General features: G+C 43.2%; 2 protein-coding genes across 4 annotated transcripts; both read left to right on the forward strand.

Moving 5' to 3' along the window:
• The first annotated feature begins 44,331 nt into the window (after window positions 1-44,331).
• Window positions 44,332-120,918, forward strand: Exph5 (exophilin 5). 2 transcript variants are annotated; one of them, XM_036193702.1, is made up of 6 exons: window positions 44,332-44,629; window positions 83,021-83,181; window positions 85,676-85,832; window positions 100,082-100,130; window positions 108,793-108,928; window positions 113,323-120,918. In XM_036193702.1, exons 1-6 carry the CDS (start codon window positions 44,511-44,513, stop codon window positions 118,584-118,586), a joined length of 5,886 nt encoding a protein of 1,961 aa, XP_036049595.1. In that variant the 5' UTR covers window positions 44,332-44,510; the 3' UTR covers window positions 118,587-120,918. The 2 variants fall into 2 exon arrangements, with proteins under 2 accessions (XP_036049595.1, XP_036049594.1); XM_036193701.1 differs by lacking the exons at window positions 44,332-44,629; window positions 83,021-83,181; window positions 85,676-85,832 and adding an exon at window positions 86,775-86,822.
• A 3,389-nt stretch (window positions 120,919-124,307) lies between these two features.
• Window positions 124,308-140,197, forward strand: Poglut3 (protein O-glucosyltransferase 3). Of its 2 annotated transcripts, XM_036193203.1 has the most exons (9): window positions 124,510-124,566; window positions 128,301-128,486; window positions 128,633-128,830; window positions 131,159-131,445; window positions 132,549-132,765; window positions 134,857-135,053; window positions 136,876-137,070; window positions 138,620-138,724; window positions 139,839-140,197. In XM_036193203.1, the coding sequence occupies exons 3-9, from the start codon at window positions 128,746-128,748 to the stop codon at window positions 139,962-139,964; spliced, it is 1,212 nt and encodes a 403-aa protein (XP_036049096.1). In that variant the 5' UTR covers window positions 124,510-124,566; window positions 128,301-128,486; window positions 128,633-128,745; the 3' UTR covers window positions 139,965-140,197. The 2 variants fall into 2 exon arrangements, with proteins under 2 accessions (XP_036049095.1, XP_036049096.1); XM_036193202.1 differs by lacking the exon at window positions 128,301-128,486 and having other exon boundaries at window positions 124,308-124,566.
• The last annotated feature ends 1,692 nt before the right edge of the window (window positions 140,198-141,889 follow it).

The raw sequence follows: 141,889 nt of genomic DNA on the forward strand, positions 1-141,889 counted from the left end.
GGAGGAGGATTCATTAGGTTAGCTTACACAATAGGGACAGGGTAGCCCAACAGATGCTAAGAACCAGCATCTGCTCCATCTAATCACGTCCCAACTGGTGCTGAGAGCCTGGACATTCCCTGGAGAGTCACTAGTACCACTTCATGCTGAAAGGCCTGAGAAGGGAGTGTGACGCTGGTAAAGGGTAGCAGGAGCATCAAAAGACACAATTGCTCAATAGGCAGCAAGGGCAAGCAAGCACAAGCCAATGTTCTTTTAGACCGCTTTATATCTGGTTCACTTTTTTAGAAGATACCACCCATTTTGAAGGTGGGGTCTTCTTCATCAGTTAATCCTTTTTTGAAACACACACACACACACACACACACAAATGCACACATGCTTGCACGCCTCTGCACAAGCTGTTTTTCCTAGGTGATTCTAAATTGCATTAGTGTTTTCATTTTTCTTTCATATATACTTAGTTCACAGTCTTTTGAACACAAATTGGCTAAGTTCATTCCCCCGCTTAAATACCTTCCTGGTCCAAAAGCCTTCCAAAGCTTTCAGGATGTTCTTATTCTCACTTTAGTTATGTCTATTTATCTTACATGTCCCCTCATTTACCATACTCTGGCAATTTCCACCAAGCTTGTTCCTGCTGGCTTCCAAAACTGTTCCTTGTTCTTGCTCTTCCCCAAATGTTCAGATGGATAACTATCTTAGTTAGGATTTTATTGCTGTGAAGAGACATCGTGGGCATGGCAACTCTTACAAATGAAAACATTTAATTGAGGGGGAGTTTTAGAGGTTCAGTCCATTATCATCATGGCGGGGAGCATGGCAGCATACAGACAGACATGGTACTGGAGCTGAGGGTCCTGCATCTTGATTCAGAGGCAACAGGAAGTCGACTAACTCTGGGCAGTATCCTGAGCATAAGAAACCTCAAAGCCCACCCCCACAGGGACAAATTTCTTCCAACAAGGCCATACCCACTCCAACAAAGCCATACCTCCTAATAGTGCCACTCCCTATGAGATTATGGGGGCCAATTACATTCAAACTACCACAATAACTCTCTCTGATCAAATAGACTTCAGTCCAAAGACGGCCATGCTGGCTAGTTTTTATATCAACTTGACATAAGCTAGGGTCATTTGGGAAGTCTATAGGGCAAGTCCATAGGGCACTGTCTTGATCGGTGGTGCCTGGATGGTATAAGAAAATAAGTTGTACATGATAAGAGAAACAAGCCAGTAAGCAGTACTCCTCCATATAGTTGAACCTACTTCTCCCAATGAGGCTTTACCTCCTAAATGTTTTATAGCTTCCCCAAATGGTGCCACTAACTGAGGAGCAAGTATGCAAAACAGGATTCTGTGATGGGCATTTTAGATTCAAGTCACAATAAGGCATATCCCCAAGAGTGGGATAGTTGGACTGTATGGTCATTTTATTTTCAGTACCCTGTCTCCAATAGTGGCTATAATTTAAGTTCCCAATAAGGACAAGTAAGTGTCCTTTTTCTCCAACATCCTCCCCAGTGGTTTTTGTTTTGTTTTTGTTGTTGTTGTTGTTTTAAAGATTTATTTATTATGTACACATTGTACAAAAGAGGGCGCCAGATCTCATTGTAGATGCCTGTGAGCCACCATGTAGTTGTTGGGAATTGAACTCAGGACCTCTGGAAGAACAGCCAGTGCTCTTAACCACTGAGCCATCTCTCCAACCCCTCCCCAGTGTTTTTCAGTCCTGATTTTTTGATGAGAGCTAGTCTGTCGGGAACAAGATAAAATCTCACTGTAACTTATCTGTTTCTCTTATCCACATTTTCTAGAATCCAGGTAAATATTAAGAGATGGAAAGGAGAATCTTCTCCTTGGTCCACTTTTATTACTGATTTACTTAAGGGTCATTTACTCGGAAAATAGCATACCTCATTTTCTGTGATACAGTTCAAGCCTGACAGCAGGCACGCTTGGGAAGCTCATGAAATGTAGTGACCAGGCTGACACAAACTGTACAAACAATAAATAAATGAACGAACCAACAAACCAATCCTGGAGTTACTAAGTCTGGCTGTTAAATTTGGCTCAGTGTCTTGTGGAAGATCTGTAAAAAGAGACAGGACTGCACTCAAACATTAGAAAGTCCTGGTTGCGCTACAAGCAATTACAACCTCACCCATCTCTGTAAGAGTAAAGAACTCTTGACAATTCTCCTAGTCTAGTTCCCTTCATGTACAATTTATATAGTGTGTGTTTTTCAGTCATATTACAGGAGAAAGTTCTGTGTGTTTGCCGCTTTCAGTTTATATCGTCAGACACTTATTTACTGAGAACAACAAAAACTGTATTACACTACGGACAACATAAAACATACAGCTGGCGGGGGTGGCGCACACTTTTAATCCCAGCGCTCAGGAGACAGAGGCAAGCAGATCTCTGTGAGTTCGAGGCCAGCCTGGGCTACAGAACAACTTCCAGGACAGCCAGTCTGTTACACAGAGAAACCCTATCTTGAAACAAACAAACAAATGCACTTTGGTTGAATGCCACACTAGTGAATACTCCTGCTTGTTTTCTCGTTAAAGTTCATGCTTGGCCAGGGTAAGTGGCTGCAACCAATCAGGCTGCAGTATCTGCTTCTATTTGTGGAACAAAAGCGATGTGACTTGTTTACAGTGGCTACCAGGGCTGGTGACTATATTGTGGAAGTAGGTGATGCTTAAAAAAATAATTCATCGGTAATTGGATCACCCAGGGCTGTTATGGTCAAGAATCTCAGTCCAGGTGACGAGATGCAGGGAGGTGAAAAACAGTCTATCCTCCATTCAAGGTGAACCAAGCAAGCTCATCCTTGTATTTGGCAATAATCTGAGCAGTAACTTGATAGGCTGTACATGAGAATTATGTGATGGTTTGCTTTAAGAGAAGTATTCAAGAGCCACACTTGGGGCTGCTTTCTTCAGGGAAGTGTGTATTCGTGGATCTGAAATGTTGCTCATCAGCATTCCATTCACATGACTTGGGGCCTGACAATGTAGCAACAGAATCAGAGCTGTTAACCACTTCAGAGCAGAGTTGGAGAAAACCAGGACTGGAGAAAGGGCTTACAAAGAGGCCGCCATGCGCTATACCCTGACGACTTACGGAGATCAAAGTAGGCCCGAGCTTGCTATGGACACTTGAGCAGTTAAACAAAAAGCACAGGTTAGGGCCGCGGTGGTTACCTGAAGAACTTCTATGCACAGTTCTGGACGGGAAACACCCAACCTAATGGTTATCATAATCGTGTTGTGTGTGGGTAAGCTTAGGGAAAGGGAGGATTTCTGGGGTGTCTGTCAATACATGGAAAACAAGCCTCTGGAATAAAACAACACAAATAAGGGGCTTAAGAGCAGGTGGAGTGGGTAGGAAAAAAAAAAAAAAAAAAAAAAAAACAGGACAGAAGGCAATCGCAGATAAAAACTGAAGTGAGAAGGGACCAGTAACTTATAGTCACAAAGCTGACTTCAGCACTTTGATGGATTGGGATACAAGAAGTATAATAAATCAGCAGGGAAGTCATACAGTATCTATTCTTGTGATCCATATTGTGAAGTGGAAGAATTTGAGGTATCAAGGATCCAAGTAAATAATTAGCAAGCTAGTGATTTTTGGTTTTGTTTTGTTTTGTTTTGTTTTAGAGGTGAGGGTCGAACCCAGGGCCTTGTGCTTGCTAGGCAAGCGCTCTACCACTGAGCTGAATCCCCAACCCTAAGCAAGCTAGTGTTAAAATACGTGAATTTAAGTCAAGGTTACTAAGGTCTGGGATGGCCACATGGCCTGACGTAGCTCAGGCAGTCCCAATGTAGCTTTTCTGCAGGCTGGAACATGAGGTGGCCTCCTCAGAAGAGATAACCATCAGGCCGGGTGGCTTCCATGCTGGCAGGTGTGGCTCTGAAAGGATAGGTTTTCCTAGTTGTTGAGCAAGAAGTCAGCACGTGCAGGTAGCACTGTACACACCTCATGCGGAAATTTCCTCATTTCCAGTTTTAGATGCTCTCTTGGCTTCCTACTCCGGCAAGCAAGTATTTGTATCTTTATGTTTAAATCTTATTAGTACACACTCCTTCACAGGCTTCTTGGGGAGAGAATTGGAGGGATCAAAATGACGAGACCCCGTTTGTCTGAGCTGGCTCCATTCCCCCTCACATTTCCTCAGGTTGTGCAGAAGGGATGGAATTCTGCCTGGGAAGCCATTCTCCCTCAGGCACTTGAACAATGCAGCTTCTCAGGCTTCTCAGTTGCTTTTGAGGGATGTGCCCTCTCTGCCTTCTTCGTTCCTGACACGTTATCTGTATCCCTCTTTATTTTCTAGTTACCATTAGATTGTGTTCTTGTGTCTTCCCATGAATTGTTTTCATCATTTGTGGTGATTCCTTTTAGCTAGGAAATAATTGCCCTTCAGTTTTATTTTTTGAGGTTATTCCTTTGATAACTTCCTGTCCATTTTTATCTCTTTTTCAACTTTTCTGGTTGTCATTTTTTTCTGACTTATGGAGAGTTTGAGCTTTCAAACCTTTGTTGAATTTATCTTACACATTATTTTCCAAAATTTCATTCATTTGTTTCATACATGTTCCTTTTGTTTGTTTTTAAGTTTTATTTATTTATATTTATTTCTTAGGAAGTCTCATGTAGCCCAGGATAGACTTAAATTTTTTATGCAGTCAAGGATGGCCTGGACCTCTTGGTTTTCCTGACTCTACCTCCCAAGGGCTAGAATTATAGTCATCCACCACTCTGCATAGTCCATTTTCAATTTTTGGGACAGGGTCTTACTATATAGACCAGTCTAACCTCAAGCTCAGGGCAGCCCTCTTGCTTCATACTCCCTTGCATTGAGATTTCAGGCATGAGCCACTATATCCAGCTAAATGGTCCTTTTTTGTTTTGTTTGTTTGCTTTTGTTTTTTGAGACAGGGTTTCTCTGTGTAACAGCTCTGGCTGTCCTGAACCGCTCTTTGTATACCATGCTGGCCTCGAACTCATAAATGTTCCTTTTTAAAATTTTGTCTTATTCTGATTTTTTGGATCCACTTTAAAATATTAATATTATTTTGAGACAGAGTCTTATTGTGCTGCCTAAGCTGGCCTTGAACTTGCAGTCTTCCTGGCCCAGATTCTCAAGTGCTAAAATTGTAGGGTGTGCCACCATGACTGGCCGCTTTCCTTTACATTTTAATTAGGGTTTTATATTAGGAATATGCATGTTAAAATACATAAAAACACTCATTCTCACCACATTGGCCCTCTTAACACTACATTTCGTTCTTCTTCTATAATTGTTAAAATCTCTGTCTTTCTGGATAAAGAATGGACTCAAATCCAAAATGTTTGGTTATCCGAGTCATTTTTTTATTTGTAAGAGTAAGGCATAAACAATGAATTAAATTCAATGAGACCCAGGGATACACAGAGAGACATGAAAGTTGGAGAGAGGACTAACTGGAAAGAAGAGGGGTTCATCAGAAGGAGGTGGCAAGAGAAAATAATGGGAATGAATCTAAAAAAAAAAGTACATTGTATACATGTATCAAACTGTCCAAAGCCACACTGTCCCTCATTAAATGTACATAATTACGTGCCAATGAAAATAAACTTGAACGAAAAGTTTTTAAGAACTTTATTGAACAAAAGGGTCAGTTGCCTGTGTTGGTGGGGGAGGGGCAGCTCTCTTCAGCAGAGCCTGGGTGTCAATGGTCAGGGTCTTCCCAGAGCAGGGACCATCCTTCCCTGGGGCTTCTGGCAACTCCAGTTCTTGCTGTAGCAGAGCTCAGCCCCAAGGCTGTGGGCAGGAGGATGCTTTACGGGCCCCACTGGGGCATGTGCCCCATCAATCTCAAACCCCCAACAGCATGCTGCAAAGCCAACAAATCAATGCCCCAGGCAGGAAAAAGACAAACACCTCGACAGCGAAGCTCGCTTATTGTCCTGCTCAGCACTGTTCTCTAGGCTACACTATCAACCACGAGAGCAGCATCCCGGCCAGCCCTCGCAGCACCAGGACTAAAGGACTATGTACATCCCTGGGGTGAAATAGTCACATCACAGTCAAACACCAAGAACATTTACAAAAATTGTCGGACTTGCCCGCCAACACAGGCAACTGACCTTTTTGTTCAACTTATATGTCCAGGATTAAGGAAACTGCCAAACTTCCTTGGAGCGAAGACCTGACTACCCACTAGTGGGGGTGGGGACCAGGTCCAAAGCTCCCCGTGTACCTCAGCATCTGTCCAAAGGACACCACTCCCTCATACCCATACGACTGGGAGCCAGACTGTCCAGGGAACCAGGCCCTCTTTTCTATATATTCAGGCACAAGGCTACCCCTGTTCCCCACTGTGCCCAGCTCCCCTCTTTTGTAAGTATGTGAAGATGCAAACGTCAGAGTCGGCTTGCAGCCCTTCCCGCCAGCCGTGACTTTTAACCATGTAATAATGTACAGAGAACTTGTTGGTGTTCAAAGACTATGTGTACCTGTGCAATTTCTGTACATTTGCAATTAGAAATATTAAAGATTTATTTAGTAATTAAAAAAAGAACTTTATTGAACTGACTTATTTATGGGAAGGGAATACGCATATTTGTGGTAGTCAGGGACAACCCAAAAGAGTTTTCTTCTGCCATGTGGGACCAGAGGATCAAAGTCTGGTCTGTAGGCTTAGTAGCAGGCACCCACTGAGCCTTCTCTCTGCCTCCAAATAAAAAGTATTTTAAAAGTCAAGTTGGGGGCTGAAGAGCTGGCTGGCTCTGTGGTTAAGAGCACTTCTTGCTGTTACAGAGGACTCAGGTTCCAGTCTCGGCACCCACACAATGGCTCACAACCACCTATAATTCCAATTCCAGGGGATCTGATGCCCTCTTCTGGACCTTACAGGCACCAGGCACACATGTGGTATATTCACATACACACAGGCAAAATACTCATACTCATAAAACAAAAATAAATAAATCGTTATTAGAAATTTTAAAAAAATTGACCCTAAGAATTTGATCTGTGCTTGTCAGCTGTTAGGTTTTGCTCTGATGCAGGATTAGCGATGGAGACCCGACCAACACTTTGTTGACTTTGAGTTGGAAAACGTTCCATCCTGAAGGCTGTGCTTTGCATCTGAGAGGCTTGGCAGTATGGCAGCATCTGCTCATTCGATGGTAGTTGCCAGGTCAGTCTGTGACTACAACTGTCTCTAGACACTGCCAGATGTCTAAGGTGTCTCTTTTCAGAACCCTGCTGTTCCAGACTGGTCTGGGCAAGCTTTGCCTGGGACCCAACCAAGTGTCTTGTCATTTTTCCTCTTTCTCACAGAGTGTCAGCTTCTCTTGCATGAAAGCATCCACTTTCCTATCTGGAAATGGAGATTATTGCCTGGATGTCAGAAGTGGGAGTCTTCCTGTGTCTTTGCAGATTTAGTTTGCCACTGCCACTATGCTCAGTTTATTACACTTTTGCTTACTTAGTGTGTGTGTGTGTGTGTGTGTGTGTGTGTGTGTGTTTACATGGGAGTGTGTGTGTGTGCACGCATGCACATGGACATCAGGAGTCCATTTTCTCCTTCTTCCATGTGCCTTCCAGGATCAAACCCAGGCCGTCAGGCTGCACAACATCATCTTTGCCCACTGAGTGCCCCCCGCCCCCCAGCTCATTCTCACTGCAGCTGCTACTGTGACCATCCAGAGCAGAGGGCCTCTGGATTCTATTTTTGGAGAACATTGCAATTCCATTCTTCTGTCAGGGTTTGATGAAAACCATGCAGCTGCAGCTCTGTAGGATCAGAGAGCTAATCTGAAGATACAATCCCTTCTCCACAGGCTGGCAATGAACCTGGTTCGAACCTCACCTGCTCAATGATTTAGGGCTATCTGGCATCTCCAATTCTAGGCTGTCGAAAGTTTTGTGGTGTGAAGTAAACTGCTCTTGGCTCCTCCTAACCATCACCTTTCTTGCTTCTGTTCTGTCGGTTTGTTCTCATCCATCTGCTTTCCCACTGCCGAAGACTTTTTCTCCTCTCTGTTTGTCTTTGTGGATTTTTGCTTACTTGTTTTTGTTTGTTCGAGACAAGACCTTCAGCTTTGTAACCTAGCCTGGTCTTGACCTTTCAACAAACTTCCTGAGCGCTGGAATCATAGGTATGCACCACTGTGCCCAGCTGACCTTGTGGGGTTTTGTCATGTTGAATTCTAAAGAGATATGTCATTTTTCAGAAGCATAGTAAGTTTTATTAAGGCGATCAGGTTATTAGACTAAATAGAGAAAAAGTTCTTCAATGTTTTCCTGTTACTTGGTTGGTGTTAAACTGCTCATCAACATGCCATTGGAGACCTGTGAACAGGCCTACTAGAGACCAGGCAATCAGAAAGGAAACCTGAGGCCTGAGTCTTTCTCGTTACCTGGGACTCAAGGGTACTGATGTTGTCAATGGTGCCACCGCTGAACTTCACTTTGTATACTAGCATTCCCTTCTGTAAGGCAGGAAAAATGATGATCTCATTGAATGTGCTTTATCAGATCAGGATAAGAGCTCTGTGTGGCACTGTAGAAAGTGAGCTTAAAAAATAATAATAAAGCTTCTATAGAAAGACTAGAGTATTGTCAGTGGGGTAGCCTGCTTTCAAAGACTTCTCTGAATCAGCAGTGTGTTTCCAGTTCTGTAAGCTGACCGCCATGTTCCATTATTCACTGTGTGTTAAGCTGAATTGCCAATTCCCCTCCCACAATATCAAAACAAAAGTGAGTGAATAGGAGAAGGGAAGACTTGGATGGGAGATTGTAAAACCGTGGAATGTTACATGTCATTTAGGTTTCAATCCACGTCATTTTCTGCTTTAGGAAGGCAGACACCTGGCAAGCTAAGTCCTTCTCAAACTTTCCATATGAATCTAAAAGAGTTAGTCAGCAACAGTTGCTCAAATCTGAGAGGGTTAATGTTGTCATTAGGACACACAATGCCTTCACTACTGCTATGGCCCTAGCATTCAAAACATGATTGAACAGGGAGGATCTGGAAACAGCTCTCCATGGACCTACATGCCAGTATAAATGTTGCACCCAGAAAGCACGCTAGACAGGTGTGTTAATTCCTAAGGAGATTTACTTTTAACAACAGTGCCAAGAACACATGGGAACATCTCCAACACATAAGCCCTACCTCAAATGAAAGACGTGCTCCATGAGACAATAAGCGTATGTTGGCTATTGGCCTGGGGGAGCCGACAGCCACAATGACAATAGGCTTGCTGCAATGAACATATTGATCCAATCATGAGTGAAGAAGTCAAACGTTATTGAACAGACCCTTCAAGCTTGCGGCCTGGAGTGTTTGGGCATAGGACTTTGGAACTTTCATACTTTTCATTTCAGTGGTAACCCAATGGAATTAATATTAAGGTTGTTCTAGATACATTCTGTTGCTGGGATAAAATAGCTTGACCAAAATTAACTTTGGGGAGGACGGGATTTATGAGGGTTCTAGTTTCAAGTTACAGTCCATCACAGAGGGACATCAGGGTGGGGACTCAAGGCAGGAACTTGAAGCAGAAACCATGGAGAAAAGCTGTTTGCTGCCCTACTCACAGGCTCATGGTTAGTTGGCTTTTGTTTCATTTTGTTTTGTTTTTTAGTTGGGATCTATCTGAATGAGTTTATGTACATCGCGTATGTGTGTGCAGATGCCTGCAGAAGCCAGAGCATGTTGGATCCCCTGGAACTGGAGTTATAGGCAATTGTGACTTAGTGGTGTGGGTGCTGGGAACCAAACCTGGGTCCTCTGCAAAAACAATAAACATGTGTCCGGGTGGTGGCGCATGCCTCTAATCCCACCACTTGAGAGGCAGAGGCAGGCGGATCTCTGTGAGTTCGAGGCCAGCCTGGGCTACAGAGTGAGTTCCAGGACAGGCACAAACTGAGAAAACCAAGAAACCCTGTCTTGAAAAACAAAAATAAAAGCAAAAACAAAACCCCCCCCAAAAACCCAAAAACAATAAACATGCATAACCACTAAGCCATCTCTCCAAGCTCTTAATCGAGGTTTCTTATACATCCCAGGACCACTTGTCTATGCATGAGATGGCCCACAATGGGCTGGGTCCTCCTGAATAATTTTCCCAGCCTTACCACAATTAAATAATAATAATGTTGTTAGAATAGAATTTTATTGGTAGTTTTGAAACTTTTGTTTCATGCGCTCTGAACTTGATGATTTTTGTTGAGAGGACTATTATTTTAACTACTGTGTCCTTTGTCCTTTTAATGTAATTTTTTAAATCTTTGACTATCTCCTTAAAATGTTTTAGATGTTTTATAGTTCTTTTCTCTGAAGAGAAGTGTGTTTTATACCAAAGCATTAATTAATTACTTTTCTATTTCTGTGTTAAAACACCATGACCAAAATCCACTTATGGAAGAAAGGATTTATTTTGGTTTACAATTCCAGAGGAATTAGAGTCCATCATGGCGGTGAGGCATGGTAGCATGTGGCAGGCACACTGGCAGGAGCAGGAAGCTAAGAGATCATACACAGAGAGAGCAAACCAGAAGCAGGGCAAAGCTGTAAGCTCTCATTGCCTGCCCTCATTTACGAGCTTCCTCCTGCAAGGCTCTGCCTGCTAAACCACCCCAAACAGTCCCACTGACTGGCGGCCAAGCAGTCAAATATCCACGCCTATGGAGGAATTTCTCATTTAAACCACCACATTTCTTAAACATTATATTTTAAATTATTACTTCCTCACTCTGCATCCTTTCCTTTGAAAGTTCTTATTAGATAAACAGTGACCATTTTAATTGTGTGTGTGTGTGTGTGTGTGTGTGTGTGTGTCTTATTTCTGTCTCTATCTCAGACAGGATTTCATGTAGCTCATGTTGGTCAAGTTCACTATATAGCTAAGGATGACCTTGGATTCCTGATCCCTCTGCCTCCTCCACCCAAGTGTTAGCGTTCAGACCAGTGCTACCTCACTTAATTCCTCAATATCTTCTTTTTAATCAACATTTTAAAATTTTATTTTACATGCTGACCACAGCTTCCTCTCCCTCCTCTCCTCCTGCTCCTCCCCCCAACTCCCATCTACCCCCGCAACAAATATTTTTGGTTTTTCCAAACAGAGTTTCTCTGTGTAACTGTCCTGGCTGTCCTGGAACTAGTTCTATAGATCAGGCTGGCCTCAAACTCACAGAGATCCCCCTGCCTCTGCTTCCCAAGTGCTGGGATTAAAGGTGCTCACCACTACTGCCCAACCCCTCCATATTTTATAAGTTGTCATATTTTCCCTTCCTTAAAATTCTTTTGAAGTTCACCTTCTGTATATACCTCCTTCGTGGGTATTGCAGGCCATGAATACAGGAACTGCGGAGTTAAGTTTTAACATGTCTGTTGTTGTTTTCAGTTTTATTTTTAGGAACTTTGAAAGTGAGCCTTGGATAGTGTCCTATTTTCCCATGATTTCTTATCTCAAGCCACTTTAAGCATACTGGTTTTATGAGGCCATAAGCTACAGGTCTCAGGAGGGACCAGCTTATGTCAACCTGCTGCTGGCTGAGCCTCTTCTCTGTTACACCTGCTGGATTACTTCCTGCTGTGTTTTGTCAGTTTGAAAATTTCACTCTGAGCGTCAGCGGGGATCTGCACAGTTTTAGATCCAGAAGCCCTCCTAGGTAGCTCCTTTGGTAGCTGAGTTTTTGCTTTTTCTAGACTGTTGGGCTGTTTTATATTGGGTTTTGATCGGGATGGATGTTTCTGGGCCATGCAGAAAGTACCACATACATCTGTACATAAAGTTGGGGGTTTCAGACTTCAGCTCTGTCCATGAGGTAAACTTAGGGTTTTTATTTCTTGGGAGCTTGGGGGTTGTTCTCTTACCAAAGCCCAAGATCTTAGTAAGTTTTATTGGAGTCTTCCCTTGTGACAAATTTCCCAGTCTCTCCTTCACACAAGTATGTTCTTTCTGTGATGCTTGCACAGGTTTTAAGCCTCTGAATCTCATTTTTAATTTCAAAGCCTATATTTCAATTACCTCTGTTCATCAGGGCCACTGCGGCTCAAGATTGTGAGCTTACAGAACTTTTTTCCCCTGTTCACATTTGGCAGTTCTCATGTCTCCATAGAGTCATGCAAAAATATAATGAATCCCTGGTCATTGTTTTATCTGACTTTTCAGGGTTTGCAAGAGAGGATCCTGTGTTATGCTACCCATGCTGTTAGAACTACATGCCCAGCAATGAACTTCTAACTTGTAGCTGCTCTTAACATCTCCTAATAAGGAAACAACAGTTTTTTCTGTGTGTAAAATAGTGCTCACGTTTAGTTCTGTAGTCAAACTCGAACGTCTCTTTGTATTGTGCTAATTCAAAATTAAAGGTCATTTCATGGGGAAAAGAGCACAGTTTCATATAAAAGTCAGTCACTGTGACTTTGGTTTGCTATGTGAAGAACATAGAGCAGCAGAGGCATGAGCTACTGTGCCACAAGAGGCAAATGTAGCTCAGGAATGACAGGTCCGGTCCAAGGGGAGGCTTAAAGTCTATACAAGTGAAAATTTTTACAAGCCATGGGAAGAGAAAGCAGCAGGAGGGGTGGACTGAGTCATCACAGAGTAAATTCTATAGAAGGCAGGTTGTCACCAGCAAACAGATGTGCTCCATAAAGTCCATCTCAAGTCCCAACACTTTATCGGGGAGTGATAAATAAGTGATCAAGAAATTTCTTAAAACTGTTTTTTATTCATTTGCATTGTATTAACGGATACACCATCAATGGGATGCTTTATTAATGTAATGGATTAGTGATATTATTATATTATTATTAATAATTATTATTATTTAGCAGCAGAAAAATTTGACATACCAGGCCAGCCTTGGCTACAAAGTAGAGGCCAATCTGGGTTACAGGAAACCCCATCTCAATTTCAAAAGGAAAAACTCTGAGGGTGGGGGAGGTGGTTTAGACAGAACACTTGTCATGCAAGTCTGTGGACTGGAGTTCAGATCTCTAGCATCCTGTAAACACTAGTGGGCGTGGCAGACCTCCTGTAGTCCCAGGCCTCAGGAGCCTGAGAAAGGGGATCCTTGGGCCACGCTGCCCGGTTAGATTACCTGACTCAGCAAGCTCTGGGTTCAAGTGAAAGGCCTCAATATAGAAAGTAGAGACTGACTGAGGAAGACACCCGACCTCAGTCCGGGCCTCCACTTGCACTCTCCTATATGTATGTGCCGCCTCCCCATGTGAATACTACCCATATACCTGCAAAAAAGCCGGGTTTGTTGTTGTTTTCATAAAACAGTATCCTCTATTTCATTACTTATGTTGATAAATTGTGGAATGTTTTGTTTTTAATTTTCTTTTATTTAATTTTCAAATTAAAAAAAACTTGCTCATAGTTAATACATGAATTGTAAGCTTATGCTTAATCTTACGTACAGATATATTTAAGTTGTGTTTAAATAAAGGTAAGTCGTCATTAGAATCCAAGTAAGAAGGGACGACTATGACTAGAATAGGAAACAGGCCCCAGGCCCTCTACTTCGTATAGGCTGAGACATCTGGAATTCTATTACGACCTTCTGCAGTGATTGCTTTTGCCTAGCTGTAACTAAAAGTACCTGAAAACACAACCGTCTTTTAAACATTCTTTTTATTTATTCTTTGTGTCTTTCATACCATTCATCTCGATCCCATTCATTTCCCATCCCTGCATATCTGCTTTTTGCCCTTGCAGTCCCTCCCCCTATAATTAAGAAAAAAAAAACAAAAGAAAAAAAGGGGGAAAACGTCAACATGAAGCTCTAGTGTGACATAGTGAGTCACACATAAACCCTTTTGTCCATATATCTTTACTACAAGTGTTCATTGCAAAGAGACATTGGTCTGGTTTGAGGCCTCTGGTTTCTACTACACTATGGATTCTGGGCCCTCACTGGGACTCTTCTTTGCCCTGCTGATGTCCTGTGTTGTGGAAATCCTGCAGCTTTGAGTCTGCAGGACCGAGCCCTTCACATGCTCCAGCGGATCACAGATGGGGTGGATATTGGGATGGGCCAACCCATAACCCTGGTTCCGGGCCTGGGTATTTGCAGGATTGGCCAGCCTTTGCAGCATTCATGCTTTGCAGCAAAGAGCAAGGTCATGTGGTGGCAAAAGGTGGGTGGGATATGCACACCCCCACCCCACCCTGCCCATTAACGCCTGAGGCAGATAGGAGAGCTGGCCCTGAGGTCAGAAGGGCGGGAGAGCTGCCCTGCACCTCTCCTGGGCAGCACAATAGAGCTAATCTTGTTGGTGGAGGTGTGGGTAAGCCAGCCCCAAAGTTGTGAGCATGGGAGAGCTGACCCCATTCCAAGAACTTTTTAAAAAGGATAGATTTACATTGCTCACAGTTTCAGAGGGTTGCTTGGCCTCATGCACTCGAGCAGAGTATCACATTAACAGGGCACATAGCTGGGGTAAAGAGCCTTAAGGGCTGTACTCTGGTGGCTGATCCAGGTATGCGCTTTGATTTCAAACACAAACTTCTATTGTCTACCAAATCAAGTAGCTATGTGGGTGCGGTGAGAGCTTCCCCTTCCCTGACCCAAGCTGTACGTGGATTTTGACACAAGTGCCCACTACCTCACAAAGTGTTGGAGGCTCCTTACCTCATGATGGACAGAAGCAGAGGGCTGGAAACCAGACATAATCTCCAAAGTCACACCTCCGGTGACCTATTTCTTCCAGCTGGGCTCAACATTCTAAAGTTTCCACCACCTCCCAAAATAGTCTGTCCATCTGGGGACTAAGCTTCCAAGACAGGCATCTGTGGTCAACACTTCATATTCAGCCACGATGCTTTTTTAAAATGTTGCATTGTGTGGACATGGCTGGGTAGGTGGCCACAGCCACTCATGTTGGAGGGCAGAGGACAACTTGCTGGAGTTGATTCTCTCTTCCACTTTGAAGGGCCCAGGGATCGAACTGAGGTCTTCAGGCTTAGGACCAAGCACCTTTACCTATGGAGTCATCTCACTGACCTTCATTTAAGAAAAGTTACTTATGGATGTTCCAAAAATAGATAATAGGATTAGGTATGAAGCTTGTGTCTTTGAGCCTATCATTTCTTATTTATAAAATAGATAAAAATGGTTCTGATCTATATCATACATAGTTGTACCAGGCTTTTTCTTTTGGGCTACCAACCAGCTCCCAAATCATGACACAGAGACTTATTATTAGTTTTGAATGCTTGGCCTAGCTTAGGCACATTTCTGGCTAGCTCTTTTAACTTAAATTAACCTGTTTCTCTTTATCTACCTTTTTGCCTTGGGGCTTTTCACTTTTCTTTCTGTATATCTTACTTTCTTGTTGTCTCTATGTCCAGCCGGCAGCTGCCTGGCTTCTGGCCCCCCCCAGTGTCTTCCTTGTTCTCTCCTCTTCCTCCTCCTTCTTCTCTCATTCCTCCAATTTTTCTTTTTTCCAGCCTAGATTTCTCCTCCTATTTATTCTCTCTGCCCAACAGCCCCGCCTATCCTTTCTCTGCCTAGCTAATGGCCATTCAGCTCTTTATTAGATCAATCAAGGTGTCTTAGGCAGGCAAAGTGAAACAGATGCAATATACCTTTACATAATTTAACACACACTCTTACATCGTTAAACAAATGCAGCATAAACAAAAGTAATACACCTTTACACAGTTGAAATAATATTCTACAGCATAAACAAATGTAACACATCTTCACCTAGTTAAAATAATATTCTACAACAGATAGTTGCTTATACATTAGAACTAGATTGTTTTTACATATCTAATAGATTGTCATTTTCCCATTAAATATATATTTTCAGAGAAATAAATAGTCTGAGTCTTTAAAAACCAGACAATTATTCCATTTCCATGGGATGACCAGAGTGTCCTAGTAACCCAGCCCCTACACAAGAGACAAAACAACTTGAAAGACAGAATTTTCCTAAAAGTGGAAATTCTGCACAGATCTTGAAGATGGCCCTGTCATGTTTGGGAACGTGACCACTCCTTATTTTTTAGATGGGGGTCTCACTATGTATCCCCAGATGGCCTGGAACTCACTACATAGTCCAGGCTGGCTTGAACTCACAGAGTTCCACCTTTTCTTCTCCCAAGTGCTAGAATTAAAGGCACGTTCTACCATGTCCACTCATTACTATTTTTGGTTTGACAAAGAGCCTAAATTTAAGTAACTACCTAAAATGCCACTCTAGAAAGCCAAGAAGTTATATGTATCACAAAGCACACAAAGAGCAACTCAGTACCAGTACCCACATGGAAAGGCCATCAAGATTATGCCACTTATATAAAAATCCATATACAACTCTCATTGCACTTACATAGTTATTTGTAGGGTCTTGACTTGATAGACAAAAAGAAGGTCATGCTTGAAACCAAAGTGAATAGCTGAATGAGCCACCAGAATACATACCTTAAGATGGATTAAAGAAGTCAGAAGAGATATCTCAGTGGTTAAGGAGGTGCACTGCTCTGTCAAAACTTGAGTTTGGCACCTCACAATTACCTGTAACTTCAGCTTCAGAAGATCTATGCCCTCTTCTGGCCCCTGCATGCAACTGCACACACACACACACACACACACACACACACACACACACACACAGACAGAGAGAGAGAGAGAGAGAGAGAGAGAGAGAGAGAGAGAGAGAGCATGTAAATAAAAATAAAAATAAAATATTTATTTTTTATATTTTAGGGTTTCTTTTTTTAGACAAACTCTATTATGTAGCTCTGGCTGTCCTGTACTGCAACTCACTATATAGATCAGGTTAGCCTTAAATTTACAAAGATCCATCTGTCTGAGTGCTGGGATTAAAGGTGTATACTATCACATCTGACCTAAAGTCTTTTAAAAAGTGGATAAAAGCTGCAAGATACAAAGGCTCTATACATAAATCCACAAGCATATATGTAAAATGTACAAAGCCTTTTAGTCAGCCAATGCAGACACAAAGCAGTTGGAGGCACACAATGGAAGGAATGGGAAGACTGTTCTTTTTTTTTATGGTTCACAAAGAACTAAGAAACACCACCAGATGTAGTGACTCACACCTGTAATCCCAGTACTCAGGAGATCGAGACAGGATGATGTCTTGAGTTCAGGGCCATCTTGGATTAATAGTGAGTTCTAAACAAGCCTGGACTACAGAGTAGCCAAAATAGAGGGGAAAAAAGAATTAAGGATTGCCAAACAAGGTAAGCCAGTCATATTTTGACTGTTCAGTATTCATTTTCATTAGTGTCCGAGCTGACACAAAATTCAATCTAGAGTCCCAGGTATAGAGATAATAAAAAACTTCTCAAGAACCTGCCTCAGGCAGTCATGAGAATTAGGTAGCACGAGACTTGATTTCTCAAGGGGTTGTAGTGGCCATGAGTCATATTATGACTACTGTCCTGTTTTTTATTTACATGAGACTGGGGAGAAAAAGGAAGTCGATTTCACAATATAATTAATTTTGAACCTTTAAATCTTTTCATAAGGTCTTTCTGCTTGAGTCTAGATAAGAGTTGAGTTGTATGTTGAGATTATTAGCTTTCTCGGAAACTCCAATGAGAGCGGGATAGAAAGACTCCTCAGGCAGGAAACTATGTGATATGAGTCTCTTCCATTCAGGATATGTGTGTTTCAGGTATCAAGACTATTCTAGAACATTCTAAGAAAATAAATGTGTTTAGGAGAAATATTTCTTAATGTTATGAGGTCCCTTTCTTCTAAAACTTGGATCATAAATTCTAAAAATGGGGCTGGAGAGATGGCTCAGAAGTTAAGAGCACTGACTGCTCTTCCAGAGGTCCTGAGTTCAATTCCCAGCAACCACATGGTGGCTCACAACCATCTCTAGTGGGATCTGATGCCCTCTTCTGTCATATAGTCTATAGAGCAGTCATATACATTAAATAAATAAATATTTTTTTAAAATTCTAAAAATGACTATGCAGGTGTACACACATACTACCTACCTATAATCCTTAAACAAATGCTTCCCCATTTCATGTATTCAAATACATCTGAAATTTGTGTGTGTGTATGTGAGAGAGAGAGACATTGCCTCTTTACATAGCTTTACTGTCTTGAAACTCACTATATACACCACTCCAACCCTAAACTCAGAGAGATCCCCCTGCTTCTGCCACCCAAATGTTAGGATTAAATGTGTATGCCAACACACTCAGTATTGATAAATTTTAAAAAAAATATGTTGTCTTGTTGGTTTTTATTATTATTATTATTAACTAACAAATACATGCACTCATTTGGGACTGGAGAGACGTCTCAGTGGTTAAGAAGGCTTGCTATACTTCCAGATGATCCAAATTCAGTTTAAGCATCACATGGAGGGCTTATAACCACGTGCGACTACACCTCCAAGGGATCTGATACTCCCTTCTGGTCTCCAAAGTCATTCACATACTTGGCACACACATATATTCAAAGTAAAATGAATTCTCCTAGTGCCACATAAACTTACAAAGGGATGAGGAAGGAGAGGGTGTCAGAGCTTGTGACATTCCGTAACAGGCTAGACCCATGCAATCATGCCCTTTAAGCATCCAGCTTTCTGTGGCCTCCATTTAAGTTCACCCAGATTTCTGCCATAAAATCATTAGCTCTGCGTTCACCAGCTCCAACCCCAAGATTCTTATCAGATCTAGAACTTCCCTAATATTCTTCTGATGTTGAGACAAAACGCACAAAGGAAAAGAATAAAGGCCTTATCCCGTCTACACCCTCACAAGGTGACTCAGTGTTTCATGCCCACATATGGCATCTGAACTCCACGATCTAACAAGACAGCATCATCACCACCTCTCTCTAACCCCAGAAGTAGCCCTAGTCTAATCCCAAGTCACCTTCTTCCAGTTGTTTCCTGTTGGCACACTCTCTCTCCTATACCCAACTGTGAAGATGCGCCAACACACAGTATTCTTAGAGTGTAGAGGAGGGCATTGAACTAAGACCCAAAGTTTTCCTTCTTTCCTATGTAATAGTTTTAGTGGCATCCCTCTGTTAACCTTGCTTAGAATGAAAAAGTGAAGGATTGATTAAAAATTCAAGGGTCTTAACATGGTCTGTAGAAGAAAAAAAATCTCTGAATTAGTTCTTAATAAACTTGTAGTACTTTTTCTAGCCCAATACATTCAATGTGATATTAAAATGCAGAAGCCCTGGGAACTTGCTGAGGAGTTTTGATCCCAAATTAGAAGCACATTTTGGTTTAGGTCAATCAAGCATCATTTTTTTTTTTTTTTTTTTTAAAGAAAGGTCTTGTCTTAGCCAAGTTACCCATATGTTTTTGTTCCTTCCCCAGCTGTGGAGGTTTAAAGGGCAGTCTAGGATACTGAGTATTACATTGCACAGATGCTCATGTAAGGGTAGAGACACTCTTACTATTGCTGGGGTACACCACTCCTGCTCTGGAATGTGGTCACCTGGCTGGAGTGTCATGGTGAAGATGTTGACCACAGCAAAGAGGAAGCAATCTTTCAGGAGAAACCAGAAGGCATCCTTCTACTTAGTCAACACACACAGAAGACTAAGCAATGACTCATGCAGTACCACTGAGGCAATCGGTAGACAATAGGATGTAAAGTCAAACAGAAATTATGAGTCACCACAGTCATGCTTTAGTTTGAATATCCAGGTTGTTTTGGTTCTCACTTAAATAATAGGTAGCATTCCTGTATACAGAAGAAAACAGAAGGCAAAAAATGATTTGATTTTTAAACTTAAATGCTCTTTATTTACACACACAAAGTATCTATAGTTTCATGACTGTGGAGGAAAGGAAGTGACTTGTTTTACATTTTCTTTATTCTCCAAATCTATACACATCCCTAGGACTTATTTCTGTACAGGACTAGCCTCTGAGCTAAATTGCCACCGTCTTCACCAGTCAGCTGCGCCAGCCTGCAGAAGACCACCACAGCTGGGATTGTTGACTGTTGAGGTTCCCTCTTAGAAGGCAAGATAGGCCAAAGAAGGAAGGGTGGGGAGGGCCGGGGATATCAGCAGCTCGTCCCAAACAGTTGTATGCCATTGTGCCCTGACTGTATGTGGCCTCCTGGAGAGGCTCTCACATACAGGAGGGAAGGGCTAGGAGTTGGGGTTCCTTCTCTACAGCCATGGGTTAGCCATCATCCATGCTGGGTACAGACCTTCCAGTGTCGGTACTTGAAGGTCATTCACACTCCTGCCCACAACCCCCCACCCACTATTTGGTAAGTTTAATGTCCTCAAGGTGAAGTTTGATACAATCATAGCTCAGTTTGTAGTTGACTTTGTTTAGTTCTCTCCCAGAGAAAAAGTTTAGCAATGGTTATATAATCTCGCAATTACACATTCCTCAAATAACATTTCCTACATTGTTGTGAATAGCTACTGGAAGTGAAGAAAGAGTTGAAGTTTTACCACAAGAAAACTGCTCTTGGGGTGGTATGAGTTGTTGTCTCTTAAGAAATATAGTTGACTTAGGAGGCAGAGGAAGGCAGATCTCCAGGAGTTCAAGGCCAGGCTGGTCTACAGACCGAGTTCCAGGACAGCCAGGGCTACACAAAAAAACCGTTTCAAAAAACAAACAAACTATATATGTAGCATAGTTACCATAGTGAAAGAACCACAAAAATAGAAGCCACCATGATTGATAAGCAATACTTTCCCCTACCACTTTTAATAAGAAACAGGCCCCTCTTTCTAGCAGTTCAGCCTTTCATCCCTGTGTAGACATTTGCACAGGGAAGCTTTCTCCACCAAGTCCTTACTCATTTTGGCTTTCCATAGTATCTTCCACACAACGGTGGCCAACGTGTATTTCATTCATGAATAGGTGAAGGTGTTAATGAGTTTCTCAGCTTTGACAAGCTAGAGTTAGAGGTCCTCTGATCAGACTTCTTGAACTGCTTTGACACTATCGTTTAACACTCCTGTTAGAAGTGGCTGTTTCTCATGCTACCTCTTGACCTTGAAGGTTGCCAAGTAAACAATACTCATAGACGCACCCCCCAAGCATGACCTAGGCTAGACTATTGCATTGCATTCTGGTCATTTTATTTACAACTCTGTAATACTCTACGTACAATAACAATGAAACATGTAGCAAATTCCTTCCCTCGCCATTGACCAGTCACCATAATACCTAGTGGATATGCTGTATAAAGAGAAACTTAAAGAAAAAAACACAATGTAACAAAATTAGGCTACACACATTTTGTTGTAAGTTAACTTTTCTAGTAATAATTTGCAGTAATAGTTCATTTGGCATGTCTGGCTGATCACTAACACAATAATGATCTGCATTACAATTTCTTAAATTGTACTCTTTACACAACTAAACCCTGTGTATGTCCATCTCAAACTTGTCATTTGTGTAGCCTTCCTTTAAGTATTTTTCAATCCAGATGTGGAAAGATTTTTAATTTACCCTGATAACTTATCCAAGAAGGAACAGCCTGGCCTCTCTGAAATATGAGCTCATCAGAGGTTTCTATAACTTATGAATTTTCTTACTGTCTACACACTCCTTGAGCCATTAACTGAATAGCTCTTCACCATATCACTGGACCACTCATGAAAAATGAGAGGTAGAGTGATTCCTTGTTTGGCCTGTGTGTTTTCCAACAATGTGAGGGAATGACGTTCTTAAAGTACCATTGACTCAATCTAAGAATGTGGTGTTTGTTTGGTTTTTTTTCTTCTTTTTTTGTTTTGTTTTGTTTTGTTTTTGAGACAGGGTTTCTCTGTGTAAGCTTTGCACCTTTCCTGGAACTCACTCTGTAGTCCAGGTTGGCCTTGAACTCATAGAGATCCACCTGGCTCTGCCTCCCAAGTGCTAGGATTAAAAGCACATGCTAGCACTGCCCAGCTAGAATGTGTTTCAAGAGAGAGTTGTCTTGTCCCTCAAAAGCTCCTTGGACATCTGGAATATACCTGTTAGGAGTACAGGGCAAAACTAGTCCAGTGGAGATACGGACATTGATATGGCCTAAGTAACTAGAGCTAGTAACTACAACAGCTTTGTGTCTGGTTGAGATGGCCTGAGAAAAGCCACCTACTATTTAACACGAGGAAATTTTCATTATTGAATTCTTGTTGATAGATAAATGTAACTTTGAGTCAATAGCATCCAATAACAGTGAATAAATATATTTCATTGTTTTTGTATATTGGGAAGAGGAATACCCAGCCAGGAAACTCTTGGGCATCTGCCCAAAGAACTTTGTCTCTACCACAGATAATTACCATCCATGTGCATTACTGCTATATTCACACAGCAAGGAAAAGGAACAACCTAGATGTCTGTCTACTGAAGAAAGAGCAACAGAAATGTGGGACATAGACTCAGTGAAATTTTACTCAGCTGCAAAGAAAAATGAGATTAGGAACTTGATGCAGCTGGAAAGCATCATATTATAGAGTGAGGTAACCCAGAGAGAAAAAGACTGCATGCTTTCTCAAATATGTGACTCCTAGCTTCCCATTTTTATATGCATGTATTTATGTGAGAGAGAGTGTAGAAACCAGGAAACTAGAAAGAGACCCATCTATGAAGGGGGGAGAGGGACAAGCTTTAAGGGAGAGGAGTGGGTAGAGCACATTTGAAATGAAAGTGTGGCGGGGTGGGGGGGTGTCTGGGGGTAGAAGTGTTTAAGTGAGGTCGGGGATCAAGGAAATGGGGGAGGGAAAGTAGCTGGGGAAGGGTCAACCAAAACTAAATATGAAAATGCCACAAGGAAACTTGCCACTTTGGAAACTGGTCAAAAAATAAGAACGTTAGAGAGCTGGCTAAGTGATTGAAATACTTGCCACACAAGTGTGAGGACCAAAGTTCAGATCCCCAGAAGCTATGTTAGTGCTAGGTGCATATAGCAGCCAATCTGTGTTTTCAGCTCCAGGAAGAAAGGCTGGAGTGAGGCAAGCTTGCTTAGCAGGTCTAGATGTGTCATTGAGCTCTGATTGAACTGACAGCCCCTGTTTCTTTTTTTTTTTTCTTTCTCTTCCCCCCTCCCCCAAAGATAGGCTTTCTCTGTGTAGCTTTGGTGCCTGCCCTGGATCTCGCTCTGTAGACCAGGCTGGCCTCAAACTCGCAGAGATTCTCCTGGCTCTGCCTCCCAAATGCTGGGATTAAAGGTGTGCACCACCGCCACCAGGCAGGAGAGTGTTTCCATGAGGTGGACAGTGATTAGGGAAGACAGCAAATGGCAACCTCAGGCCTCCACAGAAAGTGCACACATGAACACATGCATCTGTAGACATACACATGCACTACTTACATGTAAACGTGCATACACACATGCACACAAAGTAATAAAATACTAAGAGCTAGAACTCAGAGTCCTAACTTTGGTTCTTTCTAGAAGTATTATCTTTGACTACCTAGAGTCTGTGAGAGTTTCCTCATCTGTAACACAAGAATCCCTGACACACAAACACAGCGCCTGCTGCCACTGGAGCTGAGAATTGCTCATTGCTTTTTTTTTTTTTTTTTTAACATTAGCTACGTTTTTTTATAAGCTCTAGTAAAATGGAAATTAAGAATCAGATCTTTGCCTCAAGAGTCAAGAGTCTCAGTAAATGTATTCAGTTCATGAATCACATTGTAAAAGAACTAAGGAAGATAAAAATAAAGTTCTAGTTCTAAACTCATAAGATGCTAGTGAAATCGAGCACGCAAACCTTTGATTTTAGAAACAGTTGTAGAGGAGTTCAGTGCTGTGGAAAGTAAGCGTGGATTTTAAAGAGAACCAGAATCAAGGTCACATCAGATTCATCCCAGAACTACTTTGAGCAAGGAGCTGGGTGCTTCTAAAAATTGCTTTCTTCACAAAGAGGAAAGTTATGGAATACAGTTTTATTCAATCCTCTTTTCCATATTACGTAAGGCTCATCCTTCTTTCTATATATAGCCAAGAAAAAGGAACATTGCCTGGGCTGGGGATGTAGCTCTGCTGGTGGAGTGCTTACCTAGAATGCATGAGTCCCTGGGTTGGGTCCCTACAACCCTATGAACACCACCACACTTCACATGCACATGAGGTAGAGTGGCACACACCTGTAATTCCAGCAGCACGCGGGGAGAAGAGACTGAAGGATTAGAAGGTCAAGGTCATCCTTGGCCACATAGTGAGTTTAGGACTAGCTGGGGTTACATGAAACCCTGTTTTAAGAAGAAAAGAAAAGATTGCCAACTGCACATAGAGCTATCCTGTAATGTTGAGTTTTTATTTCATATTTCTTTTTCTTTAAGATGGAGTTCTTATTATATGGCCCAGACTGGTCTTGAATTCATGGTACTCTTGCCTCAGTTTCTAAAATAGACAAGATTATAGGGTTGGGGGCTGGAGAGATAGCTCAGTGGTTAAGAGCACTGGCTGCTCTTCTGGAGGTCCTGAGTTCGATTCCCAGCAACCACATGGTGGCTCACAACCACCTATAGTGGGATATGCTGCCCTCTTCCACTATAAAGGTGCACATGCAGATAGAGCACTCATATACATACAATAAATAAATTAAATAAAATAAAAGATTATAGGGTTGTGTCTCCTTGTCCAGCTCTGGTCTCCTATTTATTGAAAGAGCTATTTGAATATATTTACAAAGTTAAAAAGAAAAATATTAAAAAAATAAAATATTAATATTCCTCAAATATGGCATAGTGACTTTTGATTCTGTCACACTATCCACACCTCTCTCTGTCATCAGCCTCCTTGCCAGTGGTTCTCAGCTGGAGGGTCACAACCCCTACAGAGGGTCACATATCAGAGATTTACATTCTGATTCATAAGAGTAGCAGAATTATAGCTATGAAGTAACAACAAAATAATTTTACGGTTGGGGATCACCATAACATGAGAAACTGTATGGAAGGGCCGCAGCATTAGGAAGGTCGAGAGCCCCTGCTCTATGCTATCAAGAGCATTGATGACATTCATTTCCTTTGTGTATCCACATGTGTCTATGTGCCTTACAGGTGCATGAATATGCACCTGTATGTGTGTGCATGAAGAGCTCAGAGGTCAGCCTCAAGATGTCATTCCTAAAATCCTCTCCACTTTCTGCTTTGAGGCAGAGTTTCTCTCTGGCATCTGGGGCTCACCAACAGGCTAGGCTCACTGGCCAGAGAGCCCCACGGATCCGTTCATCTTCCCCTCTCCAGCACCGAGAGACAAGCATGCAGCACCATACCTTGTGTTTACTCGGGTGGTAAGGATTGAACTCAGGTCTTCATGCCGTGCAGCAATCACCTCACCGAGAGATTGACACAGCACCAGTGAAACTCACTTCTTAAATGTACATAAGTACATTTGCCTCCCAGACTTTCCTCCAAGTCCTGCTTTGATATTGTAACTTTCATGCCAGAAGAAACATCAACCAGGTCATGACAATTTGCATATGGGTGGCCTTGTGCACAGAGACTATGCTCAGTCACCCGCTGTGTGATGCATTCTGGATTCAGAGATGTCAAGTATGGAAAAAGTGCATCTCAGCACTGTGAAATTTGGGTAACTCTTGAATCTTCAAAGACCTATGGTGAGGATTAATAAAATACATTAGAAGACTTAATCCTATGCTAGCATACACATAAGCAAATAGTAGCCATTATATATTAGCCATATATATTAAATGGAGGAATGCAGCACCCCTGCTCTGACTCCTGTCCATGCTGCAGGAACATTCTGAACTAAGTATTTACAAACTCTGAGTCTTTTACTCGTCCTACTTCAGGTTTGGCATTTTTGCACCTGATGAACTTCAAAAGTCTAAAGTAACCATAGCCAAATAAAATATCCATTCCATCCTCTCAGCACCTCTACCCAAAATAACCCAGGACAAAAATCTCATGGTTCCCCCTGTCATGTAAAAGCTTGGCAACACCATTGCATTGTGACTCTCTTTTCCTTCCTGCTTCCCAACTTACCTTCTCCATCCTCATGGATCCTGCTCAATGCTCATATATCACTGCAGCCCTATGACCCCAGATCCATTGTAACTGGCCTTATTTAGAGAGCCAGGTTAGGCAAATTACAGAGAGCTGTATCAATTAAAATGTTAATTTTTCTTTTGAAAGTAAATGTAGAACAGTCATAGGAACTCTGGGGATTTTATTAGTTGACTTAGATCCCCAGTGGGGAGTCTGAGGACCCATCATCTATAAAAGGAATGGTGAGAGATGCCCCGCAGACAACAAGGTAATGGTCCCAGGCCGAGTCTGCTCTGTACCCTCCACTTAGGAGACCGCATCTTCTCTGCAAATTCCCTAACATACTCTAACTTCTCAGACAGGCTTTGTAGTAAACATGGACCAGGTCTTGGAGTGGAAATATTCTGAACATATCTGCTAATAGGAACAGGGTAGGAGGTGGGGAGTGGACGAGGGTCACACACCAGGTATGTCAGGCAAGGTAGTGTCCAACAGGTCAAAGGTTTTCCATCTTGCATTATTGGCATTTTGGATGGGGAGGGCTCCCTGAACATTAAAGGGAATTTAGTATCGTCACTGGCTTCTGTGAAACTAGATGCTAGCAATGACCTACCACGTACATTACCCCTTCACCACACACTCGGTGGTTAATGACAATCAAAAATGTCTCTGGCATTGCCAAAAGGTCCCATGGGGAAAGGGACACAAGACTGTCTCTGGTAAGAACCACTGGCATAGAACAATATCAGGAAAGTTCAGAGTTTATTGTGAGACACCAACAGCCTCAAAAGGAGTCTAAATGAGGAGGATTAATTCAGTCAGGAATAGTTCTCAGGAGTGGTTACTGGGATTGGCTTTAGTTCTGAACGCATTCCCTTCTCTCTCTCTCTCTCTCTCTCTCTCTCTCTCTCTCTCTCTCTCTCTCTCTCTCGCATTTATCCCCCTATCCCTTCCTTCTCTCCCTCCCTCTCCCATCTCTGTTTTTCTCATATTGAAGATGTGACTTTAGCATGCAATGAGTAGCCCTTTGAAACAGAAGTTTTTGCAATTTTAAAATACCCTTATATTTTTAATTGTGTATGTGTTTGCATGTGTGTGTAGAGGCAAATGATCAACCTCAGATGTTGCTTCTTAGGTGCCAGCCACCTCGTTCCTTGAGATAGGTTTCTCATTGGACCAGTGAGCCCCAGGTATCCACCTGTCTCAGCCTCTCCAGCACTGGAATTATAAGCATTCACCACCATGAGTGTACCACCATGCCTGGCTTTTTCACTTGAGTGCTGGAGATCAAATCAGGTCATCATGCTTGCCTGGCAAGCACTTACCTGGCTGAGCTATCTCCCCATTCAGCCCAGTCCTCTGAGCTTCTTGGATAAAGGTGCAAGAAAGATGGAGGCCCCTCCTCCTTGTCTACTCACCCAGTGTGTGTTCAAATGTGGAGAGAACGAACACAGAAGAAAAGCTAAGTTCAGCTGGTGTATTTGAACCTTCCAATCTTTCCAGGTATCAGCTTGTACTGAATTTCCATTTTGAGGATCTAGTAAGCACAAACAAATCTTTTTCATTTTGTGATAGAGTATTGTGAGCTGATGAGAAACTGGTTAAGGAAGAAAATTGGAACATGAAACCCTTGGCAGTGGTTGCAACCCTCTGTATGCATAAGCCTCAGCTTGCTGCAGAATCCAGGTGCTGCTACTGCTCCTAATTCTTATTCAGGAAGCCCGAGTGAACCCAGCAATTTGCATTCTTAGCAAGTAAACCAGTTGATTCTGGTCTTCAGATACTCCTTTGAGATATGCCGGTACAGAGTGGAAATTAAAATATTAGTCTGTACTGACACTAGTTAGAAATGCATGACAGATTACAACTTCCTTCAATGAAGATAAAGTTTTAAAAACTTGGTTCCCAAAGAAGAACTCACACAGTAACAGGGCAGAGTCTAGGGCTGCAGAAATGTCTCTAGATTTGGTTTAAGGCAAGGTAGCTGGCAGGTGTCTCAGCTCTTGTTTGAGGCAACTCTGGGTGGAGGTATAAAAGATTAGTGAAGGGGCGGAATTCCTCACACCAATAAATCACCCTGTGAGGAAAGTGGGTAATTGCCTGGCATTTAGGTCATTATGCATGCAAATGAGCAGAGAATATATATATGTGAGCCAAATGAAACAAAATAATTGTTAGCATATTGAGCCACCATGCCGGCCACACCATCACTGCCAGCTGCCAGGATGTAAGTACCAGTAATGACATGCATGGGTTTCAGTTGTCTGATGCTCTGACAGCCATACATTGAAGCAACAATGTTTTCTTTGTACGGTGCTTTGGACATTAAATGAGGGGAAATTATCTTTTTTCCTTCTTTTGGTTGGGTCTATATTTTTCCCACACTAAAAACCAGAAAACATTTATTATAGAGCCAAGTAAGTTTAAAAACAATTCTTATTTTCTAAAATCTTATTTTTTTAGTTCTGATTTTTATTTCTTTCCTTTAAAATATGCTCATTGAAAAGTTGGTATTTGGTGTTATATTGACTGTTTCCAGCATGGGATTGTGGGGTGGTTTCTTCTTTCCCTTCCTTCAATACTTCAGAGAAAATGAATGACATGTTGATAATGAAGGGAGCAAAGAGAAATCTCTAAGACCTTCTGTTTTCTGTAGCTTTTCATGTTTGCGTTGTATCTATTGGCTGGCACAGCTGATGTTCTTCTGGATGTGAGCAGATTTATATTTCAGGGTGTTCCTGTTTTTATCTTTAGTTCTAGTCTCCTTCTTTTGAGCCTCGGTGTGATGACTTCTGGGTGGCCATAACTTAAGATCACTGTATTCTGGGAGGATGAATGAGGATACTTTCAAAGGTTTCTAAACTTAAAAGAAAAATCTATGAGTGCTCAGAGTATCCGAGTTTAATACGAAATAGTTAAGCTGGGTCTCTGCTTCAGAGTTCCATCTGTAACTAAGGGAGAGTGTGAACCCCAAGTGCCATGAAGAATTCTCGGTTCAACAGTGAAGACCTGGACGGATGAGTTTTGAGGAAGGCTGTTGCCAGGCAGGAGTGAATCATAAAGGGAAGGGAGGGGAAAGGCTTCACACACAATGAGTCTCAGCTGAGTGTGTAGCATGCAAACTGCCTCCAAAGGCTTAACATTAAGGACATTTCATAATCTCTAGAGTAAGGCTGAATTTAAAAATCTCTGGAAAATCTCGGTGAATAATTTGACAGTAGCTTAAGTGACACGGGGAAAAGACGCATACGCTACTGGAAAACTGAGGCAGGTCGCTAGAGCAGATGCAAAAGAATTCATTCAGGCTGTTCCGATGAAGCAAGGCTCAGAAGGGATACAGGAAGATGGGGTGGGGGCGGGGTGACTGAAAAGCACAAACCAAGCAGCGACCTCTGTCCTGATGTACCATGCAGCCTGACTGCTGGTAAGAACAGTCCTCTCCTGCTCTGCTAACTGTTTCCTAGTCACTGGAAACTTCAGTACTGCTCAGCCACTGAGTCTCTCCTGGGAGGACCTCACAGCAGGGTCACTGCCTTTGTGAGCAATTAACCCTGCAAACCATGCCTGAAAGCCATTGGCAGTGAAAGTTTCTCAACCCAGAAGTCCTTGTCAGGGTGTTTCACCATCACACCCCATTTCCGTCTGGAATTTGGGGGATGATTGACCTAGTATCCTCCTCCTGGAAATCACTTGCCATCTTCTGAGACCCCCATCATTCCTTGTTATCTCTTCTGGTTGAATGACTTCCTCTTTAAGTTTGTCCCAGTGATAAAGCTCCATCCAGCTCAGCCAATTATCTAACTTGTTTGTTTTGTGATATCCAAAATCTTTTTTCTTTTCTTTTTTTTTTTTTTTTTTGAGCTGAGGATCGAACCCAGGGTCTTGCGCTTGCTAGGCAAGCGCTCTAACACTGAGCTAAATCCCCAACCCCAAAAATCTGCTTCATTATACACAAATTTCCTGTACATTTAAAGACCTTTACTTGAGATTTTTCTTCCCCATTTAGTCTCAAATTGATTTTGTCCTGATTCCAAGTTTCCTCTCTGACCACACATAGTCATGGCTTCTTGTATTACCAACTGACCCTTGATATGAGGGTCTCAAGACCCTCAGAGATTGGCATTCTCCATCTCCTCCATATCCACATGCACACCACTTTCCTAGCCATCTTGTTTCAGTATTCTGTCCTTAATACTCTGTAGCCTCCCCCACCCCCCATCATCAATAGACCAGGACTTACTTACAGAAGTGGGTTCAGATCTCATTAGGAAAATCTCAGTTCTGGTTTTCAATAATAACATACTCAAGACCAATATAGAAAATGCAAATAGATTAGAAATGAGGGAGATGAATTAAAAAGAAAGAGATTTTCCTTAATGAGCAAAAAGGGTCAGCCTCACCTTTTTTGATGGAAAGTCTCTTTCCAAAAATCTAAAACAGGTTGGCTACAACTAGAATATCCATTTTGATCTAACCACCAGGTACACTTGAAATGTATATACTCTCATGGATGATGGCCTGACAAGCTTCCCAGCATCCTTTGGAAGCCCAGCCATCTTCTCATTTTCTCTGAAATCTGTTATCTGTGACTCCTGAAACAGCCTTTGCTTCCCCCAGGTCAGCCCACAAGGAAGTCTTGCTCCTGTGGCTACCAGAGCTATTAGAGCTGCCCCCCACCCACATGTGGGAGCCTAGCTGTTGCAGCCCTCAGGCTCATGTGCAGCAAGCAGGCTGAACTGAGAACAGAACAGCTGTCTTGCAAATGTTTCCCATGCTTTGGGCTTGATACTGTCCTGAGGAACTCAGCCTGTGCTTCATATTTCAGGAAGATTTGAGTAAATAGCAGCAGAATGTTTAATGTACTGAGGTTATATTGAACTGTTCTATACACCACCAGTTGGGTAATGTTTATAATTTTATCAACAGGGACAAAAATGATGAAATGCAATCAAAACAATTTTATTAGAGTATAGTTCACATTTCCATATAATTATTCATTTTCAAGTAAAATATTCAATGACATTCAGTATACTCACAATGTGGTATAACTATTACTTCTGCCTAGTTCCAAAAGAATGTAAGCACCCCCAAATGAAAACCATATACACATGGAAATTGATTTTAAACTAATTTTGGAATTTATATATGATTTACATAATAATTGTAATTTGTGTTAGATTTCTCATTTTATTTATCCCACTGCTTCAATATAAACCATTTTATGTAAAAGCTATTTTCACTGAAGTGAGAATATAATGAATTACATAGGAGAAAAATCCCCCTAGCCCAAGAAAACGATATTTCTAGAAAACTACTAGATAGCCTAAATCTATATAGAAGACACTCAAAAAAAAAAAAAGGAAAGAAAAGAAGGTGTAGGCAATAAAGGCCAAAGGTTGCTTAAAATGGTCAAGGCTGGAGAGTTTGGAGGAAATTAAAGTAAAACCAGAATTAGACAAAAGAAACCAAGGACAAGCTGGGCAGTGGTGGCGCAAACCTGTAATCCCAGCACTCGGGAGGCAGAGGCAGGTGGATCTCTGTGAGTTTGAGGCCAGCCTAGTCTACAAGGCGAGCTCCAGGACAGCCTCCAAAGCTACAGAGAAACCCTGTCTCAAAAAAAAAAAAAAAAAAGATAGAGGGCAGAGCCTGACAGAAGCCCAGTGTCTGTGGAATGAAAGAGTGAACAAAAAATATCTATTAACCTAGAGAAATGAATGAATAAATGGCTGCCCCAGAAGTGGATGCAGGGTGTGAGTGGTGCTTCCGGGGTCATTGCAGTTTACTACCCATTAAAGGCAAACAGGAAAGATGTATAGAGGACCTACGAGTCTGTGTTCCAGTATTTATACAAATGGGAAAAGGATTGGAGTCTCCATAATTTTTGTAACTATCATATCTAAAATCTAGAGATAGTAGAATATAACTTTTTGTTTTGTTTTGTTTTGTTTTTTCAAGACAGGGTTTCTCTGTAGCTTTGGAGCCTGCCCTTGATCTCACCCTGTAGACTAGGCTGGCCTCGAACTCACAGAGATCCGCCTGCCTCAGCCTCCCGAGTGCTGTGATTACAGGCATGTGCCACCACCGCCCAGCTGGAATATAACTTTTTTAATTTTTTTTTTTTTATCAGCATACCAAGTAGTGGGCATTTTCCTTTTTTTTTTTTTTTTTTTTGCCAGAGCTGAACCCAGGGCCTTGTGCTTGCTATGCAAGTGCTCTACCACTGAGCTAAATCCCCAATCCCAGGAGCATTTTCATAATACCTTTTTCTTGTCAAGCTTCTTCCTGTAGCCCCACAGCCCCTCCCCCCCCCACTTCCACCCTTCCTTCTTCCATAGTTCACCTCTGATTTCATGGGCCTTGTATAACATGGCTCTGGAAGGAAAAAGACCAATTGGATTCCAATACTTACAGCCAGAAGTAGAAGGGCCTCTGACTGTGTACATCCTTGTTTATAAGCTTGGACTGTGCCCTGTGCAGCTGTAAATTTACATGACTGCTTCTGAGTCAATCTTGGGGAGACCTTTCCTAGTTTGTATCTCTTAATGTGTTAGGTGCATTTTTCTCCCCTGTGACTATTAGTCGGGATATGTTATTAATTTTCAAGTTTGTCTGGTCAACCCCTGGACCAGAAGAATGTCTGGAATGATACATATCATCTTGTAACCATTGGAAGTATGACCAAGTTAATTAAAGCACTAACATATTTTTGTCAACATAATAATTAGCTTAATGGGGTTTAGCAAGACCTAGAAATTAGTCTATTCCAGTTCATTTGTGCTTAAAATGAACACTCTGGGGCTGGCAAGATGACTCAGTAGATAAAGGTGCTTGCTGCCAAGCCTGATACCTGAGTTCAGTCTCCAGGCCCATGGTAGAAACAGTTGTCCTCTGGTCTCCACATGAGTGCTGTAGCATGCCCACACATGTATGCCCACACATACAGATACATAACCACACACACGATAAATAAATACAAATTTTAAAAACTGAACAAGGTCATAGAAATGGCTCGGCCTATAAATGGATTTGTCTTGATAGCTTGATAATCTCGAGTTCCATTCCCAGATCTGACAGTGGAATAAATTCCCAGAAGTAGTCCTCCAGCTCCAAGGGATCTGACGTCTTCTTCTGGCATCCACTGCATGTGCATACAGATGATGCACATAAACTCATTCAGGCATATACATATACATTAAAAAAATAAACATTTTTAAATTAACACTTATATAAGACAGTCTAAGTCAGAGAGACAGCAAACACATTTGGCATGTTTTCATGTGCAGTAGGAATAGTCTGCTCCCTGGGGAAGACCCCCATCCCACCTCCATTGGTGGTCACTCCTGTGGCTCCAGAGCTCAGCTCTAGGGCTTACATCGTATGTGTCATCCAAATTGTCAGTTGGCGCTAAACCATCAACAATGTGAAACAACATATTTAACAAGGAAAACAACCGATGCCATAAAACAGGTGAAGACCGAGACATGTGTACAGTTGGGGTGTGTTTAAAGCTTGCCTCATGAATCAGAAGAAATGAGGAACACAAGAAACAAGGGACCAAAAGCACTGGACTTAGAGTTCTTCCAGGTTATGTTATAGAGGCCTTGATCAGCAGAGGTGGACCTGAGCTCGGCCCTGATGATGAACTTAGGGATAAGACACACAATTGTCCAACCCATTCGGCGGAAAAAGGAATTTGCCTACACAAATTCCACAGTACTGAAGAACTCCAATTGTGATTCTGGTCACATCAAATGAACAGTAATTGTATCTAGTTTAAGACCTAAACTCATAAATGAAAAAGAGAATGTTCATGTACATTAATTGAGAAATCACAGAGAAGGCTGGGGATATAGTTCAGTTGGCAGAGTGCTTGCCTAGCATGCAGGAAGCCCTGGGTTTGATTCTTAGCACCACACAAACCTGTCATGGAAGTACATACCTGTAATCCTACTACTTGGGAAACCCTAGTACTGAGGCACAGGGTTCAGGAAGAGCAAGGTGGTCTTCAGACACATAATGCTCAGGGCCAATCTACATAAGACACTGGATTAGAGAAAAAGGTCACAGGGAGATAACAGCCTTCCGGGTTAGTGTTAGTCAACATTTGATGAGATGTAAGTGGCATATTAATTAATTGCTATGATCCAGCTAATTGGAGGTTGCAAAGAAACTGTTGGGACCAGTGAGGAGAATATAGATGTGGAAAGAAAAACACAGCATTCAATTTCACTCCTTTCTTCCTGGGTGGACATTTCTTTGACCTGAAAGGACCTGAGTTTCATCTTCTGAATTAACACTCCCTTTCACTGCCCTCCACTTCTCCCTTTCTCTACATGCAGTATGAAAGAAACAGGGGGCTTGGTCCTCTCTTCCTGCTGGCTGTATACATTCCAAGTTATTTGGTGGTAGACCCATGGGGGCAAAGGCAACCTCAGTAGGTTGGCCTTGTATGTGCAGACAAATAGAAGCTGTGATTGTTGAAGAAGTTAGCTGCCTAGAACTCTATAGTCTTGTCAAGAGCAAGCTTGGCATTCTTCCCTCCACTCCATGGGAGGGGGGCTCTCGCTTGTCCTGCTCTCTTTAAGTGATGACTAGATGCCCCAACATCAAACAAAAGATTTATTTGCAAGGTGTAACCTGATGTGCACACAGGGTATCAGGGGGCCATTCTCTTCTAATAAGATATAGAAACAGGCTCAGTCTCCAAAAGGAAGACTGCCCAAAGAATGGATGCTATAGAATGCTAGTTAGGTACCAGGCGCTATGAAAAGTATCAATAATTTAAATTCAGCCTGGGAGTGATGACACATTCCTGTAATCCCAGCACTGGGGAGTCTGAGGCAGGAGGGTTGCTACAAGTTCAAGTTTTGGGATGTGTTGCAAAACATTGTTTAAAAAAAAAAAATGTAAAGTTCTCTAAAATAGTCAAGCAAGATGCCTCAGCTTAAAAAAGTGCTTGCCACATGTACACCATGACATATGCACACATACATATGTGTATGCATGTGCGCACACACATACATTAAATAAATTAAAATGCAGTACCCTCTATGAAGTTTTAAAACATTTAAATCCAGCTAAACTGGGGAGTCTACAGAGGTTTTCAGTAGAGATATGAAAAGGCTTTCTCAAAGCATGCCCCCTTTGATTACTCTGTATGCATGTATTCATCTGTGATTATAGCTACAGTGATGTACAATTTTGCTACTGTGTTAATCACATCAAACAGATGATATTTTTATCTAGTTTTAAACATTGTTTTTTTTTTCATCAAAATGAAAAAACATCCAACTATATTAGCAAATTCTCTTTAAATTATACAATAAAGAAAATAAAACTTTTGACTTAGTTTGAGCCACCATTAGATTAGAGGTAAGTGGTGTATTAATTGCAATGATCCAGTTAATTAGAGATCACTGTGTATGGGGAAAGGAAAATGGAACATTCCTTCTCCCACACTGCACACACACACAAAGATAACACAGACACACACACGCCCACACCCAGCACTGTAGAGAATGTCAGGGTGATAGTCAAATATGGGAACAGTCTTTACACACGCCCACATAAAGCACTGTAGAGAACTTCAGGGTAATATTCCAACATGGAACAGTCTTTAGGTAGGTATGATTATACCACCTTTTTCTTTCATGATGTTGGTATCATACTACAATTTCTATTTAAAACAGTTTTAACCCCAGGATCACAAATGATTTAGGGTAAGTTCCTGTTAGAGGTGAGAGTTCTTCTTACTTGGAGTCAGAGAAGACATACTAGGGTGCCTTCCTTATCCCAGAATTGGTAAGCTGTAGTGGCAGTGTGAGGGACAATGGAACAGAATCCAGTTGGCCTCCTGACTGGGGAAAATCATTCTCTCTCCTTACCTCCCTCTCTTCTCCTCTTCCATTCCTCTCTTCTCCCCCACCTCCTCTTTTTCTCATTCATTCTCCCCCACCCCCTTTACATCATCAGATTCATTCCATATCCTTCTGAGGTGGGCTCCACCCCCACCCTTACCTTAGCAGATGATGAGGTGAGATTGCCAGCCTAGTCACACATCTAGAGTTAGAACACAGGACTCCCAACTCCAAGCCCATGCCCTTAAGACAAGATCTAATCTCTCTGGCCTTGGTTACTTGTCTTATCAGGCTCACGTGTATGTCTCCAGTCTTCTTTGATGTTTGTTTACCAAGGTCTATAAACATTAGCCTAGAGTATGCCCATCTCTCTCCTGCCAAGGTGTCTAGGTACTTACCTCTTCTTAAAAAGCCCTTTTCCTGGCTGTCTCAAGGTTGGATCCAGACATCCTTCATATGACCACTTACTTGTCAATTCAGAGTTGACTTCCTGGCCACTCCATATAAAGAGTGTCCTCACCTCTTCCAGGACTTCTTCTGTCATTTTGTCTTATTAGTTGTCTTCATGGCACTAATCACATTTGGAGAATATATTATCTACTTCTTCCTCCAGGGATGCACAGCTATTGGGTTTTTTTTTTGTAATTCTGTGTTTCAAGAACCTGACATATAGTAGTTGAGGCCTTTAGACCCTAAGCCACAGTATCTGGGCAGTAAATTATTCCTTGCATAAAGGTGACATAGATCACAGAGACAGCACCTGTCTACACCTTACCCACATTTTACTCACATATCCTGTGGGGATATGCTCTTCGTTTCCTTCTTCTGCTCAAGTCTGGCTTCTTATCCTTTGTTTCCACTCAAATAGCATCTTGTCATCATCTTCCTGCCTCTCTCCACCCCTCCCACCCACTACCCTGTTTATTTGGATCACAGTACTTATCACACTCTAGACTTACACGTTGGTTTCTTTTTTAACCTCTCCACATTAGAAAGTAAACAATGTTCTTGAGAAGACTATCTCTGAAGCAGAATTCCTAAAACATTTCCAAACAGACAAACAGAAATATTTGTTCACTGATCCAGCTCTGGCCAATTATATGTCTCTTCTTTGTTCTAGTCATTTAGTTGTTTGAATAGTTTGTTATTTGTTTGTATGTTTGAGACAAGGTCTCAGGTAGCCCCCAGGCTGGATTCAGACTTGCTATGTAGCTGAATTTAGCTTTGAACTCCTGATTCTCCTGCTTCAGCCTCCCAGTTGCTAGGATTACAGGCATATGTAACCACACCTAGCAGGCCTAATAGTTTTTAAGTGGATTTTTTTTGTTGTTTTATTCTAAGTTCGTAATTTTCATGTCTAATCAATTTTCTCTTCTGAGTGTTATAACTTATTGCTTTTCTTTTTAATATAGTAACAGAACCACAACAGTATGAGGCTATACAGGTAATAGTATATCTCTTTGCTTTGTCCTTAATTAATAACTATTAGTTATGGCATTGCTAATAACCAAAACAAACTATTTCTTATCATGCAAAATAAAAGCTTTAAAATCCCACTTTGTTTTACTAAAGTTGGTTGGTTGATTGGTTGATTGGTTGGCTGGTTGTTGGTTGATTAGTTGGTTGGTTGATTGGTTGATTGGTTGGCTGGTTGTTGGTTGATTAGTTGGTTGGTTGATTGGTTGATTGGTTGGCTGGTTGTTGGTTGATTAGTTGGTTGGTTGATTGCTTGGTTGCTTGATTGGTTGGCTGGTTGTTGATTAATTGGTTGGTTGGTTGATTGCTTGGTTGCTTGATTGCTTGGTTGGTTGGTTGGTTGGTTGGTTGGTTAGTTGGTTGATTGGTTGATTGATTGGTTAGTTGGTTGATTTGTTGGGGTTTTTTTTTGTTTTGTTTTGCCTTGTGCTGTTTTTGGACAAAATATTGCTATGTAGCCCAGATTGACATCAAATTCATGATCCTCACTAGTCTCCCAAGTGCCAAGGCTACAGGCATGTACCACCACACTTAGTACTAAGGGTGTTAAATTTAGTATAAGATAGGTTAGTTTTAGCCAAAAGCCATCTTGAGTTTTACAAAGAGCTTTTGATCACAGACTTTTCTTCCTCTGATTTTCTGATGGGATAAATTCTGGGATTTTGTTAATATTGGAATATGATTGTGGAGGGAGGGGAGAAGACAAAGGCTCATATAGACAAGACTGACCTTGAACTCTGGCTCCTCCAATACCTTCCCAGAATGCTAGAATTATATGCTAGAATTATAGGCATGCACCCCTAAACCAGGCTGAAGTGGTCTTGTATTTCTGGAATAAACTCTACTAGCCATTTAACTATTTCTGCCTTCTTTTGTTTTCTGGCAATTTGTATTTTCTGCACATCTGTTGTCACTCGGGTGATGGTGACATGTTTGTTGGGTTTATATATGTTTATTGAGCTGATTGTTTTTCAAGTTTTACTGTCAAGGTAACAGTGCTTTCACAGAACATATGGAAATGTGATACTTATTTTCTGGGTGTTTGTACAAATCTCAGGGCCCGTTGCCTCCCTCTTTTGTCTTTTGAGGAGTCAGAACACTGGAAACCATGAACAATGACAAGGGCTGAGCCTTGGACCACAGAGAAAAGCATGTGCTGCCCAACCCTGGGTTTGGGCAGGTTTCTAGTGTTTTGTTTTAGGAAGGATGCCAGGTAGGATTTTTTTTTTTTTTTAGATGTAAACACCAGATTATCAAACTCTGGCATGAGTGAGCGAGAAGCTCTTGTCTTTTTTTTCCAGAGCTGAGGACCGAACCCAGGGCTTTGAGCTTGCTAGGCAATCACTCTATCACTGAGCTAAATCCCCAACCCCTGTTCTTGTCTTCTTGCTCCATCAGGTGCTTTGGGTTCCCAAATCATATACTTATGCCAACCAACCAACCAACCAAGCAACCAAGCAGTCACCCAACCAACCAACCAGGCCTCTGTGACCTTTTTTTTTTTTTTTTTTTTTTTTGGTTTTTTGAGACAGGGTTTCCATGTGTAGCTTTGCGCCTTTCCTGGAACTCACTTGGTAGACCAGGTCTACCAGGCTGGCCTCAAACTCACAGAGATCCGCCTGGCTCTGCCTCCCGAGTGCTGGGATTACAGGCGTGCGCCACCACCGCCCAGCAAAGAATCATTATTATTTTATTTTTGGAGTTGATATTTTTTTAAGATTTTATTTATTTATTATGTATACAGTGTTCTGACTGCATACAGGCCAGAAGAGGGCACCAGATCTCATTACAGATGGTTGTGAGCCACCATGTGGTTGCTGGGAATTGAACTCAGGACCTCTGGAAGAACAGCAGGTGCTCTTAACCGCTGAGCCATCTCTCCAGCCCCACCTCTGTGACTTCTTAAAATGCACCACACATCCTTATGAATCCCTCATGAAGTTCATATTACTCAAGGGTCCAAGATATTGCATTGTCCTGGGGAAGTCTATGCAGCCACACAAGGGACATTATATATTATAGGACACTTTCATGTAGTGTCATTTTTAAAAAATGTAAACATACAATAGTCATGTGAAAAATTCATATACATTAAATAACCAAAAATTTTTTGTTCTTTTATGCATTCTTACATTTATATATGATGAACATTATTATGGGGAATAAACACTTCTTCATTCTTCTGACTAGAAGCTCATTGAGCCTCTCTGCCTGACCATACTTATTCCTTTCCAGGGTAGGTAGAGGAGTAGGCTATCTGACTGGGGTAGAAAGAATATGAATTCTTTCATGCATGCTTTTCATGGAGCGATGCTCCTCCACTAGAAGACTGGGAGCACATGGCAATCATTATCTCTGCCACACAACATCATCAATGATTTCTGCTCCCAACATAAGCCTTGCTCCGGTGTTCCTCGAGGCAGATTTGGGGGAGTTGGCAGGAAAGGCCCCCTAACTGCAGAACTTAGCCACATTCTTACATTAAGCTCCACCAATAACAGTAAACCTGAGAGTTTTGTCTTCATCTGTGACAGTTAATCTTCATTGTCATCTTGTCAGGATTTAGCACCAGAAGAGAGACAAATAAGTGGGTTAGTCTGTGAGGGCATTTCCAGAGGGTTTAACTGAGAGAAGGCTCGCTCTAAATATGGTCTTCTATGCCTTGGCCTCCAGTGTCAGACTGACTGAAAATAAGAAAGCAAGCGGCATGCACCAGCATGCCTTTCTCAGGGCTTCCTGACTGTGGATGCCATGTGACCAGCTACCTCAGGCTCTGATAGCCACAGCTAGTGACACCCGTGGCTGTGCTTCTTCCCTGCTGTGACAAGCCTCACACTCTGAGCCCAAATGAACCCTTCCTTCCTAAGTGGCTTTTCTCAGGCATGATGTTATAGCTGCAAGAAAAGTAACTAATCCATCTTCTATAGGATTCCTGTGTATGGTTTCCAATTTTTCTCAGCCCAACAAATAAGTGCTGCTTTCACAGTCAAGAAAATCATGCTCTTTACATTGTAGGTGTCTCTGTGTCCAAAGAACATTATTCATAGATGCCATTTATTAAATATAAGCTCTGAGCTATCTCTGCTAGTTGCTCTATTTGTATCACCATTGAATTTTGACAGTAAGCTGGCATGACTGGTTCTGTTATGATCTTCATTTGTAAGTTAAAAAAAAAAAAAAAAAGAGCAAAGGTTTACAGAGTCTTGAGGTCTGTTTTTCCGTGGAATCTTGACTCCATAGCTGAGGATGCAGGACTGAGCCTGGGTGGGACTGAAACAGAAGATTCTATCTGGATTTGGGAAGCCAGTTACCAAACAGAACAGTGCAAACTGACGTGAAAAACTGCAGAAGCTCTGTCCTCAGAGCCACACACCTCTTCATCACTAATAAAGGCCTGACGCCAATGTCTTATTTTTCAAGCTGACATGTATTTGCTTGTTAAAGTAAGCGCTGCCACCAAGTGCACCCCATAATCTGCTGTTGAAAGAGATTACCCAGGGAGACGAGCCAAAGTAGGTAAGAAAGACACTACTGTGAGAAAACTCTCCCTGGCCCCCAGCGTTGCTTCTCAGTGGCCCACCAGGGTCAAAGTGACTTTCAGTGGCAAAAGGTGAGACATTCAATTAAGTGATATGATCTGCCTTTCTCTTGGCTAAGTGGTTATCAAGAATCCTTCTGTTGGGATTTAGCCGACACCCTGGAGAAGATAGACCATGGCAGGTTCCCAAAGATTGTTTTGTCTTCTATCCAGCTGTTAGTATTAAAATCCAAACTGATGAGTATCTCTTTAGCTGAAAGCCTGGGCAGGAGGTTGCCAGGGGTTACCAGATGCTAAGATTGCATACAGCTGGCTGAATAAGAGATAGTTTTACTATGAAACGCTGTGGTCATAATCCCAATGAAACCATTCTAAGCAACCTGTGTGGTTTGCAGGATAGCACCCCAAAGTTCTCATTAAAAATGCCAGGATAAAACTTTCCCAATAGTATGCCCTATGGTGCCATAATGAAGGATGATGCCTGACTCGGAGCCAGCGATGGGGCTGGTCACTGAAGCTCTAGGCTCAGTCTTACTCGCTGTATACCCTTCGCTTTGTCCATCCCATTTGCTGTCCAGGTTCTGGCAACCCTATTTAAATAAATGACTTCTCTCTCCCTTCTTCAAGGCATCCAGTCCTTGCTGGGTATTGTGTATGGATGAATTACAGGTTCTTCGAACTCCATATGTGCCTTTCTTCTTCTATCTATTCTTCCTTGTGTCTGGCCATCCAAGTCATCTTCCAAAAGTTCAGTTCCAACCTTGTCATCATCTCCCTCGAAACCCGAGCTGATTCTGCACTGTTCATGTAGTAAAAAGTATATTCCTTTAGGACGACATTCTCAGCAGATCTCAGCCTTATTTATTCTTCTTGTACTGTGCAGTTCAGCACTCTTAAACCTTTTTGTTACTGTTCCTCTCGAAATCTTTTTAAAACTTATCATCCCTCATGCAATATTAATATTATAGATATTTTCATCTACCTATGTGTTGTGAATATATCTTTGCTTTATACATAAAAAGAATAAGTTTTGGGGTTGGGGATTTAGCTCAGTGTTAGAGGGCTTGCCTAGCAAGTGCAAGGCCTTGGGTTCGATCCTCAGCTCCACAAAAAAAAAAAAAAAAAAAAAAAAAAAAAAAGAGTAAGTTTTTCCTCCTATTGAAAAATGTGTTCTCTAGGCTGAGTGTGGTGGTACATGCCTATAATCCCAGCACTCAGTAACTGGAGGGAGTAACATCAGATATTCAGGGTCATCTGAAGGCTACACACCTCAGCCACAGGGATTTTGAGACCAGCCTGGCTACATGAAACCTTGTTTCAAAAAGAAAAGAAAATATATGTTGCAGTAAAGCAGATTAAGTACTTACTGGTCCTCATATACACCCCATATTTTTTAGCTCCAAAGTTTGTGCTCAACATGTGGTCATTGATTAAGGGAACTGAGAGAATATGGGAATATCCCTAGAGTGCATTTCTGTGATCTGGCCACTGCTGTCCTTCTTACCTAGAATAGACCCACATGTCTTCTCCCACATCCGTCTGTTTTTCTTCTTGTTCCTCATGTCTTAATCCTCATGTTCCAGCCCCAATACCACCTCCTCTGCACTGGCCCACTTAGCTAAAACTAATTTCTTTTGTTGTGCTCCATGACATTTGAATACTTTCATTATTTTTAATAAATGTATAGATATGTGCACATGAATGCAGGTGCTCAAGGAAATCAGAGACATCAGATCCCCCTGGCACTGGAATTACAGGTGGCTATGAATTGCCCAATGTAGATGCTTAGAACTTGACCTAGATGCTCTGCTTTTAACCTCTAAACCAGCTTTCGAGCCCGAGGGATTATTTTTATTAAGTAATTATACTATTCATGTTAAGTCCTTCACTGGAATGTGAGAAAAGGACTATGGTGGTTAGTGTGTACACAATGGCTTCATGTAACAAGATCCAGAATAATTTAACTGCAATCAGTTCATTGATAAAAACAGGGCAAAACTCCATCACTACCTACATTAGAAAATCAGTATGCCTAATAAATGAATAAAGGAACATGCAAGAATAATTGAACAGTGTGTGCATGACAGATTTCCAAACCACCATCATTAACATGGAGATGACTTATGAAGGAATTCTGTGTTGTACAATATGGATGCATAGAATGGGTCTCCACTTCATGCAGATAATAGACACCCACAAAAAGCTATCTCAAAGGGTAGCTGTCCCAAATGCCATCAGTGATAATCAAGTTAAGTCAAGGGACCAGAGGCAAAACCAGCCATTTTCACTTCATGGCTTGTTTTTCTTTTAAAGGGGTGAAACCCAGTATGGTTTATTTACCACGAAAAGACGGTATGTGTGGACATACCTTGTAAATATTGGTAGCCATTACCATCACATCAGAAAGGGCCAAATTAAGGGTGTTGGGGGCATGCGTGTCCATCGGTCAAAATTGTTTTTATGTAGAGAAGCATGTTTTCTTTTTCTTTTTCTTTTTTTTTTTTTATGTTATCCCAGGATCATATTTATTATTCACTCATAAAAAGAAAATGCACTATAAAGTCACTGATGACTGTTGAACACACTGTATTGTTAGATCATTTAAAACTAGTTACAATCTGTGTAATCCTGCTTAATTGACATTCTGGAAAAAAAAACTACAAATATATTAGGCCGTAGTACTTATCAAGAGTAATATTGATAGGTGGATAATTAAATAAGTGAAGCCAAATGATTATCTTAAAGCCAGAAACATGTTTTCTTGAAAGGCATTTATAATTTTAAAAAAGCACATGGATGCACATCTTAGGAAATATCTGACTTTATTTCATCATGGAATAATTGTCTTTCTAGGAAAAGCAGTTTCTACAGTTGCACAGGATTGCAGCTTGCTCTGGTCACAGGTGCCTTCTAATGCCCTTCGCCTCCCGGCTGCCTGCTAAAATAATGTATGTGGGGCTTTTCATTTGTCGGCTTTCCAAAGTCTGAGAATGGTTTTCTATGAGATAATGGGAGTGTGTTTGTGAGAGCAAAGAATTCCTTTCTAAGGGTAACCTGGTGCCAGTGCTTCCTTGCGTCCTTCTGAGACAATGGTCCTGGAGTAGTCTAGCCTTCCCTGGTCTTTCAAACCCTCCTGCTAACTTTCAGTCTCCTTCCAGCTTTCCTCCTTTTAATCAGGGAAAGACGGGATTAGTTATGAACCGTTTTCCTTCCCAGTCTTTCTACTAGCCAGGCTCAAGTTCTTCCAGCAAACAGTAACTGTCAAGCAAATACTTTGAGGCTAACACTTAAGGGTAAGCCTCACTGAGAGACAGAATTATGTAGGCTTGTTTGCCTAACAAGTCACACAGAGGGTGGGCGGGGGGGGGGGGGGGGGGGAGGAGACGCGGCAAGGCCCGCCCCCCCAAATGCGATTGGCTCTTTCTCCCGATCCAGTCACTCATTTTGCATCTCGGTTGGACAGGTTAAAAGAAACATGTCATTAAGGTGTTGTCAAAAGGAGGCCTATGTGTGTAGGTCGGTCCCTAGGTTTGTGGTTTTAGCTTTTCAAAGGAGCGGAGCTATTATGGGCTATGGGATCAAGTTCGGAAAAACTAGTCTTCTTTATCTTGAAAAATGGCTTTGTAACAGGAGGCGCCAAGGAGCTTAAGTACACATAACTTGCGCACGGGAGGGAAAAATGACGAAAGTTCCTCAGGGGTTTGATTTCAGTTTCCTAAATGAGGAAGAAGCCAGGAAGATCCTCCAGGTACTGGAAAGAAATGAGGAACTCCGAAGGGCAGAGAAGGACAGGATCAGGTAGGAAGCGAACTCCTCTGGGGCTGGGCCTGCATCTCGCTGGTCGCTGGGAACCCAGGGAACCGCTCTGCCTTCCAGGCACCTGCTGGGACCCTGTGCAGTTGCTGCTACCGGGTGGGAAGCCGGGACTTGTGTGGGTCTCCAGATGCCTTCTGGTGCTCTCTCCAGGCTCTCCATCCCCAGCGGAGTTGGCTGTGAGCCCCGGACCCTGCAGGGCGGAGGGAGAACGTAGAGAGTTCTTTGCCTTTCTCGGCGTGTGAGTCCCCACCTGTTCAGGACACCTGGGGTTCAACCTCAGCTGGGAGGGGTTCAGGCGTCTCAGAGGCTCAGGTGCCTCACAGGCCACTAGGGAAAGGGTTTGACCGTGAATTACAGTGAGGCACTCCCGAGAGCTAGATCCTGGCAGCTGCTCCCTCCCAGCCGGAGGCCCAGGGCGGGAGATCCAGGAACTTACCAGTTCCTGAGTGGGTGAATGGGATTTAGACACGTGGGGTAGGCTGCGGTGTGATGATGTAAGGAGGAATTTCTACGGGATTTAACGAAAGACCTTATTAATCAATACAGTGTTAGAGGTGAAGGAAGGATGAGTTACTAGCGAATTAAATTCCGAAGTGATTACCTGGGGTTATAAATCAACCATTTTCTTTTCCCTGCTCGGGTACAGACCCACAGTCTTCTGCCGTGAACTGTGGGAGGAAATCCAAGATATCGCTCAGGCGGCAATGTATGGCATAAACTGGAGTTCAGAGAGTCGGTGAAGTCATCCGGGTTCCCAGTTCCTCCCACGCCCACCCCTCTCTTCCTCACCCCAAAAGAAACCCCTCCAAGAACAAACTACAGTTTGGGGGATGCTTAAATTTAGTCTTTGCGGAAACAGAGACACTTTGCCCAAAGCTCCGTCTTCACTCTTCTCTCCTATATGACTCTGGGTGGCTGGTGACATTTGAAGTTTGAGAATGGAGATCTCACCACATTCTGAGAATCAGGCTCCATCCCCTCCACCCATGTAAACAGTCTGTACTTCTGAAAGTAGTGTATCCGCACCCACCTGTGCATGTCTATACATATGCATATTGGCTGCACAGGTGTCGCCCCATTCCTGGGTGGACCGGAAACCTGCCTAGGGATAGCTTGAAAGCACACACAGTCCTGAGGCTCCTAAATTGTAGTTCTCAGTGTGTGATTGGGAATGCTCCTTGTCTCTTAAGTGAAGGTGGCCATTATGTATGAGGGGAAAGCAAGGACAGAATTAGGAAATAGCGAGAGGGAGGAGAGCTTGCATGTAGGTCTCAACTTGGCCCTTTTTAAATTATAGTCCTGGCAACTCCAGTGGCAGTATTTATACAAACTGGTAGTCTTAGAAATAGTGATACAATTTGTTTTAAATTCCATTCAAGGGAATTTATTTTGTACTGTATTCGAGTTATGTAAGATATGGCAGCTGAAGGAAAATGAGGAAGCATATGTAGGGCCTCTTTCTACTAATTATTCTGGTTGTGTTTATACTGCCTGGGTGTGGTATATGTGTGTGAGGGGGATGCACTTGTGTGTGTGTCTGAACAGTCCTGGAAGCCAGAGGAAGATGGCTAGTGTCTTGCTTTATCACTCTCTGTCTTATTTCTGTGAAACGGGGTCTCTCACTGAACCTAGGCTGGCTGGTGGCCAGCCATCCCCTTCAGTCCTCCTGCTCTGTCCCTCACATCTCTGGGGTTACAAGCATCTGCCATACTTGGCGTTTTCTATCCAAGGTGCTGAGCTCCAAACTCGGGTCTTCATGCTTACAAGTGCTCTTATCCCCTAGCCGTCCCTCCTGCTCCTTCAAAGCAGTTTTAGAGTTGTCTCAACCCCTGCCTTGTGATTTCTCTACCACAATTCATGTCACCCACATCATGACTGTAGGGGAAATGGGTCTATGCATCGATGATGGCAAATGCCGAAAGGTTAGGTGTTAGCGGAAGGCTGCAACACCTCTCCTGGTTTCCCGATGCCTACATCCTGAGTGAAGCACCAAAAGAAAAGAGCCACAGTGCTAGTCCGAAGATCAAACATAGACCTGTTAAACTGTTAAAACACTCATCCAAATAGCTGGAAACATCACCACGGCTGGCATTTCAAAAGACTTCAGGAAAGTAGATGACTGGACCAAATGTCCAAAGCAATGACTTCTGGCACCTGCTTTTCTCCTGCTTACTTCCTGGCTCCCACTGTTGAATACTCATATCTCTGTGGGGTCATCTACCCTGCTCCAGGCCCATGTCCATTCATCTTGGTAGCAGACAGTGGCCTGCAGAAAGGGCCTGGGATAGCATGGAACCCAACTGTCTCTGCTTGTTATCTTAAAAAGGATGATCATTATATTTTCCAAATAAAACTCAGGGTAAGTGACTTATGTAATCCCAGACTATAACTTCAGATAGCTCAAAGGGCCTGTCTGAGAGATGCTGGGGCCTTTACACGTCCTGAGAACCAGCTTCGAGATCTCTTGGGTAGGACAGTAAGGGACTAGATAGGGGGAATTTGGCAAGTTAGCTCTTTTTTTTTCTTTTCTTTTCTTTTTTTCTTTTTTCTTTCTTTTTTTTTTGTTTTTGTTTTTTTTGTTTGTTTGTTTTTGTTTTTTGAGACAGGGTTTCTCTGTGTAACTTCGCGCCTTTCCTGGAACTCACTTTGTAGACCAGGCTGGCCTCGAACTCACAGAGATCCACCTGCCTCTGCCTCCTGAGTGCTGGGATTAAAGGCGTACGCCAACAATGCCCGACAGTAAGTTAGCTCTTTAAGACATGATGGATTCACCTGTATTTCTGATAGGTTTGAGATGTCAACAGACAACTAAAAAGAATTCCTATAGTTAGAAATAGGATGACATTGTTCCACAGAGGCTCAGCTATGGATGTCAAAGCTATAGGAATAGTTGAGGTCCCAATGTAGGGGACAGATGCCCCCCACTCCCCAAGTGTTCTTGGCCAGGCAGAGATGTCCCCTAATCTTCACCAGTACTAGACCTCTTTGGCTCCAGTTTCTGGGAGAGGATTTGCATTTACTATTATAATGTTACTAATATATAGGAAATTTTTAAGGGACCCACCAAGAGTCAAGTTGATGAACAGGCAAAAGAGAGAAGTAGACTTGTATAATCATAGTTGAATATACATAAGCAATAAACAAAAGAGATGGGAAATGTTGAGTTACAATCAGAAAGGAAAGTTAATTTTGAGATACTCATAGTATGCATGTCATTAGTGTCTTAAGTGGATTTCAAACCCTTTCCAAAAGATCTGTTTTTATTATTTTCAATTGTGCATATAATGCATATTAGTGTGTGGATCTGTGCATGTGATTGCAGGTGCCCACAGAAACCCCAAGAGGGCATGGAATTCTCCAGAGATGGAGTTACAGGTAGTTGTAAGCTGCCTGATGTGGGTCCTGGGAAGCAAACTTGGGTCCTCTGCAAAATGAGTATGCATTCTTGACTGCTGAGCCTTCTCTGCAGTCAACTCTAGTGACCAATAGCACAGTTTGGATAACCTTGCCTTTGGCCCAGTTATCCATTTCTTAGATATTTCTCATCAGTAGGAGGCTTAAGTAAGAAGAGATGGCCATAGCAGCCTTTATTAAGTACTGTCTTTTATATAATAATAGTAATTATTGTCATAATAATAACAGCTAACATTTATTAGGCACATACTGTATACTGGCCATTGCACTCAATGTGCTGTACAGATTTAATGAATCTTCCCAATAACCACGTTGGGCATACTTATTAGTTTCTATTTCACAGAGTAAAACTACTTATAAAAGTTGAGTATTTTGTCTAAAGTAAATAGTAGAATCAGAATTGAAATCTAGGTCTATCTTTAAATTATTTTTTCATTAACTATTGAATAATAGTCACAACCATTTTCTGGGACAAGAATTATGATATTTAACAAGGTCAAGACACTTGCCCAGGGTCCTTTAGTTTACAAAGTACAAATCTAAAATGTGATCCAAGATTGATCTGGTTCTAAATAACTTTTATCTTTCCTATATTGAATGTATATGTCTTTATTTGTATATATTTACATCTGTATGGACTTTTTATATATTTGCTTATATTTTCATCCTAAATCTGATCAAGCAGAAATTTTTATTTTTATTTTTTGAAAGCTAACAATAGGGACTAGAGAGTTGGCTCAGTAATTAAGAGCATTGGCTGCTCTTGCAGAGGACCTAGGTTCAATTTCCAGCAGCACATGGTGGCTTACAAACATCTATAACTCCAGTTTCTAGGTATCTGCCTCCTCCTTCTGACCTCCACAGGCACTGTGCATGTAAACAGTGCATACACATACATGCAGCCAAACATTCATACACATAAATTTTTTAAAATTTTTGAAGCAAAAGCAAGTAACAATAATTGTACTGAAGGCTGACGCTTGCTGGGCACCTGCATTTTTCCAAATTCTCGCAATGGTTTTGATCTCCATTCCAACTAGAAGCTTACAGCATCGAGTAGAAAGCTTGAGAGAACACCAGCAAGCCAGGAAGTGTGTGTTTGGTGTGCGTCTGCACAGCATCGCCATGCACTACTTCCTTCCATGCTACAAAAGAATTGAAGTGACCCCCTCACTCCTCCATCTAGTGGTGAAACCTCAGCTGAGACCTATCAGCTTAAAGGCCTTGAGTGTGGACATAGAAAACATAACCACCCTAGGTAGTTATATTGGTTACTTATCACTGTGACCAAAAAGCAGGTTATGCTTGGCATGATTTACTTTGGTCATAGCTGGAGAAGGTAGTGTCCAGGATGACAGAAGGTGTGATGGAGTTCAAGGTTATGGGGACAGGGGTTGTAGTTCCTTATATGTCGGAGAACCGGGACGCTGAGGAAGAAGAATGTTAGTACTCAGCTAACTAGCCTTCTCTTTCCCTTTTATTCAGTCCAGAACCCATCCACGGCATGATGTCTACCACAGCCAGGACCAGCCTTGTGCCCTTAGTTAACCCTCTCTGGAAACACCCCCACAGACACACCTAAAGGCATGCCTCACAAATACCCCAGTGATTTCTTCTTCTTTTTTTTTTTTTTTTTTTTTTTTTTTTGTAGGTTCCCTGGGTGAGAATCTCTGAGTCTTACTGGCCAGCTAGTGAGTTCCAGGTTCAGTGACAGACCTTGCCAAAATAAATAGACAGACAGACAGACGATGGACAGAATGACAGATAAGATAGAGAAGGAATTGAGGAAAACAGTCAAGTTCAGCAGACACATCCAGCCAATACTTACATATACACACTAAAAATGCATATTGCACATTTTAACATCATTGTCTTGATTTTTATGTATTTATTTGGAGGGGTAGCAGGTGAATGTCATAGTACATGTGTGGAAGTCAGAGGACAATATGCAGAAGTCAGCTCTCTCAGCCCACCAAGTAGTTCTTGTGGATCAAACTCAGGTTGTCAGGCTTGGGGGCAGACACCTTTACCCAATGAGCTATCTCTCTGGCCCTATATGCATTTAAAGTTCTGAGACTGTTTATTTATGCATGTGTCTGTGCTCCAGTACTTGTGTGAAAGTCAGGGGACAACTTGTAGGAGCTGGTTCTCTCCAGGGGATGGTCTCTGGCTGTCACACTTGGGGACAAGTATATTTTCCAGCTGAGCCATCTCACTGGCCCTCTATATATACATTTCATAAGGCTATACTCCAAACTGTTGAAATAGTTACCTCTTAGGAATGATATTTAGTTTCCTATCCACCTTGCTTTTTTTGTTTGTTTTTTGCTTTTTTTGTTTTTGAGACACGGTTTCTCTGTGTGGCTTTGCGCCTTTCCTGGAACTCACTTGGTAGCCCAGGCTGGCCTCGAACTCACAGGGATCCGCCTGCCTCTGCCTCTGGAGTGCTAAGATTAAAGGCATGCGCCACCACCACCCAGCTTTCCACCTTGCTTTTGAGGTCTCTCTTGTTACTTCTGCTGCTTATATGCCAGGCTAGCTGGCCCAGGAACTTCTGCTCTCTCTGCCTCCCATTTCCCATGGCAGTGCTGAGCTCACAGGTACAAGCTGCTCATTCGGCTTTTCTGTGGATTCCAGAAATTCAGGCTTGAAGGGCTTTTATCCACTGAGCCATTTCCCAGCTTTTTATTTATTTTTGAGGAAGGATCCCCTTCTATATCCCAGATTGGCCTGTTTTTACAAGGAGTGGACTTGGTAGATACTATTCTTGAATTCATATAATATTTTCTAAGTTATTTTCCCTAATAGCTGTAACATACTGCATTTCTATTAATAGAATATGAGAGCTCCAGATTTTGTCTTAGTTATTCAGGATACTATAATAAAATGAATACTTTAGATTGGATAATCTATAAACATAAGAGGTTTATTGTCCACAGGTCTGAAGCTGGGAAGTCTAACACTGGATAGCAAATGTTTTCAATGTTTTTATTTTACCCTGACTCGTAAGTTTGTGGTGTTACCATTTTCTATTTTGCATTTCCTAATGACTAATGATGGTAAACATTTTTGTGTATTTATCTGCCTTTCGTCTATTCTCTTTGATGTCTATTCAAATCTTTTGCAGATTTTTATGCTGTTCATTTTCTTACTGTTGATTCTTTTAAATTTTTTTTATATAGTCTGGACACCATCCTTTGTGGAATACAGGGTTTTACAAGCATTTTCCTCCTGACTGTAGTTTGTTTTAGCATCTTTGTAGAACAAAGGAATTGGTTTTGGTGAAATCCAATATACAAAGTTTTCTCTTGTGAATTGTGCTTTTGGTAGCCTTCTGCGAACACTTGCCAGACACAAGAGCACAGAAATCTTTCTCCTACGGTTTAAAGGGATTTCCTTTTGAGTTTTATGTCTTAGATGGTTCCATCTTGAAGTATCTTCATGCATAGTGTGCGGTTTAGTTTGGTCTATATTTCCTGACTATGGATGCCCAGTTATCCCAATATATTTCTTAGAAAGCCCCTCCTCTACTGACCTGCTTCTATGCTTTTGTAAATATACATATTGGTTTGTGTTTGTGGACTCTGTCCTATTTTATTAACTATATGCTCTTTCCTTAATAAATACTACATTTGATTTTCATGGCTTTATAAATACTACTTGTATTTTACTTTATAAATACTAGTTGATTTCCATGGCTTTATAGTAAATCTTAACAGCAAAATTATAAAAATAATTATTGCCTATTAAGTTCCTTTACTTTTCTGTATCAGAGTCTTAGATTTACCTGTATGTTATTAGTGCAAATCCACACTAAGGATCTTATGTCCCAACATTCTACTAAACTCACGTGGAGGTGGTTTGTTTCTTGCGGGTATGGCCTTTTTCCTTCTTGCCTAATATTAGTTAGGGCTTCCAACTTGGCGTTGAGCATGGCTGCAGAGCTATACATCCTGACCTTGACTCAGAGCCTTCAGTCTTTCAGCTTAAGTGTGACATTGGTTATGCTTTTCTGATAGACGCTCTGCATCAGATTTTACTTCTTGATGCTGAGAGTTTTGATCAAATGCTCTGGAGACACTAGTTAATGCATCATGTGGTTTTGCATCTTTAGACTTGATATGGTGTTTACAGTAACCACCTTTAAAATACCAATACGTTGCTGTTGCAGAATGAACTGTGTTTTTTAAAATGCATGCTGGTCTAACCTCCAGTCCTCAGTGAGGCCTTTGGAGAGAGGGCTTTCCCATAGGTAGATGACTGAAAATGGGATCACTGAGAGGAATCCTACTGTAAGGATGCTGATGTTCTCATTTAAAAAAAAATCTAGACACATGAGCAGGCATAAGAGAGAAACCACACGCAGACTGCCATTACAGTTACAGAGGAGAAGAATGGACGGGAACAGGGGTGGTTATTGTCTGTCACCTTTGGAGAAAGCAGGGCCCTGCCCACATTGATCTTGACCTCCAGAACTGTAGGACCATAAATCCATCGACAGCCACACAGTTTCTTTGTTAGGATACTTGTTGCAGTACATTCTTTCCAGCAGGCTAGCACACAGGCACATTCTCCAGGTAAGCCCCATTGGTCAAGGGTGTATTGCTGTTATACTTAAAATTTGGTTTCCTAATGTTTCCTTGGGGGTTTTGGCATCTGGATTGGTGGAAGATACTGATATACTATCTTTTATATATCCTGTTGCTTTGCTTTATTTTTGGGACAGCCTTATGTGCAGCCCAGGCTATCCTCATACTTTGTAGCCCAGGCTGGCCTCAAACTTCTGATCCTCCTCACTCATTTCCCAAGCATTGGGATACAGGCATGAACCACTGTGCCATGCTAATGATTTACAACTGTTTTTGTTGTTGTTTGTTTTTGTTCATTTGTTCGAGGGGTTTGGTAGGGGGGTTGTTTTGTTTTTTTATGACAAGATTTCTCTATGTAGCTTTGGAGCCTGTCCTGAAACTTGCTTTGTAGACCAGGCTGGCCTTGAACTCACAGAGATCTGGCCGTCTCTGCCTCTGGAGTGCTGAGACTAAAGGCATGCGCCACCACCGCCCAGCTGATTTTTGTTCTAATGTTGACTAAATCTGTCTTGGTTATGGATTCTTTTCTCTTCTAGTCCTGTAGCTTCTTCTATAAGCATTTGGTAAAAAGTCCTAAGCATAGAGTTTTGTTTCCTCAAAGGTTTTAATTATAAATTACATTTCTTTAATAATACTGTGCTTTTCCAGCTAGACTACCCTGCATGAGTTGTATTGTTCATGATTTTGGAGAAATTAGTCCATTTTGCCTAAATTATCACATTTATGTATATAAGGTTGCTATAGTGTGTTTCTTAGAGGCTACATTAATAGTGTCTTTTTTTGACATACTGACAATATCTATCATTACATGAATGCATTTATTTAGGTTTAGCATTTTGTTTCCTATTGGTTATTTTTTTTATTCCCCGTTTTCTCCTTTCTTGTCGCAACATTAAAACATTTTAAATATTTATTTATTTATTATATGTGGAAGGGGAGTGCACATGTGGCATAGTGTCAGAGAACAACTTGAATAAGCTGGTTCCCTGTGGGTCCCAAGGATCAAACTCAGGTCCTCAGGCTTGGTGGCAATTGCCTTCATCTGCTAACCCTTCTCACTGGCCCCCTAGCAGCATTTTAAAGTATTCTTTTCAATTTTTTTTCTAAAGTTTTTACTGTCTATCTGTGTATAATTTTTGGTGGTTGCTCTGGGAATACGCAGACACACATCTTTTCACAGGTAACTAACTTATAATCACTATTTTCCTGGGGTTACAGGCAGGTGATACCATGCCTGGGTCCTCTTTTATGCTATCTAACTCCTGGAGCTCCCTCTCAGTCCTAGGTCTTCTTGTAAGATGCGCACGCGGGGGTGTGTGGGGGAATCAAAGCTGGGACCGAAAGTTGCCACATCTCAGAACCGCAGCTGCTCCAATCAGAGCAGTTTCCCGTCCCTCTGTGATTTAGCAGTGTGCATGCTTGCTGCCCCTGCCCTTGCTGCCAGAAGACCCCTTTCTTGCACCTCATGTCCAAACTAGAGCCATCTTCTGGACATCTCGGGCTCATTCCCGTCCCTCCTCCGGGAATCGTTTGGATTCCAACCGAAAACCAGACACTACTCTGTTTATATGGTAGTGAATTGGCCACGTGGCGACAAAAAGAACCCATTGGGGAAAGTGAGGGTGAGCCAGAAGATGGCAGTACATGGAACCTGTACCACAGAGGCTCCAGAAGCCAAAACATGCTGGAAAGTGGTTCTTCTCAAGTAATGGGGGGAAAAAATAGATTTCTGATTTGTTGTGTTAGCCAATTTCAAACTAGCAATAGTTAAACAACCAGCTTGTAAAATCCCTGAATATTTAATAATGAGAGCCAGTGCAAGCCAGCTCTAAAACTCATTGTTTAGAGGCACAAGAGGACTGGGTGGTGTTCTCTAAGCCTCTAGGTCCTGCAAAAGAAACAGGAACCATGGCGGGTGTGACCCAGGATTTGGAGTTGGTCGTTGGTAGAAATTCCCTCGTAAGTCAGTCAAGAGAAGGGAGCAAACCCCTGCCTTTCCTCTTCCCTCCTAACCTATCAGTTCCTGCAGGACCACAGTTGGAAGCAGAGGACAGGTGTCGCCTCCCAGGAGCTCATGTCCACCCCTTCCTCCCTTCCTCCGCTTTGCCTCTCCTCCGTTGCCCTTTAGAGTCTCCTTCTCACATTCACGTTCGCTACCCCGCCTGAAAGCTCCCTCCCGGGAACTTCCTCATATGTAACGCTGCTGTCCACTCGCGTCCTCTGCCCTTTGCTCTTTCCCTACGCGATGCACTTTGGGAGTTGCCCTATTGGGCTGTGGCTTCCACAGCCGGCTGCTTCTCTTGCTCTCTTCTGGGTGGAGAGTCCCTGTGGACTTGCCCTCTTCTGGGTGGAACAGGGACTGTGACCAGGCACTATCATACATGCAAAAGTCAAGAGTTTTGAGCGTAGACTCAGGGCACCTTTGGTACTGGAGGCTCTGGGTCTGAAACTGAATTGAAGGACTTAAAACTGGGACACCTCCAGGCACAGACTGCTCACTGCCCATACCTCCTTCTCCCAGGATGCCTTTGACTGTGTGTCCTCCAACTGGCTGATTCTCCTTGGTTCAGATTCTGGGTGAGGGTCACAACTGTCATGCCAGTCCCTGACATCCCTAGTCGGCTGCTCTGAGTGAGGCCAAGCACGTTCTCTGAAGTCCCTCCTGAGTGAAGCTTGGTGCTTCCTGTTAAGCAGAGGCTGTAGACCACTGGGTTCAGCTGAAGTGATGCAATGTTGTTATGGTGGACACAAGACTTGCCTATCTAAGGGGACTTGCTGTGTGCACGCCTTCCCCGTGTTCACTCAGCTACTCCTCCCTGTCTGTCTACCTACACATCAAGGCCATTGACACATCTGCTGGGTATGTTTGGCATCTATGATGACATGTCTTAGGCCATGGTGATTCTTAGCTGTGGCTGAAATGACAATGATTTCAAAAACTCTCAAAACAGCCAATGCTAGGCCCCACCTCAGTATTAACTTCCTTCCTTCCTTCCTTCCTCCCTCCCTTCCTTCCTTCCTTCCTTCCTTCCTTCCTGTCTTTCTTTTTCTTCTCTTCTTCCTTTCTTCTTTATTTAGTATCTTAGGTTCGAGGGTTCCACTTGCCATGGATGTGACACTCAGTTCATGAGGAAACCACAGAGTCTTGGAATGTAAATTCTTATTAGAGAGGCTGAGGTTCCAAGGAGCCTACTGGAAGCTTCAAGGACCCAGCACGCCCTGTGTGCTGGGCTTTCATCAGGAGCAACTACGTGCAAAGATACTATACAATCATCAAACCATGTTTATAAGGAACAGAAAGTTTTGCTTAGTAGGTCACTGGGGAGAACAAAGTAGGAATAGAAACATATAGAAATATAAGAATCCCTTACACCTCAAGAAAAGCCCATTCCAGCTCATGGAAAGCCTGTAGCAGAGACCAGTTCCTTCTATCCTTAGCTTGTTGAGGCTCAGGATATTCCTAGGTGCAGAATGTGTTTCTCAGACAAGGCTGTAACAACATCACTTATTCTTTGACAGTTTCTTCCATGTATAAAAAGTATCTTGATCCTGTCCACCCCTGCCCTACCTCCTCCTGGACACAAAACAACACAGCCTCCTCCCTCATGCATGCTCCCCTGAATACGGGAGTCTAATTAGTGCCACCAGCTGGGACATGGGCTGATATTGTAGGTTTGCTCTTGTGCAGGTCTTACGTGGATAACCACAGCTGTAGTACACTCATCAGTGCAACAGACAGGTTGTATCAACAATGTATCATCCACAGCATGTTTTCCCATACTCTAATTCTCTCCTTCCCCTTTTCGGGCTTCTGTTAGCCTTTGAGAGGGGGTGGTATAGATGTCCTAGTTATGACCATGCACTCAGCCTTCCCTTATTCTCAGCTCTTTGCTAATCTTTATTGCTGCCCACAGCAGAAAGAGGCTTCTCTGGCCAAGGCTGTGGACAGAGCTAATCTATGAATCTAACCTTAAGTATTTAGAAGGCAAAACTTCTAATAAGTCCATTTACCAAAACAATAGTCACAGCTCCCCCGGGGCCTATGCCCTCCTGACCTCCTGACCATGGGGTTTCAATCAGGTTTACAGTGACAGGCATGTGGAGCAGACTTTTTTAAAGCTCCTCAGATGAGGTTAATGCATGCTAAGGGATCTGACAGACCTCCTGGACACTTGGATCATGTACTTCTTGCCCCATCTTTCCTACACTTCACTCCTTTGTATGAGTTGAGACATAAGATAAATTGCTAAACGGTCTTATTAATAAAAACCTGGAGCCAGATATTAGGGTGAAAACTGGGAGATCAGAGAAATAGGACAAGCCACAGCCAACCTCACCTCACCGACAGCACAGTCTCCAAAGAGACCTACTTCCTGTCTACCCACACCTAAATGCCTTTCTGTCCCTGCAATCTCACTTCCTCTCTCTGCCCAGCTACTTCACTTCCTCTTCCTGACCAGCTCTGTCACTTCCTGTCTGTCTGTACAGACCTCCAGACCTTTATGGTTAACTAGTATTGGAATTTAAGATGTGTGCCACCACGCCTGGCTCTGTTCCCAATGTGACCTTGAACTCACAGAGATCTGGATAGCTCTCTGCCTCCTGAGTGATAGGATTAAAGGCGTGTGCTACCATTGCCTGGTTTCTATGTTTAATATAGTGGCTGGCTTTTCCTCTGATCTTCAGATAAGCTTTATTGGGGTGCACAAATAAAATATCACCATATTGGGAGACTGCTAATATTTCAGGAAATCCTGTGCTTGGGAGGGAAAAGCCTGGGGTCCTGGCATGGGCCAGTTGAGAGGACTATGCCTGCTGCAAACATAATGAACTTTGTTTCTGGTATTTTCTGACTTATAATTTCTTGACTGGATCAAAGTTACCTTCTGCCCCCAGAGCTGTTTAGTAAGGCAACTGGGAGAATCGCCTTTTATTTTCATAGTTTTTATATATCCCTCCCTGCCCAGGAGCGGTTACTTACTGTACACACAAAGGATGTGGTGGCCACAATCTCCTTAGAGCCTGGCCCTAAGAACTGACTTCCTTAGGCCCACTAGGGGATATAGAAGTTCTTCACTTTGGCTGTTGAGTGGTTGGGTTCAGTTCCTATTCTTAAATGGCTGCTGTGTATTTGTCTGTGGCTCTCTTCTCCCAAATGCCATGAAGATGTATAAAAACTGACTTTAGGGGTTGTGTAAATAAGAGGGTAGTTTCCAGTTGTCAGCTGGATTATACATAACATTTATACTTGAGCTTGTATTTATGTTGCGTGACTTCCCTGGGGTGATGTGGACAACATCTACTAGGCCCAGATAAAGCACTAACAACCAATCAAAGAAACAGTCCCAGAGAGGTCTAGCTTACTGAACCAGTGAGTTAGCAGGACTCTGGATGTGGAGTTAGCTACAGAATGTGGATGGCTAAAGGCAGCTGCATCACTGAAAAGCCCACACCAGGATGAGTAGTCAGCAGGAAAGCTGCATCCCCAGAACTCTTTGAATGGCATGCTTGACTGCGCTGGGTTGGTCTCCTCTCCCTGGCAGCTGTTACTGTCAGTATAACCTTAGGAAGGCCCCTTGTGGTCTTGCAAGTTTTAGGAGCTTCCTGGGCTTATGAATTTCATTTACTTCGAGAGTCTTAAAGGACTAGGAAGAACAAGGTTACACAACTTAGAAGTTCCTCTGCAGGACCAGGAGCCATGCAAGGTCTCTTCTTGCCGGGAGTTGTCCCTAAGTAGTTATAGGTGTTTTAGTCCCTACTGTATAAAACAATATACTCCTATGTGTGTGGGAGGGGGTTGGCAATGGCCCTATACTCCACTAGGGAGTGTGTAAATAAGAGCATGGCCAACCCTTCAGTGTTGTCAAGCAATCTCCCTACCCACCCACCACAGTCCATTCTTACTGTAGGCCGCTGTATAGCATTGGCTCCAGAGAAGGCAACTGGAGAGGCCAAAAAATTAGGTTATGTCTCTCCACAGCTGGTGAATTACCTAGCCTCTGCCATCCAGGCAGATGTCTTTAAACATTTACGAGTAACATATCCCCTCCAGGTTAGCTGCCTCTACCTTCAAAGCCAGGGCAGATCCCACCTTCTCCAGGTTCTGTTGACCTCTGCTTCTAGCTCCCTCCCAGCTTTCTTCTGACTTCCTCGTATGCTGACATGTAACACTTCTGTGCTTTTGAGGGGAGGCTACTGGGATAAACCAATACATAAATGTACTTTGTACATGTGTGTGTGTGTGCATGTGTGTGGAGGTCAGAAGCTAACATCAGAAACTTTCCTCAATCACTTTCCACATCATCATCATTATTATTATTATTATTATTATTATTATTATTATTATTATTTTAACTGGAGCTGAGGACCAAACCCAGGGCCTTGCGCTTGCCTAGCAAGCACACTACCACTGAGCTAAATCCCCAACCCCCCACATTATTTTCTTAAGTGAACCTGGAGCTTGTCCATTCAGCTAGACTGCCTGGCCAGTTTGCTTTGGGATCCCCCACCTTCATCCTCTAAGCACTGGGATTTACTGGTGGGCTGCCATGCCTACCCAGCATTTGCCTGCAACCTGGGGATTCAAACTCTGGCCTCATGCCTGCATGGCAAAGCCTTTAATGGCTCAACTATCTCCCTAGCCTATGTAATTTTTTATTAAAACAATTTACACATATCTAAAAACTAATTTTGCAAATAGTGTAAATACTTCAATTTCCAAACAGTGGCCCCTCGAAATAAAACAGAGATTGTTTTAATTGATGTTCATGTGTGTATGCTTGTGTGTGTTACACTCATTGGAGGCTAGAGATTAATGTTTCTTAGCCATTCACCTGGTGTTTGAGGCAGTCTCTTGCTGGCCGGGATCTGAATCGGCTAAGCCCCAGGGACCCGTCTGTCTCTGCCTCCCCAGGACTGAGATTATAAGTGTATGCCACTGTGCCTGGCTTTTTAAATATGAGTTCTTGGGGAATCAAATTTGGTTCTTCGTGGATGCAAGGCAAGCACTCTACTGACTGAACTTTCTTCTGAAGCTTAGGGGTGGTTTTATGATGTAGGTGATACCAATTCCCTCTGCCTCCCGCTCACTGACTGCATATCTGACTGCAGGCACCCATTGGTGAAGCAGCCTCCTACAGTAGAGAACTGTATCGCCATGTCAGGAGGTAACCCAGAGCCTGTCTCCTTCTTTGCCTTAGACTCTTTCTTCCCAGGAGGCAGGAGTTTGGCAACCATCAACATTACGGCTCCTTTCAGAACTGGCAGGGGTGACTAGCACCTCTATTTGGCCATTATGGCAATTATCTTTGGAACCTGTCACAGATTTGGGGGTTCAAGTTCCTCTTCTTAGTGCTTCCTAGCACCAGAGGACAGAGGGTGGGGAGCGCTGTTCCTCCCTTTGACGACAGCATTATGGGATGGATTTTTTGCATCAGAATTCAGTAACAGCAGCAGCAGCCAGCACACACTCTGTCAGCAGGTGTAGCTGAGCTCTTACTATGTTCCTTGTTGCAGAGATACAAAACTCCTCTTTCCAAATAGTGGGAATGCAGGATTTGATTACCATATAGTCAGTATTCAATATCCATGGGGGATTGGGACCAGCACCTCCCCCAGCAGATGCCAAAATCCCCAGATACTGAAGTTCCTTATTTAAAATGATTCAGTGTTTACGTACAACCTGTGGGCCACCCTACTTTAAGCCACCTTTTGATTACTTATAAAACTTAACCCAGCTATGAAAACTATTAAACTATATTGTCTAAGGAATGATGACTAAAAAGTTTTTGTATTTCATACAGATTTAATGTGATTTTCAAATATCGTTAATTCATTGTTTTCTTTTGTATTCATGGGTGTAGAACCAACCCAGGAATAGGGAGAACCAACTGTATATTTACTACTATCTACTATGTGGTAAATGACCACAGTTGTGTACAGGAGTCCAGAGGTCATTGACTACCATGCTGGAGGAGATGATGTCTGAACTGAGTCTGGAGAGAGATGAGGGGTGGGTAGAGGCAGGAAGGGTCTTGGGCATACAATGAGTCACGCTGGCAAGACTCAGCTGTGTGGAAAACCACAGTGAGGTGCAGCCAGAATGCAGAGGGCAGGTCACCAGAATACAAAGTAAGAGGCAAGTTAGGAGGCAGAGATGGGTCATGGAAGACCCCTGTGCCATGCCAAGAACCCTTGGCTTGATGAAGCAGAAGACAAGGAGGAACCATGGTCATATTTAGAGCAACAGAATAATGAAGTCGAAGTTTCTTTGTAGGTAGATAGCACTGGGTCCAGTCTGGATTAAGGAGAATTCTATACAAAAGTTTACTGTCCTCATGTGTCAGGAACTTATTCACCAATACTGTAATGCTGGGAGGTAGGACCCTATGGAGGTTAACTGGGTCATAAGGGCTATGTCCCTCTGAATAGACTATCATTATTGAGGAGAGGGACTTGGTCTCAAAGTAAGTTTGGGGGATGGAGATGTAGTTCAGTTGGTAGAGTGCCTGCCTAACATGCATGATGCCCTGGGTTCCATCCCAGCACTACATAAACCAGGAACATTGGCATACACCTATAATGCCAATAGTCAGAAGATAGATGTGGGAAGACCATTAATTCAAGGTCGTTCTTGGTTACATAGCAAGTTGATATCAGCCTGGAATACACAGACACCCCCCCCCCACACACACACACACGGTAAACTGGACTTCTCTGGTCTGCTTGCTCTCTCATGCTCTCTCCTTGCTCCTCTGCCCTCTGCCATGGGACAACACAAAGCACCAGGGCCCCTGCTGGATGCTGATGCACTGCACTGCACTTGGACTTCCCAGCCACTAAAACTATGAGAAATAAATCTCCCATCTGTAGCACTCTGTTATAGCAACACAAAATGGAGCAAGACAGAGGTCTTGACTAGGAATTAAGTGAAGGGAAGAGAATCAAGAAATACTGAAAAGTTAAATTGCAGGACTTGTCTGAAGGAAAACTGGGAAAGGGGATTGTGGGTAAACAAAGGTTTCAGGCTTTGATGAGGCTTTGGGGTCCAGCTCCCTGTTTACATTGAATCTAGTGGGCCCAAACAGACTGCACACTTTGAGGCCAAGGACGGCTAGCAAAGCTGCATTCCGGTGGCCATCTCTCTGAAATATTTAGACATTACTTCTTGGCAGTTGAGATCAGGTCTCGGACCTGTGGGCCAGGACAGGAGGTGAGGTGAAGGGTGGACTCATTTCCAGTGTTCTGGCAAGGAGTCTGGAACTGTCCCCCAGCTCCAGATGGCCTGGGAGGGAATCTGAACGCAGGCACCAGCACTAGAGGAGGGGACAGAAGCCATCACAAGTACAAGCCATGAGGAACAGCCTGTCAAACAGCAGGTGACCGGCCAGCCAGGGGGACACACAGCTCCTTTCATTCCCTCTCCTTTGGCCTTGGGCTTCAGTGGGAAGATTTTTTCTTTCTTCTTCTTCTTTTTTTTTTTCTCTAAGCAAAATAATTATGACCAGCTAATTGAGACAGCCCCCTTCAAATAAAACATGACAAAAGCCCAGGACTCTTTATCCCCACCATTTGTCATCCCTAACAAGCAACAAGCTTCCCTTCCAACAGCTCTGTCCCGTTCCACACAGGATGGACAGAAATGTAGTTCACCTCCAGGGCGTGGGAAATCCCCCACCTCAATATATCCTGCTCCCCAGCTCAGGGCACCGAAGATGTCTCTTGAAGTTCATGCAGAGTCACTGAGGGGAGAGGCAAAACGGCCAGTCTGTGTGCACCCCAGCACCAGCCAGGTAGGTGGCCATTCACCTGCATGAAGCCCTCAGAGCGTTCTGGCCCGTGACTCCAGACTTAGCTTAAATATATTGAATGCGCACCTCAGGCGTCAAAGCAGCCAGGCTAAGAATGAGATTCAGCAGACTTGGTGAGGAGGAGATACCTACTTCAAGTTCATGAGCATGTGCATTTGCCTAACTTAGCCCCAGAGTTTTATGGAATCAGGATGAGCAGCATTGTTACTCATTAAGATAGGAGATCCTTGGCAAATATTTTGAGACCTATTATTTGCTTAAGGTATGCAACTTGATATTGTTAATGCAAAATCCAGGGCCCAAGAAATGTATAATGGATTTGGAAGGACAGCACTTATTAATTTAAATAGTTTCTCTTTCTCCCTCCCTCCCTCCCTTCCTTCCTCCCTCCCTTCCTTCCTTCCTTCCTTCCTTCCTTCCTTCCTTCCTTGTTTTTACCTCACTCTGTAACCCAGGCTATTCTAGAACTCATGGTATGTCCCAGGCTACTTTTAAAAGTCTAATGATGCTCTGCCCTTTGACAATTTATATACTACTGGACTGCTCATGACTGGTGCATGGTACAGATTGTGGTGCAGTGGAGACAGAGAACCATGGATGGGAACTAAGCTTATCGGGAAACCTGTTGCAAAGAGGCTGGCCATGCAGGCTCAGCTATGGTGTGGATACGTGGAACGTGGTTGGAGAAATGATTGCTAATTAGGGCTTGTCAGGTCATTGCAGGCTCCGCTCTGGTGTGTATATGCACAGTTGCAGAAAATGAGTTCTAATTTTGGTTTGTTGCTCTTCCACTGAATGGAATATCACACTTATCAAAGTTTGACTCATAGTTGGAATATGTAATCTTCACTTCAGAAAAACTATTCATGTTCCTATTGGAAACTGAGGCCCTAAACAAAAGACTTGGTGCTTGCTCTGTGGTAGCTGCTGTCACCACTAATCTAGAGCCTCTGTCCTACCCATCCTCTTCCCCGTTCCCAGCATTCCTAGTCACCTTCAGTGACCGCTGTTGCATGTTCACTGCTTTTAACAACCCGGCACATACAAAGAATGAGACTTGAGTAGACTGTTTCATTTTACTTTTCAACTCTGTAAATTTTAAACTGAAAAGAAATACAATAACCTCTGAAAGACTACGCATGCATTAACAGTTTTGTAGCATCTTTCTCAAATTTCTGGCTTTCTGTTGATCTAGTTGCATCAGAAAGCAATTTCCCAGAATGCCAGTGCTTTCCTGTGAATAACTGGCTCACAGAACACAAAAAGAAAGCTCGTCCTCATTACCCTCAGCAATCTTACATGGTTGTATTAGAAGTTTCCAAGACTACATGATCTTTCTGTATTAAGCAAGATCATGATTCTACATCTATTAAGTAGCTAAGAGAATTTAAGAGTTTGGAGAAATCTTACCTATAGCCTAACAACACAAGACAACTATGAAAATATTAATTGATAATGATTTGATTTCCACAAATAAACTTGAACAGCTTTCAGAAGCAAAGCTAGCAAATTAAAATTGTAGACCACTTGCTGGGCAGTGGTGGCGCACGTCTGTAATCCCAGCACTTGGGAGGCAGAGGCAGGTGGATCTCTGTGAGTTCGAGACCAGCCTGGTCTACAGAGCTAGTTCAGGACAGGCTCCAAAGCTACAGAGAAACCCTGTCTCGAAAAACCAAATAATAATAATAATAATAATAATAATAATAATAATAATAATAATAAAATAAAAAAATTGTAGACCACTCAATCTCAAAACAAAACCCCAAACAAGCCCCCAATTCTTTTCTTCTGTTCAGACTGTTCTGTGGGGATGGCAGCCCTCACCCACAACCACTAAAATACCTTCCAGTTACTCACTGTGAATGATCATCATAGCTGATAACCCCTGGCAGCTTCAGATGCTGTTCTAATGGAGTTTAAACCCCAGTAAGACTGGCTCTGTCTTTAAAGTCCCATCTTCATATTAACTAGAATGAATCCTACCCTCCTTTGTGATCCTAAATCAAGAGTCTTGGCTTTCTGTTACACAAGGTCTCTCATGTTCTAGGTAACATCCATCTTTACCCGCCAATAGATCCTAAATTTCCCAGTGTCTTCATACCATCATTACCAATGTTAAATAAAGCTGATTAGGGTTGAAATGGATTTTCCCCTTAGTTTGGTGATGTTTGGTGACATTTTTTAAGACTTTAGCTAGGTGGCAGCACTGAGTCAAGTCATGGGGCCAAGAACGTGTGGCAAGCGAAAGAGAAACTGAGAAAGCAGAGCAGAGGGCATGACGAAGACTTTAGAATGGCTGGCAAGCAGGCTTTAAGCAGGGAATAAGGGCAAACAAGACCAGATAAGTAAGCAGGGATGGGGACAAAGACTGGAGTCCCAGAGGTGAGGAGGAAAACAAGACAGAAGTTACTTCATCAGTCCCAGGAACAGCCCATGGGCGTCTCCACCACCCAAATGCAGCATCATCAGCTTAGACAGTGTTAAACTCCACACCAGTCTGGGACAACTACCTGGGAAGAGACGGTGATCTGAATGGATGAGAGTGTCCTGACAGTATCGTCTGCAGAGTTGGGCCACACGAAGCCTCTCTTTGTACTTAGCACTCTAACCTGAACAGGAAGAAGCAAAGAAGCATAAAAATCAAGTGAACCGAGTGTGACATTCAGCACAGGTCTGAGGCATGCTCCAGGGGCCAGGCTACTAGATACTTAGACCCACCCATGGACTACTCTCAGCAAATACCAGTGTTGCCAACCTTGCTGTTTGTTCTCTTGGTGCTTTATCTCAAACATCAAAGGACCAATATTATCAACGACACCTGGACTAAAATAGCAAGCAACGGTCCTGAACAGAGAAGCCATAAGATTACTATCTAAGAATACATGAAATAATGTTCAATTCTCTAATAAGGCAATAGTAAAGGCCAGACAAACTCAGTCTTTGAGTTTATTTGATAAGCAAAAGATTTAAAAGAACGTAATAACTGCTGGGTTAGAGAGATGGGTCAGGGTTTCTGAGCATTTTCTGCTCTTGCAGGGGACTGAGTTCACTTTCCAGCACCTTTGTGGCAGCTCACAACCATCTGTAGCTCCAATTCAGAGGACCTGATGCCCTCTTCTGGTCTCTGTGGGTACTGAACACACAAGTGCACACACATACATGCAAGCAACACACACACACACACACACACACACACACACGCACATGCACACGCACACACACACACACACACACACACACACACAGAGTAAAGTAATTAAAAAAAAAAAGAATAATAAATTGGGTACAATGGTGTACACCTTTAATCCCAGCACTTGGAAGGCAGAGGCAGGTAGATCTCCAATTTTGAAAGCACTCTACAAAGTGAGTTCCAGGACAGTCAGGGCTATTCAGAGAAACCAAGTCTTGAATAAACCCTCCCCCCACTCCTCAACACCCCCCCCCAAAAAAGAATAGTAATAGATATTATGAGGGAAAGGCCCTTGCATGGAGACAGACATGTCCTGAGTAATTTGGTGATGTTTTATAAACAACTAAAACAAGTCCCTTCTTTGGCTTGCTGTTACTACTTCAAAGGAATTCATAATGAAGAATTGATGAGAGGTGTGCACAAAACCAGTTTTAAACTATGTTCACATCGACACCATAACCATGAAAAATTAAAAATAACTCATGCATCTGACTATAGTAACAGAGATACAATAGTGGAATATTGATAAGAGTTCAACAGTGTCCTTAACTATAATGCTAAATGCAAGCATACATATACTGCAGTATACATGGTGTAAGAACATTTTTTTAAATAGAAAACTAGCACACTGATTGAGTGGGGAAACGGTATATAATCAGAAAGCATCTTTTGTTTTACCTCCTACAATCCCTTTAAGTGTTATTAATTAAAATCAGGAGTAATGCCATGACCTCGCGCCTCACTCTTACATAATAAAAGTTCTTGGATCACTTTAAAACACACAGCACAGTTGCATTTTGATAAGATAACTAGAATGTCCAGTTCCGCCTAAGCCCAGCTAGATTTGGTGGAATAGCTGGTTCCTCTTGGCAGCCACCACCTGCTGCAGGGAGCATCTACCACAGTGAGGAGCTGGTCCCTTCTATCTGCACTACAAGCCGCTTCCTCTCTTCCCTGGACATGCTTGGGTCCCTCCTGGCTCTTCCCAGGCAGAAGAGGATGATGGTGGGTAGGAAAAGAGGAATGGGCAAGACTGAGAGTGCCTGCTGGAAGGATCTCTTGGCTGGAGTGGCTGGAGTGTGGCCTCATACATAGTGTGGAGCAGGTGAGTCAGACACCAAGGCTTCCCCCAAAACTGTGGGCAGCATAACAAAGCTCCCCCAGGTGTCCCTCTCTGAGAGCATGCCTGTCACCAACCTGCCCTGTGTTTCCACTGCTCTGACCCAGTGTGGGTAAAAGGATGTGTTGCTCCAAGAAGGCTTTTTGCAAATCCCACCAAGCAGGCTCCTATCCCTGGGCTTCCTGCAGCTCGCCTGGATTTTAGGAATCTCTGGTTTTATTCCTTGGCTAAAACCAACACAGACAGGGTCTCAGTATTGGGTCTCCTTTAAAAAAAAGCTCTTACTTAAGTGAACACACACCACTACCACCACCTCCTCCGGTTCCGGGGATTGTGAGTGATAGTTTTCTTTTTTCACTTCAAGATATTTTGATAATTTCCAGGTTTTCTGGGTTGAGTTGAATTACATTTTCATAAAGTCAGCTTAGAAAAACTTTATAATGCAAAAGCTGTCGACTTGGTCAGCATTTGAAGGATCCTGTTCCTCGCACTAAGAATTCCCCTAAGAACAAATTCCTATGTATCACTTACAGCTGGATGTTTGACTTTTCAGTTGCAGGTGACAAGGAGCTTATACTAGTTTCCCATAAGTGGTGGGTGGCATGTTGTTGTACAATAGGAGGTCAGGAAACAGCCTGGGCCCATGCAGCCAGTCCTCAGGAGCTGAAAAGTGGTGGTACTCTGGTCCCAGTCTTCCAGGTGAAAGTCACCCGGGTGGTCTGGGGCTCTGAGTTTCCTCTCCACTTCTCCTTGTTCACAGCCATTTCCATGTCCCGTCTTCACCATCACTTCTGTCCCTGGCTTCGGCCTGCGCACTGCTGTTATGTTCTGGCCTCTCTGTGTTTCGGCTCAATGCCTCTCACTGTGTTTCTCTCAGACTCTTGTCGCTTTGGTTTGTTTTAATCGTCATGATTTCAAGATGTGGCAAGGCATGATTAAATGGTTATCACTCTCCTGCCTAGAGCATGTCAGCAGGTGACATTCTTGCTCGAGGTGAGCTCCCAGTCAATCACAAGTTGCTGGTACGGTTGATTAAAGCCAGGAATGCCAAACATTTGGGATTCCGTGACCCAAAGCCCAGCTGTCACTCCTGACCACTTTGTTGCTAGCGTTTCCCAGTACACCTTGGACTGTCAATGGGAGTCCATTGTCTCAGGCAGATCTCCCATGCTTGCATTAATTCTGCGACTGGGTGGTATTTTGTGATGTTTATAAAAAGAATAGATGTAACAGAATGATTTTTTAAAATATTTATCAAATTTTATTTTTTAATTTTGTGTGTGTGTGTGTGTTTATGTATGTACCATGACACGTGTGCAGAGGTCAGAGGACAACTTGCAGGAGTCAGTTCTTTCCTTTAGCCATGTAGGTCCCAGGGATCGAACTCAGGTCCTGCAGCCTGAGGGCAAGTGCCTATCTCAGCAGCCTCTTAAATGATTTTGAACAAACCAAAACAAAAAGTAGGGGCGAATGAGCTCCGCAGGTTTCTTCTTCTAGGCTAGACACTGCTTTATTCTAACCTAAAAGAGAACAAGACTTAAGTCATTTCGAGCTGAAGAGGTGTTGGCTTTTAAGGTCGTCGTCGATAGATCCGCCACACCCATTTGCAGACGCCAAGGGAGCATCTGTTTTCGTTACTGCTTTTCCTCCCTCACATGCACCTGGCATTGACTTTTCTTTTCATTCTTAGGAGATGAGTTGGTTGTTTACACACCAGGAAAGGTTTTTCCATACTTATTCACATCAAAGACACATTAGCTGACAGTGCGCTGCATCCTATCAGAGTCACGCTGCCATTTGTACTATTTAATAATGTTATTCAAAGCCTTTCTCCAAAGACCCACTGACTGAGACTCTCTGATTTAATACACTGTGAAGACAGAGCCCAGATGTTGTTGCTGAGATCTGAATTTAGGTACTAGCATCCAGCCAGGTGGGGCGGTGCATGCCTTTAGTCCCAGTAGCCTACTATTTTTAGGTGCTAGAGACACAGCACTCAAGAGATCTGTTGCTAGCCAGGTGGTGCTGGTGCACACCTTTACTCCCAGCACTTGGGAGGCAGAGGCAGGTGATCTCTGAGGTGGAGACCAGCCTGCTCTACAAAGTGAGTTCCAGGACAGCCAGGGCTACACAGAGAAACCCTGTCTTGAAAAAACAAAAGAAACCCAAACCAAAGCAACAACAACAAAAGCTCAAAGTGGGGGTGTATTCAAGGTCCCGCCCCGTGGGTGTGTGGTTTCGGAGGACGCTGAACACCGGGAACTCTGGTTGTCAGTAGATGAAGTAAAGCAGGGCATCCCCTACGCTGATCTCCCTAACTCTGCTTCAAGAGAGCCTTGAAAAAGGCAGCAACCATTTAAGTGAAGCTTCCTTCAGACCTTAAGCCTTCCTGAAAACACCCTGCACACTTCAGTGAAACCCATGAACTTCAAAGTGCCCACAAGCTCTCTGCGAGTGACTCCTGCCACGGGCGGGGCCAGCAAGTCACAGGTTTCCCTGACTTCCACTGTCCCCCGTGGGAACTCAGAAAGCAATGTATTCACAGCAGTTACATTTAGGAAAACTCAGGCCACTTTCTCCACATTCCTGGAGGAGAAGCCCTGTGTGATGCTTTCTTCCTCCAGGCTTGCATACTTGGTCCGTGTATGAGGATTGATTGGGAAATGGAAAAACCATACATGCAATATGAGATATGTTAAAAATGAAGCTTGGGATTGGGGATTTAGCTCAGTGGTAGAGCTCTTGCCTAGCAAGTGCAAGGCCCTGGGTTCGGTCTTCAGCTCCGGAAAAAGAAAAGGAAAGGAAAGGGAAGGGAAAGGGGAAGGGAAGGGGAAAGGGAAAGGGAAAGGGAAAGGGAAAGGGAAAGGGAAAGGGAAAGGAAAGGGCTGGAGAGATAGCTCAGAGGTTAAGAGTGCTGCTTGCTCTTCCAAAGGTCCTGAGTTCAATTCCCAGCAACCACAAGGTGGCTCACAACCATCTGTAATGAGATCTGGTGCCCCCTTCTGGCCTGCGGGGATATGTGCAGACAGAATGCTGTATATATAAAAAATAAATAAATCTTTAAAAAAAAAAAAAAAAAGAAGAAGCTAATGCCAGGAAGATTTAAGACAATGTCCTAATACCTTTATGTGCAGTACAGAGCTTAAAGTGGGTTGAATATGATAACTGTGCATTTTAATTACAGGAGGAGAAGTGAACTCTCTGCCTAGACCCAGGATGAGTCTAGGGAGTGAGTGTTTTTTGTTTTTGTTTTTGTTTTGTTTTGTTTTTGCTAGCCTGTGAAATTGCCTCTTTCTGTCTTCTTTTTCTGGTAGGATGTGTTCTAAGAATAAGCATTAAAGTGAAGGAACGTGGTTTTCACCCTTGTTCCTGTAAAAGAAGGAAGGATGCTGTGGATATACATGAGTGGTTAGAGCCTGTTACCTAACAGCATAAGCACAGAGGATGTGGTCAGATTTAGGATGTCGTTGTCTTTGGAGATCAGCCACGAATAACATAGTAAACAAATCCAAGGTGCTGAGATCATGCACTTTGCCAGAGAGTCCTTTACATGCAGCCTGCACCCCTAGAATCTTCGAGTCTTAGTGGAGGTGTTTGAGCAACTGGAGGAAGAGGAATAAGAGGGGGCAGCAGCGAATAGCCCTAGTTTTTAATTTCTTTATGTTCCTTTGCTGATGATGCAACAATACTCATTCACAGCTGGCAGTCTGTGCAGGCCTGACTCGGGGAACTAATAGTCTAGCGAGGAGGGTCAGTCAACATGAAACAGGTTCGGACACTGTGCACAGAAGTTTAATTCTAGGCAAGTGCTGAATACCTCAGGCTCCAGGGTTTATATACTAAACTGGACACAATAAAAGGGGTTGGAAGTTAGGTGGAAAGTTCCTAGTCTACTCATCTCTTGGGCGAGTTTTCTCTTTCACGGATTCCTTTCCCTCTATATAGGGGTCTGTGGGTATCCACAGGCTGTTGGCTTCAGGATACCCCACTACTTGTATACCAGAATCAGAGACACTCAAGTCCCTTACATAAAAAGGAGCGCCATTTGCATATAACCTTTGAAAACCTCCCAGGTGTTTTAAATAATCTTTAGATTGCTTAGAATAACTAATACAATGCAAATAGGATGTAAATAGCTGCTATGCTGCCCTGCTTAGGGACTAAGGGCCTGAGGACATCTGCACTGGAAAAAGCCCAGAAACACTTTGTCCCATCCCTATCTCCAGTTGGTTGAAGCCAAGGATAATGGAACCCAGGGCTATGAAGGGCTGGCCGTAGAGTAACCTCCCTCACTGGGCTGTCACGTGATGAGATAGTCTGTGTGGACCCAGCACTGCACATGCTTAACATTTCATTCCTGGCTCCCTCTCTTCTTTGGGGGGCAAAGTGAGGTTAGTGTGTATAAGTTCTCCGCGTATTCGGTTGCATTGTAAAGGCATCAGAAACAACATGAAATACTGCCTTTATCTCCCATCAGGCCCTTGTCGGTGGGAATCAGTGCTGTCTCATAGTTGTTTTGTTTTCATTGTGTGTTAGATCCAGAGAGAAACGCCAAAGAGAAAGATCAAGAAAATGAAGGGAATCGGACACCAGGGAATGGTGTAAAAGAGTTGGTTAGAATGCAGAAGTCTGAGGACACAGGGTTGAGATCAATGAGATCTCAGATAGAGCTAAGCACATTCTTTCATGGAGGGTGCCCTTCCAGACCTTTGTAAATGTATGTGCAGAGAGTCATAGCAAAGGAACAGGCCGTGAAGTCTCCAGATCAGCATTTCACACGTGAGGAATCAGCTTCATAGGAAAGCGCCATCCCCAAATTCATGGGTACCCCTTCAGTTCTCTATGCACCAAGAGCTTGCTGAGTCTCTGCCTGTGTCTGGCATCATCCAGAAAACAAAAGAAGGCCTCGCTGTCATGGGCTGTGTTTTGTAGGGGCAGAAGAAGACATTCAATGAAGCAAACAAATGAAGATTAATGCAGTTAAGAAGGAAGAAAAACCAAGAAATTTGAGAGACAGCAGCTGCAGGTGGAAGATGGAATCATTAACTCTGAAAGGCCAAGGAAGAGTTCTGCATGGCTGTAACATTTCAGCTAAGGCGTAAATGAGACAAAGAAAGTCCATGGGACAAAATTGGGGAGGAGGTGGGGGGACAGCAAGTGCAGTGCCCAGATGGAAGCTAGCTGAGCTCCTTGGGGGAAAGGAAGAAGCCAAGTGCTGAGAAGAGAGGAAGTCATGATTAGGAGTGGGCAGACTGCCAGAAGGCCAGTACTATACGACTTCAAAGACTCCGGGTTCAGATTGGTATGGGAAGCACAGGAGGAAGCTATGGAAAGATTGGACCAGAGGAATGATGGGAAATAGCCAGGAAACAGTACTGTGTGAAGAACTTTTCTTGTTGCCCTGACAAAGTGCCTGCCAAAAGCTACTTGAGAAGGACAGGTTTATTTCGGCTCACAGCTTGAGGCCGTCTGTGGGTCCCGGGAAGGGAGGGAGACATGGTAGCAGGAATGTGAGGCTGCTGGCTACATTGTATCCCTTCAGTGAGCAGAGAGAGGTGACTGCTGGTGCTCCTCCCCCTTGCTTTCTCTTCTTTATTCTCTAGTCCATGGGATGCTGCTGCCATTCTAATCCCAGAGACTGGGGAGATGGGTCCATTGATGAAATGTTTGCCTTGCAAGCAGAAATCCCCAGCATCATCTAAATCAGGTGTGGCTTTGCACATCTGTAATCCCAGCACTGAGGAGGTGAAGACAGGAATCTCCCTGGAGCTTACTGGCCAGTCAACCTAGCTGAATAGACGAGACTAAGATTCAGTGAGAAACACTTTCTCAAGAAGTAAGGTAGAGGTAACTGATAAAGACGCCAGCTGTCGACCGGTCCTCTTGTGTGTAAGCACTTCGCCTATGCTGGGCACAGACTTATATAGATCAACTTACATCATCCTCACAAAACCTCATGAAGTATCACCCACTCTCATCCCCACTTTACAGACAAAAAAACTGAGGCACAGAGATAAAATTATAGTTGATAAAGGTCAGGTCAGTGTTCAACACAATTAGCATAAATGTGCTCTAGATTCTCAGGATTTCATTTTTTCTCATGTGACTATATAATATTATTAACTTTCATAGGAGTGCTTGAAAAGTTAATTACTATGTGTCAGTATGCCTGAAAGCACTGTGTTAGCGGTGATGAGCTTTTCCAGTATTATTCTTACAGAAAATTTAAAATATATAAACATATGTATATGCATATATGAGTTTAATTTCTAGGCAGGGCTTCATCTCTCACTTCTGTCTATATTGACTGAGTTCCTTCACAATGGTGGCATGAGAAGTTGGGAACCGGAGAGCTGCCTCAGTGGTTGAGAGAGCTCACTGCTCTTCCAGAGAACCTGGGTACAGTTTCCAGAACCCACATGAGGCAGCTCAGAACTATCTGTAATTACAATTCCGGAGTTCTGATGCCTTTTTCTAGCCTCTTCACATACCTGCATACACGTGAGCAAACCTATGCGCGCGCGTGCGTGTGTGTGCACACACACACACACACACACACACACACACACACACACGGTACACATGACTAAAAACTAAAATAAATCTTTTAAAATTTTTAAGGAAGTTTAAGAGCTGGGCATAGCCTCATATGGTGGCACTCGGGAGGCAGAGGCAGGTGGATCTCTGTGAGTTTGAGGACAGCCAGGGCTGTTATACAGAGAAACCCTGTCTCAAAAAAAAGAGAGAGAGAGAGAGAGAGAGAAAAGTTAGGCATAATGTCACATACCTATAATCCCAGCACTCAGAAGGCTAAGGCAAGATGATAATGAGTTAGAGACCTGCTACGTAGTGAGACCCTGCACAAAACAAAACTAAACAAAAAGAAAAAAATCAAATTTGCAGAATTCATTCATTATCACCCAAACTAAACAACAACAACAACAAAAATGTTTGTTGATTAGCTTTAATCAGGGACCGTGATACTAGTCCCTAAGGGATGTCAGGTAAATGAGACACAGTCCCTATTTATGGTGGTTTGAAAGAAAATGGCCCCCAAAGGGAGTGGCACTATTAGAAGGTGTGGCTTTGTTGGAGGAAGTGTGCCACTGTGGAGGTAGGCTTTGAGGTCTCATATATGCTCAAGATACCACCCAGTGTTTCAGTTCACTTTCTGTTGCCTGAAAGATGTAGGACTCTCAGCTACTTCTCTAGCACCATGTCTGCCTGCAGGCCACCATATCACACCATGATAATGTACTAAACCTGTGAAAATGTAATGTTTTTCCTTTATAAGAGTTCTGGTGGTCATGGTGTCTCTTCATAGCAATAGAATCCCTAACTAAGACACTGTTCTTAAGAAACTGACAGCCTGGTGACATATCCAGACAACTCCATGCCAAGTACTTGAATATAGTGTGGCAAGCATGGCAGTAGTGCAAGGTGTCGTCTGAAGTGGTTTTAATAAACAACATTAATTTAAAAACTCACATAAACCTCAGAAGACAGAAGGACCCATACAGCTTCGAGAGGAATTTACATAACTCTGAGTGGACAGCCAGGCTCCAGGGGAGAGCCAGACTTTCACATAGCACCTTCTTTAGAGTAATTTGAGGGGAGGGGTTGCTAGGTGAGAACCAAATCAGGATAGCGAGTACATAGTGTTCTTTTTACCTAGGTCCTTCACGTTTTCTTTCTGTTGTAACTTTGTCCCATATTAAAACAAACAAACAAACCCAGGGAGGTTACAATGATCAGTTTTAAAAATACAGAAACAAAACTTTTATCTGAGAATGGACAGTCTAGATCACAGCCATTCAGGAGGTTTCAATGGGCTGTTCTGTCTCACCGGGCCAAATGGCGGGGCGATTGTGTCGCCGCCCTTTGAGTTCTAAAGATTTGCCACAGTCACTGCTTGCTATTTAGTTTACCTTCTCTTTATCTGAATTTCTTCCCAGACTTCCCCAAAGGTTTAACTTTACCATTATCAAAAGAATACATTTTTTTTTCCCCCAATACATCTGCTTGCTTTTCCTAATCTCTGCCCCTACCTGTATCTTGGCTTTGGGCCTAACCAAAAATCAGGCTCTGGTGTCAGAGGCCAAGGCTCTCAAATAACCTTTTCAAATAATCAACAGGGAGAGGAGAGACCAGACCCTGGGCTGACAAGCTGTGAGTGCTGCTACTGAATCCCGCGGCTGTCAGCTTCAACCTGGCCTTCTCCTGGCTGAGGGTGGAAAGCTTTCCCTTGGGGTGAGCTCATAAGAAGCCTATGCCTGGAAGCTTTGTCTTTCTAGGGCAGGGAGACAAAGGGTGACTCCTTGCTGAGATGGTTTGAAAAGGTTCTTGTTTGGGTATACTGACCCATTCTCCATCATGACATTTTGTCTCTGTCTCAGTATGTAATTCCTGTTCCATCCTGTACATGTGTGCCTCCTGTGTGTTGTGGTCAGCAGACAGTATGAAACAAAAAAAAAAAACTAGAATCCTGTGTGGGAGGAAAAGCTTAGGACTGCTCGACCACCTGTGAATGGGCAGACAAATAAATCTACTTTCACAGGATGCAGTATAGTTGGGAAATTCATTCTGGGGCTCACTGATGACTGAGCCTGTAAGGCAGGGATGGCGTGGAGCACTGTGGAGTCCCTGGCAAGAGGTGTTTAAGGTCTAGGACAGAAGGTTCGTAGGATAGGGGTGTTTGTCTGTGAGGAAGAAAGAAGAAGCTGTGTAAGACCATCAGTGTGGGCCGGTCAGCTGTGAAAGAGACTCGGCATGTGATGGCAGCCGAAGAAGTAAGAAAGTTGGAGGGAGACTCGTCTGTAAAGAAGTAAAAAATAAAAGAGAGCAGCAGGAAGAAGAAGAGGGAGTGGCCTTGACAAACGTTGAGATCATGCTGACATGTAAGGCTATAATCCCTACATTCTGCTCAGAGGACTTGTTTGATTTTCAACTTTTATAGCTGCCCTCTCGTCAAGAACATCTGTGGGAGTGTCACTGTAGGCTTGCAGCATTGCACTGTTTTCCAGTGGCATTAGTGATATAGGCAGTAAGGTCATAGCGGGAAGCATGGGCTTTAGAGTCAGAGACCTGAGTTCATACCCAGTTCAAGTGCTCCAGTCTGCCTAGTCTGCCTGGCTGCAGGAGCCTCTCCAGGTGAGGCCCTGCAGGGTTACCATGGTGATTAGTAACAATGATAACAAAACCTGGAGGGTCTCAACACGTATCTGCTGTTGTTACTATTATTATTATTATTATTATTATTATTATTATTATCATTACCATCATCATTATTAATTATTCCACCTGCAGACAAAGAGATTACAAATATTATGACTTCAGATCTTTGTCAGCTTTATAAGATGACCCATTTAAATGTTATATAGCAATGTTGAATATTTTTGAACCACGAACTTTAAACCAGAATATTTCATCTATATCTAGTTTTTAATTTTATTATTTATGCTTTATCTTAAAGTTTTTATTTTATGTTTATCTGTGTGTGTGTGTGTGTGTGTGTGTGTGTGTGTGTGTGTGTGTGTACAACATGTGTGTGAGTGTGCTCAGAGATGCCAGAAGAGGGTGTTAGATTGCCTGGAGCAATGAGGATGCTGGCAACTGAATTCAGGTTCTCTGGAAGAGCAGCAAGTGTCCTTAACTACTGTGCAATCTTTCCAGACCTTGTATCCATTTTTTTTTTTAAATTGTAAATAACAAACCAGCTCCAAACTTAAAGGCTTAAAACCATTTGGAAGTACTAGCTTATGGTAGTGGGGCATCCATTTGGGCTGCCTTAGCCAGACAGATACTTCACCTGTGCTCCTTCCTCTGGCCCTAGTGGCTCAGCTGGATCTCAATGGTGACTTTACCCATGAGAATGGCAGTTGGTGATGGCTCTCAGCTGGGTCTCTCTGTAGGCGATATCTCTCTCTCTCTCTCTCTCTCTCTCTCTCTCTCTCTCTCTCTCTCTCTCAATACCAGCCCAGGTTTCTTTACAATGAGATTCCATGCTGCAAGAGGGAGAAGACAGAAATTGCAAGATCTCTTGAGGCCTGGCCTTAGAAGTCTCCCTTTTCATGTCTACCGTGTTCTGTTGGTCTAAACAAGCAGTAGGTCTGCCCAGGTTCCAGAGGGCTGTGGAAGAGGCCCTGCCTCTTGGTAGCAAGAGTGGGAAAGTCACAGTGAGAAGTGTATATGTATTCAGGCAGGAGAGAAATTATGGAGGCAAACAGTTTTATAAATGGGAAAAAAAGAAAGAAAGTTAAATATTTAACCCTGGTCATTCATATAGAACCTGACCCTGGTCCTGTGGGCTTTATACTATCTAATGAGCCTAGCCAGGTGTGGTGGCACACACCTTTAATCTCAGCACTTAGAGGCAAAGGCAGTTGGATCTCTGAGTTCAAGCCAGCCTAGTCTATAGAATGAGTTCCAGGCCAGGCTAGAGCTATGTAGAAAGACTCTGACTTTAAAACAAAACAAAACAAACAAACAAAAAAACAAACAAACAAAAACAAAACAAAACAGACTTTGATTAGCAGTGAAGAGAGAGAGATGAGGCCAAAAATCTTTCTCAGAAAAAAAAAAAAAAAAAATACAAAGGTGAGTAGGGAAGACCATCAAGGATCCAAGCATGGAAGACAAGGAAGAGATGAAGGACATAATTATCATAGCTTCAGGATGCAGACTACAGAAAAACTAACATTGCCCCAGGAAGAGGAACCTTAGTGTGTGGCATGGTGAGGAGGTACCAGGATGGAGTCTTAAGCAGCACAGGGCAGAGTGAAGGAAGGGCACTTGGGCATTTGGAACGGAGGGCTGGACCAGCAAGAAACGACCTGATCTAATGTAGTCTAGTTGATGAGCCTGAGGGTAAAACAAATTAGAAGTGTAGACAGCCGTCCCTTGTGATATGTTGAGTCAGGCAGAGCTAATTAAGCAGACAAGCTGTGTGTGTCCTAGTAATTTGCCCTCATCTATGTCATTTCCAACCCTGGGTTCTTCTGATTGGCTTAAGTGGACGACAGTACAGCCTGATTGGCTGCCGAGTGCAATACAAAGCAGAACAGGAGGATGCGTCTCCAGAGCACTGCCTAGGGCCTTCCTAGAGTTCCCAAACAAAGTCTCTGTGAGAACAAGGCCAGCTGAGATAGAAATTTCTGTAGACCAGGCTAGCCTAGAACTCACAGAGATCCGTCTGCCTCTGCGCAAAGCCTCACAGAGAAATTCTGTCTCGAAAAACCAAAAAGAAAAGAAAAAAAAAAAGAAAGAGAGAAATTTCTGACCTGTTTCACCCATCACTGTGCCCTTGCTTTTATGTTCAGGAATTTTTCTTTCTTGTTCAGGGTGGGCTTACTCAATATCTTACGTTTGAGGTAAATGCTTGCCTCAAGACCATGTTGATTAAACGGATGTTGTGTGTCAACTGCCATAAGTGTGCAAATCACACTGCACAGTCCACAAACTCAGGCCTACTTGAGGTTGAGAAGGCTAGCTCCTTAGAGTGCCCGTTGCTTCAAATGCCAGAACTAATTCTGGCTTCCTTTTGCTAACAGGGAACACAGTGCCTTCTTTGACAACCTGAGCCTTGAACTTCCTGGCTCCTGACCATGCCTGTTCAGCCAACTGCCCTGTCTGCCAGCCCCTAGTCACCCCTGGCATACTTGAACTTTATTTAAACGTTTCTAAAATTGTTCTGAATCATGCTCTTACTGTATATGTAGATATCTCTGCTTCCTGAATTTCATTTCTTATTGCCTTCAGGAAACAAATATGATTTTATCACAAATTTAACTATAGATTATCCCTACTTCATCCCTAGCTAGAATCATGTATTTAACGCCCAACATTCAAAGTTTAATCAAAATAAAAGTAAAAAACCTGGGTCAAATACTTAGAATAGATAAGAAAAATCAGGACTTTTTAAAATGTCTGATTCCAAAGAAGAAGCCTTGATTCATAAATTTTAAAAAGCATGTAATTGCCAAAACACAAAGTATAATCACAAAATATTCAAAATTCATTTCTTAGAAATGTAGCATATTTTACTGAGAAGAAAGCAAAAATACTTTCCAACAATTATAAATACAGTATCCTTAAAATATTACATAAGGAAAATAGCAATAGTTGAAATAATTGTAGCTAGCTTTCTAAGGCTGTCTTGTGGTAGGCTTGTACGTGATCACCTGATTAATACCTTTTGGTTTTATGTATAAAGAATCACAAAAATGCATTGACTCTTTAGCCCATCATTATATTTCTGACTGAGACACCAAAGAGGTAAAAAAAAAAAAAAAATGCATGGAATGTTCATTACAGAAGTATTTACAAGAGGAAATCTCAATGACTTCTTCCTGGGGGATGGAAAACATATTACCTTGAATATTTAGCGATTGCCCTGAAAATAAGCAATTTTACAAGTAGGTTTTGGGGTGTTTGTGTGTGTGTGTGTGTGTGTGTGTGTGTGTGTGTGTCCAGGCATCAAGACACATGTGTGAAAGTCAGAGGACAACTTGTGAGGGTAGTTCTCACCTTCTCCCATGGGGGTCTCAGGACCTGAACTCAGGTCATCAGCTTTGGTGACAAGAGCCTTGACCAGCTGAGCCATCTCATTAGCCCTAAAGATGTTTTTGATAAATGTTGTTTTAATGTTCTATATGCTAGCTCTCTACAAATTGCATCTTTCATGTACTATATCAATAAGAAATCTAGGGGTCTTCCTTGGCATGTACCCTTAACCCCCAAATCATTCCATCTCTAAAAATTCTCTATTTTGTTTTTCTTTTTTTTTCTTTTTGTTTTGTTTTGGTTTTTGACACAAGGTGTCTCTGGGTAGCTTTGCGCCTTTCCTGGATCTCACTCTGTAGACCAGGCTGGCCTTGAACTCACAAAGATCCACCTGCCTCTGCCTCCCGAGTGTTGGGATTAAAGGCAGGCGCCACCACCGCCTGGCAATTCTCTATTTTTCTTCAGCTCCACCATCATCAAACCGTTGGAAATAAATGGCTTTTTTCTACTGGACTCTATAGGGACTCTGACTGGTTTTCAGTCCCACATTGGAATCTGTTCTCTGCCTGTAGCTAACTGTAAATACAATGTGACACACATATACACCATTGCTTCAAATTCCCAACACTTTACCTGACCCCAAATGCTACAGAAAACTATGGCTGCCTCTTTAGACTTTTCTCTCCATTGCCACACTCTGCCTAGGCAGCTCTCTACAGTCAATAGCCTAGGACACTGTCTACAGCTGATACTCCTCTGCCTAGGACACTGTCTACAAATGATACTCCTCTGCCTAGGACACTGTCTACAGTCAATACTCCTCTGCCTAGGACACTGTCTACAAATGATACTCTTCTGCCTAGGACACTGTCTACAGCTGATACTCCTCTGCCTAGGACACTGTCTACAGCTGATACTCTTCTGCCTAGGACACTGTCTACAGTTGATACTCCTCTGCCTAGGACACTGTCTACAAATGATACTCCTCTGCCTAGGACACTGTCTACAAATGATACTCCTCTGCCTAGGACACTGTCTACAGCTGATACTTTTCTGTCTAGGATGTCTCTGCAGGCCTTTCCTCTTCCTTCGCCTTCCACCCCATCATCTCAGGGAATCTTCATTGCTGCTCTAGAGGAGTTCCCCTTGCCACACTCTCTTGTGACCTCTTTACTTTTTTCTTACTGACAGCTCACACAGGCAGTATTCCCACTGCAGTAGAATGTGAATCCTATGAGAACAGGGACTTGGCTTGCTCACCATTCTTTACCTGGAGTTCAAACGTGTATTGAATTCCTAAGTTACACGCACCTCTGTCACCTAGTTAATCTGTGTCATTGTGGGATTCTTGTGGTTTTTCCTGTTAGACTCGGGGAAGGGCTGTTCCCACTCTGCCTACTGAGGTATCCCAGTATCTGCACAGTAGGAGGCCTTCTCCAGATGTATACTGGATACCTTTACCATAACCATGTAAAAACACAGGGAAAGCCACAACAACAACAAAACCACCGTAAGAATTATAAAAATATAACTTTTCTCAAAATGATAATGTAAAAAAACTTCACAATTTAACAGAAGGAAATAGCTCTTCTAATACATTGTAATTATAGCAAACATATAACAAAAAGGCTAGCCATAGATATAGTACCTATAATTAGTCTACTGTAAGAGATTAGATGTTTCTAATTTTCCCTAGTCTATCCAAATGGTTATATCATTGCTGCATAGCTGTAATCATAGATTCAATTCTATATTTTCTTTTTTGTTTTACACTGCAATCATTTTGCTAGATTTCTACATTGCCTATATAATTATAGTTAGTAACTACATGGTATTCATTTAAATGTGTGTACTTGAGCATGGTTCTTACTTTAAGATGTATTTCCTGGAATAGAATTCAAAGTGTCCGAGGATTCACAGGGAAATATATATTACTAGCTTCACTGGCCACAGTATGGAAAAGACACAGTGATGGACATGTGGGCAAGCAGTGTAGTGCTTGCTGAGGGACTGACTGTGATGATTTTTACAAGAGAATTCAAGCTGCGTCAAGCCTATAAGGGGGTTGGAGGGTTGTGTCCTCTGTATAGGTTCATATAGACCATCCTAAGGCAGGTAACTTCTGAAATAAGATGGGTATGTCAGGAGAGGAGGAGGGCTCTAAGAAAATGGACTTCATAGACTGATGAGAGACATTCTCAAGGGAAATGCCAATATTGCTTAGAAGCAGACCCTGGGGGTCTTCTTGTTCTCTTGGTACAGGAGACGGCAATAGAGACAGGGGTGACTCACCAGGTGACAAGAGGTGACCACAGCAAAAAGAGAGACAGGGGCAAATCTGTCGGCTGTCGGCCGAACATAATGACGCTGCTGCCTAATGCTTTTCAAAATGCAAGTCTGGGCAGGATGACCCCTGGCTTCTCAGATGCTTTTTTATAAAACGGCAGTATCGTAGCCTCAAGCAGGAGTGAGTTACAGCCTTCTTGGTTCGTTGGCTTTAACTCCAAAGTGGCCACTTGACTGTCTTCTTGCTTGCTGTCTTCTTAGCAATACAAAAACCCAACACTAAAGCCAGGCACAGTGACTCAAACCTGTAATCCTAGCACTTAAGAAACTGAAGCAAAAGATTGCCATGAGTTCAAAGCCAGCCAGGGCTACAGAGCAGAGACCTTATTCTCAAACAAAACACACACACACACACACCCCTAACACTTATGCTCCCCAGAAGACCTTGAGCAAAGGATTATAGCCACAGGAACTTAAAATGATTCCCCAAACACCAGAAGTTCCCAAATTTGGAAACCAATAATCCTAAAGTTTTCATCAGTACTAAACTATCTGCATTTAAGGTTGGTATCATGTTCTTCATCCATTCATATCAGGGTCTTCATCCAGGGCCATCTCCCTCTAGACTAAGCACCTATCATTTTCAAATACTTCTAGAGTCCTCCTGAAAAATTATTTACCCTGGAGAGGAATCACTTAAGGACACAAAGCAACTTTTCTTTGGAAAGACAGCTAAATAAAGGAAAGCATGGAAAAAAAATATTTGTCAGGATAAGGCCTAGTATCCCAAAGGTATAGCCAGGTGCACATATTTGCTCTTGGATGGTATTTTTGTCCATCTCAAACTCCACTGTCCTCTTCAGCCTGAGCACTAATACTGCTCACATTCATGGTCTTCTGTATCTTTGTGTTGATACAAATCATCCAGAGGCCACCGATTCCATTCACAATCTACATGTTAGCTTTAGTCGCTGGCCACTAAACAGATGAGTAAGGGTCCTATCTGTTACCTTCCCCACAGCCTGCACGGGACCTCAATAAACATTTAGTTGGTTAATGTTGCTCAATAAACATTTACTATATTAATGAATAAGTGAATGAGTAATCAGAACCAGACTGTTCCGGTTTCTACATGCCATTAGGACATCTATCATTTAGTTGCTTTATTAGATCAGGTCTTAACACATTGCTCGACCAGGTTTCTTGTCATTGACTCTGTGATTATTTTAACAACCAGCAAAAACTTTTAGGTTGCCATCATACACAGAAGAATGCACCATCTACAGAAGAATGTGTGTAAATATGGACACCATGATCAAAGGGGAATTCTAACTAGGGCGACCTTACCTCAGCTTATTAGCCTGTGCTGCCTCTCTAATATGCCCACTTAAGCTCATTACACAAGTCTACTAATTAGGAATGGATTCGAACAGTGCACTGATATTTTTTTTTTTTTTATTTCAGCAAACTTCAGAAGACAAAGAGGGATATCAGATGGCTTCAAGGAGCTACTGGTGAATGGTTTGAAGAAATTCAAAGAAAGAAATTTTGCAATGAAACAGATGTGAGCCAGATGTTAAAGCCACCACTTACATACAGGCTACGGAAGGGGATGGCAAAAAATGGTGAGAAAAAAATAATTTTGCTTTGAATTATCTTTTCCTTGCTTTGTGGTATAGTGTTATAGACAATGGATCCATGCATCTACAGTTTAACCAATTTATGGCTCACGACTGTTATATGGGACCTAAGCTCTGCACTATAAGGGTATGCTGGACAGTTTAGGTGGATGACAAGATGCCTGATACAGCACACTGTGAATATGGTAAAATTATTTGTTCTTGATAAACTTCAATATGTTTTTCATTTTTAAATGGGTATAATATCTACTTCATAGGATAAAATAAGATTATATGTGTTAAGAATTAACCTAAGGGCCAAGGAGATAGCTCAGCAGGAAAACACTTACCTTTCAAGTATGAAGAGCTGAATTCAAAACCACAGAACCTACATAAATCTGGGCATAGGAAGTAAGCTATAACCTTGCTCTCTTGTGAAGGATAGAGGAGAGAAACAGGAGAATTCTCAGAGGCCACTGGACTGGCTACCCTGCCACACGGCATAGCAGCAAAATACCAAGAGAAGGTAGAAGGGGGAAGACCGACAAATTAAGGTTTCCCCAACCTCCGCATTCATGTTTGTGCACAAGCATGCCATGCACAAACGCTCACACCTACACTCAACACATGTCAACACACTAAAAACTTAAAAGTAAAAAGAATTAACCTGAGCTGATTATGATGGCTTGTATCTTTAATCCCAGCACTCTTGAGGGGTGAGGCAGGAGGATTGTCATGAGGCAAGTCTGAGCTGCAGAATGAGACCTTGTCCCCAAAAATAATGAAAAGGAAAGAAAGGCGGAGAATTAACCAGGAACCCTTACCTCAATGGGACGATGATGAGGGGGAAGGCAGAGGAGAAGCTAGGAATTTCACAGGGAAAGAGGAAGGCTGAGGCATTGTCGTCCCTCTGGGGAGGCTCCACAGTGGGTGGCAGGAGGCGCCTGCTGTGGACACTTGGCTGTGACTGTGAGCCTGTCACTTAACTTCACCCAGTTTTCCTACGCTGTTAATGAGGGAAGTGAAACCTGTCTCCACAGGACACCCATGAGCATGGCAAACTCTCGGAAACAGACAACTGTAAACTAGCCATGCTACTGAACCAGTCTCGTGGACTGCTTTTAAGTATGTTGTCACCATGAGTAACACTCTGAAACAGGTGATAGTATTTCTGAAGGTACAGAGGGATAAGATCTCCAACTCTCATAACGAAAAGCATCAACCTAAAAGAGCAATCCAGATTTTTATTTGTTGTGTGATGTTCATGATGCTGGAGGTCAAACCCAGGGCTTCATGCATGCTAGGCAAGTGTCTGCCACCCACCTACATCCTCTGCCCAAAACTCTGATTTTAGACTGAGTCCATGTATATGCCATGGTAGCTTTGCCTTGCCTTGAACTTCAATATTTGTAAAGTCAGTGTGCACCAAAGGATTATGGTATTATGGTCTTTGTACATGTTGATGGGCCTTAAATTTAAATTGAAGGCTCATATATAAAGCTATATGTTATTAGATATATTATACATACACATTACATGCATATGCATAAGCCAAATATATGTACACACACACATACACATACAGACACATACAGACACATACACACATACACACACACACACACACACACACACAACACTTACCACACCAGGATAGATTTTGGAAAAGAATAAGGAACACTCTAAATGGTTTCATTTCCATTTTATTTACTTTCTTTGGCATCGAAGAGTTACGTGAAAACTCTCTCCATCATTTTAAAGAACTGATATTCACTGAAAGATTCTTGGATCAGCAAGATATGAAATGAATGGATCCCCTGACTTGCTAACTTGGATGTTGGACATCCATGTATAAGATGTAATGAAAAAGTCCCACAGAGCTGGCATCTAGCAAGGAATCCTGTTCAGAATTGTGGCCTGTGACACCCCCTGATTTACTGTGAAGTTTTTCTCCACCCAGTGGAACCACCAGAGGACAGGACCCTGAGAAACAGCTCTGAACTCCCTTTGTTTTTGGGGTCATGTGGGGATGCAAGCTGCTTTCAGACTGTAGAAGGGGAAAGGAAAGCCACACCTTCCTTCTCTCTGTAGATTTATCTAAAGCCAGGCATAGAAGCAGATGCCTATAACCACAGGACTGAGGCAGGAGGATTGCAAGTTTGAGATCTGCCTGGCCTCCTTGAGCTGATATAATCAGCTCCCGGAGCTACGTAATCATAACTTGTCTCCAATTAAAATTAACCCAAAAGTATATTAATCTGAAGTTTTAAAAAAAAAAATGGTCTCATGTAGCACAATCTGGCCTAAAATGTAATGTGTATTTTCAACTTTTAGCCACCTGCCTCCACCTCCCAAGTGCAGGGATTATGGCAGGCACCATTCTCTCAGTGATGGGGATAGAAGCCTTGTATGCTAGGCAGGCACTCCATAGTGGAGCTACCTCTCTAGCCGCTGTCTGCAAGGATTTTAACTGTGTAAATTCTGCCTCCCCTTCCCTCAGATCCTATGGAATTACAAACATCAAGATCAAAAACCTTAATAAACCAAAAACCATCTGTTTCTCCCCGAATGAGCTTCCGGTCATCCTTTGCTTCACTGTTCTCCTTCAGAAGATCCGGGAAGGAGACGCTTAAGCTTCAGTCTCAGAGACGGAAGGGGTGAGTTTAACTCAGATCATGGGACAGCCCATAGTCTGTCTGTTTGATGGCCACAATGTTCAACATTTGTTCTTAGAACGGAAGTCCTGGTAGTCATGAAGGAGTAAACCATGTCTCGCTCACATTAGGGCACTTCTCAGGGATTGGGGAACTCGGCTCACCTGAAAGCTACTTTTGAAGCAACTGCTGACATCCTGGTAGTGAAGCTGGAAAACCAAGGGTTAAATGTTGGGAAAGAGTTATTGACACTTTGCTGATCCTGGAGCAGTCTGTGCCTTGGCTAGAAAGGTAAATTTAAATCACTGCTTTTCGGTGACCATGTACTTCTGTAGAACTGACATATAAAGACCCGAAGAAAATAAGTATCAGGTGGATTTCTTTTTATTAAAAAAAAAAAAAAAAAAGTGGAGAAAAATCAACTCCAAAACAGAAAGGAAAATGAATTTGATTTTCAGAAATGCTGACGTCACTGTTCTTGAGTGGTTGGCCGGAATTTCAGTCTAAGGCGAGGGAGGGGCTGCGTTTGGAGCTGTGCAAGGCAGGGGCGCAGACGGTTCTTCGCTGTTGGACGCTGCATAAATCAGTCAGTTCCCTCCACTGGAGTGTGGCTCATTGTGTTGTTTCATGACAAACAGGCAGGGCTCAGCCGGCCGTGTAGCTGAGCTGACTGCTGAGTATTTTCTGCATGTCTTCCTGGTTACGACGCTTCCCACCCTCTTAAGGTGTTGGCGTGGCACGTGATGTGCTCCCTGCGCTGGCGAACCATTAAGATTGAGTTGCTGCGCTAAATCAAAGGTGTTGGAGGTCACTGTCCCTGAAAAACAAGCTGCAGCAAGCCGCTGCTGGGGCGTGTGTGAGGCTCCGGGACCTGACGGAGCACCGAGATTTTTTACTTTCGGCTTTTCCCTGATGAAATAATGAAAAGCTGAGCAAAATGTAGACCCGTGGGACGGACCTACCAGAGTCACTTGCCAGGAATACTCCTCATCGGTGAGTTGCTTTAAAAAAGTCCTGGGGACAACTGTTGTTTGGGAGATTTGAAACTGAAAAATATTTCGTGCTTTGTAGAAACCATTTCGTTCAAGGAGAAAAGTTGACTGCCAGCTTGTTGGGGGATCAAGGTTTTCACTATGATTTGTATCTTAGGCAATTGGAGTTTTTAAGGGGAGTTTTATAGAGCAGAACTGGATGGCTTAGGAAACCGGGAAGTGGAAGAAACGCGAGTACTCCATAGGCAAGTTCCTTGGTTTTTTGGGTTTTTTTCCCTTCTTTTCAAGCTCATGTTTCAGATTACTGCAGGAGTGGATCAAGGAAGATAAAAGATCTAAAGATCTAGGATCTTCATTCTTGGTATGTGTTTTGGCCAGAAGGCAAAAAGAAAACAGAAAACTTGCAGACTCTGTTCATCAGATGTCCTTGTCAGATACAAAATGACTCCTCCCCAGACTGACTGAGGCTGCAGAATGCAGCCCGGAGACACACAACAGTGTCTTCCCAGACACTGGCATCTTTGAATACATCTTTCTTCCTTTAAAAAATTCACTTTTTATAATGATTGTGTGTATGAGAAAGAAAGACAGACGGTATGCACGTACCAGAGCATTCGCGTGCTAGAGGTCAGAGGACAACTTCCAGGACTTGGTTCCGTCCCACTGTGTGACTTGGGGATCAGCCTCTGTCATCAGCCTTGGAGCAAGCACATTTACCCACCAAGACATCTCACCAGCCCCAAACACATCTTCCTTTCAAACTTTAAATGATAGAATATTTAATGTTTATCTTAACATGATCATTAATAGTGGTTTGCTTGCTTTTTTTTTTCCCTTTTGAGATAGGATATATATTATAGCCTAGGCTGTCCTGGAACTCACATAGCCCAGGCTGGCCTCAAGCTCACACCAATATTCTTGTCTCTACCTTGACAAATATTTGTTCTACCAGGATAGAACATAATGAAGGATAAACACTAGCATTTGTTACTACAAAGTCTCACAGGACCGTGCAAAAAGCATGCTCTTTTATATTTTAAAATTTGAACTTCAGTGTTTAGATAGAAATCCTAAATGTGAAGGAACAAACGTTTTTACAGTGGGGTTTGGGGGTATCATAAGGCAGCTAATATGAATTCATGGCTTCTCTAATCCCAGGTAGTATTTAACTTTAACAGTTCTGACTTTAGAATACAAAAACAACCTTCAAAATACTTTCTGACTCGAGAGCTGTTTCTTGCCTGAGCTCTGGGGAGGGTCTGGTGGGATCTGGGAAGTCCAGTTACCCAGGACAGGCCACCTTCAGGTTTCTACTTTCTGAAGCCGTCAAGGGCTTGACTGCTTGGTGCCCTGGAGAACAAGTCAGCAGAGCAATTTTCGTCTCTGGCAGATAATCTAGAGTTAGAGGACCCTGACTGAATTTCCAGAGCAGTATTCAGAGGAAAAGTAACCAAGAAAAAACCAAAAACAAAACACCAACTTTATATAAAACTCTCGCTAATCAGATAAATGATTTGTCCTCTTTTTCCTCCTCCTCTCCCTCCTCCTTTTCCTGCTTCTCCTTTTCCTCATCTTCCACATTTGTTTTCTGAAACATGGTTTCTCTATGTAGTCCCGGACCGAATTATGTAGACTAGACTGGCCTTGAGACCAACTGCTTCTCAGATACTGAGATTAAAGGCATACACCACCACACCAGAATTACTTTCTTCTTTTAATCTTCAGCTGTTTTTTTTTGTTCTGTTCTGTTTTTGAGACAAGGTCTTGTTGTGGAGCCTAGGCTAGTCCTAAATTCACAATGTAGCCCAAGCTCAACTTGAACGCACAATCGTTCAGTATCTGCCTCCTGGGGTCTATGAGTATACATGTGTGACACCATGCTCAACTCTATGCTTTGGTTTTCACTGAGAAGTGACCCTGGAAAGTAGACAACCTTTCTCAGAAAACAAAATGGGAAGGGGGTTTCATAATTTGTCAAGCTATCCTTGTTCACTTTAAGGCCTAACCAATAAAAGCAGGGTAGTTCCCCCTGCCCATCCAGTTAATTCTCAACCCTGATCCAAAACTACAATGTGATGAGGAGGAGCCTTGAAAGAGAGAAAACCTAGATTCCTGTAATTTTAATTATAGTGTATTTTAGTTGTCCCAGTTTGTTATGCATTGGTGATATTCTCTTCCTGTGCCTAATATATGAATTAAGCTTTAACATTAGTATTTATGTATAGGAAAAATAAGGTTAGTATAGGATTTTTTACTGTCTGTGGTTTCTAGTAGTCGCTGGGGACCTGAGAATGTATCCCTAACACAGGATAAGAGAAACTGCGGTGTGAGGGTGTGGTGGTTGTAGTGGTGGTGTGTGTTGTCTTTCCTTGTTCTGCTTCGTTGAGACAGAGTTGCCCTCTGTAGTCCAGGCTGGCCTGGAATCCATGGCAGTCTTCCTACCTGAGCCCCTGAATGTTGAGATTCCAGACATGAGCAACCAGGTCTGGCAGTATGCTGGAATCTTGAAATTTTGGTTTAACTTTTTCAATGGACAAGACAAACAAACAAAACAAAACAAAAAAACCAATGGGAACACATTGATTCCATAAATTATAAAAAGTCAAAATGATTTCTGCTTCACACATATCCTCTCCCTCCAAAACTCATACTGCCCAGCTTTCCCATTATGACTGAAATGCTACTTGCAAATGATTGAACTTCCCTAAGTCCCAGGAAGAAAGAAAAGCATTTGTGTTTTTATCCTTTATTTATTTCTACCCAGTAGATTCGAGACAGTTGAATGTAGTACAAGCTGCTCTCGTCAACATTTCCTGTAGGGTGTTTCCCGGGTCGTGTTACGAGGTGGCTGGTATCTGTGGCCTGTGGCACTTAATCTCCATTGTCCTAAGGCTCCCTCCATAGAGTTCAGTAAGTGTCTACAGTCCACAGCCTGGGCATGCCAGCCTTCAGAGTAGCATCCTCAGCTGTTCTTTTCTTGGTCCAGATTCCCAGTTACAGGAATGATTCCCTCCTTGCCATGATGAGGCAATGTGTTCCGGCATGCTCTACCAGGAAGTCACTCCTCCAGGGAGCCACCAACCCTCTGTCCACCCACCCTCTGAAAGCCACAGCCATATGTTCTTCTTGGTTATGGCAATTTTAGGATTGTAGCTTTTTTTGTTTTGTTTTGTTTTTGTTTTAACATTGCTCTTTCCCTGGCGGTAGTCACCAAATGAAAGCACAAGGGGAACTAGTTTGCAAAGTTTATGAATAATGTGTGCATTAAAGCCTCCTTTCCTTTGATTACCATAGTGCATGACACACTGGGGACTATTCCCAACATGGTTACAACTGGGCAGATATCTGTGACTTTGGGTGAGAATGCATGCCCACTCTCCTATTCCCTAGGGATGACTTTATTCCCTTGAGTTGCAAGGAGCCTTGGTGGATCCACCTAGCCACTTCTTAGACATGCCCAAATTTGCCTGATCCATAGGGCGTATACGGCTTGGACCTTTCAGCTGCAAACTCCCTTACGTAAGCAGAAAGGTCAAATACTATTTTGGAAAGTGAAGAGGCACATCATATTTTCCCTGAATTTATATTCCCTCTGTGCCTCCCACTGCCTTTCCTTCTTTTCAAACTCCCCATTTTCTAGCCGGAAAGTCTGAGCTGGAACATAAAGACTCTAAGACCCTTAGCCAGAGGACTCAGAGTGCGGGGAAATCCTTCTTAGGCTCTGTTCCTTCCCTGGCCTGGTGCAGACAGATAAGCAGCAGAGGGAAGCAAGGCATGGAGACAATCTGGGTTACTTTCATCCTGGGAAGTCATTGCCTTCCGGTTGATCTGGTTACCTTTATTAAATCTGAGTCACAAGATCAGTTTTCCCTCAAGAGAGGATCAGGCCCTAGCTTTGGAAACTGACTTAGTAGGCACCAAGTTTGGAAGGGGGATTTTATTTTTATTTCTCCAGGATAACCTGGAGCCCTGCGGCTAGTTTATTCAGACTACGGTAATGGCTGTAACAGTTCCTTGGCTGGTAATAACAGCCAAGGTCATAGCTTTGCTTTCATGTAGTATCACACTTTTATCAAAGTCCTACCCAGGATCAGACAGCACATTGAGTGTTGGAGGTAGAGTGCGGACGGACATAAAGCGAAGTCTCTTCCCAGAGGACTCTATCATCTAGTGAAGGCACCTGAGTGTCCATGTAGTGGCTGGTCCACTCAGAACTGGTCTGTTCTTTGTTGTTGTTGTTGTTGTTGTTGTTGTCAGTTTTGTTTGTTTGTCTGTGTAGCCCTGGCTGTCCCAGAACTTGCTCTGTAGACCAGGCTGGCCTCAAACTCAGAGATCCGCCTGCCTCTGCCTCCTGAGTGCTGGGATTAAAGGAACACACCACCAAATCTGTCCTTTATTTTGGCAATTCCTGAAAATGGCAGTCAAGGGTCTTGAGGAAGTTGTGTCCTTTTGAATTCACACAGGGATCCCGGGTGGCCCAGCTGTAGCCTGGGTAGCAGCAGATACACTGATGACTGCAGTATCATGTGACGAGCATCTGGTGACTGACGATCGTCCTGCAAAGTTCTTAACTAGGCTAGAGGATCCAGAAGGCTTTCTGGAGGAAGAGGACCAAGCTAGGTGACTAAGACATGAGAGGCTATTCCAAACAAAGATTTAGTAACCAGAGAAAGCAGAGCTCCATCTAGGTCAGCGAGACTCACTGAGTCAGTTCAAGTCAGCATCATCTGGTTTTCAGCTCGGTGGTTCTTCAGCCACGGGCAAATTTATGCCCTGATGGACATTTGGCGATGTTTTAAAACACTTCCAGTTTTCACAGAGGAAGTGAGGATTAGAGGCCAGGGGTGCTGAGGAATATTGAGGTGATCGGGACAGACCACCTCAGGAAAAGGAATGTCAGCCGTGCAGAGGAGGAGGAGGAGGAGGAGGAGGAATCTTTGCTCCAACCTATATTATAGCACAAAGAATGGATTTAAGGGAGAAAGGCTAGAGTCAGGGTATCAGGAATGTTGGAATGATGGAGCAAACCTGTAATCCCCTTCCTTCCAGCCTCAGCTACAGTGAGTGTGAGGCCAGCCTGGGCTACATAAGACCTTGTTTCAAAAAAGCAAAACAAAATGAAAATGGGGGGGTCAGGGGGGATTTATGGTACTTAATCTTAGTTACCAACTAGAGTGCATTTAGAATCATCACGGAAACATACCCCAGGAGTATTTAACCGTGAACCTAATAAACCCTTCACCCCTTACGTCGCTTTTTGCCAGGTATGGGTCACAACCACAAGAAACCACTTGCTACGTTACTGGGAGAGCAAATGTAAAAATGAGCAGATCTGTGCATGATTTTGAGTGGGTCACGACACTGTCATAATTGGTGGGTGAGGAAGAGGGAGAAGCAGAGGTGAAGTTCCTTCTACTCTGCCTTGGGGAACCAGGTGGATGGTGATGGATGAGAGAGGAAGAGCAGATGGGAGAGACAGAATGACCAGACTCATTCATTTACTTAACCAGACCGCAGAGGAATTCCACAGGACCAGCATAGACAGTGCTCACCTTCACACGCTTGGTTCTTGTGAGGACAAGACAAAATCAGAAGCCGTGAAGATAGACTACAGTGGAGAGAACCCATATGGTGTGGGAGCATATGTGAGGGACAGGGTAAGGCTGGTTCAGTCTTCTGGAGGGAGTATCTATATCGTCCTTCAAGTGTAAGATAATTGAAATCCCCTCTGGCTGAGGCGACATAGGGACATAGGGTATAAGGCTGGGAAGCGTGTAGAGACTAGGTTGAAGAGGGGTTCATGGATGCAGAAAATGACCTCACCTTTCACTGGGAAGCAAATCAAAGTCTGTGGGAAGAGGCATAGTTCAATTTGTCCTGATCTCTGTGGCTCACGTACAGAGAATGGATTGGGACAAGCGTGGAGACATCAGGACAGTGAAGGGCTACTGAACTAAACAGGAAAGAGCTGATGGCCACTGTAACCAGGGTAATGGCAGGTAGATGCAGAGACAAGGATGGATTTGCGAGAGCATCCTGCATTTGAGTCATAGGGTTTGTCGACCAGATAGGAAGGACTGAGATGGAAAATATGAAGTCCATGTCTAACTCACAGGGGCTGAACTGCCTGTGACCCTATAGGTGGATCATCTCAGTGATCCAAGTGTTAGAAAAGAATATTCCTGAGCCCTGCCCTACCCTGTTACGTGAGGATTTCTGAATGGCATCTGCAAAGGTGTGGAAAGGAAAGAATAATTGAGGTGGAATTAAGTTGACAGGTCCAGAGATGCCTAGGAGGAGAACTTCGAGATAAGGTTGGGTGGGTGAGGGCTTGCTTAAGACGTTCACCAGATAACAGGAAAGCCCTGGGCTAGTGAGATGTTTCAATAGGTAAAGACACTTGCCGCCGCCACACCTGATGACCCAAGTGTGCTCTCCAGGATGTACACGGTGGAAACAGAGAAACAGCTCCTGCAAATTGTCCTTCGACCCCCACATGCACTTGTGTACATGTGCTTAAACACATACTAAATAAGCAATTAAATAAATCCAATAACAAAAACTCTTTCAGAGAGAAAAGCCTTGTGTCATGTTAAGATTTTGAACAATTCCCTTCAGGATTTTTTGGCCGGGATTGAAAAGATAGAGTTTGAATTTACAAAGATCTCCCTGTTATTGGCATGAAGGATAGAAGGGATTCCAGAGGAGAAGAATGGTTGGAATGGAAGGAGAGAGAGCATTTGTGAGAGATTCCTGAGATGTGACATCACTAGGGACTTGAGATAAATGCAGAAGGTGAGCTATTTTCGCCGAGTCCAGAGGGCTTTTTCCAACATATCCTTCACGACATCAGAGATGCTTGTGGGAGGCCTGAGGGGCCTGCAGTGGATACAGAGCTGTGGGCCTCCCAGGCAGCTGCAAGTTCCCTCTTATAACATGAATGGTAGCACACACAGTAAGGCATACCCAAGGAGAAAGCACATCCTTCTACCCTGTGCTCCTGCACTTGATGGCACCCAGTCCTGTCTGCCACACAGACATCCCTGGCCCTTGGGCCCCATATCCCACTCACTCACTTCCCATCCTCAGCATCCTGCCTCTGTTGCAGGGACTCCAAATCAGATAGGGGACCTAGAGAGATAGTGAGAGGCTGACTGTGGGGATGGAGTGAGGGCTGCAGCCACTGGGGTTATAAAAAGAACTGGCACAATCTGGGTTGTACCCTTGGCTCGAGGCTAACTGAATTGCTTGCCAGTTCCCACCCAAACTGATAATATTCCTATCTCCAAGCCTTTTGTTTTGGGGTGTGGTGTTTATCTATTTATTTTAATTTAATTTATTTATTTTTAAATTCTATTTATTGTATTTTTTTTACGTATATGAGTATTCTGTCTGCATATATGTCTGCGTACCAGGTGCATGCCTGATGCCTATGGAGGCCAGAAGAGGGCGTCAGATCCCCTGACAAATGGTTGTGAGCCACCATGTCAGTGCTGAGAATCAAACCTGGGTCCTCTGGAAGAGTAGTCAGTGCTCTTAACTGCTGAACCAGCTCTCCGGCCCTTTATTGCTTGCTTGCTTGCTTGCTTGCTTGCTTGGGAAATAGGATCTCATTATTTTGGTCTGGCTGGCCTGGAACTTGCTGTGTAGATCAGGCTGGCCTCAAGTGTACATGAGCCTCCTCTGCCTCCTGAGTGCTGGGGGTGCAGGCATGCATCACCATACCAGGCTCCCAGCTTTTGCCCATCCTGACCTTTGACCTCCAAGGCAGTTCCCCACTACCTTCTTCTACTGCCTCCCCTATGCATCCGCTGGAAGTGAATGTTTTTGACTCCATACTGTCCAAGCATTTACTCACCAGCATTAAAATGGTATTACAGCTCGGTATGTTTCCTTTGGTTAAAAACACCCTGAAAACACAGGGTTTCTGCTGTGGATATCGCTCTGTGTAAATAAAGTTCTGATTGGCCAGTGGCCAGGCAGGAAGTATAGGCGGGACAAGAGAGAAGAGAATTCTGGGAAGTAGAAGGTTGGAGAGAGACACCACCAGCCACCACCATGAAAAGCAACATGTAAAGACACTGGTAAGCCACAAGCCATGTGGCAAAGTATAGACTAACAGAAATGGGTTAATTTAAGATAGAAAAGGTAGATAACAAGCAGCCTGCCACGGCCATACAGTTTGTAAACAATATAAGTTTTTGTGTGCTTTCTTGGTTGGGTCTGAGTGACTGTGGGACTGGCGGGTAAGACAGATTTGTCCTGACTGGGCCAGGCAGGAAAACTCTAACTACAAATGGCGCCCAATGTGTTGGCAAGAGTTTCCACCTAAAACCTGAGAAAAAAGATTCTAAGACAGAGCTAAAAACAGCTTCCTAATTGTCTCTCTCAAGTTAGCGGCAGCCCGCCGGTTTCAGCTACTGTGGCGGGTTCCTGGCGTGTGTGTCTGACCTGCAGTGCAGCGGGAATGAGGAGTCTACAAGCAGCACTTTACTCTGCTGCATGGTAGATTTAGCCTTTGCTAGTTTAAAAAAAAAAAAAAAGTTTCTGGGGTTATGCGCTGCTTTGATAGAACTGCTTCTGATAGCTGATGGTACACATGGCTCCAGACCCAGAGCTGGCAGTAAACTGTACCACCGCCATGTTGGGAAGCTGAGGTGGGCGGAGCCAGCAGCCACAGCAACGTTTCAGTCTTACAAAGATGGATATTACACAGAGAATCTGGTTTGTCTTGTCTTTGGAATTTTTAACTACAAAAAAAGATTTGATCGTAAAAGCTGTTGAGTTAAACAAATATATAAATTTTAAAGATAACTTGACTTCAAAATTTAGATATAAGGATATGTTGCTTTGGAAAAGAGTCTCTGCTTTTGTTTCCATAGAAAGCCAGAGGCTGTGGATTTGTTCCAGATTAAGATACATCAGGTTTGATCAGCCAAGACCACCTGAAAGGTCTCCGATGACACCATGGCCCAGATGATCTGACATCCAGAATGGTTTCAAGGCAACTGGCTCAGAGGTTCACCCTAATGGATTACTCCATAATCCTAAAATTTTCTTTGTATCCCCATAAGATACAGCGCCCCCCTCCAGCAGGAAGTAGTAAGAGAATCTACGCCCACATTCCCAAAATTATCAATCTGGCTTTGGAGATGGAATTGGCTCACTCCTTCTCTAAACCCAGACATATTGCTAAAATAAAAGGTCAAGAGATTCTTGTGTCCCAAATCAGAAGAGCCCTCTGGTGTGGGACAGAGAAAAACCAATATTTTTCTTTAAAGCAGGTTGATTATAAATGAGATCTCTTTCTAAAGAAGAAAGGGGGATATGATATAGATATAATAGGATGAAAGGGTAGATAAAGGAACTTACTTCTAAAGAGCAACAACTTGTTTAAAATGTTTTACATTGGTATAGATTTTAGTCTATTGATACAAACTTAAAGTTAATTTTGTTATACTGTGTGTATATTTCTACTCTTGTTTAAGGTATTATGTTTGTATAGCTCATTTAAAATTGTAATGGATAATTAAAAATAGATTAATAATTAATCATCTAGGATAATCATACTTATAGCCATGTTAGTTAAGTCTTCTAGGTATACACAGAGATATTTCAGATAGATAGGTAATCTTCAAATACTTCAAAGACCTTCAGAATATGGCATTTAAAATGTTTATAAAATTTAGACTTTCTGGACAGTGAGACACAATTGCTCCTGACAGCACCAATTTGATCCCGAGAGAATGTTGGGCTTCTAAGACATTTCCATTTGGAAGTTTGTCTTCTTGGTACAAAATGGCCTACTGGGCAAAGAACTGCCCTTGCCTCAACTGCTGACAGTACAAATGCTGTCCTTTCTGGACAAGCGGGACACAATGAAAGCGACCACCATACTTTGCCAAGACAGGGTAAGATGGTCTTTCAGAATTCCTGCTTCTGAAAATGGTCTGTCAGATACTCTAGGCCTGTAGCCAATTTGAATGCACCAACGATACTGAGAAACATTAGGTGACTGTCCAGGCTGCCAGCTGTCTCTGTCTACTCTTACAAGACTCCTGAAAAATGTGTACATCCTTCTCCCGGTTCTCAGGTAATATTATATCCTTCTGAGGTCTTTGATGTGGTTGAAGACTAGATAGTTATAATTTCCTCAATTAAAAAAGATAAGTTAGATATAAAACCTTAGACTCACAAATATAAGATAGATAGGGTATCTTCTTTAATATTGTAACTGTAATTCTTGCTTGATAATTGTTTTGTTATATGTAATTGTACTATGTAAAAGTTAAAACCTTCCTTAAAAAAGAAGAAAAGGGGAAGTGCTGTGGATATCGCTCTGTGTAAATAAAGTTCTGATTGGCCAGTGGCCAGGCAGGAAGTATAGGCGGGACAAGAGAGAAGAGAATTCTGGGAAGTAGAAGGTTGGAGAGAGACACCACCAGCCACCGCCATGAAAAGCAACATGTAAAGACACTGGTAAGCCACAAGCCATGTGGCAAAGTATAGACTAACAGAAATGGGTTAATTTAAGATAGAAAAGGTAGATAACAAGCAGCCTGCCACGGCCATACAGTTTGTAAACAATATAAGTTTTTGTGTGCTTTCTTGGTTGGGTCTGAGTGACTGTGGGACTGGCGGGTAAGAGAGATTTGTCCTGACTGGGCCAGGCAGGAAAACTCTAACTACAGGTTTCTGTTTCAGCCATATTTGTTTCCTTCAAAGATTTCAAAGCAATACTAGTTTGTGTGCACAGCTTGTAGGAGGAATGTAACTTCAACAGGTGTAGACAGGGGAGGAATAAAAGCAGATGAGGCAACACACTCCTGTAATCTCAGGAGGCAGATGCAGGATTGTGGCAAGTTCAAGACCTGCCTGATTTACATAATAAGTTCAGGCCAACAAGAGAAGCATAGCAAAACTTTGATCCACAAGGCAAGTGAATAAATACAATGCATCCACCCCAATCCAGAAACCTCAAATTTGAAGTTTTAAATGATGTTTACATGTATTTGTTTGTTTATTTGTTTATTTATTATTTATTGAGTTGGTGGGGCCTGTGTGCTATAGCGCACGTGTGGAGTGGAGGTCAGAGGGACAACTTGCCTTAGTCTGTTCTTTCCTTCTACTGTGTGGGCTCTGGGGGTTGAACTCAGGCCACCATGCTTGACGGTAAGTGCCTTTACTGGATGAGCCCTCACTGTCCACCTCCCAAAATCTGAATCTGTTGGTGATCCAACAAATAGAAAGTTCCACATCCAATCTCATGACCTGCAGTCCGATTATGTCATCGTCAGGCACTGTGTGTAAGATGTTTCTGACACATAAATGAATTTTGTGTTTATACTTGGGTCCCATCGCCAACTCATCTCATTAATTAGTTGCAAATATTCAAATTTTAAAAGTAAACAGAGCTGGGCTTGGTGGCACAGGCAGGAATGTAATTCTAGATACTTAAAAATCTGAGTCAGATAGAGTCCAGGCAACTGAGTGAGACCTTGTTTTAAAAACAAAACAAAGAGACAGGAAGGGAAGGAGGGAGGGAGGGAGGGAGGGAGGGAGGGAGGAAGGGAGGGAGGGAGGGAAGGAGGAAGGGAGGAAAGGAGGGAGAGAGAAAGGAAAGGAGGAAGGGAGGGAGGGAGGGAGAGAAGGAGAGAGGGAAGGGAGGAAAGGAGGTAGAGCTCTGTAGTCGAGCACTTGTCCAACATGTGTGAGACCCTACAGTGGATCCCAGTACTTAAAAAATAATTAAAGATTATTATTGGAGATTTAGCTCAGTGGTAGAGCACTTGCCTGGCAAGCACAAGGACCTGGGTTCGATCCTCAGCTCAAAAAAAGAAAAAAAAAATAATGAAAGAAAGAAAAGAAGGGAGGGAGAGAAAGATGAGGGGGGAGGGAAGGAATGAAAAATTGAAACACTTCTGGTCCCAAGCCCACTGGGTAAGGAATCCTGACCTGTGTTTAACATGCAGATATTATTAGTAGAACTAATATTTCAGGATAGTATGAAAAAAAAATCCACATTAATTCAATTTCTGTTCAAAATCTGAGATCAACTATAAAGCAGCTCTGGATATCTTTAAAATATGAAACCGTTGGTCTCCCAGCTTTTATGGTCGACTTTCACTAACCACGAAGTGGTGGACAGCTGTTGCTCAGCCACTTTTGACCGTTCGAATCCACAGTCCCAACTTGTGTAACTCTTGAGTCCCTTGCTGCTGCCTTGGAGGAGGAGGTGGCCTACTTTCACAAAGAGCTGTGAGTCATGACAGTCTACTAACCCTGAATCAGGATCAGGAAGAACACGCCTCGGCACAGGACTATAGATCGCTGAGCTCAACGTCTGTCTTTTCATTTTTATATTTATTTATTTTGTGTACATGGGGGGTAGGGCATGTGCATACCACAAGGTGTGTATGAGGGTCAGAGCACACTTTGTGGGAGCTGGTTCTTTCTCCACCATATGGGATCTGACTCTGGTCGGCAGGGTTGGTGGCAGGTGCCTTTACCTGCTGAGCCATGTTGCCAGCCCATACCTCAGTTTTGGACTTAGGAATTGTAACATTGTCTCTTTATTGTTGAATTGAGAGAAACGTTGAAAACATACTTGCTTATCTCCAAAATAATGTCATGTTAAGCTGGGCATCTTTATGAACAAAATCACCCGGGAGCAATTTTTATAAGGTTTATTTTTTAAATGGTTTTTATGAATTAATTCTGGCCCTGATGTAATTGCTCTTTAAAATATAAATGCCCAGAAATAGAAATGTTTCTATTTGCAAGAAAAGTCCTTGTACTCTGCTGGTAAAGGACAACTATAAATTTAGTGAATCTGAATCTAGTTCTCACCCTGGACACTAACTACTTTTTGAGCTGTGTCTCCCAACTTCCCTGCATTTTATTTTATAACAAACGGGAACAGCCATGATCACACACCATGGGTTGTCTGAGGAAAATCAATGTCGAACATGTAATAAACACTGAGCAGCTGTAGACAGTTTGTTACATGTTTTTACGCTGTGCTCAAATGCAAGTCTACTTGGGTGGCAAAGGCAGGAACATCAGTTCTAACTAACCACAGCAAAAGTTTTCTGAAATTTTGCTCAATGATGCACTAACCAAGAGATGTCCTCCTATAGCGCATTAGGAATACATCTTATCTTCTCTTGATATTGGCATGTAACGGTAAATGTGCTACTGGTTTTCCTTCCTGGTGAAAGTCAACCTCTTCAAAGAAATGATTTCAAATTCTTCCCACAGGTATGATGACCGTGTAGGACCTTCTGTGTCTGTGAGGGAGACAACGGTGGTGAGTATCCATTGAGTATCCATCCTGAGAACCAAAGGCAAATCCTAGAGTCAAATTAGAAAGCTGTGTCAGAAACTGCACAGCTGGAAGTCAGTGGTGCCTCTAGCTGGCCCGCCCTGACACTCTCTCTTTATAGACAGACCCCAGTGAGCTGCTACCTGCAGAGACTTCACCCTAACTCAGCTGTGGACTGGGGTGGCATGTGCTCTATCTACCTCTACTTCTGTTTTCTAAGAAGACAAGACCATGGTCCTAGATGCTCTGTACGCTCGGTTTTCCTGGAGAAATGTTTGAGCATCCTCCGATGTTTATGAGTCTAGGGATAGGAAGGAGATGCAGAGTTTCTAGAAAAAGCAATGTGGGTGCCTGTATTATATAAAGCAGCAGAGTTAACATAGCATTCTTAGGATTTGAAACTCCAATCTGAGGATCAGCAGATATTTTCCTTTCAGAACCCTGGTTGCCGCTTTCAATGAACTATTTCAATGAACTGTTAGCATGGAAGGGACTTGCCAGTGAGCAAGTGAGATTGACATGAAGCAACCACTGGTTAAAAAAAAAAAAAAAAAAAGGAAAGAATAGAATTTCTGCCTAAAGCCAGAATTATGTGTGGCATCCTGGAAGTTGACTGTTGATGCCACAGGATCTGGGGTGATGAATTTCCCACCAGTTGATAGGCAGCTGGGCAGGAATGGTACAGGGATGTTAGTGTTGATTGAATGACCCTCCTCTCACAAGAGACGGCAATTGCTAATTAAACATTTGCACAACTTAAAAGAGACAAAGAATTTCAGAAACACTGGATGCTTGGTAGTAGATGGAAATTTAGAGATTACCTAGCTAGCTCAAGATTCCTCTCAGACTCAGCACCATGGACATTTTCAGTTGAATCTTGCTCTGTGAGGGCGCTGTCTGGTATACTGCAGGATGTGTAACAGCACCTCCCTACTCTGTATGCATCGCAAGTTCAAGACTAGCCTGAGCCTGGGCTATATGAGACTGTGTCTCAAAACACACACGCACATGCACACAAACATGCACACTTGTATGTGCGTGCATCAGACAAACCCACTATGTGGTAATGCATGTCTATAATTCCAACACTTGGGAGGTGGAGGCAGGAGGATCCAAAGTTCACAGCAGCCTCTCCTACATAGCTGAAGGCTACCACAAGCTATAAAAAGAAAAAAAAAAAAAATGTGACCTGGGCCAGCTAATTATTCTTAGTTTTCTGAACACATTCTAGCTTAGCTTGCTGCCACCAGCACTGTATCTGGAGGGACACCTCTCCAATGTGGCGTAGATAGCATCTCAGGTTTCTGCATGTTGTATGTACCCCTATCTGGGATAGCATATGTGTCCAGGACCTGAAAGCAGAAATAAACACATGATTTTTAAGCCACAGAGCCCAGAGCATGTTGCTGACTGTGATCTCTGCCAGAAAGGAGACACAGAACAAATCCAGGAGCACCTTGAAATTTTAATTTGTTGACTTTACGAAGGCATTTGATAAGATCAGGCGGCGTGGGTTCCAGCTCGCACAGCTGCTCTGCAGGTTTGACCACCCTAGGAAGCTCTCAGATGTTTGAAGGTCACCCTCTGTCAGGAGCTTTTGTTTGTCTAGTCATGTCAACACTGCAGACGGTATCAGCAGAGGGCATTGAAGGCGTGTAAAAGGGCTCATTTCATTCAGCGGCTTTTATGTTCCCTGTTTCCTGAAAGCCAGCATCGTACAATGTCCTGTGGGGAACCTGCCTGGCTCACGAGTTCAACACGCTACCAGGAGTTTTCCAGAAAATTCTTTAGAACCCAAGAATGGAAACGGTCGGTATGGGGGACCTGGCCCCCCATCCTCAGTGGTTCCCAGCTGTTCAATCAGCCAGCGTTCTCAGCATAGGAAGTATTGCTCTGTTATTGTTCTTAGTTTCATTTTACCAACAAAGTCACTAAGGCACAAGAAGGTTAAGTCATTTGCCTAGAGCAGATGTACGCCAGTGGTTCTGAACCTTCCTGATGCTGCGACCCTTTAATACAGTTCCTCATGTGACCTGCCCCAACCGTAAAATTATTTTTGTTGCTACTTTACAACTGTAACTTTGCTACTGTTATGAATTGTAATGTAAATATCTGATATGCAGGACATCTGATTTACAGCGACCCCTGTGAAAGGGTCCTGTGACTCCCAAAGGGGTTGAGACCCACAGGTTGAGAACCACTGATGTAGACATTTTCCTGGGCAAAGCCCAGGTATCACTTATGTGTAACCACTATGCCATCCTCCCTCCAACATACTTTTCTGGGTCCTAATAGAGAAAATTTTTCTTCCTCCCCCACCACCCAAGACAGGGTTTATCTGTGTTGCTCAGGCTGTCCTGGAACTCACTCTGTAGACCACCCTACCTCTGCCTCCTGAGTGGAAAATGTTTTCAATAGCTCAATTCTGTTGTCATTTTTACTAGTAACCTCCCCTGTGTGGTTTTCTATCCTGGCATGTCAGAAGTCCGTTCATAACTACGTGCAAAGTGTCACTCCACACGGGAGGGGAGGGTGTGTTTAAGGTGAGGTTCCTCCTTTCAGACAGATTGTCGTGTAGATATGTGCATTAGCAAGGGTTACTGATCAGGGTTTGGGCTCAGGTTAGACCAGGGTGAAGAGCTACCACTACCCTAAGTCATTCCTGTGACATCAGTAAGACACTTAGCTGAAATTTGCTTGCTTTATCCCCCAAATGGGGGTGATCCTTAACTAGATCGCAGAGTTGTTAAAATGATCCTAGGAGAAAAGATACAAGAAGTATAGTATTAAAAAGTAACTGAGGGCCGGGCCATAGTGGCACACGCCTTTAATCCCAGCCCTCGGAGGCAGAGGCAGGCGGATCTTTGTGAGTTGGAGGATAGCCTGGGCTACAAAGTGAGATCCAGGAAAGGTGCAAAGCTACACAGGGAAACCCTGTCTTGGAAAAAAAAAAAAAAAAAAAAAAAAAGTAACTGAGGGCTGGCAAGATAGCTCAGGGGACCCCACATGGTGGAATGAGAGACCTGATTCCCACGAGTTGTCTTCTGACTTCCACGTACATGCCATGGTACACATACCCTCAAATAAATAAACAGTTTTAAAGATTTATTTATTTTTATTTTATGTATGATGTTTTACCTGCATGTGCATCTGGACCCTCTCCCCCATGCATGCAGTGCCCACAGAGGTCAGAAGAAGACACTGGATCCCTTGGAACTGGAGTTCCAGACAGTTTTTAGCAACCATGTGGGTGCTGGAAATTGAACCCAGGCCCTCTGGAAGAATAGCCAGTGCTCTTAACTGCTGAGTCATCTCTCCAGCCCGTAATTATTATTTTTTTTAATGAGTAAGTAATTGTGTTAAAAAATAAGAATGTTGGTAGCAGATGAGTAGAAAAGAGATGTATTAGAGGGGCTAGGGAGGTGGCTCTGTGGGGAAGAACACTTGGCTGCATAAGCATAGGACCTGAGTTCAAATTCTGAGTTCCTACGTAAGAGCCAGGTTACATGCCTATGACCCCAGCATTGGGAGGTGGAAACAAGTGGATCATAGAGCTCACTAGCCAGCCAGTCCAGCCAAAATGGTGAACTTCAGAGTTAGTGAGAGATGGGAGAATAATGTGGAATTTGATAGAGGAAGACACTACATCCTCCTGACTTTGGTAGGTGCACACATGGGTAACCTCTTGGTTATTAACTCTGTATTTGGCTCTGTGTTTCTTATTTAACAAGACAGTAACATCTACATGCACACACACATGCACATACATGCACACATCACGCTATCACTCCCACACACAAATTTTTAAAAATATTTTAGAGAAGTCCAGAAGGAGAAATTATTGCTGGGGTTGTAGAGGGGAGCATCTTGAAATTGGCAGTAATCACCCCTTGCCGACTACGTGTTTGTTGGTGTTCCTGATATACATGAGGATGCACTGCGTTCTTACTACCTCTGGAGGCTGGCCGTCTCCAGAATCTGACTCATCTGTCTTTGAATCCTGAGAGAAAAATGAAAAGAGACCAAACTCTGAGCATGAGGCTGCAATGTGAAATTCCAGAAGGGTGTAAAAATTCTGGTGGGGAGAGTTGAAACAGGCTCCTGTGAAGGAAGTAATACCTGCACTTTGGAGGATGAATAGCCATTTCTAAGAGAAAAGGGTGAGAAAGAGCAAAAATCAAGGATACAAGGACCAAGGTGGAGAAGTCTGTGACTCACTCTGTAGCCCAGGCTGGCCTTGAACTCACAAAGATCCGCCTGGCTCTGCCTCCCGAGTGCTGGGATTAAAGGCGTGCACCACCACCACCACCACCACCACCACCACCACTCGGCCAAGTCTTTGATATTTGGGACACTGTGTGTGTCAAAGCTTGGAGCCCAGGAAATCTGGACAGAGAGAAAGAAAGGCTGACATCAAAAGTTGGGAATGTGCTTTGCCATGATTTTGCTGTAAAGAGGTGTTCAAAGTCGATTCTCTTAGCCAAGAAGGGGAAATAAACTTCTTATTCTGTGGTGACTCTGCAAGCGAAGAGGGCAAGACTGAGTGAGCCCCAACTGAGGATCAATGTCTGATCTGGGTCACAAGGGACTGTGGCTGCTCCCAGGGTACGGTGGGGCCTGTGTTTAGCTGAAGAAAATCCCTATTACCTGGATAGAGCATACTGATAGGCCAAAACTGTGGGAGCCTACCAGGAGCAGTGAGATTTGGTAGAATTCTAAAATCCAACACCCTGGGAATGAATCCTCTCCCTGCTCCAGTGGGACCTAAACAAATGGCATGGCCTCTTGAAATTTCAGTTTCCTGAAGGTGGAGACAATAATTGTACTGACTTCATGGGATTGCTAAAATACTGAGAAATATCCCACTCAAAGTCCTTAAAATAATGCCTTTGATAATCAGTATCCACTTGTAAGAAAACAACTACAGATAATCTCTCCCATATTGCTTAAATAAAAAGCATCTGTAGAGCAAAGATGATATTTGGCCCTCTTTATGCCTGGTACCAACCATCGATCAGCTTCAGAGTTAAAGCTGCATGTTAGTAAGATCTTGGTATTTTTCTCAGTCATTCAGTTCACATCTCTCTACCAGAAGTAACGTGGATATGTTGAGTGTGTAGGGTTGGTATTAATGAAAAGAACCTGGTTCCACCCTACAGAGGCTCATCTCTCACTTGAGCACCCAGTACACATATTTTCCATTGCACCGTAATGTTTGCTATGCAAAATCATGACCCAGGAGGCCACAGGCATGTACTCTGGTCTGCATAAAGGAAATCCAAAATTTGTACTTGGTGACTTTTATCCAGTAAGCCCGTTCTATACCAAGTATCAAAACTATGGATTTGGGCATAATGGACTTAAAGCATCTATAACAAGTTGTTATTAAAATGGAGAACTGAGCCAGTGTTGTGGTGCACACCTCTAATCATTTGAGAGACTGGGGCAGGAAAATTGCTGGGAAGTTGAGACCAGCCTGGTGGGCCACCTAGTGAGTTCCAAGTCAGCCTGGGCTACAAAGTGAGACCCTGTCTCAAAACAGTAAAACAAAACTAGAAAATTGAAGAGCCATGGCAGAGTACAAAAGAGAAGCCTCTTCATACTCTAGGGATAAAAGAATTAACTTTAACCAGTTTTTCAAGTGATTATCTTTCAGCTCTCTTATCTCTAATGGGTATCTATAGTCAAAGTTTTGTTCTTTTTGTTTACTTTATATTTTTATATTTGTGTGATAGGTTATATCCAATAAGGAATAGATTTCCATGGGAGTATTGTGTCTTTGTTAACAAGCCCCATCTGTGAGTATTCCTTATGCCCATAGAGCCACAAACACACACAGGTCAGTGAGATCTGGGCAGGCTTCTGGGAGAAACAAGGGGGTAGGAGGGACAAGAGGACCTGGACTTTCAGCCTGTGGTGAAGGAATTTAAAAATCAGGGCCTCGGCAGGGTTAGGCCTGTGGGCTTCAGCTTTATAGGCAAGATAAGATGTTAGGTGAAGTGAAGCAGACACTAGGGAGCCAAGTGACTCAAAAGGCAAGGACTGGGTAGCAGAGTGAGCTGGAAATACAGAGACAGGAAAGGACCACAGCTGCCAGTCCTCTCAGGGATCCCACCAGGCAAGATGACTGAGGCAGGAGACTGGCCTGACAGAGCCAGTTGGATGAAGGAACTGCAGGTGGGGTTCTCCCCTAGGACAGTGAAAATGTGGCGTGGATAACTGTCCCAATGTCATGAAGACAAACCACGCTTGTAAGTAGGACAGTAATTGAATTTGATGTCAGCATGAACACTTGCTAGTTGTTTTTTGTTTGTTTGTTTGTTTTTAAACCGCCGGCACGGCCGGACTCGCGCCGCCGGGTTGAATCCTCCGGGCGGACTGCGCGGACCCCACCCGTTTACCTCTTAACGGTTTCACGCCCTCTTGAACTCTCTCTTCAAAGTTCTTTTCAACTTTCCCTTACGGTACTTGTTGACTATCGGTCTCGTGCCGGTATTTAGCCTTAGATGGAGTTTACCACCCGCTTTGGGCTGCATTCCCAAGCAACCCGACTCCGGGAAGACCCGGGCCCGGCGCGCCGGGGGCCGCTACCGGCCTCACACCGTCCACGGGCTGGGCCTCGATCAGAAGGACTTGGGCCCCCCACGAGTTGTTTGTCTTAAGGAATACAACTTTAGCTTTGTATCTGTCTCCTAAATCCTTTAAAAGTAGCAGTAGTTTAAAAAGATATGCAAGATCTTACCTTTCAACCCCTTCATTTCAGAACTACTAAGTCTGCTCAGGGCTGGGGTGGGGACAGCAGGTCCCCCATTCGTCTTTTCTTTGTCTTGAAATATCATTTGATTTTTCAAAAACAATTACCATGACTGTGATGAGTTCTGCTCCGGCATTTTCACGCTTCCTCGGTCTTGCCCCTCGTCCCCTGCTCACCCCCTTCCCCTGTCCTCTTCCCTCTGGTCCTTTCCCTCCTTCTGTTTCAGGTCACCTGTTTTCAGTCTCTCTCTGTCTCCTCTCTGTTCCGTCAATCAGTATAACCTCTGGATTAGAAACACTGTATTTTCCGAAGCCCTTTGAGTTCACAAAACTCAAGGTCCTCCTAGATAGCAGCTGTGATGCTTGTTACAGAAAATGCAGTCAGGAAATCCAAAGTCTCAGCCATTAGCACCATGGAGATAATACTCTCAACTTGAGAAAGGTTAATTTCTTGATTGCCAGGAATCACCCTCCTCCCATAAGGCCTGCTTAATTCTATAAGAGCCTGCATTAACATTGTTACTAAAAGAATCAACATACATTGAATTATGTATAGGAAATTGCACATATAGATGTATGTGTGGGGAGTGTACATATGAATGTGTGTAGGGAATATGCATATAAGGGTATGTGTAAGGGATCATGCATGTGAGGATATGTGTAGGAGACCTGTGGGAGTCTGTGGAAGTCTAGCCCTGACCTGCTCCCACCTTATGAAGGGTTTTTGGGTGGAGGAGAGAAGAATGAGGAAATATTAGGTAGAAAGATAGAGACTATAAGAAAAACAGGGACAGGATAGCTTGGGGAGGGCCCTGAGTCAACAGACAGTCGTGCCTAGGTTTATTCAAAAGGGCTTTTTATAATATGCCAAGGAGAGAGGCAAAAGACCTCCCCCCTTGCAAGATCAAAGCACACTGTACAGCCAAGTGTAGACCCTTCCAAACACTTGGTAAACACACCTCTGGCCAAATCATCTCATTATGCATCCCTGACAGGTAAAGCAAGCTCAGATTCTCTGACCCTGAGTAAGGTCTCACTAGATAGCTTCTGTGGGTTTCCACAGGAACCATGCCTAGGAGGGTATGTATAGAAGAGTGTGCATATGAGGATATACATAAGGGAACATGTATATGAGTATGTGTGTAGGTGAGTGTACATATGAGTATGTGTAGGATAATAGATGTGGGAATCTACATCTACAAAAACATGCAGACAAGGGTATATGTAAGAGTGGTGGTATTGTGTTCCCCAAAATATTGTGTGACCCTAATAAACTTATCTGGGGTCAGAGAAGAGAACAGCCACTAGATACAGAGGCTAGAAAATGGTGGCACTCACGCCTCTAATCCTAGCATTCCAGAGACAGAGATCTGCCTGGATCTCTGTGAGTTCAAGGTCACATTGGAAACAGCCAGGCATGGTGACTCATGCCTTTAATCCCAGGGAGTGAAGGCAGAAAGCAAAAGGGTATATTAGGTGTGAGGACCAGGAACTAGCCTGGTTAAGCTTTCAGGCTTTCGAGAAGCAGTTCAGCTGAGATTCATTTGGGTGAGGACTCAGAGGCTTCCAGTCTTAGGAAACAGGATCAGCTGAAGAACTGGCAAAGTGAGGTTGCTGTGGCTTGTTCTGCTTCTTTGATCTTCCAGCATTCACCTCAATTCCTGGCTCCAGGTTTGTTTTTATTAATAAGACCTGTTAAGATTCCTGCTACATGTAGGGGAGTTCCTGATCCGTTATAAATGGCAAAAACAAGAAAACACTAAATTGAGACATAAATGTTCAGAAAATTGATCAGTAGCTCTTAGACTAGAACATGGACATTTTTAGGGGAACATACAAGTGTTTTAGCTAGAGAAGATGTGAAATCTTATCTTTTTTCCTTTAAAATTGACAGGCAAAAATATACAACTCACCGGTTGGGAATCAACCAGTCGCCAGTGTGTTTGTCCCTAAGCCAGCCATCATGAGGGAGGAGAGTGGCATGCCTCCACCCTGGGATTCTTCTCCACTGGAAAGTGAGTTTTTCCAAGGTAAGTTCATGAATCAGATCTCCCTGGGAATCGCAGGAACCACAGAGGCCAATACTCACAGTTTGTACTAAAATGCTCTAAACAAATCAAGGCCTGAACTTGCTTTCTGAAGAGGATTCCATTCTAGCCTGTGAACCCGAATCTTAAAGAACCTTGTGGTTAAATATAATCTAAGCAAATATTCTGAGATCAAAGACTGACAGACATACAGGCTGATAATAATGTTTAATGTTTTACCTCAGGTCAAAAAGAAATACATCTATAAAGCTTGTTCTTAAGAAAGTCTTTTATTGTTTCTGATTAGGGCATAGACCACTGTGATGAAATCCAGTAATCTTTAAACAATTCACCTGCACTGACCTGGATTCCAGGAATACACAATGCACATGAATCTTACTATTGACACCATGGTCCACCTTACCTGGGTTATTCTGTATCACAATAAGACTGGTCATTAGAAAAGTTAAGTCCAAGGTCATTCAGCAGCTTTGCAGTAAGGAAGCATATTCAGTTTGTTGCTAGAACTCCCCATCCCTGCCATGGCACGAGACTAGTGGCAGTCATGAAAGCCTTAGGTTAGACTCTCTATCTAGGGACACCCTGGGGCAAGATGGGCAGGGACCAGAGGGAAAATCTGTTCCAAATGAAGCTTTTGTTTGAAGAGGATTTTGCTCCTAGCATGGGTCTCTGAATAATGGTGGGAGGCAGGGCACTAACTTTCCAGCCTCTGGAGTAGTGAGAAAAACAGTTAATGGGAAATTCTGAACAACTTTGAATGGATGGATTTTGTTATGGGACCCAACGAGTAATGACTATTCCCGGTGTTTTCTATCCTAAATGTCTTTTGTTTGTGGTCAACATAAGGCTTTAGTGTAGGGGGAGGGTATAAACAGCTCAAAGGAAAGAATTTGTATCTTTTGTTTTCGACAGATTTTACTAACTCTGTAGAGTTTTGTTTTCTTTTTTTTTTTCCTGCCATATAATTTGGCTTAGTGATAATGATAATTTAATGAATAAATGATACTTTTATTGTGGATTATTTCAGTGGTAGGAATCCAATGATTTTTCATCAAGAGTCCCTTCCTCATAAGATCTTAGTGATCGAGATGAATCCTGTCCTCTGTCAACTCAAGAGCACTTATAGAGCAGTGCAGAAGACAAGGGAAAAGATCCCTCTGGTGCCAGCCCAGATGTGGTCGGCACATTACTCATCCACACATTGCCACTGTGCACACTCAGATGCTGACCTGTCTCACTCCCCATGATTCTTTAGTTAAAAAAAGCAAAAAACCAAAGACTTTAAATAGCAAATAAGATAACTAAAGAAAGTCATTTACATCATTTCAGAGGAAAGATTTATGTAGACACGGAACCACAGCACTTTAGAAAATACTTATTTCTGTGTTAGATACGATTTTTATTAATGAATATTTCATCCATAAGTGCATAATTGATTTGTAGTCATCATAAAACATATAGTATAATAATGTCTATTATAAGGCAAGTCTTAGAAAAATCTGAAAACCTTAAGAAGAGTGCAGTTATATTAAAATTCTATAATTTTTATGGAGGAAAATGTTTACTATGATTAAATACAATGCCAAGCAATGCCAGCAGTAACCTGGACAATGCATAGTGGCAGACTTTAGTAATGGGCCCTGGGTGTGGACTCGGCCTTTGTCCTTCATATTATAAGCAGGTCACTGGACCCTGGCTTGGACACCACCCTCTCGGGGACCTTGTCCTAAGATAAAAGTCAGCATTGTTTGATTGACAACAGCAGCTTCGCCTCCTTATGAAGCTGTATCTCCTTTGCGTGGCTCAAGCCTTTGTGTGGCTCAAGCCTTTGTGTATTAGAACTCAAGAGACAGAGTCTGGGTCCAAATTGCTGCACTAAGTGACCGAAGCCTTTACTTGATTTCTTTCTGCCTCAGCATACTCCTTTATAAAACAAGAATAGTAAAAATGCCATCCCTGTAAGGTTCTACAAGTATTTATTAATTAGTGTTATGTGCCTCACACAGGAAGTGCTGTCTTACAGTCAGGGAAAAGCAATCTACAATTGACATATCATTTAATGATATTGTGTAGAACTTTAAGTTCCACACATTGTCCAAATTTATCCAACTTAGTATTTGTACATTAGGTGGTAATAACCTTTGCCTGTAATGCTGTTTTCTTAACAGGACCACTGAGAAATCACATCCTGTTTATAGGCTTATTTTTATTACTGTCTCATGATATGACTAAAGATTAAACTATTACAGCAACCTAGTGATATAAAAGAAAGAAAGAAGCATGATTGATAATCCCCAGCTTACCTAGTAATATTGCAATCTACATTATTCTTTTCTGCTACTAAACCATGTTACACAAAGGGTAAACACACCAGATACACAGAGAGACACTGGTTAAAATTCATTAGGACAGATACAACTTTGTGTGTGTGCACGCATGTGTATGAAGGTTTGTGTGAATGCAGGTGTGTGTGTGTGTGTGTGTGTGTGTGTGTGTGTGTGTGTTCATTTGCATGCTGAGGCCAGAGGTCAACTTCGTGTGTGGTTCCTTAGGAGCTATCCACCTCTTTTTGTGTGCATGTGTTCATGTGTGTGTCGGTGGACATGAAGGTGTGTGGTAGCCAGAGATCAACACTGTCTTCCTAAGTGGCTTTCTACTTTTTTTTTTTTAAATTCACGTATGAATGCATGAGTGGTGTATGTGCATATTTGCATGTGTGTGAGTGCACATGAGTTTGCACATGTATGCACATGTATGGAGAGGCCCACATTGGCATGGGATAGCTTCCTTGTTCAGTCTACACTTTATTTATTAAGGTAGTCTATTTCACTGAACCTGGAACTCTCTGATTCCAGCTGGTCTAGCCAACCAGGTCAGCCCTGTCTCTGCCTCCCAAGTGATAGATTGCAGGCCAAGCTGTGCCAGGCTTTTAACATGCCATCAAGGGATACAGGTCTCTGTGTGTACTGGGTAAGCACTTTACCCACTGAGCTACCTGTCCAGCTCTCTACCTTCTAGACAGTTATTTTTTGTATACAGTGTGCATATGTGTGCACAAGTGCAGAAGCGAGTGTGCCATTGTGTGCATCAAGAGGTCAAAGGGCAACTCTTGGGAGCCAGTTCTCCCCATCTACCTTTTAATTTTTTTATTTTATTTATTTGTTTGTTTGTTTGTTTGTTTGTTTTTCGAGACAGGGTTTCTCTGCAGCTTTGGAGCCTGTCCTGGACTAGCTCTGTAGACTAGGCTGGCCTCAAACTCACAGAGATCCACCTGCCTCTGCCTCCCGAGTGCTGGGATTACAGGCGTGCGCCACCACCGCTCAGCCCACCTTTTTAAAGCAGGGTCTCTCTTGCTGTTTCTGTCATTGAGTAGCATATTCCATGGTGGCTGGTCCAAAATATGTTTGGCCTAGTCTCACCCTCCCATCTTGCTGTAGGAGCACTGGCCACTCCTACAGATGGTGCCACCACATCCAGCTTCTCAATACAGATTCTGGGGACTGAGGTCATTAGGTTTACGTGACTACTGAGCCATCTCCCCAGCTTCCACCTTATTTTTTGTGACAGGGTCTCTCACTGAACCTGGAACGAACCTGTTTGGCTAGACTGGTTATCTAGTGAGTTCGAGGAACCCCCTATCTCTGCCTCCTAGCGATGGGGACAGGTTCCCATGCCTGGCCCTTTACATGGCACTCAGGATCTAAATTCGTCTCCATGCTTGTGCGGCAACCACTCTACTGACTGAGCCAGCCCTCCAATCCCTGTCTTGTTTGAGATGAGGTCTTCCGGGGACTTGGAGTTTGCCGATTAGGCTAGACTGACAGGTCAGTGAGCTTCAAGGACCCCCTGTCTCTGACCCCTCCCCAACACTACTGGGATTACAAGTCCATGCCACTACTCTGGCTTCTTTCCATGAGTTCTGGGGATTGAATCCAGGTCTCAGGCTGTAGAGCAAGCATTTTACTGACTGAGTTAGCTCCTCAGCCCCAAAATAGAATTTTAGATCCTTAAAGCTATATGAAAAGAAAAAGAAATTGTATTACACTCTTATAAAAGTCAGATTATCATTAAAACATGATCAAGGTTAATGTTATATTAGCCAGGTGGTGATGGCAGTACACACCTTTATTCCCAGCACTCAAGAGGCAGAGGCAGATGGATCTGAGTTCAAAGCCAGTCTGATCTATGCAGTGAGTTCCAGGACATCCAGGGATATACTGAGAAACCCTGTCACAAAAAAACAAAAAGGAAAAAAAAAACAGATTAAAGTTGTATTTATAATAACAAAATATGATTCTCAGAAGGGGTGCTTCAATGACTCTAATTGTTATAAAACTACAAAAACATATACAAAAATTAATTCACGTCTGCTTTAGTTTTAGATGATTTGGACAGCAAGCTAGCTCAGGAACACTCTGCGGGCTCAGTAAATACCAGAGTGCCATTCAACTATGGATCAAGAACACCGTTCCAACATTCCCACTCGAGTAGGAACGGGCATGGTCATACCACAGGAAGGCACCAAAACTACCACAGTGAAACTTCCAACATGTCCATCTATGACATCCTGAGACCAGGAACTCCTAGAGAAGGCTTTAAAACCTTTTCTCCCAGAACAAAGACAATTTACGATATGTACAGGACCAGGGAGCCCAGAGTCTTAAAAGAGGACTTCATGCAAAAGAATACGTTCGGCAGTACATCCTTGTGCTTTGATGGCCGGCAGCGCTCAGCCTCACCAGCCACAGGGCGTTTTACTGCAAAGAGTTTACACTTTCCGGCTGCTACTCCAAACAAGACTAGTTTTACACCAGTAAGGCGCCAGCAAAGCCCTAAAAGAACTCCTTTATCATCCATCATGTGGAATAGGCCAGATTCTTCTAGACATAGGCAGAATCGGGACGAATCACTGGGGGCACCATCACCAATGGACATTGACCCTGCTGATCAGTATGTGGCTCCTAAGTGTTTTCAGGAGAGTAGGAGGTATGAGTTGTACCATTCACAGAGTGTTCACCAAAGCATCCCTTTAAATGCCCCCATGGACAATGCAATGAGTCCTGACACATTGGAGAACTCAGAGAACATGCCATTCTACCATCAGAATAACCCATTTGCAAGGTCTTTCTTTAGCACTACCTTCAGACAGAGCAGAGAACAGAGATTTGGACAGAATTCCTTTTGGAGCCAACAGAAAGAACATTCTTTCTGGTCTGACTTACACCAGGGCAGGAAGCCATTGCCTTCTGACAGGGACTTTGAAATGATTTCTGTTGAAGCAAATAGGGCACCATCTGTTTATGACCACGGTGTCCCTTCTCAACACTGGAGGCCACATTCTCCTGGTTGTGGAACATATGTTTTCAGAGGTCAAGAGGATCCACATTGCTGGCGATCTGATCTTCAAACATCCCCACTGGAGAGCATGGACACATCACATGCCAATGAGAACGAATTTCCACCCCATTTTGTCACACCAGATGGATTTTCCATGACTAGCTCAAGCTGCCACATCCAATCTTCTGGGCTGGACTATCAGCAGGGCCACTGTCCTATAGACATAGCTGTAGATGAGGAGCTGTGTGGCAAGGCTCAAACTCTAATATCCTCATTCAGAACTTCCTTCCCCTTGATTCCTGATGCCAGAAGGAATTCTCAGAGTCCCAGCTTCCCGAGCTCCACAGTTACTTTGGAGAAAATAATCCCTAATAAGCCAGATTATCTTCCAATAAGAAACTTTACAGAAGTTACTGTGGCTGGTGGCCATTCCACTGAATCACTGTCTCTTCCTGAAACCCAGCCCAACACCCCAGTCACAGAAATGAACAGTGAGAAAGACATGAATGAATCTATTTCAGGAAATGAACAGCTAAACAAGGTGGGCCAGAAAAACAAGGCAAGTGGGTTACCCCAACCTATTTCACAGACAGTGATCGCTAATGATTTACCTGATTTTCAAAAGGCCCACTCCCAACACTTAACCCAAAACGACAGGTTTGCCTTTAATGAATCTGCCACAGTAAGTTCCAGAAGGTCCCCCAGGGTCTTTTCCAGGAAAGACACTTCCCAAACACTTATAGCACAAAGAGATAAAGCTCACGAACTGAAGGAAGATGAAGGGTTTCCTGGGAGCAGGAAAGTTGACTCCACAGCCTCCCTGCCTTTCATCCAAGAACCTGCAATGCTGCCATCTCTTCCCAGCCCAAATCAAAGTTGTCACCAGAAAACAGGAAGTAATGAAGAGGGTTTGAGCATCATTAAAAATAACCACTGGTGCTTTGAACCCACTGCTACCCAAAAAGCAGAGTCTCCAGGGGAGCCTGCTAATTTAGACCTTGAGCGTCAACAACATCCTTCCACCCATTCTACCAATGGCAGCAAGCTGGCCGCCAGGCACAGAGTCTGGCAGGACTCTGGAGATGTGCCATCAGGTGTGCCCCAAGATTCTTTACCATTGAGTGATTCTTTCCCTGATGCTCTTTTGATACCTTCTATGACCATGTTCTCCAGGAGGCTTTCAGACCAAGATCCATCTCAAGAAGAAAGAGAAGAAAAAGACCAGGCTACAAAGAACCAAAATAACCAGTTGGCTATAAATTCCACAGATAACCAAGAGAGTCATGACGGTCCTGCATTTCTGCATGATGCTGTTCACTGCCATCCGTACTCTCCCTTCAGAAACGGGAGGGGGAAAGGAAGAGTCAGACGCCATGTGTCCTGTATTGAGAAGCTAACCAAGACTGAGAATAGAGCAGCACCCACAAGTGAAGGCAGCAGCCTCACAGAGGACCAAAGTAGCGTCAGAGCCCCTGAGCTCAGCACAGTCTATTGCACCTTGCCAAGAAAGCCAGCCAGCTTTCTCACACACAGCAGACAGCAAGAGAATAAGAGAATGTCTGCTTCAGTTAGGAATGGGCCACTTCCTTTCCAAATAAAAAATAAAGTGGATGTTCTGACTGGGAAGAGCACATCTGATCAACCCAGTTCTCCCCCATCAGTGAGTGATGCTTCAAATTCCATCATGGGAATGCCTGAAGCCACCAAGAAGATGACAGATATGAGAGCCATTAGGTCGGCTTCTGTTAGAAAAGGGCCACTCCCTTTCCTCATCAAGAGGGCGATATCCTGTCCTTCGGGGGAGCCATGTACCTTGGCTAGAAGTGATGAAAGAGAAAAGTCACCAATCCTGGATGTGGATGCTTCTGCTGTAATGCCCAGGCCTTGGGGGAGAATCTTCAATTCTCTGGAAGATAACTCATCATTTGAAGAGAGTACTTTCACCGAAAGACACAACCAAAAGGAACTTGCTCATGAACCCACTGGAAAGCTTGAGGAGATGCCTGCCCCCGGAATGAGCTCGTCCACCCTTTCAAACAAAAGCCCCAAGCCTCTGCGTGCAGACACATCAGGAAAAGAGAGTGGGAAGGCATTACATAAGTTAAAGACAACTAGTATGTTCTCTGTTTCTGGTGATGAAGAGAACGTGAAATGTCTTGAGGTGGTTTCAATATATTATACTCTACCAAGAAAACCCAGCAAGAAATTCTGCAGCCTCCTTCAGCAGTATGCACAAGGTACAGATTCACTTCGAGACGCTTTTCAAGGGAAGACTGAAGCATTTCCTAGTGCTTTAGAACGTGATGAGTTAAATTGTCCTGCCCAAGTGCAGTCAGGAATACCTCCACCACAAGACCTAAAGATGCAGGTTGACTCTGCTCCACGCTGTTGTTCTCACAGCACTGAAAATAAGGAGGCTTCTGAATCTACCTTGGAGGAAATGGCTTCTGTGGGGCCAGATGTTTCTCTTCCTAAGGGAGAACCTAAGACCAAAGAGATTTCCCCGGGTAGCTTAGCTAAAACAAACATGGATGATTCACTAAGGAGAAAAAAGAGAGGGGGGAAATTGCCAAGACAAATTCTACAGAGCCCATTACTGCCTCAGGAAAAAAATGCTGGAGCAGAAAACACTGAAAACCATCAACAGCCTTCTAAAGGAGGAAATGGTGGGCCCCCTGGTCTCCCAGCCCACTCAGAAGGTAATGTGGAAAATTCCCAAACCAGAAGAAATTCTGGAGCATGTGCAGGTGGTACAGCCACTGTATCAACAGGAAACGGATGGTATCCTTGGAGAGATTACATGGCTGTAGCTGTGGATGACAGTTTTAGTGGGTCACAGCCCAGGGAAGCCAGTGGGACAACTGGATCAGACTGCCAAAACCTGACTGATAAGATGCTCTCTGACTCAGAACCAGCCTTTGCTGTAACCCCAGCATTGCATAAACTGCAGCTTGCTGAAGGGGCTCAGTCAGGAAGAGCAGATCTGCCCTCGGAACCCAGGCAGGCAAGAAGTCAGGGGACAAATACAGCAGAGAGGAGGAAGGTTAAAGATGAAACACAGAAGTTGGCGTGGGATCAAACTCTACTTCCTGGAGGAAACAATGAGAATAAAACCAACATGGGCGACCTAGAAACAAAAGAAAACAGATACTCGGGTAAACACAGACTGGAAGCCATGTCCAAAGCAAGCAGAAAAATCCCAGCTAAGGATTTAAGTCCCAGGAGACACATAGCCACTCTCTTCTCCCAAAGTGAAAGCAAATCTGGCTTTAGAGGGTTATCTCTTTGCAGGTCAGAGGACAGCCCACTGTCCCCTGAACCTACCGTAAAATCCACGGAGTCCACAGATGAAAGCAGCCTGATGAATGTGGACAAATCTGAAAGCCCTCTCCAAGCTACTGCAATAGCCAACCCGGAACCTCCTTGTCAGTCCTGCAACCAGAGGTCTGCTAACATTTCACAACCACATCAGAATGAGTCGAACAGTGTCTTAGGAACACCATCAAAGAGTGAGGATTTGGGAGAGTCAGGAGCCCTAGCTCGGCTCACACTTACCAGCCCCATAGAAAAAAGCGCTAACCATCACCAGAGGTTGAGTCCCCCCTTTCCCCTAGAATCTGTGCAGAAATCCACAATAAACCTATCCCATTGTCAGCTGCGCCACTGCAGTGCCCCATCTCCAGAGTCAGAACCTGAGCCTCACCTCTACAGGGCAAAGAGTTTAAAAAACTTCAATGTGCATGGTGATCGGCTGTGCACAAGCCATCCTCCCAAAGCCAGGGGGCGCCACTTCTCTGAAAACACTTCCATTGACAGTGCTCTCAGTCAACTGTCCCTTGAGGAGGACTCTTCCCACAACAGTGCTTACAGTCGAAGATTCAAATCTTTTTCTGAGCTTCCTACCTCCAATGAAAGTGACAGTTGGGCTTTGTGTAACAATAGAACTAGATCGGGTCCCAAGTCCACCTCATCCATTTCCAGGCCTATTGACTATGGAATTTTTGGGAAAGAGCAGCAGTTGGCTTTCTTGGAGAATGTCAAGCGGTCACTCACACAAGGAAGATTATGGAAGCCAAGTTTCCTCAAGAACCCTGGCTTCCTCAAGGATGATGTCCTTAATGCTTCCAACCTGTCTCAGTCAGAGCTGGTGAATCCTGGTGGTCGGTCGCCAGAAGATGGCTTATGTCCAAGTGGACCACTTAATATCTATGAGGACGACCCGGTGGACTCAGACAGGGACACAGACACAACCACCGATGATGAGTACTACCTGGATGAAAACGATAAAGAGTCGGAACTATGAGACTGAAGAAGCGGTCTAATAGAATACCCTACAATTTGCTTTTTGCCAAAAAACATTGTTGAACTGAGTCTAAATTTATAGACAGGTAGAAGAAAATCTTGTTTGGGAAGTGTCTACACCAAAACAACCCATTCCTTTCTTTTCTGTATGTGTGTATGTTTTTTTCTTCTGAATTCTAAGAACAATGATTGCTGGTTTTGAAGGGTTTTGTTTGTTTTTCCTGGTATTTTCTCCTGTGTGTTTGAACTTGGCCTTCTTACCTCTTCCCCCAACCCCATCTCTACACCACTTTCCAATCCTGGCTCCATTTTCCCATCACTTTTTTACATCTCTTACACTTAATAGTTTGGGCACATGTTAAAACTTGTTACTTGTTAATTATCCAGCACAGTGGCAAAACTGTATTGTCTCTCTCTGTCCACATCCTGAATTCCAGATACTAAATATAATGCAGGGAAAAGTGATAGTTGGGTAAAGTACCTTCATTAGATGTGTACTGTGTTCCTGCAGTGCCCACAGAGGCACTGGAGGGCACTGGAGCCCCTGAAGTAACAATGGTTGTTAGGAGTCGCACGGTGCTGCAACCAAACCTGGGTCCTCTGCAAGAGCTGCAAGTGCCCTTAACTCTCTCTGGAGCCACAAGATAAAGGGGTTGTTAGGAGAAGACCCTTGACTTCAGTAGTGGAGTCTTGACACACATGTTTAGAGTACATGTTGAGGTTAACCATGAAGGGTCAGTCCCATTAGTGCCTTCAGGAATTTCTCTGAAATAGTTTGTGGGGGATTGGCTGAACTTTGGAGGGCTAAGTTTTCATCGGGCTTAACACTTGGGTGAAGCTCACAGGATGCAGGCAATGTGGTTTGGCTGCAGAGACGTAGCTAACAGATGGAGGTGAGCAGACAGCGCTTTTTTGGACCAGCTTTGTTGCTGCTCTTTCCACGACTGATTGTTCCCATCTCTCCAGACCTGTGCATTTCTCATTTCCTTATTTATAGCCCAGACCGTGGCTGATTAAACTTTTCTCACTTAATTTCTTTATAGCTCTGGGAATTTTTACATGCCCTCATATATATATACACATAAAACAGTTTTCTGGCTTATACACAAATTTATCATTTGTTTAAGATAAAAAACAAACATATACTAATGAGATGGACATCTCTGCTTATCTAACGCAGTATAATCCAAGGAAGCTGTGATGTCACCCACAAGCTGGGGAATGAAGAAATAACAAGTCTGTAAGTTCATTTCTATCTGAACAGACATCTTTGCATGTGCGGTAAAAGCAGTGCAGTTCATAACAGAATAATATCAGGTTCCCTGCCCCACTTCCCTTCCTCTACCGACTTCTCCCTGAACCCTTTCCTCTCCCTCTGCTCAGTACAAGGTATGCATGCTGTGTGCTGGAACCAGGGCTGCAGTGAAGTCATGCCATGAACCATGGGTGAGCACTGCCAGGATTTTTTATGTTTAATTTTGAATTAATTTTTGTTCAGTGCACATTCAGAAACTTTTTACTGTTGGCATTTTTTCAACCCTGCATTTAGTTATACAACCCCATAGAGAGTGGGGATCCATGGTTAAAGAAGCTCTGGGCTTCTCAGAGTCAATAGGACACTTCTGATGGGACATTTAGTGGGAACCTTGGAGGAGTCCTTAAAATGCTGGGCCAGATGTGATGTCTGGGGACCACTTGGCCTCTCTGCTGAGCCCTCTATCAAACCCCCAGGAACATCTAACTCAGAACTCCTAATTTGTTGTAAATATCTTGTGATACTCATTGTTCATCTGGCTTCCTACCTCTTTAGTTGCCACATAGACATCTGGAGCTGTCTCTTCTTGTAATTCAAGGCAAAGGTCTATGGATGAGGCTGAGGCTGATCTAGACCTGCAGGCAGCATGGGATCCTGGATCTCAATACAGAATGGAGGTTGTCTTGTTGTATAGCTGTTTTACGACATACTTTTATTTTCCACTGTTCATCCAGATAAACCGAAGCTAAGGACAGGTGTTAGCACAGCGTATAGAGATCTGGAACCAATGCAAGGAAGACAGATCTATATTATTATTGCCCCCATAATCATCTGGCCTGGAAGCCAAATGACAGAGCAAGTTTATATCAGTCCCATCAAACTCAAAACTAGTGAAGGTGAGGCTACTAATATGAAAGCTTTTCCTTAAACCTATCCACTCAAACAGAGCAACATTCCATTTCTTATTTAATGCTGTATGTTGTGTGTATGCCTTCTCCTTTTGCTAATTATCTGATTATTTAAGTAAAACTCATAAATTATGACTTTCTTTTTTTTAACCAGAGCTAAGGACTGAACCCAGGGCTTTACACTTGCTAGGCAAGCACTCTACCACTGAGCTAAATCCCCAAGCCCAATAAATTCATTTTTCTTTTCTTTTCTTTTCTTTCTTTCTTTTTTTTTTTTTTTTGTTTGTTTGTTTTTTTCGGTTTTTTGAGACAGGGTTTCACTGTGTAGTTTTGCACCTTTCCTGGGACTCGCATTGTAGACCAGGCTGTCCTGGAACTCACAGAGATCCACCTGCCTCTGCCTCCAGAGTGCTGGGACTAAAGGCGTGCGCCACCACCCGCCTGGCTCATATTATGACTTTTGTGTTTAATTTTAAGATATTCTGAGATACTTTAACGTATCTTGTTGGTTGTTTTTTTTTTTTTTTTTCCAATGATCGCCATGAGATGCTGTTTCAATAAATATTTTGAGTCTACATGTTTGCTACAAAAGGTGGCATGGAGCTGGCTTGCTTTTCAACAAGCTGAGGCTCCAGATGAGGGATTGGAGGGTAAGAATGGACAAATGCTTTGGAGCTCAGACTCTCAGTGATAGAATTACTATCCACATTAAAAGGTATCTGACAGCCACTGCTCGCTGCACTATGTGCGAGGTTACCTGCCCGTCAGGCTGAGGAATCAGGGAAACAGTAGCTTCCCAAAACTAGAGTAGCACCTTTACTGTTATAGTGTTATGCAGCACGTGGTTGAAGAAGTATAGCACATTTCTTTGTGTTGTAATATGTAAACTGCTGGTTTTTAATGCTCATTTTGGGCATAGCTGTGGTAGCTTTAATAATAGTCATTTTATATTGTTTTTTCTACAATATGTAATCATTATTAAACTTTCTTGTAAATGGAGTAAAACACTAATGAATCAATATTAATAAGTGCCAAGGAAGTTATCAGCTTGCTTAAACGTTAGGCTCACATAGCTATAAATATTGTGTTAAATTTGTTTAAAATGGGGTTCAATAAGATTGTTCTGCCTCTTAGATACTACCTTCTGAATAGCTAATTCTAACATCATAAATACATTGATCTTAATAAGACTCTAATTGCTACCCACATGAGTTTGGTTAAGGGTAAGCCTGAAAAGAGAAAACTAGTTTGTATAGGAAATGACGATGCGCCACAGGGTGCTAAAAGAAGCCTGCTTAGGTTGTGGAAAAGATGAGAATCAGGAAAATTCCCGCCTCTGTAAAAAACAAGTTCCTCCATCGAATGCTGGTATGTTCCAACAGGCCTTATTGCTTAGAGTTTACTGTCGATAGGAGAGCTGTAGAATAACCTGTCTAGTGTACAGTATAAATATGTAAATATTTTACTTTGCCAGTTTGCATTACTACTTGATGGCTCTTTGTGCCTGATATTCTATTCTGGAACAATAAGCCACAGTAAGCACTTTTGTCAAAACTGTCAAATAATCCTTTTGCATTTTTCCTCAGCTCTGTTCCCAAAGTATGGGATATGTTAGAAGGTGACACTTTAAAATAATGTTTGTGTTGAAATAAACAGCCTGAACAGACACAGTATGTTTGTTTGTGATTATACATTTAAGTAGAACTATATATCTGTGGGTATGCAGATTTGGAGAAAATTAAATATAATTATATTTATGTAAATATAATAAATAAATATTTTCAAAATATTTGCTGTCCAGAAGATTATTTAATGTTGCTTCTTTTTTTTTTAAAAAAGTGGCAATTTTGCTTGACTTAACCAAACTTTTCACTGGTGTTGATTGGTTGACTGTTTGCAGTGATATGAATCAATGGCTTGATGGACTCCCTTCAACAGGTGGTACCTCAAGTAATCTATAATCTCTTAGGCGATATTTCACTATCACCCAGATAACCCCCAGCTCACCTCCCTGGGAAAAGAAAATTGAAGTCCAATTTTGGCAGAGTGTGAACAAAATGTGTGCTATACAGCTTTTGGGTTGTTTTGTTTGGTGTGTGTATGTGTGTGTGTTATTTATTTAAATGCTAACTGGAACAGAGCAGACATTCTGTCAAAGCGTTCAAACAACTGGGGGGGGGGGGGGGGAGGGGGTACACAATCAGTGAAAGTCACGATAAGTCACATTACATTGTTGCCCTGCCTAGGGTAATGTTATTACACTAGCGACTGATTACCAGTTCCTGATGGTGCTTCTGAACTACAAAGTGCTGTCTACAACCTCCAGTGACAATGCCAGGCTAGCCCAAGACCACACCCGCCTCTCTGCCCTAACCTGTGGTTGGTAATTGGGTCAGTGACCTGGGCCCCAGCTCAAAATGCTCAGGAGCCCACTTAAAGCCTGGGAAAGGCAGAGGGCTGTTTAGGACCTGGTTCTGACATGCTCTGGGTTGAGATCTATCTGGAGAAGTCCAAAGCCCTGTGTCCATTCTGTAGGAGGAGTCCTTCCAGATTTCTCAGTCTAGGGTCCATCTTTATTACGAGTGTAATGCCACGCAGACAGAAAGAAGGAAAATAACTAGCAAAAATGAGCAAACTGGCAGTGGAGGGGGGAGAATGTTCTTCCTGGCCCTTGAGACTGAGGAGTGGGGGCTCCCCAGGCTCCCCATCCTACCTTCGCAAAGTGGGCAGGGAGAGAAGGTGCCTGGCTCTGAGCAGCCTGCCCACACAGCACCAGGTGAGGTCCGGACCCTGCCTTCTGCTGCCCAAATGCACAAATTTCAACCCAAATCAGTGGATACTCAGAAAACACTGTTTGAAAAAGAGAACCACACGCCAGGGACTCCAGTGAGGGAGACTGCCAAGCGCAAAAAACAAAACAGGCAAGCCTCTGTGCGAACCAAAACCAGTGAAATTCTTCACAGGGAAGCCATTCCTCTGGTTCCCCTGTGGAACCGGGACCCAAACTTTGTACATGCCGGGCACTTACTGCACCACTAAGCCACGTCCCAAACCTGAGTCTGTAACATTTAAAACCGTTTTTTTCAGGCTGGGTGTAGTAGTAGTGCACATCTTTAATCTCCACACTTGGGAGACAGAGGCAGGCGGATGACCGTGAGTAAAAGGCCAGGCAGTCTATACAGAGTTCCAGGCCAGCCGGAGTTCCGTAGTGAGACCCCTTCTCAATCCATCAGTTGAAAGTAGGTTTCTCCACAGGGCAAGGTGGCTCACACACCTCACTGGAGAAGGCTGGGGAGGGAGGATTGCCTTCGGTTCAAAACTAGCCTGCGCTACAGAGGGAGACTTCCTTCTTAAAAGGAAAAAAAAAAAAAAAAAAAAAAAAAACGAAACAAAACATAAAAATCAGTGAAACCGGTAACAGCAATTCAACAACCACAAGGCCTTTCTCCAAACTTCTGACATATTCAAGCAACTAGTGGAGGCCTGGGCTCGGTGCGCGCCAACACCCTGCTGGTGTCAGCCGCGCGGGGCGGCTCTAGGCAGAGGCCCGCCCCCGGGTGTCCCCTCGAGCCCGGCGCTCCGGCCCCTCCCCGGCCAGCGGAGCTGAGAGCCGGCGACCATGCTCCGCGTCCCGCGGGCCCCGCTGCTGCGGCTGCAGCTCGCCCTGCTGCTGGCCGCGGGGGCCGGGGCGCGGGTGAGCGCCCCGCGGAGCCTGGCGTGGGGCCCCGGACTGCAGGCCGCCGCCGTCCTGCCCGTGCGCTACTTCTTCCTGCAGGCGGTGGACTCGGACGGCCGGAACCTCACTAGCTCGCCGCCAGGTCAGCAGCGCCCGTCGCGCGTCCCTGTCCCCACACACGGCCACCTCCCCACTGTGGGCGTCGCCCTCCCTCCCCTGCCAGGGGCTCCCTTCCCTCCTGCCTGACACCCACGGGGGGCGGGAGACGCCACCTAGGTCCGTGGGGTGACTAACTCGAAGGGCCGGGCCACATGTCCCGCGCGTGGACTGATGTCGGCGTACATGGCGCCTGGGGTGTCCTATGGGACGCTGTTCTGCAACCACGTGATGCAGATGGTCCGTCCCGACCTGCAGGGAGTGCCTTCCTCCCTGGCTCTGCACCCACCCATCGCTTAGGCGCTCCTGCTCCTAGGCCTGCCGTGCCGGGCCTTCTTGCCTGCAAGGTTTCCCTGTTCTTGCTTTTGACTAAATGCAGACCACAGGAATCAGTGACACTAAGCAGAAACGGGGCTAGGGAGGGTCTTGTCCGGAGTCTCTGCAGGGTCCCCCTCCCACACCTGATAGCTTCTCTGGACTTGTCCAGCTGGTTTCCAGTGGTTGCCAGTCAGGATTTGTTCATTTGTGTCTAAACTGAAGGCTGTTCCTAACAGGCGTCCTGTTTTGCCAGCAGAGAGACCGAATAATCCAGGGCCTATCGACTCCACAGTGCAAATGGGAATGTCATGCACTTGGAGATCACTGTGTATTTGGTAATCATGGAGGAAAAAGAGGATGGTAATGTCTGCCTTTCAGAAAACTTAGACTCTACTCAGAAAATAGATAAGCAACTGACCTATTATGGCACATCACATTTGCTACAATAGGATGTGTGCAGCGTGGTGTAAACATGGAAAGACTTCAGGTAGGTCTAGGGAAGTCTGGGAAGCCTTCGAGAGTAGAGGTTTGGAGACTGAGGGTTTTCTGGACAGGCTCGCAGAGGAGCAAATGCAGAGAGCGTGAGGACTAAGTGTGTGAGGACTGAGAATGTGAGGAACAGGAGCCTGTGGGGCATGTTTCAGATTCAAACCGTAACCTAGTATCACTCCAAGTTCCTAATAAATAAATGAACCCGAACGTGCACTTCCGTGGTTATAGCAAGAGAGTAAGGATTGTTTCCTCTAATTCATTTTAGCATTCTTTTTCCCAGATAAAAATTTCTGCAAAGATTATATCTTATTTTATTTATGTGTGTTTATATATGTCACTTGTGTGCAGGTGTGTTAGCATCCAGAAGAGGGCGCTGGATCTGCTGTAGCTGGATTTCGAGGCACTTGTGAGCTGCCTGATATACTATTGCTGGGACCTGAACATGTGTCCTTTGGAAGAGTAGGAAGTACCCTTAACCACTGAGCCGTCTCTCTAGCCCCAATAGATCATGTTTTCGTAGTGAGAAGAAAACAAAACTCTTAATATGATTGTGGTGCAGGAGTGGTTCCTGGAGTGTGTGTGTACTTGGCAGGAAGTCAGACATATTTGGAGGCTTATGTCGTCCTAGGGCGTAACACTTTGGTCTTCTGGGACACTCACTAATGTAAGATCAGTGCTCTCCCTGTAGTTACAGGGAGCGTTAATAAGCTTCCTAAACCGGTCATGGCCAGCCTTGCCAGAGATTCTCTTCTATTTAAGACGCTGTAGAGCTGTGAGTGCTTACTATCTTTGATATGTGAGCTTAGGTTACTTCTTGGAGCTGGGTCTGTCATCTGTACGGGGGAGAGTGGGGGTGAGAAAAACCTACCTGACAAAGTCTCACAGGAAACAGGAAGAAATGCTTCAGAGAACTAGGTGTGATGGTGAGGGCCTATAACCCAAGCACTTGGGAGACAGAGGCAGGAGGATTGTGGGTTCTGGGTTATGTAATAAGAACTTGATCTAAAAAATAAATAAACAGATCTGAACACAAGGAGTAGCCCACAGTAGGAGCTAAGTTTTTTTTGTTTTTTTTTTTTTTTTTTTTTTTACATTTAAGTGTTCAGAATCTCTGATGTAAGGTTCTGATACTTCCTGCCTCTTTTTGGGTCACTATGCTCCCATCAGTCAGCTTTTCTTAAAGAAGTTGGAATTTACAAGGAATCTGTTCCATTATAATAGCCATCAGCGTCGGGCGGTGGTGGTGCACACCTGTAATCCCAGCACTCAGGAGGCAAAGGCAGGTGGATCTCTGTGAGTTTGAGGCCAGCCTGGTCTACAGAGCTAATCCAGGACAGGCTCCAAAGCTACAGAGAAACCCTGTCTCAAAAAACCAAAAAAAGAAAAATAAAATAAAGTAAAAATAGCCGTCAGGGCAAATGCGAACTCATATTCCTTCCAATGTAAGCAGTTCAGAATTCTCCTCTTCCTTGTCTCCCTTGTACAGATTACACTTCCCTATTTCTGTGTCAAACCCAATCAGTGTATTTCTACTAACTCTCACATTAATTTTATGCTATCAATGATCCAGGCATGCAATGTTACTATAAAAATAACTAAGCGCTTAAAATACATCTTTTTAATAGTTTTATACTTTCCTTTGTTGCTGTTGTTTTTTTGTTTGTTTCTTTCTTTCTTTTGTTTTTTAAGTCAGGGTCTCACTATGTAGACCAGACTAGCCTTCAACTAGCAGAGATCCACCTGCCTTTTCCTCCTGAGTGTTGGATTAAAGATATGTATGCCACCCCAGCTTTTCAGTCTGCTGTAGCACACATTATCTTTCTTTTTTCTTTTTAAAAAAAAGTTTTTATTTTATGTGTATGGGTGTTTTGCCTGAATTTATATATATCCACCGCGTGCATACCTTTTGGTGTTGGAGGCCAGAAGAGGGTCTCAGATCCCCTGGAACTGGAATTAGAGCCACTGTGTGGGTGCTGGGACTTGAACCTGGGTCCTCTAGAAGAAATGCCAGTGCTGTTAACTGCTGAGCCTTCTCTCTTGTCCCTCGGGTTGCTTTTCTGATGGCAAGCTAGAAGAAATGAACACATTTGAAAATTCAATTTGAAAACAGAAATTTTCACACTCTCTTGAGCTTAGAGAACTTTGTAAAAGAGGAAGTAGGAAGTATGTAAAATCCAGAGATAAAGTGATGGGCTTTGAAATGGAGTCCTCTAGACCAGCGGTTCTCAACCTTCCTAATGCTTCTAACCTTTAATACAGTCTTCATGTTGTGGTGACCCCCAACCATGAAATTATTTTTGTTGTTTCTTCATAACTGTAATTTTGCTGCTGTTATGAATCACAATGTAAATATTTGATGTGCAGATGATCTTAGGCAACCCCTGTGAAAGGTGACCCCCAAAGGGGCTGCAACCCACAGTTGAAAACCGCTGCTCTAGTCTCAGCCTTTGCAATCATGAACTCAAAGTTGTGGTTACTGTACTAGGCCCACACAAGACTGGCCCTATCAACAATCAGTCACAGAATGGGGAGGGTCTCATGGAGCCCTGTCTCTCACTTCCAAACTACTATTAGGTTCTGGGAGAGGGAGCGTTGTCTTCAGTTGTGTGTCTGCTGCTGAGCCCACCAGGCTCCAAATCTGTAGTCACACAGACAACCCTGGTTAGACTCAGTGGGTCACAGAACAAAATGAATAGCCATGAATGTTGGAAAGAGATCTGTAGAAAAGGGGAGGGGCAGACAAGGGTGGGAGGGGCATTGGAGAGGGTGGAGGGTAGGAGTGGTCAGTATGCATTATTGTGCTATGTAAAATTGTCAAAGAACAAATTTAATTTAAAAGGGGGGCATTTTCTCAGAAATGAAGGTTGCTAGATACTTGAAGTGGCATTCAATAACATGTATGTTTTACAGGGAGAAAGTTGACTTGCCACAGGGCCATCAACTTTAGAGTGTGGACTGCTAACTGCCAAATGGTATTCAGAAGAGAGAAGAGCAAGCAGGCAGACTGTCCCTTTCTTCAATGAATTGATTTTTCCATCCACTGTCATTATGGAATAGATAATGACTCCCATGTTAAGTCAGATCCTTGGCTTAAGGGTTAGTCAGGATAGTTGGTGGCCTCAAGGAGCTTCTAGGCTGAAATGCAGTGGTTTACCATGAACACTATAGGGCAAAGGAACTTCTGTACGAGAGACATAGTAATCAGGAAACGGTCGTGTTCTTTTTATTTCTTTTGCCTCCAGGTCAAACACAGTTCACAGTAGTGGTAAAATCCCTTTCACCCAGAGAGTCAGTCCGAATTTATGTCCCTAAGCCTTTGGACAGAAATGATGGAACGTTTTTGGTGAGATACAGGATGCATGAGACTGCCCACGAAGGCCTCAAGGTAGAGGTCCTTTATGGTGGTGAACACGTGGCTCAGTCTCCCTATATTTTGAAAGGTAAGTGTTATTAGTCACCTGAACCTAGATTTATGTGGGGTGCATGCTTTTCAGAATGGCGTGTGATGACCCTGCAGTCAAGTTCAACAGAGTAAGCACTGTATATGTACTCTTTGAAGCTCAAATTTTATATCATTTTTTTGGCATTTTAAAAAAATTACCCTTTTCTCAGTTTGGAGAGCACTGGTTCCTCTTGCAGAGGATCTGGGTTCAGTTCCTAGAACCGACACAGTAGCTCATAATCATCTGTAACTGAAGCACAATCCTAATTAGTCTTATTAAATAAAAACCCAGAGTCAGATTTTAGGGTGAAAGCTGAAAAAACAAAGTAGCAGAACAGCAGTCACTAGAAACTTCTTACCTCTCTGATCCCTCAGACTGAATGGGGCCCGAGATCCTGTCTCCGCCCGCCTTATATTCCTGTCTCCACCTCCCTAGTGTGGGATTAAAGGCACGCACCACCATCGCCTGGCTCTGTTTCTCTTTTAAACTGGTTCAATCTCGTATAGCCCAGGGTAGCCTTGATTTCCTGATCTTCCTGCTTCCTCTCTCAAGTGCTGGGATTAAAGATGTGAGCCACCACTGCCCAGCCTCTATGGTTAACTAGTGCCTAGCTCTGCCCTCTGATCTCCAGGCAAGCTTTATTTGTCAGAACACAAACAAAACATCACACATGTAACTTCCGTTCCAGGGGATCCAACGTCTTCTTCTGACTTCTGTGGAACATGCATATGGTGCACAAACATACATGTAGACAAAACACACACCTAAAATAAATCTTTTAAAAAATACTTTCCTGTTTTGTTCCTATTGCTGTTCCTTTACATGTGTTCATCTTTTTTCCTGCACTACCAAGTTGCCATTAATCCCTACAGTGTTGTTGTTGTTGTTTGGTTTTTTTGGGTTTTTTTTAGTTTAGTGTTTTTTTTTTAATCTCTTGATGCCATTTTTAATTTCCTAAGATTCATCACTGTTTGTCAGATGAAATTGAGCCGCATTTAATCTGGGGCTAATTATTCTCAAGGACTGAGGCATGCACTCTCCGAGTCCCCAAAATGAAAAGGCTTTGCAGCCTGGCTGGCACAGACCCTTTCCCCAGCCACACTGCCCTCCAGTGTTCTGGATGGTTCTTCCCTGTATTGGGTGGTTTCCCAGATGCCCTGATCATAGGCTGGCATGTTTGCTCACTCACAAAGCCCTGCATGTTTCTAGGCTTTTCCAGGTTCACTTCTCACCCTTCTCAGACTCTGTCTCCCAGGCTCAGCTGCTCTCTTCACCCTGCGCTCTCAGATCTTCCTCAGCATGGTGAGACTGCTCAGCTCACCCACGCCTTCTTCCTGTGCTGCTTACACAGCAATGTGACCCTGAGGCTCGCCTTGCTGGTGTCCACCTCCCAGACTCACTGTCCTTCACCACCTCATGTCCATAGTTTGAGAACTGTGAGCAAATAAGTTAGGCCAGGTTTCCTTCACCAGCTTCACGTGAGAGAATAAGTCAGTGCTTCTTATTGGTCTTGGTCTGAAATCCTCTAACAAACAAAACAAAAGATATAATCCCAGCACCATGGAGGTAGAGGCGGGAGGATCAGGAGTTGAGGCCAACCTGGGCTACATGAGACTGTTTCCAAAGATCATAAATAAATCCTCAAGAAAAGTTAATTTTATATTAAATATGGATATGTCCTAAAATTATGTTAGATTTGCATACATTATTTTCTAAATGTGTCTTCAGCTGCCCACTTAGAATAACACTGACAGACCCTTTGGGTTATTCTGTCTTTCTCTGAGATATGTCAACCAAGACAGTGTTAGAGGCGTTGAGGGAAAGGGCCTCCCTTTTCTCAAAAACTCACTGTTTCTTCATTTGAATATCTGAAAATCAGGAAGCTGTCCTTTTGCATGCTAACATGAAGTAGTTGTAAATTAATTACTTATACCTCACTAGAAGCAAAGAATGTATCGTCCAAGTGACTGGAGTATGTTTGTTTGGGAGGAAACATGCGCTGTAGTCTGTCCAAAGGGGACGGAAGTGGGATGTGCTACTCATTAGTCTAAGATAGTTAGACGGAAGTGGGATGTGCTACTCATTAGTCTAAGATAGTTAGATGGAAGTGGGATGTGCTACTCATTAGTCTAAGATAGTTAGATGGAAGTGGGATGTGCTACTCATTAGTCTAAGATAGTTAGATGGAAGTGGGATGTGCTATTCATTGGTCTAAGACAGTTTTGCCTCTGCCTGTAGTTTTCAGATTTGCCTAGGTGTCATCCAGTGCTCAAATCCCTCTGTTAACTCAGGGTGGCATTGTATGTGTGTGTATCACCTCCCCAGGACCCGTGTATCACGAGTACTGTGACTGCCCAGAGGATGATTCTCAGGCCTGGCAGAAAATCCTGTCTTGTCCAGCCACGGAACCACAGATCGAGCAAGATTTTACTTCCTTCCCCAGCATCAATCTCCAGCAGATGCTGAAGGAAGTCCCCAAAAGATTTGGGGACGAGAGGGGTGCTGTTGTTCATTACACAATTATCAATAACCGAGTCCACCGGAGATCTTTGGGGAAATACACAGACTTCAAAATGTTCTCTGATGAAATTTTGCTGTCACTGGCAAGAAAGGTATAAAAATGAACAATTTCCAAAAATAGTGTCATTGAATTCTCTTGTTGCAACAGTTACATACTTAGAACTATGAAGACCAGTGAGAGTGGATTTCAGGGCTCAGAAACGCGTCGCAGAATGTGCCTTTGTAGATGGCTCTTTCCTATAAGATTTAAATTAAAGTGGGCTTGGTGGCTCTTGCCTGTTATCCCCCGCACTCAGGCTCATGATCATGGACTTCAGTATAAGCTAGAATAAGAGAGCAAGGCTCTGAATGCTAGGACAGAACATAGGTCTTGTTCCACAGTCTAAGGTTCTGGTAAGTTTAGTCGTGACCTTAATGTGAGGTGTAGAGATTTGGGCAGCTGTATAGCCAATAGGTTCAAGTTGAGGGAGGGCGGGGTCAGAAAGCCTAGGAAGGAAACGGATGCAGCGTTCCAAGCAAGAGGTCCTCAACAGAGAGTGTCAGTCGTGGATATGGAAACAGGGTAGAAGAGCGCATCATAACGGAGGGCAAAGGCTTGGGTCTGACTGCAGACTGTTGCATAGGCAGCTGGTGCGGCTGCGCAAAGCCACCCATTCACACTGCTCCATATATGCCCACTTCAGTAACATTACATTTTAAATGCCGCCTCTGGAGAAAGGTAGCCGACTCCCAGTTAAGTGAGTTTGCTATGTACTACCCTCACCCGGAGGCTCTCTTCTCCTTATCCACTGTTTTCCTTGGTCATCTCTATCAGAAGTACTTAAGAGGACCCAGTCAGGAAGATGGCTCGGTCAGGAAAGTGCTTGCTGGGCCAACATTAGGACCTGAGTCTACTGCTCGGAGCCCGTGTGAAAAAGACCAGTCAACCAGTTATGATAGCTTGTGCTTGTAATCCCAGAGCTGAGGAAGCCGAGAGAGGTGGAGTCCTAAGGCTCAGAGGCCAGCCAGCTTAACTGCCAAGGAAAGGTCCAGGCCAGTGAGAAACGATATCTGAAAAAAACAAACAAACACGCAAAAAAGTAAGATAGATGGCTCTGGAGGAAAACCACCAAAGATTGATCCCTGAGACGGGGCAGTGTGTACTTCCAGCACTAATGTTTGTGGGGGGTTTGTGGTTTTTGTTTTTGTTTTGTAGGTCACCCTCCCAGATTTAGAATTTTATATTAACCTTGGAGATTGGCCCTTGGAGCATCGGAAAGTCAATGACACTCCCGGCCCTATACCTATCATTTCCTGGTGCGGCTCCTTGGATTCAAGAGACATTATCCTTCCGACATATGATGTCACCCATTCCACACTTGAAGCGATGAGGGGTGTCACAAATGATCTCCTCTCTGTTCAGGGAAATACAGGTAAGCTAAGGTTAATTCTCAACAACGCTTAAGAGTAAAAAAGGTGGAGGGAATGTTTACTCAGAAAAAAAGTAATGCACAGATGCATATGTTTAATCATTCTTACTTCTTAACCAAGAAGAATGCTGGTCTAGCATGTGCAGGGGCCCAGCTCCATTCCCAGCACAGCAAAGAGGGGGAGAGCACCCTAAGGCCAAAAGAGAATGTTTAGGACTCTAATTTGAAAATGAAATGTACTTAGTTTGGGGAAATAACCCCCAAGCCTATATTCATGGAGTCTCTCCTTTGGGTTTGGTCATTGGTAAACATCTTTTCATGTCTGCATTTGGTTATATTTACATGAAATTTTAAATCAAAACATTAAAGGTATGTAAATAATTGCATATTTGGTAAACTTGTCTCTTAATTCTGTATCCAGTGCTTTTTATGGATGAAATGAGAGTACATTTTGAAAAACATAAGAGGGTTGTGATCATGGTGTGATTTGGGCATTATGAACCCATCCTCCAGTACTTTATAAGGAATTCTCTTATTTCATTTTTCTGCATTTCCTGAGTCTTTCAAATTGGAATCCTTTCTCTCTCTTTACGATTCCTTCCTTCCATTTATGATACAATACCTCTTTTTGGCAACTCATTGAGCTGTAAAAAACTTGACTTTGTCCTTTCTAGCCTCTATTTCTCTTTATTGTTTTTCGGGGGACAAGACCAGAGATTTCTGAAAACTGTCTAAAGCATCATGAAGAGAAAAGATAAATGAAAATCAGATGAGGACCATATGAAATAGAAGCTAGACTACTTTCAGTTTGATATCAGTGAATTCCTCAGGATGCTGAGAAGGTTGACTCCCTCTGATTTCTATGTCTTAGGATGTCCCAAGGACAGTGATGGGCATTATTTAGAATAATAAGAGGTTTTGTCAGAGATTGAAATTAACTTTTCTTTCTTTTTTTTTTTTTTTTGTTTTGTTTTTTGTTTTGTTTTGGCTTTGTTTTTGTTTTGTTTTTCCAGACAGGGTTTCTCTGTGTAGCTTTGCACCTTTTCTGACTCTCACTCTGTAGACCAGGCTGGCCTTGAACTCACAAAGATCTGCCTGGCTCTGCTTCCCAAGTGCTGGGATTAAAGGCATGTGCCACCACCGCCCAGCGAAATAAACTTTTCTAAAACATTTTCCCTTTTTAAAAAGAGAAGATAGAAATAGAGAGAGAGCTAGGCATGGTGTCTCATGCCTGTAATCCTAGCACTTGGAAGCCTGAGGCAGGAAGAGTGTCCTTAGTTAGAGATCCATCTGGGTACATAGCAAGTAGCAGGGATATTAGCAAGATCCTATCTAGAACTCCCCCTATACCTAAGTGAATGTAGTGAGCAGTATAGTTACACTTAACAGCATCAAAGAAAAAATTTTCCCTCTATTCAAAATTATGAGCAGCTGAACTGGAGAGATGGTCAAGCGGTTAAGAGCACTCACTGCTCTTCCAGAGGACCCAGGTTCAATTCCCTGCACCCCCTTGGTGCACAACAATCTGTAACTCCAGTCCCAGGAGATCTGGCTCATCCTCTGGCCTCTGTGGGCACTTCATGCATGCAGTGCACAGACTTACATGAAATATATATATCATAAAAGTCAAGGGAGAAATATGAACTAAAAATCTTCTTTTGGGGTTGCTTAGTTAAGGCAATTTTCTGCTGCCCTTGTATAAGAGCAAAAGCCTAACTCGTGTGTGATTATGAAACATGAAAAGTTGAAGAAGCTATGGCCTTGGGAGGGGACAAATCACAGAACCTCTGCTTGTCTTGAGCTTGGTCTGATACTGTGAAGGCTGCTTCCTAGTGTTGAACACAGTGACCAGCCCTTGTGACCTGTTGTTGGTAGGTAAACAGGAGGGGCTGGGGCAAACGGACAGACAGCCTCTGAAAGTATCTCTGGCAAACTGAGGCTCACTCCCAGGTATTTTGGAAACAGCATCTCTACTACAAAATGAGTTTGTGATGAGTATCAACATTTTAAATGACAATGGTGAATTAAAGGTCATTGTACTGTCTTATGATTTCAGATTCTTAATCATCATTTTTTATGGCCTCAAACTTCTAGGGCCTTCCTGGATCAATAAAACAGAGAAAGCTTTCTTCCGAGGTAGAGACAGCCGAGAGGAGAGGCTGCAGTTGGTACAGCTGTCCAAAGAAAATCCACAGCTGCTAGATGCAGGAATTACAGGATATTTCTTTTTCCAAGAGAAAGAAAAAGAGCTTGGAAAGGCCAAGTTGATGGGTTTCTTTGATTTCTTTAAGGTATGAGTCTTCCTATGGCTATGAAGTGCTAAACTGTGTCCAGAGTCTATGAAACAGATGGTTCAAGCAGGTTGCCTCCGTTTGGAGCCAACTGCACTTCCACACTTTCCTGTCTGACCAAGGGAACTGCTGAACCCCTGACAATTCTGCCTCTGTCCATTGTGTTTACCGAATAACCTAGAACTGTATCTAATGCGTAATGCGAGAGTTAACAGGAAGTTTGTATGTGTTTACTGCGGCTTTCCCCTCTGGTTTTAATAAGCTGCAAAGACAAGTGTCTTTTATGTAAAGTGACCTCGAGTATCTTTGGTAAATAAAAAGAGTATTCATTTTTAAATGTGGAAAGTAGGAGGCAGAGCGAGAGAGTCCATCCTGCCGGGGGTCCCTCTTCTCTTAGTGGCTCTGGTGGCCTCTGATGCCTGCCACATTCCTTTACTTTCTTTTCGTATTGATTTTTGTAGTGTGTGTGTGTGTGTATGCATGTATATGTGTGATGTGTGTATGGAAATACATACATGTGTGTGCCCCTCACTCCTTTAGAGTGTTTTCATGAAACCCACACCTAACTGGCTAGGAAACACATGGTACGGATTATTTAATAATTTTTTAAGGAAATTATTAAGAGGTTAGCGTGTAGCCCCATGCAGAGGGCTTCCATTACATGTGGGAGGCAGAGGTTTGATCTCCAGCACTGGGAAGGAAAGGGAGGAGGAAGGAAAGGGAGGAGGAAGGAAAGGGAGGAGGAAGGAAAGGGAGGAGGAAGGAAAGGGAGGAGGAAGGAAAGGGAGGAGGAAGGAAAGGGAGGAGGAAGGAAGGGAGTCACCGTAGTTGGGAATGGATCACCTTCATCTCGGGGGTTTGTGATGAAAAGAACAGTGAGTTTGCATTCGGAATGTAGGTTTATAAATTTCTCTGGATACCAGTTTCCTCACTTGTAAAAAAAAAAAAAAAAAAAAAAACCAACTTGCTTCATATTATAATTAAATTGGATTTCATGCCTTTGATAAATGCTTTTGAAATGGAAATTAGAACTTATTAAGCCAATATATGCCAAGGAAGTGACTACTTCTCCACGTTTCTGTCAACTAGATTTTATTACACTTATCAGTGTGTGTGTGTGTGTGTGTGTGTGTGTGTGTGTGTGGTCAGTGACAACTTATTTCTTCAGGTTTCTGTCAAATAGTTTTTATTACACTTAATTTATCTCTGTGTTTGTGTGTGTGTGTGTGTGTGTGTGTGTATGTGATGACAACTTACTAAAGTTAGTTCCCTTCCTCTACCAGGTGGGTCTGGGAATTGAACTTGGGTCATCTGGTTTGGCAGCAAGCTCCTCTATTCACTGAGTCATCTTACCTACAGTATACAGGCTGGAAAGATGCAAACTCAATTTTACATAAACTCTGGTTTACCAGCCTGTAAACTGTAAAATAGAGACAGTGCCTTTCTGTTTTGTGGGTTTAGTATGAGGAATAAATGAAATTATATATACATGAAAACTGATAATTAATATCACTTTTCAGAATATTAACACTGAGAACTTTGATAATAGTTCTAAGACCTGCTTTGATTACAGAGGTCTGGACTCTCTGCTTCAGAGATGTAATTGAAACAGGCACTTGTTCCTATGTCCTAAAATCCCCTACAAGGAAGCTGTTACAGGCTGTTTATAATTTTTATACAAAGAGAATGAATGATAAATGAGATGCAAACACAGACATAGGAAAGTGGGAAATCATCCCTCTGTATTTAATTTTAAAGTACTGATGAAAAAACAGAAGTAAAGCAAATGGCTTTATGAGGTTTTTTGCTTTTAATCTTCTAGTACAAGTACCAGGTGAATGTGGATGGAACGGTGGCTGCTTATAGGTATCCATATCTCATGCTGGGAGACAGCCTGGTTCTGAAGCAGGATTCGCCATATTACGAACATTTCTATGTGTCACTAAGGCCTTGGAAACACTACGTTCCCATTAAAAGGAACCTCAGTGATCTGCTAGAGAAGGTGAAATGGGCCAAGGTATGTTCTATGCAGTTTTCCTTTGCTTGGGCGATATCAAAGTTATTGATATGGGGACCTGTGTTCCATCAGGACCTGATGTATCACAATGAAATAAAATCAAAGGAAGTGTGATTTTCTTAAAAAAAAAAAAAAATGTTCCCTTTAATAGCTAAAGAGTAGATATCAGGGGTCAGAGAGAGGGCTGAGTGGATCAGAGCACTTGCTGTTCTTCCAAGGACCTTGGTTTCCAGCAGTCACACTGGGCAGCTCCCAATGGCCTGTAACGCCAGCTCCAGGGAATCAGGCTTCTTCTGGTTCCTGTGGTCACTGCACTTAGGTACACGAATCTACATATAGATCAACCCAGGCACACACATAAAAGAGAAAGAAAGGACATCAGGATCATTTTGTATACCCTCTGTCAACATTGGTGAAGTTGAGATTTGAAGTCTAGTGCTGTATGTAATATCGATTTTTCTAAACAATTCACTGTTTGCACGTAGATATGTAAAACAAGAACACACAGAATGCAAATTACAGAGTGAAAAGGCCAGAGTTGGAAGGCTTCATATATTATTAAGAGAACATTCCAGGAAAACCTGGTATTCTTCTTTTTCTCATATAGGAAAAAAACCCACAAATGCTTACCCAACGCAAGCTACATAGCATCCCAAGAGCAAGTTCCCCATAAAACAGGAATTCCTTTTTTTTAAAGGAATAATATTAAAAATTATATGGTTTATTATGAAACTATAAAAATTTGTCCTTCTATTATAACATCTAATATAAAACAAAAAATTTCCATTTTTTTAAGTTTTGAGAAATAATATTTGGTTATGGGAATAATGCACCAGAATCATTGTTCTGGCTTTTCCTAAGATCCACCATTGCCAGCAAATAGCTTTTCCAGTCATCAGTGTGCAGAAAATGAAGCGTTTCCCATGACTGTAATTAGGAGCACTGGTTATTCCTAGCACTGCGGCCGGCTGTGAGTACTAGAGAGTGAAGAACTCTTTTGTTACAACAGCATTGTAGCCTTTTGTGGCTACCGCTTTGTAACAGAGCATTGTCTCTGCATATCTGAATGAAGCTTTATGAAAAACACATTTTTATTATTTTTAATTTTACACATGTGTTAGTGTAGAGGTCTGTACACTTGAGTGAAGACGCCCTCAAAGGCCAGAGGCCTCAGATCTCCTGCAGCTGGAGTTGAGAACCACCAAGGTGGGTGCTGGGAAAGGAGCTCTCGGGTCCTCTGCAAGAACAGTACACACACTTAACTGCAGAGCCATCTCCCCAGCGCTGAAACTTTTAGAGTGCACTTTAACATGCAAATTGATCCATTCTGTTCTTAGGCAGAGGGCATCGCTGGGGAGGCAGATGATGGACCCCAGGCTTTCTCCCTGGATAGCTAGGAAAGCACCAGAAGGGGCCAGTGAGGCCGTAAGGTCAGGTCCACACACCTTTGATCTTTTCCCTTTAACGCTCGCCTCGCCTGTCTCTCTCGCACTTGCACTTAGCTTTCTTTGTGGGTTTTACAGCCGCAGTTTTCATCCTTTCCTTCTAGGAAAATGATGAAGAAGCAAAGAAGATTGCCCAAGAGGGCCAGTTAACTGCGAGGGACCTGCTCCAGCCGCCCAGACTTTTCTGTTACTATTACAGAGTGCTGCAGGTCAGTTCGAAGTGTCCAGTCGGTCAGGGCTCCTTAGACCACGTGCGTGACTCGGACACTTTGTACCATGCTTCCTGAGGGGACCAGGGGCAGCTTGTGGAGAGAATTTGGGTTCAGCTGAGACTTCCTGGAGCCTCCACACTTAATCTTTGCTCTTGGAGCCCATGGAAGTAGACTACAAGCTCCTCCTACCTTGTCAGTGTGCGCCCCCTGATGGTTGATTCTTAGGGAAACGTCTTTCCTCTCTGTGGGCAGAATAAAGGCAAGCCGTAGCCTACCCTCACCCCCACACGCCTGTCTTGCCATCCTTAGATGGGTTCCATCCTGTCTACTAATCTAGTTTTAATATTTTTTATTTTATTTATTTATTTCGTGAGATCGGAGAGGCGGGGGTAGAGGTCAGAGGACAATTTACAGGAGTTGGTTCTCTCCTTCCAGCATGTAGGTCCCAGGATTGAACTAGGCTTTTAAGGCTGGGCAGCAGGCACCTTTACCCACTAAGCCATCTTACCAGCCCTAGCTTTAATTTTAATGTGAGGAGCTTCTATCTCTAACGTGTTAATTAGGCTCCCTTAGTTACATTACTATTTTGTTGGCATTAGCCCAATACTAGGAATACATAACTAAGTGGACACAGAATGAACGGAGTGGGAGACTCGGTTCATAGGGATATTCCTGGCCAGAGTAAAAGAACATTGCACACCCCTCTTGTGTGGTCATAACTCGAGCCCTTCAGGATGGATGGAAGTGGCCATCTAAGCACTCTATCTGGAAATGCTCGTCTTACTGTTAGGAAAATTCAACAAGATAATTATTCATTAGAATGGAGGATAAGTGATGACTCCATTTGTTTCAAGAAGGAGCACTTAGCTTGGCATCTCTTTTCTAGAGGCGTCCCATTTACACAGAAGTGTAGATTAGGGCTCCATGCCAGACTATGAGATGTTTCACCAGCATTTATAGTAAACAAAGCTAAAAAACGTAAGTGTGCAATTAGAATGGGTCAGACCTTTGGTTTGGGTCTGAAGCATCATGATTGAAGGTGGAGATGCGTGGGAGGTGAGACTAGAAGGAAGCAGGAACTAAACCTTGCACTCTTCCAAACATATTTCAGAAATATGCTGAGCGCCAGGCCAGCAAGCCCATGATACGTGGTGGAATGGAACTAGTTCCCCAGCCGGATGATGGCACATCCGTTTGCCAATGCCACAGGAAGAGGCCTGAGAGGGAAGAGCTTTAAGGAGACCCAGCTTCACACTCCTTTGTATGCTGGCTGCATCTTAAGACTTGTGAAAGATGCCAAGCTGTGAAGAAACAGAGGATCCTGGCCTGGTGCGTCAGGCTCACACCTCTAGTCCCAGCACTCTGGAGGTGGAAACGAGAGGATTTCTTTAGTGCAAAGCCTGCTTGAGATATGTGGTGATTTCTTGGCCAGCCCAGGCTACCCAATTGGATCTTATCAAAAAACCAAAACAGCTGGGCAGTGGTGGCACACACCTTTAGTCCCAGCACTCGGGAAGCAGAGGCAGGCTGATCTCTGTGAGTTCAAGGCCAACTGGCCTACAGAGTGAGTTCCAGAACAGCCAGAACGGTTTCACAGAGAAACCCTGTCTCAAAAAACAAAACAAACAAACAAAAAGCCAAAGAGAAAAAGAAATGCAGAGAGATGCTAAGCATGTAATCCCACACTCGTGAGGCTGAGGCAAAAAGATCATGAGTTTCAGTATTACCCAATACCTTTGGGTATTCGTTTTATTTTGGGTGAAGACTGCTCATTTGCGCATCATGGTAGATAAAAGGACTTATGCGCCACCTGGGAATCTGTGGACATCACATTTACTGGTTTGTTTCTCTCTTTTGATCACTTGCTTTTACATCCAGTGATGGAGGGAAAGCGTTTGGGGAAGGTTCTAGTTGCTCCTTTCTGGGTAGTTTCTCTCTGGCATGCTGCTCCTGGTGCGCAGTGATGGCAGCTCTGTTGGCTCTTCCTCCTGCTGGCAGCTCTGATGAGGTTAACTAAGGAAGAAGCTGCTGTTAAAGGCAGCATGGAGATGGTGGAGGAACACACTGCACCGTTTAAGTTTGTTCTGCTAAGTTTTTGTCAGAGTTTAAGACAGAATTAAGGGGGAAACTGTACCTTACACTGGTGAGTCACAATCTGTTTGGCCTGATCACCTCTTAAAGACAGCACAGCTATTAATGTAGATGGCGACATCCCGTGGATATCTTTATCTTCTATATACTAGGGATATAAGAAATTACAGTTGTCAGTGAGAGATAGTTCATTCTTTTTGTCCTTCCGAAAGAGTCCTCGAAAACTGCTATACCAGCTTCAGGAAGCCTCAGCATCCCGGGATTCACTAATAAGCCAAGGAGAGAGGCAGGTACTCATCCCTGGATCCACAGACAGATGGAAAGAGCCTCCTCTTTCAGTGGGTTGCACCGTTAAGATAAAAGCTTTGGCACTTGCCTCCGCCTTTAGGACAGGGTCGAGATCTAAGTCTCATACCATAAGTTCATGTCTAACTCTTCAGAACTCCATCAATCCAAGATGCAGCTCATGACAGAATGCAGTCTAAAACACGAGCTCCCCAAGCTGGGCATTCATTTGGTCCTGTCTGTTCTCCCGAGGACCACTAAGAACACGGGGAATTTGTATTTTTAACTAGGCCACAGGAGTGTATCATCAAGCCAATAACCCATCACCTATTTAAAACCTACCTGTGTAGTATGAACTAAGGGACAAGCCCTCCTGAGGCCACACCCTGGTGCATTTGAGTCTACCATCTGTTGTGCATGGAGGGTAGGGCTTTCTCGAAATGGCTTATGGAAAGAAAGGCTGCCTCCTGTTTCTACCTCTGTAAGCCCAGGTCCAGAAAGCAAATGGTGGTTTGTTGTAGACACACTAAGTCTTTTAGATCGATGCGGTCAGATGATGGACAGTCCTAGCAGTTCAAAGCAAATTGAGACAAATGGGCAGCTTCTATGGGCTTGTCGGGGCCCTCGAGAGCCCCATTTTGGAGCACTGCACTGGAGACAGTCTTCAACGTGAACCTGCAGGGGACATTTCCAAACTGAGGCGAGTCTGTCAAGAAATCTAGATAATCCCCCACCTCCACAGCTTGACCACAGCCTTTGAAATGAGTCTTACACAGCTTTTTGTTT

This window comes from Onychomys torridus, chromosome 7, assembly GCF_903995425.1.
Source record: "Onychomys torridus chromosome 7, mOncTor1.1, whole genome shotgun sequence".
NCBI lineage: Eukaryota > Metazoa > Chordata > Mammalia > Rodentia > Cricetidae > Onychomys > Onychomys torridus.

Bases quoted from the DNA above. Each gene is read 5' to 3' on its own strand.
- Poglut3 (XM_036193202.1), top strand. From the start codon at position 124,368: ATGCTCCGCGTCCCGCGGGCCCCGCTGCTGCGGCTGCAGCTCGCCCTG. The intron at 131,446-132,548 runs GTATAAAAATGA...TTTGTTTTGTAG, and splicing joins TGCTGTCACTGGCAAGAAAG to GTCACCCTCCCAGATTTAGA. The intron at 132,766-134,856 runs GTAAGCTAAGGT...TCAAACTTCTAG, and splicing joins CTCTGTTCAGGGAAATACAG to GGCCTTCCTGGATCAATAAA.
- Exph5 (XM_036193702.1), top strand. From the start codon at position 44,511: ATGACGAAAGTTCCTCAGGGGTTTGATTTCAGTTTCCTAAATGAGGAA. The intron at 85,833-100,081 runs GTGAGTTTAACT...TTCTTCCCACAG, and splicing joins CAGTCTCAGAGACGGAAGGG to GTATGATGACCGTGTAGGAC. The intron at 100,131-108,792 runs GTGAGTATCCAT...TAAAATTGACAG, and splicing joins CTGTGAGGGAGACAACGGTG to GCAAAAATATACAACTCACC.